This window comes from Molothrus ater, chromosome Z, assembly GCF_012460135.2.
Source record: "Molothrus ater isolate BHLD 08-10-18 breed brown headed cowbird chromosome Z, BPBGC_Mater_1.1, whole genome shotgun sequence".
Classification (NCBI taxonomy): domain Eukaryota; kingdom Metazoa; phylum Chordata; class Aves; order Passeriformes; family Icteridae; genus Molothrus; species Molothrus ater.
The window spans coordinates 58,087,086-58,231,264 of NC_050511.2; the positions used below are offsets into that span (position 1 = coordinate 58,087,086).

At 39.0% G+C, this 144,179-nt stretch overlaps 2 protein-coding genes and 2 long non-coding RNA genes across 7 annotated transcripts; 2 read left to right on the forward strand and 2 right to left on the reverse strand.

Annotated features, from left to right (window-relative positions):
• The first annotated feature begins 5,722 nt into the window (after positions 1-5,722).
• LOC118699333 (uncharacterized) lies at positions 5,723-9,117 on the forward strand. The gene is made up of 4 exons (XR_004982056.2): positions 5,723-5,994; positions 7,490-7,525; positions 8,450-8,553; positions 8,980-9,117. It is a non-coding gene; the product is annotated as an uncharacterized LOC118699333 (long non-coding RNA).
• A 19,844-nt stretch (positions 9,118-28,961) lies between these two features.
• RASA1 (RAS p21 protein activator 1) lies at positions 28,962-75,332 on the forward strand. Of its 2 annotated transcripts, none has more exons than XM_036404008.2 (25): positions 28,962-29,537; positions 38,322-38,471; positions 39,777-39,912; positions 40,657-40,727; positions 43,541-43,658; positions 44,520-44,551; positions 46,004-46,056; positions 46,683-46,833; positions 49,804-49,882; positions 52,807-52,927; positions 54,987-55,143; positions 56,748-56,835; positions 58,933-59,010; positions 60,135-60,292; positions 60,580-60,656; positions 64,556-64,728; positions 64,944-65,103; positions 65,286-65,428; positions 66,184-66,299; positions 67,426-67,512; positions 69,847-69,914; positions 71,514-71,602; positions 72,408-72,485; positions 73,664-73,798; positions 74,452-75,332. In XM_036404008.2, the coding sequence occupies exons 1-25, from the start codon at positions 29,158-29,160 to the stop codon at positions 74,533-74,535; spliced, it is 2,982 nt and encodes a 993-aa protein (XP_036259901.1). In that variant the 5' UTR covers positions 28,962-29,157; the 3' UTR covers positions 74,536-75,332. The 2 variants fall into 2 exon arrangements, with proteins under 2 accessions (XP_036259901.1, XP_036259902.1); XM_036404009.1 differs by lacking the exon at positions 28,962-29,537 and adding an exon at positions 36,941-37,012.
• LOC118699823 (uncharacterized) lies at positions 60,947-64,614 on the reverse strand. Its single transcript, XR_004982126.2, has 3 exons — positions 64,529-64,614; positions 62,461-62,558; positions 60,947-61,270 (listed from the first exon to the last, which is right to left on the reverse strand). It is a non-coding gene; the product is annotated as an uncharacterized LOC118699823 (long non-coding RNA).
• On the reverse strand, positions 72,271-86,036 carry CCNH (cyclin H). 3 transcript variants are annotated; one of them, XM_036404012.2, is made up of 10 exons: positions 85,902-86,036; positions 85,696-85,818; positions 84,379-84,452; positions 83,933-84,143; positions 83,466-83,629; positions 81,685-81,755; positions 79,118-79,229; positions 78,530-78,590; positions 76,743-76,821; positions 72,271-73,545 (listed from the first exon to the last, which is right to left on the reverse strand). In XM_036404012.2, exons 1-9 carry the CDS (start codon positions 86,016-86,018, stop codon positions 76,777-76,779), a joined length of 978 nt encoding a protein of 325 aa, XP_036259905.1. In that variant the 5' UTR covers positions 86,019-86,036; the 3' UTR covers positions 72,271-73,545; positions 76,743-76,776. The 3 variants fall into 3 exon arrangements, with proteins under 3 accessions (XP_036259905.1, XP_036259904.1, XP_036259903.1); XM_036404011.2 differs by lacking the exon at positions 72,271-73,545 and adding an exon at positions 75,141-75,767; XM_036404010.2 differs by lacking the exon at positions 72,271-73,545 and having other exon boundaries at positions 75,141-76,821.
• Between the last annotated feature and the right edge of the window lie 58,143 nt (positions 86,037-144,179).

Genomic DNA, 144,179 nt, shown 5'->3' on the forward strand with positions numbered 1-144,179 from the left:
ACCTTGACACTGTGTGCTCATTGTTCAGCTGTAGCTCAAACAGTGTTGCACTAGTGACACTGGTTTGGTCACAAATCCAAAACTTGAGTTGTGACCCAAAGGGAGGTCCTGCACTTCATCTTAATTGAACCTCATATGATTGACCTCGGCCCATCAATCCAGATCCCTCTGGAGACCCTTCATGCCCTCCAGCAGATCAACACTCCCACCCTTGATGGCATCTGCTAATTTACTGAGGGTGCATGCAATCCTCTCATCCAGGTTGCTGATAAAGATATTAAAAACAGGACTGGCCCACCTACTGAGTGCTGCGGAACACCACTAGTGACTGGCCGCCAACTGGATGTCGCCTCCATTCACCACTAGTTTCTGGGATCAACCATCCAGAGGCAGTGTTTTAATCAGGGAAGAGTGCAGCTACTTGCCATGAACAGCCAGTCTGTCCAGGAGAATGCTGTGGGTAACTGTCAAAATCTTGATTAAACTCCAGATAGAAACATCCACATTTACATTTCCCTTATCCAACAGGCAGGTTACCTTGTCACAGAAAATCACAACCTGCGTTTTCTAAACCCCTGCTGCCTGGAACTGATAGTCCTGTAGGTGCCTTGTGATCACACTCAGGATGTTTAGCTCCATAACCTTACACTGCGCTGAGGTCAGGCTGACAGGCCTGTAGTTCCCCAGATTCTCCTTCCAGCCCTCTTGTAGATAGGCATCACGTTTACCCACCTTTGGTCAACTGGAACCTCCATGGGTACCTCCAGATAGTAAATGATGAAAAGGTCCACACAGAGCACTTCTGCCATCTCCTTCACTACTTGATTCCATCAGATCCTATAGACTTGTGTGTTTCTAACTGGTAGAACATCACTGACCATTTCCCCTTGGTTTATAGGGGCTTCAATCTGCTCCCCATCCCTGTCTTCCAGCTCAGGGGGCTGGGTATCCCCAGAACAACGGTCTTATTAGTAAGCATATCTCTGTGTAACTATCATTTGCCAGCTGGGGTTAAACCTCAACAGTCCTCTTTTCCTTTTTGTAGACATCACAGGATTTAAAAGTTTGAGATCCTGACAGATGTGCCTAGAGTGTGTTAAAACTAACTTGTTATAAGCATTCATTGTATTAGTTTAATCATCCCTTTTTATTATGGTGATTGATTTTCTTGTTGGGCTTTGTAGGAAGACAGTTGGTAAAAAAGGTGAAAATGGAGGTTTAGGGATCTAGGGCATTTGCTTAAGTTAGGCGCTGACAATACATACCCACTTCATAAGTACATCAGGTTGTGGAGTCTATTTATCCCACTTCAAAATATCACTTCAAAAGGAGTGAGCTGCCACCACCATAACCCAGCGGGGAACTTTTCTTCTGCTGCTGGGCCCAACATCCCCCTACCCTACCAGGATACCCCACAGATTCCAGCTATTGCTGTGGAGTTTAACTACATTCTCTGCCCCGGAATTTCTGCTCATCCCTGCCGTTCTAGGCTCCTGCTTCTGAGAGAACCGCTAGGGGCACTGGGATTAGTTGTCCCACGATTTTTGAAGCAAAGCCTCTCTTCCATCCCTCCCCGTCTCGGTTGAGCCGCCATCGCCGCTTCCTCCCTGAGCCCATGCTAGAGCGCCCCCTGCAGCCACGTGGGGATCACAGCACCTGCCCTGCCCACCAGGAGTCTGCCAGCACCCCTGCTGGCTGTGACCGTAATTGCACCAAAGGGGAAAGTGACGCAGCTGAAAAGGCTGCGACTGGGTTCCTGGTTCTTGTTGTTGTCAATGCTGTGAGAAACAACTGCTCACTTTGAAAATTTAAAAAGGTTTATTAAACCTTGATAAAAATACAACAAAAGGACTACATAAGGAAAAAGTTGCAGCATTGGGAACTTCTCTCGTGAATACTATGTGGCTGGTTCATCTTCAAGATGAATGTTCCCGTCTTTTATACCCCTGGGGGTTGCATCAGCTAACTTTGGACCCTCCCAAAGCCTGTCAGTCAGCCTTCTTTGCTATTTATTGGTGGAGATTGCTTTATTGTAACTTGATTGGAGGTCAGGTGTTGCCATGCTGCACCCCCTAAGCAACAAGCTTTTCCATTCCCAAGTGCCCCAGGTAAGGGACACATGTGCATGCCTTCTTTTTTACCTGTCTTAGATAACCCAGGCTGTCTGATGGCAACAATACAGAGGGGGAAATGGGAACTATGGGAAGAACAGAGGACATCTAAACTATAATAACATAACTATACACCACTAAAGACTTTTTTAATCTTCACACAATAGTCATCCCTTAATTGCAAGAGCCAATAATCTCATTAACCATCTATACCAATGCTGTAGTCATTGTTGTTTGTTTGTTTGTTTTATTATACAGACTAGTAAAGAACTGCTATTCCTGTTCCCATATATATTAATTTCAAAACTCTAATAATATGGCGGGAGGGGGTTTACATTCTCCATTCCAAAGGATGATTTTCTACCTTTCCCAGCAGACACCTGTCTTGTAAACCAAGACACTTCTGCAGATATTTATCTTCTCTGGATCCTGGCCAAAGTTTGTCATTTGTTGTACCTTAGAGTATTGCCTCATTTCTCCTTGAAGAGACAGATTATCAGAGAGACCCCTTCCCCTTCCCCTTCACTTCGCCTTCCCTTTCAGAAGCCTTCCCGAAGCCTTCCCTTCCCTTCCTGAAACCTTCCCTTCCTAAAAGCTTCCCCTCCCTTCCTCTCTTGAAACTCTCTTCTTTCCTTCCTGAAACCTTCCCTTCCAGGAACCTTGCCTTCCTTTCCCGGAACCTTCGCGGAAGCTTCCCTTCCCGGAACCTTCCCGGAACCTTTCCAGAATCTTGCCTTCCTGGAACCTTCCCTTCCCTTCCCTTCCCTTCCCTTCCCTTCCCTTCCCTTCCCTTCCAACTTTTCCTTCCATTCCCAGTGCTTTCTGTGCCAGAACTTCCCATTCCCTTCACTTTTCTGCTCTCCTTCTCCTTCCGTTCCTGCTCCCCTTCCCTTGCCTTCCTCTTGCAGACAGAGGTAGACATCTCTATATTAAAGGTTGTTGAAAACTTTCGTTTTTGAAAAAGTGGGTTTTTTTCCTTCATGTTTTAGTCCCCTTGCTTAAATTTAAGTCTATTTTCTTTTTCTTCTTTCTTTCAGATTACACAGAAAAAAAATCATAGGGTTGCGCTGTATTTTTTTAATTGTAATGTGGTTCTAGTAGTCAGTTTTGTAATCCTATTGTATTGTGTAGCGTATTTTATTACTAATGGATTGTTCCTTTCCCCTGTTGTTGTTAATTTTGCCCTAGTTTTCCATCTCCCTAAAGACCTGTCCTTTTGTTCCCTATTCCTCCTCCCACTGAATATCAATCCGTCACCAAGCCTGCTGCTTTCTCTAGAAACTTCCCTAGCCATTTTGTATCCTTCGAAACCCGATTGGGTTGTTGAAGTTGTTCTCCTCCCCTGTAATCCTCTATTGGTTTAAACACTGTATTCCCCACCTCGTGTTCCACCCCCAGTTTCTCCCAACTGGTTAAAGACTGAATTGTCCCCTGGGACCTCCCCCATTTATAAGCTGGTCTTTCTGTCCCTGACCCTCTGGAAAATAAACACCTTTGGAAAACATATTGTTCCTTGTCCCTATCCTCAGTGCAGTTCTATCTCCAACACTGTCCACCTGTGCCATAAAGCAGCTGTGCCCCATAGCTGCACCCCAGATTTGACAGCTTTCTGGGGGCAGCCCACTCTTGCTGTTGGTTTGGGAGCTAGTCGGACTGAAGAAATCCGGCACTGCAGCAACTGGTGTACCGACATGAGGAATGACATCGGGTGCATCAGTGATTAATCCACTTTTTGGTTGGTAGTACTCCCAGGGGAGAAGCAGCAACCCTCTCGTATCCAAGAGGATTGCTTCCTGGGTAGGGGACCTTTCCTGCAGGATTTTGTTCCTGAGACCAACAGAGTGGTGAGTACCCCGACTGACTGAGATTGACCGGATTGGAGGCTGACAATTGAGAAGAAGGGGTTGGTTATGTTTCAAGGGGTTGAGAGCCCTCTATGAATGGATTTTAATCCCAAGAGCAGAGGGCTGTGTTGTCTGTCTTGCTGGTTGGGAGTCCCCCACTGTATTGTGAGAGCGGGCTGAGGGGGATCTCAGGAACTTCTATTTTTCATTTTACTGCAGGGGAGGGTGGATTATTGCTGTGTCTGACAGGATGGGATGGGTGCTGATCTGTTAGCACAGCAAAGGGAGATCCTTTTCCAAGTTCTGGGTACACTTGAAGCTGGGGGGGAAAGTGAAATTTTTTTATGGGGTTGTTAAAAAAACTAATTAAGTGGCTACTTCTCCATTTTCCCCAAGCACAAGGGAGAGTGGAGAAACAGTCAAATTGGTTTTCCCCAGTTAATACCCAAACCCCTCTTTCCCCGTCTCTCAACCCTTAATCTTTTTTCCCTGCACCAGATGGGTTGGGTGTAGGTACAAGGCTGCCACCATCTCCCTGGCTCCCCACTACCTCCCCAGTACCCTTGCCCTGGCAGTGCTTGCCACACTGTCAGGGATCCTTCCCTAATCCCTCAACCCACTCCCTCATTCCCAGTTAATAACTCCCAAAATAACTTCCAAAGTAGTTTGTTCCCCATTCTCCAAAATAGTTCCCAAGGAGCACAAGATGGCAGTGGTCACATGGCTTGGCCCCTCCCTGTGCTTTCCCTTTCCCTTCTCTCCCTGCCTTTCCCAACCCCTTCCTTTCAGCTCCACCCCTCCCCCCAAAAGCTCCACCCCCAGGGTTGGCAGCCATTCCACCTTAAAAGTTATGCCTCTGTTGGGAAGGCTTGAAATGGAAGCTGCTTACCAGAAACTGCCATTTTGTGTACTCCCCTATCCTGTCCTCATCCCCTTCCCTGCCGGGAACCCAGATAACTTTTCATTGTCACCAAACAATGAAACCTCATGAAACAGACCCTTTAGTTGTCAACTCCCTTGGTGTAATATGGAGTTCAGCAGTCACCATGCAGACTTTTACAAGACTGCTTCAATCTCCAATGAGAACAATGAATATTTTAAAATTACCTGTGTTTAATCCAAAGCTTTTGAAAGGTGCTGGCAAGAGGAGGAAAACTATCATCGTCACCATTCAAAGAGATAACTAAAAGTGACTGTTCAAGTTATCTGAGTTGCTCTAAATATTTTTCAAGTTCCTTCCTTGTTGTCTAGATTATCTTAAGTTTAAATGAATTTCATATCAATAATGTGTTTATTTATTTTCATTATCTTAATTACTTTGAAGCTACTAGATCTTAATTGTAATTTTGTTTTGATACCTTAAAGTGTTACTTTTAAGTAAATTTCTTTATTTTAATTATTTAATTTCTATTAATGTAGATATGTGTAAGTAATTATATTTCAAAACTATAAATTAAATGTATTAGTATTTGATATTTTAAGTTATAATTTTCATTAATAGAAAAATGATAGTGACCACTTCAGTTAAAAGTTATGTTACTATGTTAAATCTCATTTCTTTTTCTTAGTTCCCATCTGAATGTTGAGTTTAATTTTTTTATGTATTCTAAATTAATTCATTTCAGTTGTTAGTTTAATTTTAGTAACCTAAGTCCTAAGTTTCACCTTAAACTTTTCTGTTAATTTGATGAGTTCAGTAAGTTATTATGCAGAACTTGAAAAATATTAATTTTATCAGGAGCCTTTTATTTAGGTGAAATTTTAAAATCCCTCCATTTTGATTAGTTTGAAAAATTTTTGCAGATAATAAGTTTTGTTCTGTATGTTTTCAAAATAATTAATTTTATAGTTACTGTTAATCCCAAAAATTTATTTGTGTCTGCAAACACTCTCTCTCTTAAATAAGAAAGGGGGAGATATTGCGGTATGTGTTTGATTGTAATGCAGTTCTAGTAGTCAGTTTTATAATCCTTCCTATTGTATTGTTATAGCATACAGAAGACCTCTCCCTGTTCCTTGTCCCTACCCTCACTTATAAGGTAATGATCCCCCTACCCTGGGACCTCCCCCATTTATAAGTTGATATATGCCTTTAATTTGGAGTCTTTTTGTCCCTGACCCTCCGGAGAATAAACACATTTGCAAAACATATAGAAGACCTCTCCCTGTTCCTTGTCCCTACCCTTGGCACAGTCCTACCCCCAGTGCAATCCACCCATGCTGTAGAGCAGCAGTGCCCTACAGCTGCACCCCGGATTTGACAGCTTTCTAGGCGTGGCCCACTCTTGCTGTTGGTGTCAGGAGCTAGTTGGGCTGAAGAAATCCGGCACCGCAGCACAGAGGAAAACAAAAAGACACGGGAAAAATCTAACAATTTCAATAGTTTATTATAATGATTGTTGTAAGTGGGATTGAAGTCAGTGTTACATTATCTTTGAGTGTCCAAGCCAAGAAATTGCCTGATAGGATGCTCCTAGACACTTTACATAATCCTATATATTTATTTATATTTTTTATTTTTTAAAAACTAATTTCTTATATTCTGTGATCTTACTTTTGATTTGCTTAGACCAGTGGAGCCTCGACATTTTTCCTTTTACCAGAGGGGTAAGGAAAACAGAGCATTTGATTATACCAGATTAAAAAACCTGCAGATTTAGTAAATTTTAAGTATTGTTTCAGGTCTGATCCTGTTCGCATGGAAACCTTCCAATTCCCAATGTACTCCTTAAAATTTACTTACAAGAAAAGTCTCTAACTGAAATAATGATTTCATTTTCTGCTTTTAAGTCAAGATCACTGCTGGATAGAAAGCAATAGCAGACTTTAATTCTATCCAATTGTATGTTGCTTTGTCAAAAGATGTTTTTTAAGATCTTACCCTGTACTGAACCACCATCCATCCAGCTGACCAATATTTTGGCAGACCTGGAGGAAACTTACCTATCACTTTTCTTCCAAAAATTTGTTCTATATGGCACTTAAAATACATTATGGGACTTTCCTATTTTTAGCAAATAAATAGACGACTTTTATGCTGACATTTAAACTATAGGACATCAGTTTCTATTCCAGCAAGTAACTATGATTTAAAAACAATTTAACTCTGTGTGATGGCAATCTTCTGTTGCTTCTCACTTCAACGGTGTTAGTTTTCACCGTTTTCTGGACTTTGGAGAATAGGATGAATCCTTTGCCTCATTATTAATTAAATATCCTGAAGTCAATACCTGTATCCTTAAAATTATCAAGACTGATTCATTAACTACCAGTGGAAAATTGCCACTAAAATAAAATCATTATCTTGAGTTCAAACAAAGAAATTTTGGTGAAATGACCCCTGACACTTTCCCAACTAATACAAGTGGTAAATTAGAGACAAAATCTTTGATATTTTATTTTAAAAACTATAATTTCTTGTGGAGTGTCAATTTGAGTTCCGGGGTAAGATGGCAGAAGTACTTACTTTCTTCTGAAAATATAATAAAATGTTAGGCTTGCCAACAATAATTTCTTTTGTTGCTTTTGTTTCAGATGTTTCTAGAAGATATTTCAAAAAGAAGTGAGGAGGTGGTATTAGATACTTTGTGCTTAATTAATTAATTATTTTGTGCCTTATTTTGTGTTAAAAAAACCAGTTCAAATAAAGAACTTGCATTTTAGAAAAATTCTGCTTTGTAACCATGAAAGCATGATGGTGCTCTATTGTAGAGGTCTTTTTTCTTCTGCAACTTCAAATCTTCACTATTTATGAAATATTTTAGAATTGTCTTTGTAGCTTAGTCTGTAACATGTATTTCAGGAAAGCTTTTTTTAATGTATAGAAGTCAAATATGAGAAACAAAGTACTGGGATTTAACCAAAAAATCATAGAAATTATCCCATTCTACTCTACTTTAATGCCTGACCAAAAAGACATAAATTAAGAATGAGTGTTCCTGCTAACCTAACACAAAAGTTACCTAAACATGAGGTATTTATTTATGAGATTTATTAGTATTTATTTATGAGATGCTTAAATTCTTGTTTATGAAACATTGGGCTATTAGGGGAAATTACAGGGATTAAACAGTGTGAGAGAATTATTTCCAGAAGGCTTTTTCTTTCTGCTGCTGTAGCTGCTGGTGCTGGCATTTACACTTTTCCAGTTCAGCTGTTTTCTAGTACCCCCCAGTACAGTTAACAACAGAAATATTTTAAAGGGTTGCAATGCAGGCTAAGATTGAGAATTAGTCACTCAAGCTAAAGGGGAATTTGGTAGGATATATTGGGTGTTTCAATCTCAGAAAGAAATGGGTTGTAGAACTAACATGCAACTAAAATAGGAATTTAAGAGTGAGAGAATTTTACAAACTGAGCCAGAACCAGCCGGGACACAGAGGAAAGCAATTCTTCAATACAGCATACAATACTTCCCTAATGATGAGGTTAATTTAATTATCTTAAAGCCTTTTTTTATTTGTAACATTTGGCTCTGCCTTTCTTCTTCCTCAGTGGACTTCTTTGCAGACTCAGATGCATCAATGAGTTTTGAATATACTTTCCGACATGAAATCCTTTAATAATGATAAATTTACATTTCCAAGTAGAAGAATAAGGTATGTGTAGCATTTATTAACCATTGCAACATTGCCTACACCAGAAACATCAGAAACCATTATAAAAAATTAAAAAATGAAAAGTAACTGAAAGGCCAGACCCAGCTAGAACAAGAGCTGACATTCAGATGGGTGAGATATGGCAGATCTCAGCTTGTACTGCTGCTGTTCTGTTTAGAAACTGGGGGTAGCCAGTTTCTAAAAGGAAAACTACAGACATAAGCTAATTTCCTGGAATCTCCTACTCTTACTATATACTTTCACCGTAAATATAAAGTCACCAGCTGCCACACATTTAATGTTGATGTCAGATGTGGAATAAAGGGATTTGTTTTACATTATTTCTAAGCAGAAGTCTGTTGAAGCTGTTGGCTCTTCATTTTCTTCCCACATGACATTTTTCTGTCCTTTTTTCCTATCTTTTAGGCTCTGCTAGAAGGCTATAAACAAGTCTGCTAGGAGGATATAAAGAAGTCATCTACTTATCCCTGTTAAAGTTTTTTATCAGGATGTTGAGAAAATAATGCTTTGCCTGATCATCTAGAAAAATCTTAGTTCACTTTTGCATGTCTTACCCATGCCTGATACTTTCAAGATGTACACACCACTTTCTTGCAGTGTTTTCTTGCACACTACTAAAGCTATTTGAAAAAGTAACCCAATGAAGATCTCTTAGATTTTTTTTTTTGGGAACACAAAGCAGAAGTCTTCAGAACAAGTGGACTCAGATCTTTAAGGCTGGACAAAAGATATTTTAGCTGAGCTGAAAAGAGTCACATGAGATGAAAACACAAATGGGAATGATAGATCATATATGTTAGACACACTATATAATTTGTCACGAATTGTAAGACTTTAATGTTTAAAGACATTAAGTCTGTAATTTACAGACTAATTTACTAATTTGCTATTAGTAAACCTACTATCTCTCAGGACAGGTCTGTTAACTGGAGAATCAGGGTAGAAATGTTTTTCAAACTAGTCTTCAGAGCTTAAACTGGAATTTATATCACTTCCCTTATCAGCAGAAAAAAATACTACCAGTCGGGCTTTATTTCTACATTTCAGCCATTAACCTTAAATATTCGTCTGTGCAAAAGACTAAATTCTCAATTTAAATGGATTCCATCCCTATTCTTTCCCTATTGTTTCACACTAAACCCGGTGCTGCGTGTTCCGGCGCTACAGCAGCGCGGGCCATGGCAGAGTGTCTGCGGCTTGCGTTTTTGCTGGGAGCGGACATGTTTGGGCAGCGGCGGGACCCAGCAGACGGCGGAGACTGGCACCAGGTGCCCAGGCGGCATCCATGTGGTGCGGGGGGTGCTGGCAGCTGTTGTACGCCATTTTAAAAGCCGCGCGGTCGCTACGCAAGCAGCTTCGTCTTCCCCGGAGAGGAAGCAGTGGGGGGAGGCTGCCCAGATTCTTTCCCAGATTGACTGTGGACTCAGTGCTTTCAGTTTTTGTTTGTACTGGCTGTAAAAAAGGTAGATTTATGTGCTACAGAAAGCAAACATGGGTGCTAAGTTTTCTGCGGCACAGGGAAGCATTTATACCCTAATTTTAGAAACCCTAAGTAGTGGAAACGTTACGGTTTCCAAAGCAGTTTTGAATGGTTTCTTCACTGGATATCTTTTCTTTTCCCTCTGTTTACCCAACAGAATGTTAATTTTGTCTCTGCCTGGGACAAAATTGGGAACCTTGTTAACAGCAAAGGCAGAACAGGGAGATGGGACAGTGTCTCAATTTTTTCCTATGTTCCTAGTGATTCGGAAAGAATTGCTAAAGAGGGATTTGAAAGGACAGGCAGGGGGTGTACCTCTTCCCAGTCTCCACGGGGGTGGGGTGAAGGGTGTTTCCCCGCCTGCTTCCCAGTGCAGTGGGGCTGGGGGAGGGGGTGGTCTCCTTCCCGGTTCCCAAGGCAGTGGGGCTGGGGGAGGGGGTGGTCCCCCCTGCCAGGTCCCACGGGGGTGGGGCTGAAGGGAGAAATTCTGGGGTCCAAAACTGGGAGGAAGCAGTTATCCCCTTGGTAGCCCCTGTTCAATACATGGGTGGTAGGACTGGTCCTAGAACCTACCAGCCCTTCTCGTTTCACTCAAAGCGTGAGTTATGTAAAAGTCTATTAGAATTTGGGAGAAACAGTGAAATTTTTAGAAGCATGATGAGAGCTACATTAACATCCCTTGAATTAGTTTCTGCTGACATTGTAGATCTTTTCCGGTGCCTGCTTACCCAGTCAGAGTTTGATATGTGGGAAAGCTCCTGGAAGAGATTGCTCAGGGATCTCGTGGAGGAACTTAAACAAACCCCTCAAGGTGCCAAAGATTTAGAAAATAATAACATAATAATAACACAATAATAACATAATAACATATGAACATCTGTGCGGCGAGGGGGAGTGGGCTAAGCCTGAGGACCAAGCTTGAGTGTTGTCAAAATTCATTCTAGATAACATTTCAAATGCTGCAGATAAGGCTTTTAACCAGCTACCAGCTGCTGAAGCTAGTGGTAGTTTCCTTGACATTAAACAGTCTCCTTCAGAAAGTTTCTTGCAGTTTGTTGACCTGCTCCGTGCACAGGTTGAGAGACAAGTATGGGACCCCAAGACACAGATGGAGATAGTGAAAGAGATAGCTCAGAGGAATGCCAATGAAGTCTTCAGCAGGGTGCTCCTAGGACTGCCTTTCAACCCCCCACCTACAGTGGCAGAGATGATGGAAGCCTGTGCTAGGAAGGTGGAACTGTTTGCTGCATGGGAGGTGTGGTCGAGTCTAACAAACCCAGAAACGGTGGCAGCTGTATCTCCAGGAGGCAACAGATGTCACCAGAACAACTTCAACGTGTCATTTGCTTCATATGCAAAAAACCAGGACACTTTGCCCAGGACTGCCCCCAAAGCCAGCAACAAAAAACACCCTTCACACCAAAAAACCCCGATGTCACCACAAACCCATCCCATGCCATGACATAAATGCAGCGGGCTTCCCTGAGGGGAAAACCTCCCTCAAATCAGAAAAGAGGGAGGAAGGGAAGCGGGGTGCGGGAACACAAAATAACCATTTACAGGATAAAATCTGGTGGTCTCACAAGCGTTTCAAGCTTGTGACCACCAAAGCTTTTGCTTTCAGGTGTACACAGTGGACGGTCATTGGAGTGGACCTGACAGAGGACTTGCAGAACTTGACAAAAGATGGCACAAAATTGGACAGTGAGTACTTTGTTACTGGGGACGCTGCACACACAACCACGGAGATTGAGGTGGCTCCCATGACCATCAAAGGGGACATACCTAACCTCATTCTCCTGGCGCGCTGTCCACAGCCACCCTTCTGTTTGGCCAAGGGGCAAATCATCGCCCAGGCCATTCCTGTTCCAGCAGAAATTTCAGTAGATGACAAGGCACCAGGTGTATACTGGGCAGAAGTGGTTGGTGAGGACAAACCCATTATGGGATGCATGGAACAGAACATCTCCACCTGGAAGGGTTGCTTGGCACAGGGGCAGATGTGACAATCATACCTGAAAGGTTGTGGCCGTCACATTGGGATTTGCAGCCTGTGGCTGGTCAAATCCAAGGTGTAGGAGGATTGGCAAAGATACCAAAGAGCATCATGCAAATTGAGGGACCAGATAGAAAATTGGCCAGTGTCCGTCCATTTGTTACTAATTACAAAGCTCCCTTGTGGGGGAGAGACACCATGTCACAGTGGGGGGTCAAATTGGTCATCCCTAAAACACCCCAGGATTTTTAGAAGCGGCCACTGTCGAGCGCTCCACCCACAAGTTAACATGGCTGAAAAATGATCCAGTCTGGGTAAAACAGTGGCACTCAGTAATGAAAAGATAGAGGCGCTCGAGGAGCTTGTGGCAGAACAATTGGCTAAAGGACACATGGAAGAGACATCTAGTGCTGGAATTCCCTGGTCTTTGTAATAAAAAAGCCAGAGAAGAATAAGTGGCGGCTCCTCCATGATTTAAGAGAAATAAACAAGAGAATTGTGGACATGGGGTCTCTCCAACCAGGGATGCCCTCCCTGACGATGCTCCCTCAAAATTGGTGATTGGCTGTCCTCGATATCAAGGATTCCCCTACACCTGGAGGATGCACCACAGTTTGCTTTCTCGGTTCCCACCACCAACCAAAAAGCCCCAGTGAAGCGCTACCACTGGAAAGTATTGCCTCAGGGGATGAAATGCAGTCCATCCATCTGCCAGTGGTATGTAGCTACATTGCTGTCCCCAGTGCGTGCTCAGAAAAAAGAGGCAATCATCCTACACTACATGGATGATGTGCTTGTGTGTGCCCCCGATGACATAATACTCCAAGACTTTAACCTAGTGGTTAAAGTTTTAACCTCTGCTGGATTCCAACTGCAGGAAAACAAGGTTCAGAGGATGCCACCTTGGAATTACCTGGGCTTGCAAATCACTGTGCAGACATTGTTCCACAGAAATTGGAAATTAAGACTGATCCCAAAACCCTAGCAGATCTCCATTCCTTATGTGGGTCTTTGAACTGGGTCAAGCCTTGGCTGGGTCTCACCAACAAGGACCTAGCTCCCCTTCTCAATTTACTGAAGGGAGAGAGAGAGCTAGCCTCTCCCAGGAAACTGACTCCAGAGGCAAAAACTGCCCTCCAAAAAGTGCAGAAGGCTTTGGCGGAGAGGCAGGCTTATTGTTATAAGCCTGAGCTGCCTTTTGAATTCATTGTTTTGGGGAAGTTACCACACATACACGGGTAGATATTCCAGTGGTTTGAAGTACAAAAGGATCCACTTCTAATCATAGAATGGGTTTTCCTCTCCCATCAGTGATCCAAAACCATCACACAGCCACAGGAGCTAATAGCTCAGCTGATCTGGAAGGCCAGGTTAAGATTGTGTGAGCTGGCCGGTTGTGACTTTCAGTGTATTCACCTTCCAGTCCACCTTGCTAAGGAGGGAAAGAGCTCTCCCAAGAGGTTGACCAAAAAGAGGTTCAACGACCTGCTCCAGAGCAATGCCAGTCTCCAGCTATCCCTGGACAGCTACAGTGGACACGTATCAGTCCAGGCCCTGTCACACTAGCTGTTCAATGAGGAATTCCACCTCCTTGCTCCTGAGAAAAGGAGTCGTAGGCCACTCAAGGCACTTACAGTGTTCACTGATGCATCTGGAGCATCCCACAAGTTGGCAATGACTTGGAGAAATCCCCAGACCCAGCATTGGGAAGCTGATGTTGAGTTTGTGGAGGGGTTGCCCCAGATCGCTGAACTGGCTGCAGTTGTGAGAGCCTTCGAGAAGTTTTCGGAGCCAATTAATTTGGTTACCGATTCAGCCTATGTGGCTGGAGTAGTGTCCAGGGCGGAGCAGGCAGTTCTCAAAGACATCAAGGATGGGCATCTCCACAGGTTGCTCTCAAAACAAATTCATTTGGTTTCACAGTGGGAGCACCCTTTCTATGTGATGCATGTGAGGTCACACACCGGTTTGCCAGGTGAAATCGCAGAAGGTAATCGCAAAGCAGATTCCCTTGCCGCTCCAGCAGAAATGGCACGCCTTCCAGACATCTTTCAACAGGCAAAGCTAAGTCACCAACAATACCACCAAAATGTTCCAGGTCTAGTCCATCAGTTTCAACTAACACAAAGTCAGGCTTGAGCCATTGTGGCCACCAATTGCCAGCTTCAGGCAGTACCATCCCTGGGTGTTGGGGTTAACCCCCGAGGCCTTGGGAGTATTTCAGTTCACACACATTCCCAGTTTTGGTCACATGAAATACGTACATGTCAGCATAGACACATACTCAGGTGCGGTTTATGCCTCTGCCCATGCAGGGGAAAGGGCTGTGCATGCTAAACAACACTTGCTGCAAGCCTTTTTAGTATTGGGGGTCCCTAGGGAGATTAAGACCGGCAATAACCCAGCGTGTGCCTCCAAGGACCTCCTAGAGTATGTCCAGCAGTGGGGAGTGGAGCATAAGACAGGCATCCCCACTCCCCCACAGGTCAAGCTGTGATTGAGCGTGCCCACCACACACTCAAAGATGTCCTGGCTAGGCAGGGCAATTCTGCAGCATGGATGACTCCACAACAAAAGCTCTGCAAAGCCTTGTTTACCATCAATTTTCTGAATTGTTCATTTGAAAACATGAACCCTCCAGTAATACGTCATTTCAATAATAACAATCGGTTTAAGTTGTCACAACATCCACCAGTTCTCATTAAGGACCCAGAAACTTGGGAAACCAAGCGTCCTTATGAGCTTGTCACCTGGGGGTGTGGTTACGCATGTGTATCCACCCCCTCAGGCCCTCGATGGATACCCCAAAAGTGGGTAAAACCTTTCGTCCCCAAAATCCAGCTCCAGCAGATGGGGATAAGAAGCAAGCAGCTGTCGCTTCCAAGAGAAGACGCCGCCGGAAAAAGAAGGAAGAATCTTCCTAAGAGAGTTAGCTGCATTCCAGCAGACCCATGAACTTGTATGTGTTTTTTTTTTAAAAAAAAAAAAGTTTGTTTTCCTTTGTAGAACAGACAATCTACCTCCTACCTAACCTCACGATGAGCCTTGTCCGAGTCAAAGCAAATCCCTGTATCCCTGTTCTATCCATGGGTAGCAGCAGCCAAAGCTCTAGGTGAATTGGGCCACCTAGAGTGCTGGGTAGTCAAACAGGCAAACTTGACATCCACTACCATCAGCTCCCTCCTAGAAGACGAGATTACCAGGCAGGCGACACTCCAAAATCATGTACAAAAGCAGGGTGTAGACATTTGAGTCTACCAATTATTTCACTAATTTGTTTTGCTAAATATGATCCAGACTATACTAAGTAAATAAATATAAAGGGAGGAAGATAAAGACAGGCAGAGCTCTTACACTAAAAAATGTTAAGATGTGGAAAGTAATGCCCTTTAGAAGAATAAGATCAAGTTAACCAAAAGAATTTACTTTTAGTTGGTGACTTCGATAGCTTGATGAGTCCCTTCAGAGGGATCCATAGAGGACAAATGTATCAGCAAAATCACTACAAGAGGCAGATTTTTTTGAGGTTAATAAATAAATAGTGGAAGCCAAAGCCTGAGAAGAAATGGTTACTGAAATATTAGGAAAGCAAGGGGTGCCTAAAGAAAGAGAACTTAATCTCAATAACTGCTAAATAACACTTCAGAGTGAAGAAAATGCCCAAAAGGTCAAGCACCATCCGATGAGCTTGTAGAATTTTTTCCCTACTTGATTACAGAAGATGATTCCAGAGATACTTGCATTTGAAAGGGGGGGCGTGGGGAAAAAAGGTCGAATGAATATGTAACTTGTTTTGTCAGAGCTGCATGCAGGCAGGGTATTTAAATGCCAAGGTGTTGCTTTCTGCCAGTCTTGTAAAATAAACAGTATTGTAAATCAATATCAATGTGAATATATAGCCACATGAATGTCTGCTACATTCCAACTGAAGGCTTCATATCTTGTTTTGAAAGCAGAACCCAAAACCCAGAATTGTAAGGAGCAATGACAGCCGAAACATCTTGCAGCCAGTCCCAGAAGCACTGCTATAGTAAGCCAAATGGGGTTTACTTGCTGTCCTAAAAAAAAACCAAAAACCAAAATAAAATCCAAAACCACAACTATCCCAAAGTCCTTATCCAAATAAATCTCTTATATAACTCAGAGTTTGGTTGAGTGGTAAAGTATTGATAAACCAAATTTACAATAAGAATAGCATCACAGAGAAGAAAGAATCTTTTGGTTGTTGGTTCAGTTTTTTGGGTTTTTTTTACTGTGTTATATTAGAGCTAGTCTAGAAATATTATTGATTCTTCTACAGAAAAAAAATAACCCACATGGTCTACAGGACTAGCAGATAGTTATGGCTCTGAAGAGTCACCCAGGCTGAAGAAGCAAAGGGGTAAATGAGTTATATGCTACAAATATGCAAGGATACAAGGTCAGATTTAATAGAATAGTTTGGGTTGAAGGGACCTTAAAGATGATTTTGTTCCAAACCATATGTCATGGTAAGGGAAACCTTCCACTAGGTGTGTACTTATTTCCAGTAAGTATGAAATAAATAAAATTTAATTCATACCATAATTCTACATTGTGAAAGACACTGAGTATGAGAGGCTGAATCTAACAGCATTACTAAAAGGTATACAAGGCTGTGTGTCAGGCTTGGAGCAAAGAAAAACACTTTCATTTTAGAAGAAGATGAAACAGATCTTAAGAAACCAGGCTGCATACCTAAGGGATGTTAGTGTCTGCTTCTTGGCTTTGGTTCTTTTTAAAATACAAGTATTTCTATGTCTTTACAAAACAAGCAAATGAAGGATTGCTTGCTTTACATTTATTACTGTACTGTACACAGACAGCTCCTCAGTGACTAACAGACATGATTTTATTCAGCTTCACCCAGAGGAACATTTCCTCTTTTGCTGGAATATGACATTCCTCTGTTCAACCAATCTCACAAAGCCTAAAACATAAAGTCTCAGAGATAGATGATCTGATGAGAAGAAGCATTCACAAAACTTGTATAGTGAGTGCTAGTACTTGACAGTGTCAATACATCTATGCAAATGCTGAACTCCCTTGATAAAATCTGAAGACAACATTCAAAGCCTACTGAAGTCAATGTACATATTTCCTTTTTCTGCATTTTGTTGGAGTTATAAAATTCTAATTAATACTTTATTAAAAAAAAAGTTGCTTTTTCTCCTTTCCTATCATCAACACATCTTGGCAATAAGTGGTTTAGTGCTTCTGAATGAAAACAAATGAAGTTCATATTAGAGCAATCTAGAAGTTGACTTAGTTTACATTACAGTGGTGCCCCATATTGTCACTACATAATCTCCAAAGGATGATTCACCCCCTCTTTAACATCTATCTCATGACACACTGGAGGTCCTTTTGAACCTCTATTGATTTTATAAAGAATTCCCCCAACTGCAATGGACCGGATAACAGTCTTATCTTTTCTGTCATTTAATTACAATATCATCTGTATACTTATAATTTAAATACATCTGTGATTACGATCTTTCCTTCAGAGAACATAAGGGTGCAAAAGTCATATATATGTGAAAGTTGCACATTCTGGTGTAGCACATGGCATGAACAAAACCTGGACACTGCTCACAACTAGTTTATGGGAATCTTACTCTGGCCACTCTGATGCAAGTAGTTCTGCGGGTTATCTTGCAAGTTTTAAACTAATGGTATACTTTTAAGTCTTCTGACATACACTGTGCATTTGAATATTGATGATTTAAAATATGTAAATAGAAACAGCTGAATGAAAGCCACCAGAGAAACATCAACTACGAGAACTCTGTTGCATAAAAATTAAGTATATGAAGGCCATAGATTTTTTTACTATAAATGAAATCAGTTGCTTTAAACAAATACAAATAGGCAAGAGTAATTACAAAGTAATTAATTAAATAGTGGCTTAAAAGTGAAAGTCACATAGCACTACTGCACCTGACACCTTTCCACTAGCTGGAGACTAAAAGAGCATGATTTCAGTTTTGAAAGAAATCAGGAATGGTCTAGAGCAGTTGGTTCATTCTCATCATAAAGAGAGATGACATCATGCACATAGTGGTTCAAACTTCAGAGATTCTTTTGGTAAAAAAAATATATATTATTAGATTATTTTCGTAAAACCTGATTTACTTATTATTTCTTCTTCTTAATTCATAAGTGATAGATGTGTGGATCACAACAAGCTCATGCTTACAACTGCTGTTGTTCACAGACAATCTCTCTGAGTGCTAATGCCCTTATGAATGGGAAAAAGCAATAAAAAGAAATTAATGCATCTTTTTGCAAAACCCAAAAAAGCGTAAATAAAAGGAGACTGCCAGCATATGTGGTCTCCCAGAAATGCCTTGGAAGGCTGGTGAGGACAGAGATCATCCTTCGGTTACAACTGTCTGAAATAGCTGCTGTATGGGAAATCAGAAGCTGAATGGGATGCTAGCTTGAAGTTTGCATTAAACTGACAGGGTGTAGGTTTGCATCAAATATTAGGACAAACTTCTTCCCTGTGAGAGTGTTAACACACTGGCACCGGTTGCCAAGAAAAGCTGTGTCTGCCCCATCCTTTGAAGTGTTGGAGACCAGGCTGGACAGGGCTTAGAGCAACATGGTCTAGTGGAAGTTATCCCATGGCAGGTGGGTGAACTGGAGGATCTATAAGGACCCTTCCAACCCAAATCAGTCCATAATTTCACGTATACAAAACACTGAAATAGGAGCTCTGACACGAATCAGATAAAGAACTGCACTACTGAAAGATGCTAACAGTTTCCAAGATTCAAACAAAAGGACTTCCCTTCAAGGTCTGTTAGATATGGTGGTGCTCAAAGATATATGATGAAAGATGGACATATACTTGTATGAATACACACACACACGGAGTGGGACTCATTTTATTTAGTTGTAGCTATTTATGACAGGGCATGGACATCTTCCAGTAGACCAGGTTGCTCCAAACCTCATCCCACTGGTCTTGAACACTTCCAGTATAACTCAATACGCCACTGATGCAAAATACTATGTCTGTAAAATGGAGAAATCAAAACACCGGTTATTGTACTTTTTTTACACAGCCTCTGGATATATCTAAGGGCTTGAATGTTTTTAACTATGCACTCAAAACACACAAAAAGTAGCTCAGGACACGCTAATGATTACTGCTGTTATGTATTTATAAAAGTGTAAAGGCTTGTTAGTAAAAGATTTGTTTCCTATGACATAGGTGAACTGAAACTCCATATGAGCTGAGAGTAATTAGAGCTTAAGGTATCTGATGAAAACTCTGGCAGCTGTCCAGCTCTCCAGGATTTGAAAAAAGCAGCAAAATTTTCTTTCATCTGGAACAAAGAAAAAAATACCATCACTGAAGTATATGAGAGAAAAAGTGGGGAGGGGTGCACTACACAGTCCCGGAATAACAAAATACAAAAAAAAAAAAAAAAAAGCAGTTCTTACAAGAATATTTCATACAAGGAGGAAGGGCAAACTAACTTCATTTCAGCACAAGTGGCAGGAAGAAATTATTTCTTTGTTCTTCCTTATCTTTTCTGTTTCAGAAACCCTAAATAAACTGAGAACAAATTATTTAGGCTTCAAGCTCTAACTCATTAACTGTAACAAAAAAATCTCAGATAATAGATAATTAAAAATAAATATATAAAGAGGACCAGGAACATGTTAGTCTTACAGATCTTGACCTGACAGTGGCAAGAAGGGGAACAATTAAATTAATTTTTTAGTTTGTGTGTTATATTTGGTCCCATTATTAAAGCAAATTCAGAGGAAAGTCTAAATATGAGTGCCATAACTTACATTTATAAAAAAACCCAGACTTTACAGTGTACCACACACAGAGATTTGGTATTTAGTAAAATAGAAAAAAAATTTTTATATTTATATAAAATATAAAAAAATATAAAATATTCCTTCACCCCCCCTCCAAAAAAAAAAAAAAAAGAAAAAAAGGGGAAAAAAGAAAAAAGAAAAGAAAGAAAATGAGGAAAAAAAAAGAAAAATAAGGAAAAAAAAGAAAAGCATTCTATTAATTTCAGGAAATTATCACTGAGATTATTTTTACTCAACGTAATAAAATTCTACGTAAGCTGGGTTTTTTCTTCTCTCTGAAAGCCATTAATAGAGTTTGAAATATGTTTTCATTGTACAGCAGCTGTATCAGCTCTTTGTACTTTTTCTTTTGGTGTACTGTTTCTACATTTGGGGATTGCGAGTAAAAGCATAAATGAAGTAAACAGAGTGCAATGAGTCCCATTGTGCTTCACAAACAAATGAGCTGCTGTATTTAACTCTTTGGGATTGTTCCTGGAATTTGTTTTGAAGAACCTCTGGAAATTGCTTCCACAGATTTTCAGCAGAGGTACTGTGCCTAAGTTTAGCTGCTTGTGTCAACGCATACAGTACTATTTGTGGAGAATCATTTACTTATGGAGATCTAACATGTTTGTTTCACAGTGGAATTAATTACCCTTTCACTCTTTGATGCACTGCACCACCTTCTGCTGCCTTCAGAAGTCTATTTCATTTCCAGATCTTGATTCAAGTTTCTAGGTTTAGCTAAAGTTTACCTGTCCTGAATCTGTCTTAAAATGAGTGCATGGTCATGGGATATGTGCCTCAATGGCAGAGAGTCTATACTTACACTTCTTATAACTTAAGGCTAAAAAATTTAAGGTAATACTGTAACTATTGGGGAGTTATGCTTTCAAAAATATTCTCTTGCAATGTTATCTTGCACAGAAAACGTGGCACTATAATTATACAAATATACAATATAATATACAAACTGAAATAACAAAGAGAAAGGAAACAACTTTAACACCTGTTAACTGGTAGATGGGCAAATGTTTAAGTAAAACACGAGATAAGGATTGGATATTAAGCAGCTGTGTTAGGTAAGAAAGTGCAAAACACTCTCCTAGAAGAAGAAGTTATATACCTAAATGGAAGGTAGGGCAGGAAGTAATATAGAGAGAGAATTCAAAGGTTGCACTACTTGTTTGTTTAATTGTTTTGGGCCTTTGATATAATAAAGACAGTGAAGACACTGAATACATGATAGGAGAAGGAAGAGAAAGGTTACTGGAGGAAATTAAAAGCAGTTTGCTACTACTAAGGCATATGCAATTTTTTGTTTCCATTATTATTATTATTATTATTGATAATTTATTCTATAGTTATTAATAATGATGATGAGATGATGATGATAGTCATGATGATTATGTTGTCAGTAGTGAAGAAGTTTTACTAGTAGTGCTAATTAAATCTATTTAAAATGAAATTATGCTAGCTGATTTGCTCAGTAGGTTTCTTGGATGATTTAAGATTACCTTTACTCTTGTCGTAGAGAACAGCCTCCTCCTCACAAATCATTGGTGAGAAAGCCACATAACAATACTGGGGGGTGGAGGCACAGGGGAAGAGAATAATTCATAATATGTTATATTGAGTTTGGTCACATCCTGAATATTATGTTCACTTCTGATCTCCAGAGTACAAGAAAGACAAGGAATTACTGGAGAGGGTCCAGATGGGCCACCACAAAGATGACGAGGGGTCTGAAGTATGTCTCATGGGGAGAGGTTGTAGGACCTGAGCCTGTTTAGTCTAAAGAAGAGAAAACTGAGAGGGAATCTTGTTAATGCAGATAAACATCCTGAAGTCATGTGCCAGACTTCCTCTGGAAAGTGCCAGACCCTTTTCAGTGATGCCCAGCAAAAGGATGAGGAATAATGGCGATAAAATAAAATCCAAGAAGTCTCATCTCAACATAAGGAAGAACTTCTTTACCATGCGGGTGGCAGAGCACTGGGACAGGCTGCCCAATAAAGATGTAGAGTCTCTGGAGATACTCAAAACACACCATTGCCTTGCCTTGGCAGAGGGGTTGGATCTGCAGAGATCCCTTCCAACCCTAACTATTCTGTGATTTTATGGTATTTTGTTTCAAAATTTTAGCTACTTTTTTCCCTCTGATAAGGGAGATGATAAGGGCATGGATATAAAACTGAAGAAAGCTAGTGTAGATAGCTCATATGTTAGGCAAACCACAAAAACAGCAACATGGTGGAAATAGCACTCTGAGACAGACCCTTACTGACTCAGATATTCTGAATTACTTTTAAAAAGGAACTGGTTAATTCAGTATTGGGGGAAAAGATATCAACTGTTGCATGATACTTCACTGTACTTGTACTCAGGGCTCTAATGAAATTACCTATGGTTGCCTAAATATAAGCACAAAGTACTTAACACCCTTCTCAATACTGCCATTACAGGAGTGGGAGAAAAACCCTTTAAATTTAATCTATTCTTAGTTCTCCTGCAACAGAGACATTATATCTTCCCTTGTTTGTTTGGCACTGGCCCTCAAAGTCAGAAAGTTCTGGCTTTAAAAAAGAAGTGCCAAACTCTTCTGATGAGAGATAATTCTTCCCCCTAACCATTTGCTTAAGAGAAAGCCAGGATCAATGGATACAGCAATGGAACAGAGTTTACCTTGTCCTGTTGCATCTCCAGCCTGGTGGGTTTCAAATGTTTAAGCTTACAGTTTCAAATTAGATGGAGGACTTGCTGAGTTCTCTTTTGCACATAGAATTGGAGAAGAAAAGTCAGGCTTTCACTCTCTATCATTGGACTGTGAAGGAAGACCATAGTAAGGTAACATTATTATACAATTTTGTACATCAGACATTTGTAAAATATTTTACTCATTGTAAAATTTGTACATCAACAATTTTACATACAACTATCTTGTCAAACCAACCATTTGTTATTATTCTTATATGACTCTATTTTTATGCCTGATCTCTTATAAGAACAGGTAGTAACTCATTAATTCAGTGCTTTCCTACCTTCAAATCACATGACACGAGTTTAAATATTTGCAAAATGGTTGGTGATGGAAAGTGCACCCTCAGTTTTCTGCTGATATTACAATGTGAGGACAGGCAGATACTAGGAGGAGTGGGTGATATGCCAGAGGTTTGTGCTGTCATCCAGAGGGATGGAGAAATGGGTTGACATAAGAAATGCAAACTCCTGAAGCCGGGAACAACAAGCCCAGGCATCAGTGTATACTGGGACCACCCAGCTGGAAAGCAGCTCTGCTAGAAGTCCCATTGGATTAGACGGCAACCTTCAGTAATGCTGCTAAAGTAAGCACCCAAGAGTATGGTCCGTGACAGCGTTCACAGGGGTCCAAGGAAGAGGGAAGAGACGAGGATCTGACTCCATGTTTCAGAAGGCTTGATTTATTATTTTATGATATATATTATATTAAAACTATACTAAAAGAATAGAAGAAAGGATTTCATCAGAAGGCTAGCTAAGAATAGAAAAAGAAGGAATGAATAACAAAAGCTTGTGTCTTGGACAGAGTCTGAGTCAGCTGACTGTGACTGGCCATTAATTAGCAACAACCGCATGAGACCAATCACAGATCCACCTGTTGCATTCCACAGCAGCAGATAACCACTGTTTACATTTTGCTCCTGAGGCCTTTCAGCTTCTCAGGAGAAAAAATCCTAAGGAAAGGATTTTTCACAAAATATCATGGCTACAATGGTCCAAACTTTCAAATTTCTTTTTGGGGGCAGGGTGTGTGCATGTGTGTGTGTGTATACGATATGAGGTTGGTATTATTAAATACATTACAGAATTTCTTTCCTACTCCTTCTGGGATTTTATACATGAAAAATACATTGCAGCATTCTGCTCAGATTTGTAAAATCTGCTCGTAACATTTGAAATAAAGAAAAGCTTTAATGTTTATAATGTATTTATATGAAAGTATTTATAATGACTTATAAACACATAGCTCTAAATACAAGAAACTACAGGATTAGTCTTACAAACAGAATAAATACAACCTCCTTTAATGCTACATTACTTAGGCATTTTTTATTCCCTTGACAGCCGTTCCTTTTCAGGGTAATCTCCCAAAACAGTCAGACAACTGAGTTCTCTCTGTATTTCATTAGAAACATTAGGTTTTCCCTTGCATTTATTAAAAGCTGGATATATTTCACTCAGAATGACTATATTTACTATTTGTAGGAACTGATATTTCAAAATTGTAAAACAAAACTCAAGGTTGAAATATGTACTTAGGAAAGAACATGTTATCTGCATAATAACTTCAAGAGGGGAGAGAGGACCTGCTTTTCTACTTCTTTTTGCTCTTTCTTTAAAAAGTAATGAGATACATCAAACCAAACCCATGAAAGACAAAAAATGGAAAGAAAAATTCCTATATTGTTAGATTAGCAATCAGTTATATTCCAAAGTATATGCCTGAACAAATCTCTCCCTTTTCTATAGTACTAGATTTTATTGAACAAAGAAATGCTTAAGTGATGACCCAGTACTATAGTAAATGTAAAATATAGACAAACACATAAAGCTGTGGTCTTTCATGGGCCAATGTTAAACCTTTACAGTTGCCTTTCGAACTAAATGGGAGAGAAAACTTTGAATACAAAACCAACTAATTCTCTCATCAGTGAGACACAGTGGCATTTTTCTGGAAGATAAGCGTAACAAAAAAAAGTTACTGAGGTTTTCAGTGAAAATAGTGCCTTTGTTCAATGGCATAATAGCTGACAAATGACAGTTATGTAGAACATCAAGAATATAATTAATACAGGCATTAAAGAATTTTGTTGATTTTTATACGTTATACATATAGCTATGCCTGACAGAAATATCCTTTATTTAAATAAAAAATATAGGTAGATGTTTTATATTAAGCCATTGGAACTAATAACGACAAACTGAGAAATTATTTTATTGAAATGAGTGAGAATGATGCATTCCTCAACGGTGTCATTAACCGTTTATTTAAAAAGTTTCAAGTAAATAGCACAAAAAATTAGCCAAATTTGTAATGAAAGACAGTCCTCCATTCAACAGCTGGGTTTATCCTGTGCAGGTTACATCACTCTTCTCAGAGGAAGTTCTGTAGGTATTAAGAGTATAATTATATTTTCCTGTTTGTTCATTCTTATCACCTTTTTTTTCCTTTCCCTAGCTGCTGTATAAGCACTACCCCAAGGATACCTAAGCAGCTGCAGAAATACTAAGATGTCTGTCAACATGTAACTTCTGTCCATCAACAGCCAGAGATATAATGGAGAAACCTAAGCTCCATCATTACTGAGAACCTTTATGGAAGTTAGATGCAATTAACAAAGCGCGGAAATTATTACATGCAAATATTTTCATGTTTAAAATTGAAAAAAAAAGCTATCCTTTGCAACCAAGTTTTTAATTTCTTTCTACGGAAAAAACTCAATAACTAACAAATCAGCTTCCAAAGATGAGGATGATTTTAGTGTTTCTTAAAACGTAACATGATTGTTCGGTGTATCTGTATTTGGAGTCAGTATATACAGGCTCATGGGAGAATGCAAACATGCTTTCTGTGAAGGCATACATTATAAATACAGGTAAGTATAAATAGTAAGGTTTCTCTTGCATTTAAACATAGACAATAATATGGAATTTTAATAAAAGGATCACAGCAACTAAGAAAGACTGATAGAGCAATCATGTAGCACATTTTTGTATACTACTACAGTTAAAGAGGTGTCATAGTTTAAAAACCCTGCCAGAAGCCAAGCCCCAGGCAGCTGCTTGCTTACTGCCCACCAGTAGGACTGGGGAGAGGATTGAAATGGTAAAAGCCAGAAAACTCACGGGCTGAGATACAGACAGTTTAAGAGGGAAAGCAAAACCCATGCCCACAGGCAAAACAAGGAATCAATCCACTGCTTCCCAAGGGAATGCAGTTGTTCAGCCATCTCCAGGAGAGAGGGCCCCCATCACATGTAACGGGGACTTGGGAAAAAAAATGTTATCACTCTGAATGTTTTCATTTGTCCTCTTTCTTATCTCTACTTTATATATTTAACATGATGTCACATGGTCTGGAATACCCTTCTAGACAGTTGGGGTCACCTGTCCTGGTTGTGTCTCCTCCCAGCCCCCATGCACCCACAACTTCCTTGCTAGCATGGCAAGTGTATGAAAAGCAGAAAAGCAATATATGTAGCATGACAGCTATGCAGGTAGGGAGAAGCAACACTCTCTGTAACTGTTTATTTTATACCTGTGGGAGTACAAGAGGAAGAACTGGAATAGTTGGGGCATTCCAGGTTCTTCATTACAGTGAAGCTGCTTTCTTATCACTCCGTCCTATTACAGAAAGACTGAAAATTCCTCTGCTGCTATTAATTTCTGAAATGGGATAAAACTTTAGAAAGGCAGAAACTGTACTCAAGCAAATAGAGAGAGGCAGGAAATAAGGAGTGAAAGGGAATGTTTTGTGGTATTTGTATATACTATAAAAGTAATACCTTCCCTTTTAATAACTGAAAGCCACTTTATGTGGCTTTTTACCCTAATAATTAGGGTGTTTACCAGCTTTCAAATTTTGTAAAATACCCTAATTGATTCTCTGACATATGTGTGAAATAGCTTCTTACTTTACTGATGGAGAAAGAATAACTTTGCTCAAATTACTTGCCCAATGCCATACAAATCAGTGACAAACCCAGCCTGAACACCTGAGCTCCTAATCAGGCATACATCTGCCTGGAACACCTCCCCCCTGCCACTGTTCTCAAAATATGTACTATTATATTAGCTCAAACTAGGGAATGTGCAAATGTACTTTTCAGGGAATCTAGCCTGACACCATTCTGACACAGCAGGGATGAAGGACTGACTATCCTAGTGTAAATTATACCAGGGATTTCAGAATAGACATATTTGCAGAAGCTCAAAAAATATCAAGAAAAATATTATTACACTTGCCCTGTCATCCAAAAACATCAATTTATAAAAAAGGCTTGTAGCTGTAGTTTTGAGTAATCCTGAGAGGAGCAGGGAGTTGGACTCAATCCTTATAGAACACTTCCAATCTGAGATATTTCATGATTCTAAAGAGGCAGTCAACTTCCAAGGCTTAAGAAATGACACAAGTTGATGTGTAGAACCTCCAGCATAACTCAGGACGGCAGCTTTGCCTGCAAAAGTGAACAGAAAAGGTGTGTCGGGTGCACACAGAGGTAACAGCTCAGCTGATATTACTAGGAGCTCTTTCTCCGCAGAATCCTTTTAAAATTTAAAACTGTTCTCACCAAAATAAACCTCCTGAAAGAGTGCAGTAGACAATTACCCCCTCCTGAGTGAATTTTTTAGCACAGCTGTCCTTCCAATCCCCACACCCCCACGCACATGCTGCTGCCCTGGAAGGCACTTAGAAAAGCTTTCCTCATAAAGGGAATCTTTAAAATATTTAGACTGTATTTCTATATTTTGGCTTATTGCTACTGCTACAGTGACAAGGTTAAAATTATTTTGTTTAGAAATCTGTGAAGAAAGCAAGAAGCAGTAAAGAGAAAGCCACAGAGAGAGCAGCCTACAATATTCCTTGAAAATACAATTTCTTAAAGCAGGAAACCAGCAGTAAATGAGTATATTACAATGATATAGACTGAGGGCTAAAGCCAGCTTCTCTTTTCACTGTGACCCTGGGCACAAAACCAGCATAATTCCACATGTCATAGTAGTGTAAGCTGGAAGCAGAGTTTGCCCTCAGAAGGAAAGATATGAAACAATTTCAGCAGATAAACAGAGCTTGAGAGCTGTGAAAGTGGGAGCAATAGTTTGTTTTAGTTGCCTAATACTTAATACTTCAAGGTAATGCAAAGCTTTGAAAACCTGAATGTTTAGATGCCTTTTGAGAACTGTAGAGAAACATGCAAGTGTTAATGTGCTGCTATTTGTAAGCTCTTTTAACACTGGGAGGAAAAAACAAAATCTATGGATATCTACACACTGTACTGCCTGGTAATGGCAATCACATGACATCTTCTTGATCCCAGAGGTATTTAAGTGTGAATTGAAGCTGATGTACCAAATAATCCACTTTAGGGAGAAAAATGGTTGATGGTGAAGGTAGGTATAGGTTTGCATAAGGTGGGATTGAGAGCTTGCAAGCTTAAGTAACATGACAAAACAACAGTTTCAGGGAAGTACAGAGTAAAGTAGACATGGAATCACAGTTCTTACAAGGTAAACAGTACCACCAGGATGTATTTTTAAAACTTATTTTTAGAGTTGAATCAGAATCATTAAGGCTGGAAAATCATCGAGTCTAACCATCAACCTAACACTGACAGATCCACTATGAAACCATGTCCTCATGCACCATATCCACATGGTTTCTGAATACTTTCAAAGAGGGCAAGTCCACTGTTGCCCCAGGACTCTGTTCCAGTGCTTGACGACCCTTTCAGTGAAATATTTTTTACTAATATCCAGTGTAATTGCTCCCTTGACAAAAACATTTCCACTTGTTCTATAAATACTTGAAGGGAGGGCGTAGTGAGGTGGGGACTGGTCTCTTCTACTTGTTCTGCAATGGCAGGACCAGGGAAAACGGCTTCAAACCGAGATAAAGGAGATTCAGATTACACAGAATCATTCAGAATAAGCTGATTGGAAGACACTCAATAGCGTTTCTTCACTGTTAGGGTGGTCAAGCATTGGAACACTTTGCCGAGGGAGGTAATGAAGTCATCATCCCTGGAGATGTTCAAAAGGCATCTGGATCTGGCGCTGGACCATACGGGTTCAGAGTTACAGTGCTCATGTTGTGTTGAACTAGTGAATCTTACCCTACTCCCGCACGTTCCCAGCCCTTCGGCCGCGGAACGAAACCTGTCTCCCAGTCCCGCACAACTGCCCCCACCCACGTCCGCCGTCCCGTACAGCCCGGCTGGGCCCCGACGCTCGCGCAAGCGCAGAGGTGCCGCGCAAGCGCGGAGCTCCCCGGGCGGGCGGCGCTTCCCTGGGGCGGCCGCGGGCCGAGGCAGCCGCGCAGGGCCCTGTGGAGCGGTCCAGCCCCCGCCCAGCCGGGCATTGTTCCCGGCCCGTCTCTGCCGGGAAGTTTACAGCCGCGTCCCGGTCCACTGCCTGCCGGGTCGGGGGGGGGCGCGGTGGGGGCAGGGGCTCGGAGCCCCTTTGTCGCCTCCTCCCCGGCGTAAAGCTGCCGGTGAGGTTCAACATGATGGCGGCCGAGGCCACGGGTGAGGAGGGCGGCTCGGGCGTTGTGGCCGGGACGGCGGGAACCGCCGCGGCCGGGGAGCTGGGGCACTGCCCCGCCTTGTGCCGCGGTCGGGCGCCGGAGCCGCAAGGCCCCTTCCTGGTCGGCGGCGGCCCCCCAGGCGGGCCGGATTTGTGCTCAGTTCTGGGGCTACTGGAGCTGGGCGCGGGGCCAGCCCTTCCAGCGGCCGCTGGGGCTGCCGATCCCGGCTTTCCCCCGCTGCCGCCCCCCCCCGCGTTGGCTGGGGGGCTGGGGACAGTGGACGAGGGAGACTCACTGGACGGGCCGGAGTACGAGGAAGAGGAGGTGGCCATTCCGCTCAACGCGCCCCCCACCAATCAGTGAGTACCCACCGCCCCCGCCTCAATCCTTGTGGGGAGTGGGTACCGTGCCGCCGGGCCCCCACCGCTAGCCGGGGAGACAGTGTGTCAAACTCGGCTGGCAGTCTCGCAGAAGTTTTGCGTCCCACCGCTTCACCTTCCGTCCCTCCTCCGGTTCCGTTCCAGCGGGAAGTTTGCTTCAGGGGGACACTGCCCGGGGTCTGTGGAGCGCAGCCCTCCCGCAAGACGGGAGAGTGAACGGCGGCAGCAGGGAGGTCGGACTCCTTCCCCTTCACGGGGAGCTGGTCCTCCGGTACTGAGTGGGATCAGCTTACGGGAAAAAGGCGGCTGAATTAGTTTTTTGCAAGTTTTCATAGCAGTACTGCAGAGGCTGCCAGGAAGAGTGAGCTATTCCGATTATCATTTAAACTACCTGTTGGGGAGACGTTTCCAGTCACTGGTAGCCCCTTCACGGTAGAGTCATAAACTTAATTTCTGTAAATAGAGTAAAAAAAAACCCATCCATGGCATAAAAGATCTAATTTACCATATCATCATTTTGTGTTGCATTGCTTTGTGTTAAAAAAAAAAAAAAGAAGATAGCTTATATTTTCCATTTCATATAGAAACAGCCAAAGTAATGCCCACTTGTTGGATCTTTTTAAAAATTCAGGCAGTCTTGAGTCATGGATTTAAAAGGAATTAAAATAATTTCCAATTTTAAAAGTGTTAACAGAGGTATATTTTTATAAATGTTTTAACTACCTTGCTGCTCAGCCAATTTAAAGTTGTTTTCATAAAGGTTATGCTTGGAGAGAGGAGACATTTGGAATAAAACGTAAACTTATAATTAAATTTTACTGTATTTATCCGTACATCAGTTTAATTTGGATTCCTTTAGTGCTGGTACTAGAAAGAATCTTCCACTAGAGGCAGACTAGTTCTTTGTTTAAGTTGTGTGAAATATAAGATCAGATAATGTTATATAGAGTCCATGTAATTAGTAAATACTCTTAATACAACCTTTGGATTTCACTATAGAAAATCTGCAGGTTTACTCAAAGCACTTCCAAGGTGTGTGTTAGAATAGAAAATAAACATTTTCTTCCATATCCTTATCATATTCTCCCCAAAATGAAATGGTTTCAGAGGCTTATATTTTTTCATTAGTATAATTTCTATAAATATGTTGTTTTTGTAGTTCTTGTGTATAGAGGATAATTTCGGGAATAGCATACAGTTTTATTTAAAGAGACATATGTAGATAGGTCAGAAAGTTAATAATCTGTGTGAAATTTTGTGTTCGTTCTTTATATTCTGTCATAACTTGACTAACAGTTAACTTTGGCATTATGTTATATACTCTTAAGATTTCAGGAGCCATTGTCATTTTAAGTAGGACATAAAATTATAATAGCCTCTATAACAAGCTTCTCTGAGCTTGTTTTGCAGATTAAAAAAACAAGCCCAAAGCAAACAAAAAAGCTCAAACACAAACCAGACACAATATGAGTTCCTAGTCTTCCAATTTTTAGGCTGTAAAGATGTTACAAATGCTTTTTTAAACATGAGTATGCTTTGAAATAGTGTAAAGTTGTCATTCTTGCTTTCGTAGTAACTAATACAAAGAGATGGGAAATGAAGCACCTGCAGGTTCTGCACTTCCCATGATGGTGTTGTAAATATGGTTTGCTCAGGAAGATCTGGGGAATATATCTTCTTTTAGTGTGTATTCTTTAATATTCAAGCTGTGGCAGGATACTAGCATATAAGACCTTCTCTTTATTCACAAACTCAGAATCTCCCAGTAGGGTTGATTTTTCAATCTTTGATCTGGAGTGAAGCTAATTTGAGGCTTGTCTATTCCGTGTGTGTGTGTTTTCATTTTTATGGAGCACAGCAGTGGTGTGTTTATGTTGCAGCTTAATGCCAGGTGCGATGCACAGGATACTAGGGAATAAAGGCAACTCTGTGTTTGTTTAGGTCATCTTTTCCCTTGCTTTCTGCCCCATTTGCAGACCTCAATGACAGAGGCTCAAATAGCGTAAGAAAATGCCTTTGGATTTGATGAATGAATGAATGAATGCTGATTTTTTTATGTATTTGATTTAAAATCTTAGTGGACAAAATTATTTTCTGTCCTAGCATTGCATTAATGTGGCAGGAGCCATTCCAGTATTGCAGCAAAACTGGCATTTTCATATAGTATTTTTTGAGCAGTGCTTATCAGTTTGAAATGGAAATCAGTTGAAATCTGAAAGTGATCAACCACACAAAATGAAATAGACTGTCAAAATTCTGTTTGGTTAAAACAAATCTTGCCCAAAGCAGATATATTCTTACAGTCACTGTTGGAGTTTGTTCAGGCAACATAATAAGAAAAAACTGAAGATGAAGACAGATAGAGAAATACTGAATAAGAATGGATTGCATTAAAGTAGACCATTTTCCTCATCATACAGTGAAGTTCTAGTATCTTCACATGAGTATTTGAGGTGGCAAGCTGAGAGTTCTGCATTTGTTTCAGTAACTCATGAAAAAATTTTTTTCTGAATAATTGCAGAAGGCCTTTTTCCAGACTAATGAATGAATCTGTTGCAATATAAATTATCAGGAAATAATGTTGGTGTGTTCAGTTAGGTACCTGTATAAAGAAACTTAAATGTGATGTCAATAGATTTAGTGTGTGAAGTTTCTTTGTTTAGCAGTTAATGTAGTTAGCATAGAATATTGTCTTTATTAGATAATGATTTTCTTCAGTAGTTCCTGTTGTGCATGGAAGACAACACCCTATTTTTCAAAAGTCAGTGGGTAGTGCATTCTGGGCTGCTTCCGGCTGGATGTGTGGTGTTAGTAGTCTTAAATGAGTGGTTAAACACAGTGAAACAACATTGTACCTAACCTGCCACAGGAAGTGAAGCAGTAAGTAAATTGAGTGTGTTAGTTCATAAGTAAATGAAAACTTCGGATAAATAAAACCAAAAGTAGGACAGCATTTGAAGCCAGAAGTTTGAGGATGATTTTTCAGTAGTTTAGTCAGTATTTCTAGTTAACATTAGATAATGTAATTTTGTTTGAACTGTAATTAGAATCTCTTGACATGCTCTTTATTTAGTTTTTATTTTGTGTCATTGATTGAGTCCCATAATACCAGTGTGGGACTTTGGCAGTTCATTTACTAGCCTACCCGATTGAGAAGTGTAATACTGTACTGTGTTTTTTCAAGCTTTTTTGTCTATATGTTCTGTGGTTGTGAAGACGAACACAAATTTTCTAGTGAGGGCTTAGGTCTCCAGAATAGGACTCCATATTTTGGTTCAGGCATAAAATTGTAAAATTCCCATAGTAGTTTCCCAGTTTCTGTCATATCTTTCTCCCCAGAAAAATAAGCATCTTGTAATATGTCTTGCTGGTAGGCATAGTGGAAGAGAGGAGAAGGCATCTTGTTTTAACATAGTCTTTGTGCTGCACATAAGTATTGCAGGGTTGATTCCTCAGTGTCCCTCCAGAGTATGGTCAGTACTAGTAAAATGTTCAGTGCTTGACAGAGTTTATACACTTGACCTGCTTTATTTACTTTTATGCACTATTTAAAGACTGAAAGTGGTCTTTAATAGTTTTTATTTTTATATAAAATACCTGCTCTATCAGTCTTGTTAGTGATACAGCAGAAAAAGGTTTCTGTTATTAAATTGTAATATATTTAATATCTAATATATTTAAATGTTATTATCTTTTAATCATATTTAGTGCTGAAGGTGGTGAGGAGTAATCAGCATAGATTTATAATAGGAAAATTGTGCTTAACCAACCTAAGAGCCTTCTGTGATGTAGTCATTGACTTGGGGGAGAAAGGGAGAGAGTTTTCCATAACTTTAGTAAGGCTTTTGACACTGTCTTCCGTAGTCTTCTTGCAGACAGACTGACAGAGTATAGGTTAGGTTAAAGGATATGAGGTGCATTGAAAACTGGTTGAATGACTAGGAACAGAGCATGAAGATCAGCAGCTCAAAGTCCAGATAGAAGCAAATTACTGGGGGTGTTGCCTAGGGTGCTTTCATGGCCCAGTACTGTGACCTGCTTAGATAGAGTGCATGCACCCTTAGCAAGTTCACAGATAATGCAAAATTGAAAGAGGAGAAGCTGAAACATCAGGTAGTTGTGCTGTGGATGTGGACAGGCTGGAGAATTGGGCTGCGGGAGAGCTTGTGTAGTTAGACAAAGGAAACACAGAGCTCTGGCACTAGGGAGTAGTAACCCTAAGCACGTGGTGGGGCTAAACAGCTGGAAAGCAGCTCTGCAGAGAAGCATGTGGGCGTGAGGATGTGAACAAAGCCAGCAGTGTGCCTGTGTGGCAAAACTTCACACGTGCTTTTCCCACATGTAAAAAGGAAATATGTAAATAAAGATATGGTTGTAGAGTGTGACATGCTTCTGCACGTAATACCAGCTGCCTCCTTCCATATAGTAAATTCGCCATCTACTGCCTTTTTGTGAATGGCTTGTTCCTTGCATGGGTCTTGTTGGGGGCCAGAAGCTGTACAGCTATACTGCAAACTTGCTAAATGCATCCCTCCTGACAGTAGAAAGGGTTGGCTGGGCCTAATGGGGCTGGTGTGACTACCCAGCATCTTCCATGGAGCATGGGAAAATACAGGGATCTCTTGTTTGTGTGTGGACCAGAGGTCACAGCTCTGACTGCAGTGCAGCTCATTCCATGAGGTTCATGACTAGACATATGGTTGTCAGCCACTCAGTGTGGCGGTGGTATAGGCACCATTCTTCTGCGCACCTGTATGTTGCATGTGTGGCTATAGAGGCTCTTTGTAATATTGTATCTTTGTTTTGTCTGCATGTTGTATTTAAACTGTCATATAGATAGAGTTGGAGTTCTGAACATGTTGTTTTTGAAATAAACTGGCAGATGGGAGTATTTTCATGCACAGTTTTGACAGTTTTCTGAAACATGGAAGCCTTTTACTGGTATTCTCTTAGAAACAAAAAAAAAGAACAATTACACAAGTTTCTTAAAGCAGGCAAGTTATAACAGGTAGTGACAGAAAAAAACACCTTAATTACAATCTGTAATTGATAGGACATTTTATAGTTGAATAATTTTATAACATATGCTTGCAAGGCTACTTACTCTCTTTCAATGCATGTTATAACAGTAACTGCATTGTTAGAGTACTAGCTGTGATTCAAAATGTCATTGAGTTATGTTTGCTCAAAACACAATGAAAGGAGTGGATTGTCAGCATTTAAAAAAATGCAGAGGTAATTTTAGAAATACAGAAGTGTTCCTAGGTAGGATCAGGCAAACAAGCAGAGGTGACTGATGAGAAATTATAGGGACCTTGTCTTTGGCAATGATGGAGGATGTACATCTAAGTAGTAGTGAGTTAGAATTTTGAGTGTAAGCACTTGTAAGTCACAGTCATTTGGCAACTGATTTATGATAAGCTAGGCAGGTTTTTCATGTGATACCTTCACATCCAAACTTTAATTCCTTTCATGAGACTTACAGTGCACCATACATAGCAATTCCTTTTGCATCCATTAAGAATCTCTGTGGTTGGCATCACTTTGGACTGAAAACAATAAATTTGAAATTTTTTTGATTGCAAAATATTTAAGTTGTAAATCTTGACGTAGAAAACTCAGAGGGAGAGGTGGTTTCCTGTGATGTATTTTTGCTGAAATACTCAGGCTTCACTCAACTACCTGATTGGAGCTTAAAACCAAAGGATCTGGGGGTCACTTTATTTCATTTCAGAAATGATGGTAACCTGTTTATTTCCTTCAGACTGTTCGGTGTTCTATTCTCTGATGAAATTAGGAGTATGGCTAACTCTGTAGTTTACTCATTTCTGTTCTACTTTCTTTGGATAGAGCTGACTATTGGATGGATCTTCTTTGTTAAGCAGCATAAGAGATGTTAAAATCTTTCATTAGTGCTCATTAGATTAGTCAATACCCTTAAATGAGATTGAGTACTGCAGTTTTGTAAAACAATGTTTGCTGTTTGCTATCAAAGTCCTTGAAGATTATGATGGGAAGTTGCAGAATGTATCTTTCTATAATACTGAAAACTGGTGATAGCAGGATGGGTTATAAGACATTGATTCTGACAGTGATGTCTTTCAGTGCTCCTAGATTATATATTATGTGAATAAACTGTTTTTATGGATTGATGAAACTGCGCTTTGAAAAAATACAGTTATTTCTTGACAACTGTTTTGCATACTCTAAAGGTATTATACAAGTTTGCACTTCAGTGTGTATCCTATTTTTTAAAGATATGTAAAATCTACAGAGGTTTCCTGAGGATATCACTTGAGCTGTTTTCTCATGTCATTGCTCAGTATTGACTTCTTTACTGTTGTTTGTATTAAATTTAGTGTTAATACTTATTTCTGTGGCTAGTACTATACAGTAATTTGGTACATTACATTAATGCAGAGTGAGCTGTAAAATAGAGGGGTTTTTTGCATCAGAAGTTAACATTTTATATGTAGGCTCAGTGACACTGAATTTAATTGCTCAGAAGTTAACTTAACATTTTTATTTCCAAAACCAAACTTTTCCTTAAATGCTTTACCAGGTAATAAATATCTCCTGGTACACTTGATATAAAAGTGTTGAATGGGACAAAATATAGCCTGTTCAGTGTTAGAGGATGTGGCATATACCTATATATATATATATATATATATATATATATATATATATATATATATATATATATATATATATATATATATATATATATATATATATATATATATATATATATATATATATATATATTGCCATCACCAGGAAGGAGGGTGTCTTTTTTGTTTGAAGCTCCTGGACTGAGAATTGGGGCACCTAAATTTGTGATGTTGTTAGAAATCCTGGTCCTTTACAGAAAAATTCTTTTATTTGCATCTGCTCCTGCCTTTCTATTTATTCTGTAAAATTTTTTGTGTAATTTACATTCTTATTGAGACTCCCACTTCTTCATTTTGAAATTGTGCCTTTCTTTAAATTTGGCATTTTAATGCAATGTGTCTCTCAATAGAATTAAGATTATTTTCCTTAAGTGTGTGATAAATAGGAACAAATAAAAGTTCAATGAATCTGTTATTAGTCTAGAATAGATTTCATGAAATGGAATGTTTGTTTCTTCATCAGGGAAGTTTCTTGGGTCTTTGAGGAGTTATATACTTCATGAAAGTCAGTCTGTCCAGGAAAGCAGTGCCCAGTTGCGACATATTGGGAGCACACTCACTCAGGTTTCAGCTGTGCTGGGCACACTGACACACAGAATGTTTAATCTTACTTACTTGATAATCAGCTGTCTTTGTTTTGCTTCATTTCCTAAAAGACCCTCTTCCTCGGGAAGGCGTGACCACTTCTTTGTGACTGTCTCTGAACGACAGATTTCTGTTCATGAATGAAGCTGCTTTGCTCTGGAATGGAATGACACAGGCTCTTGCTAATTTAACTAGGTCTGCAGCAGTTGCAAATTTTAAATGTTGTACAGACACAACAGTGCTTCTACTGGTTTAGCTTGTTTTGATCAGGGTGAGGAAGAGAAGCAAAGGGGAGCAATATTAGCAAGCACCTAGTTTTGTCAGGTTAAACACTATTTATGCTTGTGCTGCTCCTACTGGTGAAATGGTGTTTTTTGGTTTGGTTTATCAAGGTTTTGTTCTGATAAAAGCTCTCAAAGCTTTTTTTTCCATTTCATAGAAAAAAATGGCTTTTGTTAAGATTTTATCAATAGCTCAACTTTTAATTTTTTAAAATTTTGAAGCTGTATGCTGTGAAATATTTGATATTTTTGCATATATTGGTTCAAGAGATCATTTACATATCTTCTAAATTGCATGTTTGTGAATCTTACGAAACAGTCTGAAGTGTTAGAACTAAATGGTATGTGATCTGAAGTGGTGAAGGATTTTAATTGTCTAAAACACTGGCTGTTTTGAAGCTGACAGTTTCTGAGTGTAAAAATTAAAGGTTTAATCAAGCAAAATTAGGTGGAGGAGCTAATGAATTATTGCAATATATAGCTCTGAACCGTGCTGTTGCTTGATGTCTTTGAAAACTGCTCTCTATCACTACTTTCTTGAAAAAAGTTATTCTTGATCATATGAAGTAGAATAAGTGTTCTGACAAAGGCTGTATAAATAAACTAAGATAGGTGATTGAATGCTCGAATGGCAGCAGTAGATTAAAGATTTCCTTTGTCATATTTTGCAGTCTGTGATTGCCATGTATCAGCACTCACTTTTGACTGAGAGAGTGCACATTGTGATTAGGAAAGTTGATTTTGGGGCTGGATGGTGGCCTCGTGACTGCTGTCCAGTTCTTTACTGGCTTTGCTGCAGCAGCATCACTGAGGAACAGTCTGAAAGAATTCACTTCTCCGTTTGTGCTTTTGGAATACTGAGCCTGAACTGACATCTTCGTAGGCTTAAAATACAGTAATTCCAAGCCAGGTCAGTCACCTCAGTTTCTGTTTTTGTAAAGTAAACAAGTTAGGGCGGAGATAAAAACTATGATATGTGTGGAGTCTCTGCCTCTTAGGGTTGTTCCTTGGCAAAAGTAGGTTATCTGGAAAACGCTGCTATGTTAAAAATACTGGTTTTGGAAATGAGTCAGCTAGGAGGTTGAACTTGTAGCAATGTGATTCACAAAGTTTCAGAGTTATATGGGTTTTGACTGAAAGATTTTCTTCCTTTCACAGGTCTATTTTCTGAAAGTAAACAAAACCCTTAAGTTCTAAGGATGCCCATTGTTACTCTTTTTCAGGTGGTATCATGGAAAACTTGACAGAACAATTGCAGAAGAACGTCTTCGACAAGCGGGAAAACCTGGAAGTTACCTTATTCGAGAGAGTGATCGGAGACCAGGTTCATTTGTGCTTTCATTCCTTAGTAAAACAAATGTCAATCATTTTAGGTGAGAATTAAGTGTTTTATTTTGAATACTGTGATCTATCTACTTTTTGTTTCAGAACAAAATAAAGTGAACAATGATCGCATTATAATGCAGTATTTTTGGCTCTTAATGCTTTAATTGTACAGCTTTTTACTTGTGTTTGATTGTTTTAAATCATGCTACTTTAAAATTACTTTGTAGGGTGAAGAACCGAAGTGTGAGGAAACCAAAAATATCTGGATAGAGAAGCTTGCCTAAAGTGGTTTGAATAGACTTAAAGCACCATGCAGGTTTCATTAGTCAGTGAAGGAGATTGTTTTGTGTCTGTTCCATAGTAATCATTGTAGTTATCACAGTTAAAGTGTTAGCAGGTCTGGTTGCTTCCTTAATTTTGAGGGGAAAAAAATCCACTCCAAACAAACAAACAAGCACTCCCCAAAACAAACAAAAAGCCCCCAAACAAACAAAAAAAAGCCCAAAACAAAAGCCACCAATAGATTATATGTTTAGTAATTGAAAGATTTGCTGGAAACAGCTTTCAGCATATGTCCTGAGCGTTGTTTTCTGACTTCTGTTGCAGTGTTATATGCTTATGAACTTGGACTTAATATCTGAAGATTCATCTTTATATGCATTTTACATTACTTCTTGGGAGAAACAGCTTAATTCAAATTATCCATTAACTACTGAAATGGTTGTGTGAGCTTTTTCCCATTAGATATAAATTTTTTTAATTGCGTTTCAGGAGATACTTTGATTATTCCAAAGTGATTTTTAAACTTTTAATATGAATGCTAAACTAACTGTAACAAAATGACTAATTTTTGATGTTGTTTGTTTTCTGCATTGTATAGTTTTGAAGTGTAGTAATTTTTTGTTAAAGTACTTTGCTACTTTGTTCACTTTATGCCTATTATAAAAGGTGTTTGTTGTGCATGATACTATATGTAATAATGCTGTTGTGTAGTAGTGCATTATTTCAGTTTTCCAGGATGTTCACACTTACTTTTTAAAATTTTATTTCATTTAGTTCTGGCAAATGTGCTCTCTTTTTCTGCGAATCAGCACTTTCTTTATATAAAAAACTGGTGGCTCATAAAATATATGTATGGATATTTTTGATAAAATATTCATTACAGATATTTTATTTTTGATAAAATATTCATTAGGTTTATTTACATGTTTACAGAGGGTCTGTAATACTGTATTTTGCTGAATATAGGCACTGTTTTAAGAAATAAACATGATGATAATCTCCTTTTCTTAAAAAAAAAATTGGTAGCAAAATTTTTTCTTATGTCAACCTTCTGGTCTTATTTTTAACAGGATTATTGCCATGTGTGGAGACTATTACATTGGTGGGCGTCGCTTTGCTTCACTCTCAGACCTGATTGGGTATTACAGTCATGTGTCCTGCTTGCTGAAAGGGGAAAAGCTCTTATTTCCAGTAGCACCTCCAGAGGCAAGTAAAAAAAATTCCTGAAGACTAACTTACTAAAATGTTTGTAACTTTAATCACTATTCAAAATTTTCTTTGGGAAAAAAACTTTAGAAAGTTTCCTGTTGTTTGGCATAGGCATACGTGGTACTATAGGGAGTATAAAAATGCAGTTTTACTGATACAAAGTAATGATGAAAAAAATTTGCTATTTAATAAAAATACATAATGAGGAAGACAAAGGTATTGCAGTTATTGCACAATGTAGTAACATCATTTTAAGTAGACAGAGAAAACAAGACAATACTGAGTTCTTGTAATAAAGAGCACTGTTACTGTGTAACTGTCACTGTTCTGTCCCATTTTGGATATCTAACAATAGTTTCAAAATGCATCCTGTAGATAACCAAGGTTTCTTTCACATGCCCATCCTTAATACAACAAAAGTAATTAAAATGAAAAAAAACCACTGCAAAATATCCCCTGTAACAAAACCCAAAACCTGAATAAAGATGTTTCTGAATGTTAAAATTCGGGATGTTATTTCCACTCTTAAGTGAAAAAAAATGTAAAGTAAGTGCTCTTAGTTCAACAAATTACACGTTTCTAGTTGACAGTGGTTTTGAGATTTGGAAATAAACTGGCAAGGCGGATATAAGTGGTGTTCTTTACCTCAGAATAGCATAAGGCTGGGGAAAAAGATTCTACTGTATAGAGTATACAGTACAGAGTATAGAGAAAAAACCATTGCTCTTTTTTAAACTGTAGCCTGTGGAAGACAGAAGGAGAGTTCGAGCAATTCTACCTTACACCAAAGTGCCAGAAACTGATGAAATAAGGTATGTTTAAGTAACAGCAGCAGCTGTGAAATTCTCAAGAGTACTCATAAATAGTAATAATTCAGGTAGGTGTTCTTATGAAAGTATTTTCCAGTTGCATCTTAAACTTGACGTGGTTAGATTAACAGATTATATCTCTCTGTTCTTTGGTTGGAAATAAGAATAAGACATTTTGTTCTTGGTATATTTGTTTGTATTAATTGAATGGAAGGTACATAAAGGTACACAGAATTAAAATCTTATGATTTTGAAATATGTTTTATAAAGCCCTAGATTTTTACCAAAAGGATAAATTTATGTGTCAAAGAATTCTGTATGGAAATGCCTTATCTGAGTATGTAAAAGAAATGAGCTGGCTTTTTTCTGAACTGACACAGAACTATTAGATGTGTAGCTGAGGGAAACAATTCAGATCACTAGAAAGAGAAAGTGGTCCTTGACTACTTACAAATTTAATAACGGAAGTGAGTCTTTCAATAGAAGACCATTTTCTGGTTACTTGGGATTGATACTGCTTTTTTGTGATAATTTTTTTCCAGCTGCAAAAATAGGAAGATTTGAAAGTGATTTGTGGTGATTTCTAATCTCTCTTATGCGACAGATTTCATAAACTGATGTAATACACAGTTGAATTGGGAATTTTCTTAGGTTTAAGATTATTATCTTAAAATGTAGAGAAAAGTATGAGAGCTTTATATCCTCATTTGGATGGAAATTTATTCCAGGACTCACAGTCCAATCTGATCCTTTATAGGATGATATGAGGATATTTGTTTTTGTAATTATGCGTTTTACTAAGGTGATAGACTGGGAACAGGCTCTCTAATGGCACATTGCAACTAAGGCTTCCTATTCTGTGTGAGAACAACAAAAAAGAATCTTTTACGTGTCTTATTGCACATATCAGCCTAAGAGGAAATAGCATTTTATTGTTTGCTATCATAACAAAAATTATAGGCAATTAAACCTTTTCTTCCTCTTTTAAGATAGAGCTGAAATGCAAAGTTGGTGTTTTGATGTCTAGATGGCTAAAATAGTTCAGTTCATGGCATAGCTGAGACCAGAGTTCTCAAGTTTGTTCTAGATTGAATTAATATGCTCTTGAAGTAATTATGTATTTCAGAGAATTTTGACTTAGAATTTTAATATCATAGTAAATATTTCTTAAGTTTGAAGTATTACTGAGTTAATTTCAACATGTCTTCCATGCAGTAACTATGCAGTGATGGAGGGTGCTTTTGTTGTTTGTTACCTGTTAAAGCAGTTGAATTTATTCTTCGTTTTCAATAGTAGTTTGTTGAGTTTTGTTTTTTCTGTTACTTCAAATGAAAGCCGTGCCATAGACATTTGCTATGAAATTTTTAATTGCAATGGTAGTTAACGAGCTTCATTATTTATTGTTTTTCCTGTACCTTGATGCATCATGAAACATGGTTAAAAATTCTGTGTTGCAGTGAAACGTTTTCATGTGACCTGAGTTTGTGTTCTTAATATTTAAGGAGTAACTTACACTAGTCTCCAGAAATGAAAACTCCCTTAGACCAGGTGCTGGGTCCTGCACTTTGGCCACAATAAACCCTCTGCAGGGCTAGAAAGCTGCCCAATGGAAGTGGACCTGTGGGTGCTGGTCAGCAGCTGGCTGAAGATGAGCCAGCTGTGCCCTGGTGGCCAAGAGAGTCAAAGGCATCCTGACTTGGATCAGCAGTGCTGTAGCTAGTAGGACTAAGAAAGTGATTCTTTCCCTGTGCTCGACACTGGTGAGGCCACACCTTGAGAACCATGTCCAGTTCTGGGCCATTCAAGGAAAGACATTGAGGTCCTGAAGTGCGTCCAGAGAAGGGTAATGGAACTGGTAAAATGTCTGGAGTACAAGTCCTATTAGGAACAGCTGCAGGGCCTCAGTCTGGAGAAAAGGAGTCTCAAGGGAGATCTCATTGCTCTCTACAGCTCCCTAAAAGAAGCATGTAGCCAGGTAGGGTTCAGTCTCTTCTGCCAGGCAACCAGTGGCAGGATAAGAGAACATAATCTTAAACGTAATCTTAAAGCCACCTAAACAGGGTGGCTTTAGGTTGGTCATTAGGGGAAAATTTTTCTCAGAAAGGGTGATTAGACATTGAAATGCTGCCCATGGAGGTGGTGGAATCACTGTCTTGGAAGTTTATAGAAAGACTGGATGTTGCACTTAGTGCCATTGTCTGGTTGACATGTGGTATTTGGTAGTAGGTTGGCCTTAGTAATATCAGAGGTAATTTCCAACCCATTTGATTCTGTGATTCTCTGATTCTGAATGTTAATGCTTCTTATGCTTGTAGCTAATTGCATGGCATTTCTGATAACTGCTCTGTATTCTCTTTGCATTACTTGTCGTTATATGTGAGAACGTAATGAATAGGTATTCCACAACTTGCATTATGCAAGGTAATTTTTAATGAAAGGAATATTACTTTCTTATAGACTGCTAAGGGTTATTTTGCTTGTGTTGCATATTTGATCTCTCTTGATTAAAGAACAATATTACTGTATTTTAATATTGCTGTGCTATTTTTGTTTTACACATTAGCACAGTTTGAAGTTGAGAGCACTGAAGTATATATTAGATACTAAACATAAATCAAAAGTATGAAAACTTGTATATGGTAGCCACTTAACTGTGAGGAAAAATACACATGTGCTTGGAATATCAGTTCCTGCATTTTTTACCAATAGGTTTTCCCAAATATTTTATGGGAATTATACCCAAGAATTCATTGTGTTCATTAAACTTTAAATTATGATTGTATCTCTGATTTAAATCTTACTGTAACCTTCTTCAGTTTCCTTAAAGGAGACATGTTTATTGTCCATAATGAATTGGAAGATGGCTGGATGTGGGTTACAAACCTACGGACAGATGAACAAGGTCTTATTGTGGAAGACCTGGTAGAAGAAGTGGTAAGTAATTTTTGTATTTAAATTTCTTAAATGAATGGGATTTTTTTATAAAATAATCCTGGACAAAAACTAGTGACATTTAATTGCCTGTTTTCTAATTGTGTGCATTTCTGAACCTAGTAAATTCATTTAGTAGTTCTAAAAAACTAAACCATACCTTTAAGCATAGTTTATTATCAAAAAATGTTTATTCATGTGTTGTCCAAAGATAAGTGCAAATGAATAGTACTGTAAATTTACTAGGCAGTTCCCTAAAATCTACTGTCCTGGTGAAGAATCATTCAATTGCATTTCTTTTTTGCAATTGCCATGAAAAGTTCGCTAACTCAACAGAATGTAATTTTGCATTGTGGTAGATCTTTCTCTTTATTCTAGGATGAAATTTGGGTTAAAAATTTATTGGTGAGAAAAAAAACAAGAAAAAGATTTTTTTATAATATCTTCTCACGCAGTATGTGTGTTTTGCCAATAGCAATGTTACTTGAGATGCTCCTGATTGATTCCTGTGTCAGGATGTGAATAGCTAAACTGAAGTGACAGTACTAGACTGTTGATCTGTAGACTGATAGGTCAGTGGTAATTTAACATTAGGAAGGCTGAGAAGGTTGAAACTTTCTAAAAAGTTACCACCTCTAAAGGATTTGGATCATGAATGAAGTAATCATCAGAAATAACATTTTTGCTGAATTTTCACCTAATGAATGAAGAGGAAAGCTTTTCATAGAGCTGCAGCAAGTCTTTTAGGTAAAAAATGCCTCAGATATCTAAAGATCATTTTTTTTCTACAGGTCTTAACTTATGACTTTTTTTTTAATTGAGTTGTACTGTTGTTATTCACTTGATATGTTAATTTTCTCATAGGGAAGAGAAGAAGATCCCCATGAAGGCAAAATGTAAGGATTTTTGTTTCGTTGTTTGAAAGTAATCATAATTGTTTGTCAAGTTCCACTGTGAGATTTCTAAGTTTTTGAGAAAGTGACCAAAGAGATTTATTTTTTTAATCCCAAGACTTCTTTATATACTAGCTGCTGCAGATGCAGAGATAATTAATGTGAAAAAGTCCTGTAATGGACTTTTGGTAGAATTACCATCTCTGGAGGGATTTAGAAGGTGTGTAGGTGTGGTACTTGGTGACATTGGTTTGGTGATGGCCTTGGCAGTGCTATGTTAAGGATTGGATGTGATGATCAACAGTATTTTCCAATGCAAAGGATTCTGTGTTCTGTACAATTCTGTGATTCTTATAATGCTTAAAGTTTGAAGAAAAAGTCACAGGACTGTGACTATTCTTCCTTCTATTTACTTAAATACTTAAAAAAAATTTTAAAAATTCAACTTATAATCAGTAGTGTGTTGATATGTCTGTTAAGAGATTACATTCACAAGTGAAGATGAGTGGCAGATAGTTGTGAAAAATGTCTAGTGCCTTCATGAATTATCTGATGTCCTCATTTGTTAGTCATATTTGTGCTTGCTGTTTTTGCTGTTTCCCACTTTCCAAGAGGCTGGTGGCAGAAGGAGGCATTTCAGTGGTCTATTTGGTTTATTGAGTTCTGCTACTCAATTTGGCAGTATGGATGTCTTCAAATGTGAAAATTTCATATTTGGAAAGTAGCGTGTAGGGGATGTATGGAGCTTTGATTCTGTCTTTCAGATGTTGTTTATCTTTCAGAGGAATCTATATTAATATCTGAAGATAGTATAGAAAGAAAGCCAGAAATCGGGTTTTTCTTTTATAAGCACCGTGTCTTTAGCTTTCCTTTAAATACAGATTATTAAGTTGTACTGTGTCTAGCTTTTCTGAATACTGGTAAGTATCATGCCAAAACTAGGCAGAGGCTGTGAACTTTTGTGGGTTACTACTCTGACACAAGACTCTAGGAAAGTACAAGGTTTTAGATCAAAGCAGTTTATATTCATTAATCTAACAAAGCTAGGTTTTGTTTCCACAGCTCTGGCAAATTTGAGTTTGAGGTTTTCTGTGTATAACTTCTTGTTTGAGCTTCAGATTTCATGATGCTAGTACATTGCTGTATGACTTCAAATAATGCCTATGAAATTACCTACTTTTTGGACAATTCATATCAATCTCTAAACTCACTTGTATTTGAACATCAGCTACAAGTGTTTTATTGAAGTAATTTATATACCTATTAGTGTTAGTCTTTCATGTTGTTGGGAGGAGAGAATAATTAAGTAGCATGGACATTGATTTTCTCATCCATCTATATTGGGTCTTTTTAAATAAAGATCAATTCATAGGTGCCAGAGCCTTGGATGTCAGCATAACCACAAAAGAGAGCTGGTAGTTTTGCTTTCTAATTTTTCTCTTCATCTTTGTTAAGATGGTTCCATGGGAAGATCTCCAAGCAAGAAGCTTACAATTTGCTGATGACAGGTATGTGTATTTCTGATGTGAAATACAGTGATAGTGAAATGGCTCAAAGTGATCCTGTTAATATTAAACTATGGCAAAACTTCCTTCTATGTCTAAACATAAATGAGTGGTTTAGATTCTCCGGTCCCTCTGGGTGCTACCTCAGTAGAATACTACATTGGATGAAAACTTTCATGGCTATCAGTACTGAGTATGTTATCAAGTAAAGTTAATCTAAAAATTTTTTATTTAATTGATTTTTAAATTGTTTTATGTGGAATCAATTATTTCACTTTCATAAGGCAAGTATTTCTTTAGTTGAAAACAGTACTTCTGACTCATATTGTTTAATACCCTACTTTAAATATTGACACAGAGATTTGAAAATGTTATCAAACATTTTTTTGTATGATGTTTTAAAGAGATTGCGACAATACGGCTAGGTTGCAGGCTACAGTGGAACCATTTTTCATTAATTCTGGTGGCTTAGTACTAGTTCTTCTAGTCTGAGATCACTACTGGAATTTATCTTTATAGGGTTTGTATCTCTTCAGGTGTGCAGTTCTTTCTAGTTTATGTAGAAATAGATTTTGTAAGGGTTTACATATATCACTAAGAAAAATAACACTGTTATGATGTCCTTTCAGTTGGTCAGGTGTGCAGTTTTCTTGTGAGGCCTTCAGATAATACTCCTGGTGATTATTCACTTTATTTCCGGACCTGTGAAAATATTCAGCGTTTTAAAATATGTCCAACATCAAACAATCAATTTATGATGGGAGGCAGATACTATAATAGGTGAGTTCTTGTGGCAAAAGGAATTGTGCATATTTTGTGCTTGCATAAATTGCTCCTGATAAGTATTTACTACTATGATTTTAAGACTGTAGTTTCCTTTATTCTAAATATTTTCTCTAATTTCCACAGTAGTTACTTCTAACTGAGCAGATTCTTACAGCTTAAATAACCTAAGTGTAACTTGTTTCTCTTGAAGTATTTGTGCTTGTTCTGCCAAACAGTTCCTTCACTCTGTAAATTGTAGTTTGAATGGATCATGTGGATCCATAAATAGTGTATCTGTAATTAAGAGATACTCTATTTGAAGCAGCTTGGAAGCTTCTACATGTGTTCTTGTCTATTTGAAAAGGGGGAAATAAAAATTCTAATTTTATCTGAGACAATCAATAGAGTTTTCAAATAATAGAAATGGCTATTTACAAGAAAGGGGATAAATGCCTTCATTGTTGAAAAAATTACTAAATTACACTGAAGTATGTGCATGGTATTTGGAGCAGAAATATTGACCAGTTCATTTAGAGTGAACAAAGTTAAGATGTATTTCTTTTGCCATTGGTAGCAAAAAATAGTAATTTGTACAAAACAGAAAGAGAAATAATGAGGTCTTTCCCCCTTTATGGGAGAAACTATCAGTACATCTCCGTCTTTCATAGTATTTTTTTAGAGTTGTTGTATTTGGAAGAATTTTCAGTAGTGAGAACTCACCTTCCTCCTTAAAAAGAGGTCATTGCCTGCCTTAAAAAAATCAGCATTTTTCCTGTCCTGCTCACCTAGAACACGGGTAGACTTACCCCAATAGAGAATTTCTGTCACTTTTGATTGGGTAGAGGTTTAGCAGCTGTGTCTGAGAAAATGTCAAGGTCTCCTTACTAAGTTCAGTGGACCTTGTCATATGACTTCACTCACATGATGCTGTGAGGCTAAAAGTTGGATCCTTATGAACCTACGCCCATTTAGGACTCAGGCTGCTAGAACACCTTCATTAATCAGTCTGGCCTCCAGCCATCCTTACTGAAAACTAGGCTAGCTGCAGGGTCAGCCTTTCATGAAAGTAAATGTCGATTTGCGATTTGTAGTTGCATGGCTTAGGACAAGGATGATAGGCCAGGAGCCCCCCAGCCTTGGTGATGTCAAATTAATCATCAAGTTAGTGGAACTCTTATTAGTCTCAAATGGGTTTGTAGCAATAAATAGTACACTTTCAGAAAGATACTACCTTGTTATTGCTTCAGATTACTTTATAATACAGTGCTGGATTCACTTGGTGTGTAGATTGTATTTGTCTGAATGAGATTCTACGCAGCCAAACAGAAAACAAGATTTTAAAGTTAAGCAGCAATAAATTATGACAAAGTGCTTTAAGAATTTCTTTTAGTATTTTGGTATGTAGTTTTCTAGAGATCGTCCTTAGTGTCAAAGAAAATCTTTGTTTTTGTTGTATTTTTGGGAGAATTACCACTATACTCTTAAAGGTGATATTCAGTTCAAATTTCTGTGTGTATAAGGTTGGTAAATTTGCTGGAAGTTCAAACATATAATGAAGAACACAGCCCTTAGGTGCTTCATCAAGGCTTGGAGTTCCTAGTCTAAATGTTACTCTAACTCCAGAAAGAGTTTTTAAATACAACTGACTTTATTCTTCGCCCCATATTACAAAATTGCAGAAATTTTGCAGGCGCCTGCTCCTTACATTGAGGAAATCCTAATGGCATTTTTAATCAAGGAAGTAGATGCTGCATTGAAGGTCAAGGTATTCCTAATTTGATGAGTGAGAAAATTCATGTACTGCTGTTTGATCGATTAGAAAATATTGGTAGTAGCTATTCAACTTGTGAAATGTAATGACTGAGTCATTGTTTTTTGTAATGTGACACAGTTGAAATTCTTATGTAGAAAACAGCATATACAGACAGCATCTCAGTAAAAATTGAAATTAACTAGTTGATTTCATTAAAACTGAAAGAAACATTAACTTCATTTTACATATCTGAAAAATAAAAGTGCTTGTGGGAAGGTAATTTTATCAAGTTTGCCTAGTTCATAGCTTCAGAATAAAATAGAAAAGCCAACCAAGATATCTTGATATAGCTTTATTTAGAAGTTTTTGAGATTTTTTACAGTATTAGCTATTGTTCCTGCATTGCACATATGCCTTATTTGTATCTTTGCACACACAGCTGAGTATGCATGAACTGAGAAGTCCCACTGAGTATATTTTTATCTATTGAATTACTTAGCTATTTTTCTAGATGGATATTTGCATGTAAATGATTAATTTCTGTTGATGTCCCTGTTGATGTTCTTTATTATAATGTAAATTTCAGTAGTGTGAAAATAAATCAGAGCAATTAAATGCCTTGAGTTTCAGCTTGTATCTGTCACTACTTCTCTCCTGAGCCTTCCAAATGCGATTGCAGTCTGAATCTGCACTAGAATGAGTGCATCCCTGTAGAGGAGTGCTACTGAGTATTTAAAAGAATAGCTCAGTGATGTCCAGTCATAATTTGAATAAGCCCTGCTACCAACCTTTTCTGTTTTCTATTCCTGTTCTTCTAGAAGGGGATTGCACTTCACTCAGAATATGTCCCATTCCACTTAGCTAATTACTCTAGGACTTGGAAAATTATTGCCAATGAAATAGCAGTTTTTCAGCTTGGTTGGGAAGCAGGTAATGCACATGTACTACCTGAATGTGGAAAGTGCAGTGTCCTAATTTGATATTTTAAGAAAGTAATTGAAATATTTTGCAGAGTTTAGGTTAATACATTCTGAATACAGTTTTATGAACTTTCTTGACTTCAGTATATTAGTAAACCCTCATTCCTTTCAAATAAGATTATGATGATTAACACTTGATTTTATTAAAACTTTGGGGGAACATTTTTTGTGGTTTTATGGAAAAGCAGATTCTCAAACGGTGGAAAAATTAATGTGTTTAACATTTCAATATTATTTTTCTTATTGGAACAGTATTGCTGACATCATTGAGCACTACAGAAAAGAACAGATTGTTGAAGGATATTACTTAAAAGATCCTGTTCCAGTGCAGGTAAGATTTAATCTCTGAGCCTTTGATGTTGAAGTCACACACTGAATCCCTATCAAATCAATTTATGAACTAAATTACAGCAGAGGTACCAGTAGTAGTTAAACGGCATCATCTCCAGTAGTCAGTCATCAACAGCTTCAGTGTTTTCAGCTCATCTGTTTCTTTTGTTTTATCCTCAAATACATATGCTTACTGAAGACTGGGTTGTAGTCAACAGAAAGTATGGTAAGTTCTGTATATGCTGTGAGGTGTTCGACCGCTGCTCTGCACCCCTAGTTCCTGGGCTCATGCTTTGATTTAGTCCCATATTAAGGGGAGCCAGTCTGCCCTCTCTTCAGTGTCTGGTTTTTTTTTCCTGTCATAGGAAACCTATACACACCAAAAAGCTTCAGCAGTGATTGCAGGGCTGGGACTGCAGCACTTGTTCTGCAGCGCACTTGCCCCATAGCAGAAATTGATTATAAGAGATCACCAGTAATAAGCATAGTACATCATTACCTTTTCATGAGCTTATAACTAGTTGTAAAATTTACGTACCTATTCTTTTCTTTTTCTGTTCCCGAGCTTTCCTGTTTCAGTGGAAATCAGAAATTTGCTCTTCCTGTCCTCCCTAAAGAGAGTTGCCATCAATTCATACCCCTTTGTGGCATCTTTTTTATTAATATAAGAGCATTTCTTCTGTTCACCAAGCTAAGCACACCAGAATCTGATCCTGTCTCTTTGTAATGTTTTCATAGTTGCCTTGCTGCTACCAGTTTTGGTGTGAACTCAGCTTTCTTGAACATGTACCAGAACAATTTAGAGTAGTACCATGTTAGGGATAATTCCCTTTCTCTCTGGAAAGCACTTAAGGAAAACACATGTAATTTTCTGTGGTGGGTTGACCCTAGTGAGCTGCTAAGGACCTGCACCTTTGTTTGCTCATTCTCTATTCTTGGGGAATGGGGCAAAAGCAAAAAAACTGCTGGGTTAAGATAAATACTGTTTTATAAGCAAAGGAAAGGGTGATACAAAGGCAACACTCAGCACCTCTCACAAGTAGACTAATGCCCAGATGCTCTCTGAGACCTCCGTGTGCCCACACGCTTATTGCTGATCATGATGTTACATGACAGGGAATATCCCTCTAATAAATTGGCATCGTCTGTCCTGGCTATCTCTGTTCCCAGCGTATTGTCCAGCAAGCCATCTTACTGAGGAAGGGGGCAGAGAGGGAAATGGAGAAAGTCTTGAGGCTATGCAGGTACTGATCAACAAAAGCCAGGACACTGGTATGTTACCAATACCATTACAGTCACAAAACTAAAACATAGCACCTTCGGTGCTGCCATGGCACAAGCTAAGTCCATCCTTGTGGGACCAGTATCTTAGCATAGCCAACAGTTCACAGTCCAGTCCTCCAATGAATGACTCAGCTGTTCACATCTCATTTTCTGTCAGTATCAGCAGGTGTAACTGCTGTGTTTCACTAAGAGATACATTCCTTGTTATTGCAGTCTTTCCTATACTGCTAATTGTGTTGTGTCCTTGGTGCTTCGCCATTCTTTCCTGCTGTTAACTTCTGCTCAGTAATGTGCTTAGGTCAGAAAGCAAATAAGAATTCTGAGACTGCTCCTTGGAAAATCTAATTACTAACTTTCTTCATTTTTCCTCTTAATAATGGCAATAAGTCTTCATTTTAGGTTTTCACATATGTGAAACTTACAGTTTCGGTATTAATAAACTCTTTATTGACTCATTTTCCATGTGAGAGTACTTCAGATTCTTTTAACCTAGCCAGATGCACTTGTGACTTTATTTGAAAATTTAGTGCTCAGTGGTGCAGTTAATGTTCAGCTTCACCTTCCTTCCATGTAACACCATGCTCTATATTTCTGAGGGGGGAAAAATAATTCAAAAGTTTTGCATCATTTTAAAGTCAATCTGGTAGAATTCCTGTGTCTGATATGCTGTTTACTTAAAAGTATTTGCCACTAGATGTCTTCTTTTGCGCACTACTCCTTGTGCACTTATGTTAAAAACATTATCTTGATATATAATCATTTTATGTTATGTTATCATTTCATAACATATGGATATAGCTTCCTTTGTAGGTCCTGACATTCCTATTAATATTACCAAATTATTTTTCATCTTGCTATTGTTGTTTTGATCAAAATCATAATTCTTACAGATATATGCACAGGAAGCAAAGTAGAATATTATGTAAGAACCAGTTCATATGTCTCTTTTCATCTCAGCGATGTCCTTTATAGTCTTGCTTTTCTTGGTTGTTTTCATGACTAAAGAAATTTTGTTCATCAGCTTACTTAGTAAGGTCAGACCTGGCTCGGTCATATTTATTACTTGCATTTCTAGATACTACCATTTATTGTGTGAATTTATTTTTTTTCTATTTCCTGTTTCTTCCCTTCTCTTGTCCTGAATTCTGCTCAGTTGCAGCATGTGAGTTCTAAAGAGATTAGAACTAAAGGCACAGTCCTATGGGGGACTGTGCCACTTTGAGTCAGTTTTAATTATGATCTGCACCATTTTTGTTGCTTCAGAGTTTATCCATGATATGTCAGGCCTCTGAGCTTTGGTAGAAGACAGTGAGAAGCTAGATAAATCTTCAAAGACTGGCATAAATTTTAACACAGTGAAATCACAGTGAAACATGATGTTTTTTGTTTTTACATGGAAAAGACTTTCTTTGTAGAAGACTGTCTGTATTGAAAACCCCTGTTTTCTTTCAGTTTGGGAGATATGGAAAGAGTTATAGTACATTTCTAGCATGTGTATTGTATGAAAAATGAATGCTTTCGTAAAATGCATGAGAGAACAGTAGTAATGAGTTAGGGAGCATTCAGTAACATGATCCTGATTGCAGCTTCATAGTTGGCAATTTCTGAGCTTAAAGTATGTTTTTCTGACATGTTTTCTAGCACCAAGAACAAGTGCTTAATGATACAGTGGACGGAAAAGAAATCTACAATACAATTCGTCGGAAAACAAAGGATGCTTTTTATAAAAATATTGTCAAAAAAGGTTATCTTCTGAAAAAAAGTGAGTTATGTTTGCCTCTGTTATTTCTTTAAAGGAAGAGAAAAAGCAGATAAGGATCACAGAATCATGCAGTATCTTAAATTGTCTGGGAGTCATAAAGATCATGCGCAGGTCCACTGAAAACTAAACCACATGACTTAAGAGCATCATCTGGACACTCCTTAAACCCTGACAGGCTCTGAGCATTTCCTGCATACCCTTTTCTAAGGAACAGCCATCTCCTCAGTGAAGAACTTTTTCCTAATGTCTAATCTGAAATTTCCCTGCATCAACTTTGTTCCGTTTCCTTGTACCCTATTGTTGGTCACTAGAGGGCAGAGATTAGCACCTTCTAGCTGAGTTTAATGAATTTAGTGGTACTAGAAAGAGCAAAATTGAAGTGGGCAAAAGGTTCTAGAAAGTGTGTAAGGAGTGTGAAGGATCTCTTTCCTTTGGTAGTAGATGAATAGAACAATGTGATACGTGAAATTACATGCAGTATGAAAATTTAGGTTGGCAGTTCTGAAAAAATCAGCACAGCACAAAAAGTAGGCGTCCTTGTCAAAAGTAGCATTCAAAATCATGAAATGAAATATTTTCATAAAGTGCTTTTATTTAATATTGAACTCACTAAGTTCTAGCTGATAGAGGTTTGAAAGAGCTAGAATAGTATAAATCTGTACATTCACTGTAGAGAACAGCTGGTTTAATTTTGCTATTTCAAGTCAGGTTGTATGTTTTCAATCTTAAATTTAATATGCACAGTCTGCCATACAAAGGATGTAGTGACTTTTTAGGGTTCTAACGCTGACACAGCACAGCATACAGTAAGCACATTAAAAGCTGACAGCTTGACTTATTTCAGTGTAACCTTCAGTATTACCCTGAAGAATTTCCATTGAACAAGTCTTTGAAGTTTTGAGGAAGCTGGTCCCTTGCCGAGTGTTATATTTCTACTTTTTGGGAAAAATCAGCGTTAATGGACGCAGAAAAACGGTATCAATAACAAGATTTCTGCAAATGACAAGAAGGATAAGTTACAGGTGGTAATCTGGATAGTGACCAAATGCAAGAAAGAAGGTATGAGTTTACATGTAGCCTAATACAAGAGACATTAAAAAACCCCAAACCACCCCAAACTATACCTTCTGAACAGAAAAAGGGAAGCATCTCATTTGTTGAGAAGGTTTATTCTGAGAGGTGTAGAGAGATGCCATGAAATAAAGAATGAAATTGGAATGACTTGGAAAAATTAAGCTAAAAGAGGCAAATTAGAGTACTGTCTTGTAGAAGGATGCACATAGTGTGTATGGACTAAATGCAATAAAATCACTCTTCCACCTAGGAGTCATAGTATAATAAATGAGTGTTACATTTGTATTTTGAAAACAATTTTGCTACTAGTTTATTGAGGCCCCAGTGGATTTATGATGACTGAAGTGTGAAATAAAGGCTGAAAGTTTTTTTCTAAATGGTACTCTGATTTAAGCATTAATTTGTTGCAGAATGCTCCTAATCCATTGTAATTCAAAGAACCTTTCTCTGCAGCAAGTGGAACCAGCCAAATTCTTACATATGGTTGTGCTTGCAGGTTGATTCTGATTTAAGTTTGCATATAAAATATTTCCATTTCTGTTCTTCAGCTATATATTTTAAGGTATTGTAATGCAATCAATGGTCAGAGTTTAGGAGCAACTTTCTAATGTTGAGAGTCCATTTCCTAAAAAAAAATCTAATTAATGGGGTCCACATTGTCACTATTTGCAATCTGTATAGATAGAGAGGAGCTCATTGTTGGGGCAACTCATATGCACTTTCATAATGTTGTTGAAAGCACTGAGGATGTTTGAAGAATCTTTTGCCACTCTACCTGCATCTGTGAAGAGGATCTGGTTTTAGTCACGTGTTGTATAAAACGGAATGCATATACTGATGTTATAACTCAAGTGTGATTATCTGTACATTGTTCTTCTCTTTGGAATTTGACAGAAGCTTTGCTGCCCTCTTCTGTTTTCTTAATTTACAAAATTTATGTGTTGTTTTAGACAGCATTATAACAATTTGCTTGATTCTTGTGCAGGTAAAGGAAAGAGATGGAAAAACTTGTACTTTATATTAGAGGGAAATGATGCCCAGCTTATTTATTTTGAAAGTGAAAAACGAGCCACAAAACCCAAAGGACTAATAGACCTTAGTGTGTGTTCTGTCTATGGAGTACATGACAGTTTATTTGGCAGGTAGGACATTGGGGTTTTTTTATCCTATTGCACCAAGAGTTAGTAAGATAAAGAATTTTTGTAAATTCTAAAAGTTCTACATTATTTTGGTATTTGAAAGCTAACTTGGTTAGAAGTCTGTAGGTTCTTTTCTGTTTAAAAACAAGTACTTTGTTTGTATTATACTAGTTCATATAAGTAAACATCCTCAAAGATTGTTTTTGCACGATTACTATACCCAGAGTTACTTACACATGAAATCTTACTTACTGTAATATTTTGATATTCAAAATATGCTGACCACAGGTGATTATCAACAAGAAAGTTGAGAATCAGAAGTCTTTTAGATATCACTAGAAATTAAGAAGAGCATTTATGTATTTTTTCATTGGTAGTTACAAAAACAACTCCACTGGCCTGTATTTTATAGAATTTAATAGAAGAAATAACTATATTTACTTATATAATAAGTGAAAGAAGTTAGAAATTCTGGCTATCCTACAGGTCTTAATATTTATTAAAAAATTACATGTAGACACTTCTAGTTACTTTGTGAAAAAACTGGAGACAAATATTTAACATTAGTAGCATTTCTTGATCTACAAAGACTGATGTTTTGCTCTGTCTGTTTGTGGGTTTTTAAATCTTTATAATAATTTTGAAAAAGACTCCAACATCTATCTACTGGAATGAGGAGCCCAGATACAGATAAAGATTATTTACAAAATGCCGAAATGTTCCCTGTATAGTTGACAATTAAGCATGAAGCTTTGGTATATATTGTAATCAATAAACATTTTGTTTCTTTCTCTTAAACAGATTTTAAGAAACCCTGTATTGTGGGTTGGAGCAAAGTTGGGTGCTAGGTGGTACTTAGAGGTGTGTAGGAAGACATGCATGGTTGCAGCAGCTAGGAAGCTGTTAGTGAGGAACTGCAGCTGAGACAGAGTTCCTCCTGCACTTTAAGTAGTTTATAAAAGACTGTCTCTGCCCTTTTCTCAGAAGTACAGTGAAGGCTGTACTTCTGCAACATTTAAGGTTGTAGAGGTTTGTGTCACATACACTCAAGTGTTTTGTGTATGATCTAGTACACATCTTACTGATCATAAGAGCTGTGGGACACATTCATATAGGGGATTCCTTCGGTTAATACTGTTTCTTGAAAGAAAAATCCTTTATGTATGATTAACTGGTTGTGAAAAAATGCTGAACTTGCACTGCTTTTAAACTCTCTAGGAATATAGAGTTGACAAGTGTTTTGAGATGGCTGGTTTTTTGCCTTAACTGTAAGCCAGCATAGATGCCTGTTCAGTACACACCATTCTAAAAATATGTCAGTGTTCTGAAGCAGGTTGCATGTACTGTAGTTTTCTTAAAATGACACAATACGTTCAAAACCAAAATGCAGTTTTTGGAGATCTGATAAATCTTGTTGGAAGTCTTTCCATTTGTGATGGTAACATGTAGATGAACAAACATTGATGCAGTTATCCAATGCACCTTACAGACAAACAGGAGAAATCAGTTACTTCAGTGTAAACTTTGTGAAGGTGTCTGTTAATATGTGAAGATTAATTAAACTTAATTTTTGTTGTTTTTTTTTTAATTTTTTTTTTATTTTTAAGGCCAAACTGTTTTCAGATAGTAGTTCAGCACTTTAGTGAAGAGCATTACATCTTTTACTTTGCAGGCGAAACTCCAGAACAAGCACAGGTGAGAGCTTTTATTTGCTAAGTGTAAAAAAAGTAACTTTAAATCTTGTGTTGTTCGGTGATGTTGCCTTTCTGAAGCAGGAAGCAAATACATCACAAATATTTAGTGGTTACATAGTAGGTGTTAAAATGAACTGGGAGCAGATCTCTGAGGGGGACAGTTGGTGCTGAAAATCCAGCACCTGTATTACCTGTTCCTTCAGGGTTTTAGTTTTGACAAATTCCAGTCAGGCCCCATGCGCAGAACTTCCATTACTTTCTGTTTCCTGTTTCTGGAGAACGTACATGGTTTTTGACATAGTTCAGTTCAGAAGAAAAAATTTACTGTCCAGGTCTTTTCCATGCTATAAAACACAGCACAGTAAGTTAGAGTTGTACTTCAGAGTGAAATAAATAAAATGCTAATGCATGTATGTGTGACCAAAGTGCATAGAACTGTCATTTCCAGTTATTTGCCATGTATATAAAGTGGTAGTCATGCATAGTCTTTGGCCCTAATGGTGCAAAGTGTAAGATTTTCTGGGTTTATATGGTATCTTTAGTTACTAGCTCTCTTAACAGTTATGTTCACTGATTAAGAGTTGTAGGATAGAAGCTTACTTTGGAGAAATGATTTCACCAGTAGATTGTATCTAAAATGATAGAGTGTTCTTGTTTAAGTTTTAAGCTCTGCAAGTTCACAGCTCTGATGTATACATTGCATTAGAAGTTAAGCTTTGCATTTGATGTTATTTGAATGGCATGAAAGCTTTTTAGAGTGCTCATAACAGACTGCATTCACCAGAGCATGAAGTCCATATAGTATTTTTTGTTTTCTGTATATAAAGGAAAGCACAGATTTTCTTTTTAAATTAATGCCAATTATTAAAAATTGTTAATGCAAATTGTTAAATTTGGAGAGATGACATAAGAATTATATAGTAGAATTCATCATACAACTGTCAGTGTATTGACTTTAGGAAGCAGTATGCTGTATCATAATTGAGAATATATAAATTAAATTTCCATGGTCCTTAATTTTGTCATATCTGTAAAATCTTTTGTTTTCTAAAAAGTAAAATAATTAAGAATGTGTAGAAGATAGAATGTCCTGTTTTGTTTCCTGAACATTTGGTTTAATTTGGTTTTGAAACTACTTAACAAGTTGCTCACTGTGTTTATACAGAACACAGTTGTTTCAGATTTCTTTATAATATGGCTTTGGCCCAGAAAAGTTTACAAAGAGTTTACAAAGCTGAGAAAACTCAGCTTTCTTTACTTTCTATCATTTCATAGAAAAATAGAAACTTGGTGGAGTGTAGCTGAAAGCTTTTCCTTGGAAGGATTTGAAAGCTGAAGCCTAGCTCACAAAACTAAGAATAGATGCAGTATGTATCTCTGTATTTTTAAGATGTGGAAGATGCTGTGAAGAATGAGTGAAGCAGTGTTATGGGGATTTTAATTACATTGTTAAATTGTACTTTGAGAGTAGATAGCATATCTTTGAGATACTGACTGAAGAGAAGACTGTTGGTCAAAACCTAAATTTTGGTGCTTTGCAAGAAATGTACAGGATTTAATGGTTGGGAAGACAGTAACTAGTGAATGAGGCTATAATACATCTTCCACCTTCTGAAGACAAGCTGGAGAATATATGCTCTATATTTCTCTGTTAATTGTTCAGTCTTTATTTGAAGTATGCAGTGTTATGATTGCCATATGGGACTACTGGAGAGAATAATCAGACCAATTTGTCTTGTTAAATGCAATTTTCTCAGAAGCAAACAACTTTTTCTTAATTTTATATACAATTTGCAATTTCTTGTAGTATCACTACACTGGAAAATTGGCAAAGGTTACACTGTATATCCATTAGTAATGCTTGATAATACTGAAAGAGAAAATGGTTCATATTTGCAAATTCTTTATGAGGTTTTGCTTAGTAATGATAATAAATTTGCTTTAATATTCAGACTTTTGTACTGTGGAATTAGAGAAAACTTAGGTTTTGCCAAGCTAAAGGGAAAATTCAGATACTTTTTACACATATGTCTGTTCCACTGCAAGAAGCTGTATCTGACTTGGTTTCATCACATTCTTCTGCATCCTTCTCTCTTAGGACTGGATGAAAGCTCTGCAGGTGTTTTGCAGTTTAAGAAAATCCAGTCCAGGAGCATCAAATAAACGTCTGCGTCAGGTGAAGCTGATATTGTGGGGTTGGAGGTGCATGTGGAGGAGTATTGTGCCTCCTCTGTGCAAAATTATATTAATAAGTCACAGAATTTTTCCTTTCAACAGTAGCAAATCCTAAATAAAAGTCTAAAGAAGTCAGCAGCTTTTCGAATATGCCTCACATGGGAAAATTAAGAAATTCATACTACATGTCAACAAAAAATGTGAAATAAATTTATATTACACATACATAAAATACCCATTATTTACATTTTAGTTACATGTAAATACATGTTATTTAGCTAATGATACTCATTTTATGTAACAAATACATGCTGAGCCAAGCTTGTGTCTTACATGCCAGAATTTCTTCAGAGAGAGAGGGTAATCAGTCTTAAATAGCTATGTCTGTAATGATTGGAGAATAACAGGGAAATACTTTAAGATTTTCTGATATGATTTAATCTGAGGAACATTGAATGTAGTTACTTGTTTCAGGCAGTAGAGAATATAATAAAATGGTGAATAAAAAGTAATAAACCACAACTGTTTGGTTGTGAACATTAAAGAAATTTGGATACTTCTAAATAAGTGAACTTAATTAGGTGAATTTACAGATAAAGTGACAGGTGCAGTTGGGAGCTTCAGGGTGCAAAAGCCAAACAAAAAGGGAATTCTTTTCTTCAAAAAGCGAAGACAGTGTTTATCTGCATAGAAGAATACAATGTAATGTGTTGCTCAAGAGAATTTCTGTTGGGAAAGCACCAAACAATAAACCACTGTATTTGGAATTGTTCATGGTTCTTACTCAAAGTGCCAGTCTTCCATTTCAGTAAATTTTCTGTGTCTGGAAAAGTTGTTATTTGCAAATCCTAATGCCTCAAAAATGATTTTAAAATAAAACTCCAAGATGCCTTAAAAACATGGGTCTGGATATTTGTTTTCACTAGTTATTTGAGTTACTCTTACTTTGTTCCTTGTGCTTCTTAAAATGTTCCAATACATTTGGTCTTTACTGTTCTAATAAGGAGTTTGGTATTCAGTATTCACATTAAGCCTCTGCATAGAAGGCTTAATAAAAAGGCTAAATAATTCATTAATGTGCTTTGTATTTTAGCAACAAAAAAATAAATAGTTTTTTTTTTTCAGGTCAGCAGTCTCATTTTGCATGTAGAAGAAGCTCATACACTTCCAGTAAAGCATTTTACAAATCCATATTGTAACATCTACCTGAACAGTGTCCAGGTAGCAAAAACACACATCAGGGAAGGACAGAACCCTGTGTGGTCTGAGGAATTTGTCTTTGAGTAAGTTTTAATTATCTTGAATTAGTGAATTTCACTTTCAGTTTGTGTTGGATTTAAGATTCTTAACACTTGTTTATAGTTTTACAGTATTTTAAAAAATACTGTATATGTGCTTATACAGCAGCAACCTTTCAGACAAATTCTGCATAGGCAGAAATTTCTGTAGGCACCTATCTTTGCTCATATAAGTCACTGATAATGATAACTGGGGATTGAAATGAAATTAGGAAAAGCTTAAATGCCAGCCATGTATAGTATTAATTGAAGCTCTCTCTCTTTTCTCCTAGTGATCTTTCATCTGATATTAATAGATTTGAGATAAGTCTTAGTAACAAAACAAAGAAAAGTAAAGATCCAGATATATGTAAGTATTTTTCTGTAAAAGATGCTTATACATTACAACAATGGATACTTTGTGTGGTTATTATTGCTTTTGTTAAGGGTTGTCACAAGAGAATTAAGTAGGTTTTTATGCTCACCATACTGCCTGTGTATGTTTTTGATGTCTGGTACTGGCTTTCCATTAATGTTTTTATAATGTGAACTTTCACTGATTTTAGTCATAAAATGCACTATACTCTAGTCCTGTATGTCTGACATAGCTCTGCTGCTATGGTAACTACTGCTACATAATGAATCTGCTTATCAAAAAGCAAGAGCAAAGAGAAATTTTCTTTATTAGTCTGCTCCATAAAATGTTAAGTTCCATGGAATCTGACTACATGGAATTTCTTTTCAGGTTTTTGATTACTCCCTGTGAGACAAGGAAAGATGCAATTCTTTATTAAAAAAATAATCTTGGCAGTCTCTGAAGAAACCTTTCCTTTTTTTCTTTCCATTTTACCTCATCTGTTTTCTTCCCTTATTACCACACTTCGGCTTAAATCTGAAGTTATCTTAGTATCACTTTGAATGGAAAAGGATCTGTATTTTCTTCTCCTCGTGTTAGCCAGATAGGTGCTTCTTTAATGTAGCTTTCTGTTCCAGTAAAAAAGGAAGAGTGTTAATTTGAAGCTGTTAGGTAGAAATTTTTTTTAAGGTCAGGTCTCTTCCCACACAATAATTTTAGGTTTCTTTTTCTTTTTTTGTAGTTCCGCCCCCTCCCCCCATGTATCTTGTTTCCCAATATACTTCTTTTGGGGCAGGTTCGGCCCTGTGCCCCCTTTTTGCTCCTTGCAGGGCAGGATGGCTCTCCCTGTCCTCTTCAAATTTGTTCCAGGATTTTTTTTCCATTATGTTCCAAGCTGTCTGTTCCAAGGCAGTCAGAGTATATATAGTCTAGTGCAATTGTTTTCACTTTGCATATATTGTGTTACTGGTCTGTAACTTACACCAGTGCTAATTTACTGATTTTTGGTTTTCTGGGGTTTATTAAGATCTGTAGGGAAACCTTAGCCAAAGTAGCTATTTACAACTCATTTTGCATGGTCTTGCAGAACCTGATTCAATTTCAGATCTCTTTCTCCTTCTCTCACTAGAAAAGTTTCTGCATAGCAGGAGGAATAAAGATACATTCTCTCTGACAGACTAAGGAGCTATAAATGCAGTTGTGAACTTGGTCTGGAATTCATTTGAGCTGGAGAGCTGATTACCTATCTAAGCCTTGGTTAGGAAAAGAATCTTAAAAGGGTAGTTCTCGAGAGGGATACTTCAGTAGTTTCTTTGAAAGTATTTTTGTAGTTTCCTTCTTTCTGTCCAGATTAAGGAGATGCTGTTAGTTTTGTGCATTCAGGTGATGGAAGGCTTCGTGTTCTAGGTCAGGGGCAGGATTGGCTGAATTTCTTTACTGCAGTTATCTACACTGTTACAGCATAAGCATAATCCAGTATAACACTTTCATTTTGATATAAAGATTACACTAAGTGAACTTGAATGAACATACACCTCTGCTTACATCCTGAGCCCTATGAAGTATGTGAAGTTCATTGTGGTAAAATGAGTTAAACCACATTTTCTCTGACATACATTGTGTTGCACTGCCAGAAAAAACCTGTAACTCTTCAAAAGCAAAAGTCTTCAAAAACTCTTCAAAAAACTGGTTCCTTTCCTTAACCAACCATCTTTCCTTTCCTTTTCAGCCACAGATGTTACCTGTGGAATGCTATGAAGTGGCAGTCCTGTACAGCTGATGCTATTCATCTTGCCAGTTATTAATTGGGTTAACTCACCTTTTCTTCTTGCTTTTTCTTCCATGTAATGCAGATTAAAGGTCCAAAATGTAATTCTTGGATTCACTGCTTTGTTCTTTTATTGTAACACACAAAACCTAAATATCAAATAACACATGAATGAAGGCTACCTTTTCAGTGTTTTAAAATATTTCCTGAGTTTTCAGGTCTTTACATTGAAGTTTGTCTATTATGAATGTTCCGTCATTACTTTGGAGTTTTTTAAGCATTCCACATAGTCAAAAATTATACTAAACAGTTCAGCATCAATTGCATCATTTATATTAACTTTTTTTCTGTTTCTCTAACTGTAAATTACTTAAGGACTTACTCAAATAAATATGCAATATGGCTTGAAAAATCCAAAGTCCTAGAATTTATTAGTAGACTTTCATCTATTACTATTGACAGTTGAATTAGTAGGTTTCAAAGGACAATACCATAAGGTGTTGAACTGGAGATTCTGGTTTGGTTTTGCACTACGGTGGTTAATTTCAAATTAATTCATGTTGAGTAGAAATCTCTTACTGAAAGGAGCCTACCAATTCAATGTAACATTATAAGCAGGAAAAAAGTCTTCCTACTTCAAAGTAATTCAATATAAATTTTAATAACTATTCTGCAGTCCTTGTACAGAGATGTAGTATGATTTTTTTTTAAATCAAAGTCAAGTCATATTATTTATATTATAGCTATGAAGTGCTACAATAACCACAGGGAAAAACTAAATCATCAGTTTATTCTAGTAGTTCATTCACCATTTGTCTCACTGTGGTACATGTGCTTTATATGTGCAAGCAAATAAGAAGAAGAGCACATTGCTTAGTTGTGGATACTGAGCTTTGATGCCAGGGAGAAGTATGATAAGAAAGTAAATTTATTATGTAGTCTAATGACTACATAATTCCATCCACACTGGTGATAAGTAGCAGGTGGTGATGGATTGTTTTTCATGCTGACTGATATAAATGCATGAACTTTTATTAGTTCATCAGCTCCAGAGAATATGAAATAGGCAGCAGGATTGTCCTGAATGAGGCATTATAAATCTACTATAAATATATATATCTACTTCTGTTCCAGTATTAAATATTATCCTATTATGTATTGCAACATTGGGACAATGAGAAATCTGCTGGAACTGTGGACAATTTCTGCAAGGCAGATTTGTGTACTGGCTTTGCAGAAATGTAAAAAAAAAAAAGCTCTTGGTTTTATGGAAGTAAAAGCAAATACCTTCTCAAAGAGAAGGTGTTTGACTGAGAGGGGCAGACTGGTAGGCTAAATGTAAAATTAATTGTGGACTCCTCTTGGAGCATGGTGAGTGTTTCAGAGGCACATTGTTGCCTCTGAAAGTGCCTCCCCTTTCTTTGTGGGGAAAACCCCTCCACTAGGGAGCAAGTTCCTGCTCTTGATGGGCCTGTGTTCCCTCCCAGCTGCTGTAGCTGGCTAACCAGCTGCTGCACCAGACTTCAGCTGCAGTGCAGGTCATTGCTTGGCAATTTTAGCGTAGCATCATCACCAGTTAATGATTTGGCTATTCTTGAGCTGACTTTCATTATCTAGTCAGCAAGTGCTTGGGAACACTTTTTTTAACCTAATAGGCATAAACTGTTACTTAGACTAGAGTTATAAAAGTAACACATATGTCTGTGTTTGGGAATACTGTAGTAGCACTCTTATCATAAACAGGAGCAGATCCTGATCATGGTGTCAGTGTAAGGCTGGAAAGAGGGTAGTGAACTCTAAAGTTTTAATCTGTATTTTAGTTTCTGTTTCCTGGATTTGCATCCTACTTAGTTGGGTGTTACAAGGAAAGCCATGTCAATATTCATGTGGCATTTTTGAATTTATATGTATACATTCTTTACAGATGCCATATATTTTTTCTTCAGTTTACAGGACACTGTGAAGCCATTGAAGAGAGAATGAATCCATTAATAAATATATTGATAAAAAACTTTTTGTTTACTCTTGCTGGTATTTTTTTCCTGAAATAAGATGATATGTTAAAAATAAAACCATTTTTTATTTAATAGTAGCATTTATTTTGGTGGAGATAACGTACCTGAACAACGCATTTTTTTCCTTTAAGTGTTCATGCGTTGCCAGTTAAGCCGATTACAAAAAGGACATGCGACAGATGAGTGGTTTCAACTCAGTTCCTATGTACCATTAAAGGGTATTGAGCCAGGATCTTTGCGTGTTCGAGCGCGATATTCCATGGAGAAGATCATGCCAGAAGAAGAATACAATGAGTTTAAAGAGGTATGAACTTAAATTTAACCATCCATTTATCTGGTTTATCTGTCAAAATGAATACTTTTCAGTAGTTGAGAGGGATCTCAGTAACACTGGTTGCTGTAAATCAAATAATATTTTTAAGTGACAGCTATATATATATCTATATATATATATTTTTTTCCAAAACTGTTATATGTAAGGAGAAGTTTCTGAATATTTTAAATTTGTTTTTCTTTCAGCTTATACTCCAGAAAGAACTTCATGTAGTCTATGCCTTATCACATGTTTGTGGACAGGATAGAACACTGTTGGCTGGCATTTTACTGAAGATTTTTCTTCATGAAAAGCTTGAGTCCTTGTTGTTACGAACACTAAATGACAGGGAGATAAGCATGGAAGGTACTGCACTAAATCCCACAAAAGTTTACTGGAATTCTGGACAGGTGGAGAGGAAAGGGTTGGGGTGCTATCTTTTTTTTCTCCTTCTTTAGTTGCAGCTTATGTCAAAGAGTAGCCATGTTCTTCCTCTCTTTTTCATGTCTCCTTTTTTCAGTTTTTCTCTTTCCAATTTCTTTTTTCAGATGAAGCTACTACCTTGTTCCGTGCCACCACTTTAGCAAGCACACTTATGGAACAGTATATGAAAGCCACAGCAACAAGTTTCGTTCATCATGCGCTGAAAGACTCCATATTAAAGATCATGGAGAGCAAGCAGTCCTGTGAGGTGATACCTTAAACTGTGTTTTTAAACATTTTGGTTTGTTGACCCAATCATCCACTGGTTATTAACTGTTGTTTACATTAAATATTAGTTGGAGAGACATTTAATAATTGTTTTAGAACTAGACATTTTTACATCAGAAATACAGGAACTGAATTAATTAAGAGATGTTTTTACATTTTTTTCCTGGATTTTGGCTTCAAACATTATTCATAGTAAAACTTACTAAGTTTTATAATCAAAATTTATTTTAATTTATTTTAATTATTTAGCAGGCATTCTGCAGCTGTTACTGAATGTCCTAATCTAGGTAACTCTTGTTGAACTCAAGGTATTGTAGAAATCAAGATCTGAACTTCTGTTTTAATAGTAAAATTCCATATTGAATGTTTGTTACTCATTCCGAAACTCTTCTAAAAATGACCCTCCTAACTCCTGTTTTTCACTTTAACTTCATTGTGGAAAAGATGGGAGTTATCAGAAAATTGGATTGAGAGAGACAAAAAGTCACTCAGATGAAAAAATGGTGAATATCCGAGCTGATAAAAGCCACATATATATATTAGAACTTAAAACTGTTGCTTCGCATTCCCTGACAACTTATTGAAACATGATTGATTTCTGTAAGAGACTTGTATGACTGCAGAATATTTCATTTACTTTGAAACAGTACTCAGTGTGTAATATTCAGAAACTATATATATATATATATATATGGTTCTAGATACAAGAATAAACATGTTCTTTTTCTGTTTTAGTTAAATCCCTCGAAGTTAGAAAAAAATGAAGATGTAAACACTAATTTGGCACATCTGCTCAGTATACTTTCAGAATTGGTGGAGAAGATATTCATGGCTGCAGAGATACTCCCCCCGTAAGTTTGCACTTTTCTGTTCAGATTTATATTTGAAAATTTGTGTTTCCATGAATAACATTGTACATTAAAATTATGTTCTTACTGATTTATCTTAATGTTGCTGTACAGAAACAGAGAAAAATTGATGGGGAAAGTAAACTTCTGGCAATTAATAGTGTTTTACAAAAGCCTCTGGCTGGCACATTTGGTTTTCTTTTAAAGGAGAAGCTACAAGACTTGAGATCAGGGACAAAATAGTAATAAAATAATTAATCTCATATTTTTACAAATAGGTAGGAAGACAGTGGTAGTTAGCAGACAGTGATGTCTATTTGTTAGTCTTCCTCCTCTGAGAAAGAGATGGAATTACTAACAGCATATTAGTGACACCATTCTATGCCTCTTTTTGTCTGCTAGGGAAATGCAGAGGCTATTTCTCTCCCGCTTCTTTTAATTGATAAAGTAACTTGTTTTCACACCTCAGATTTGAATCATCTAATATAAAGTGGATAATACAGAGTTTCCTTTCATAGTGTCATTAGCTTTTAAAGTATATGAAACCCTCAATTTTGAGTCATTGGAGTAGCATGGAATTTTCTTTTGTGTTAGTGCTGGCAAGGTTAGCATTGAAAATTGCAGTCCTTTTACGTATATGATGGAATGATCAGCATTTTCTGAAATACACCACAATTGTCCTTTTATTTTTTTCTTTCATGGGAGAGAACTATTGCTGTGGTGCTTAACTTTCTTTTTTCACTGTATGTCATGTATGGAAAGAAAAGCTTTTGTTTAGTTAAGAGAGAAACGAAAAGAAAAATCAACCATCAAAGTGGTCTTTTTTCAAAACGGGAATACTACTTAAGTAAACAGTTACAAAACATTTAATGCACATCTGAATGATCACAGAATAGTTTTTCCTTGTCATTTATAAATTTACTTTTTAAAACAACTTTTAAAATAGAATTCTCTTAAATTTGTTAACTTCAACTAAGAGTTTATTTATAATTTAAAGATTTGCCTGAGTTATTAATATAAAGTTGATAATAGTTCTGCATCAAGTAGGAGGTTGGTCTAGATCCTTTCCTACCAGCTTTTTTGATTCTGTAAGTTTAATGGAAGGAGTAATTGGCTACTATTTCTGCAGGACATTGAGATATATTTATGGGTGCCTACAGAAGTCTGTTCAAAACAAATGGCCAGCTAATACTACCATGAGAACCAGGGTTGTTAGGTAAGTTACTTGTCAACCTTATTCTGGAAATATTTCTTTGAAGCCTTGTTGGAGACATACTTCAGTATGCTTATCTATGTTTATTTCAGTGACAAAACTGTATGAACTTACACAGGTACTGCAGTGTTTAAGATATTTATGATGATGAAGCACAATGTCCCAGTTAAAGATTGAGCTTGCTGGATTCTTTGTCTTGTTCTTAGAGCCTTGCCAATATAAAATGATATAGTATAGAGGTCAGTATAGCTTTACTTAATGGTTTTAACTTTGAATTTACAGTACTACAGCCTAATCATGTTGAAATATTCTGGAGCTCCTCTGAAAATGCTGCTGGAGGTTACAGAACCTGGCTCTTCTGAACTCAAACCAGCCACCAAAACTCCAGTCTACATTACTAAACCAGCACAATACAAAACTAACTCTAACTCTGTTCATTGCCAGGGCAGGTGAAACAAAAACCTTTCACAAAGCTGCGGTCTTGACACTTTTTTTTCTAAATGTGGCAGGGATTTTAAGGGTATTGGAGCCTCAGCTTTTCTTTTTTTTGTGTCAGGCAGTTGTATGGTTAGGAGAGGTTAATCTCCCATGGAGGGATCTTTCAGAGTATTTGTCTTTGGCTTGTATTTATCATTTTGACACCAGAAGCTTTATGTGTTTCATTCTGTGAAGCGGCATTGCCTTCAAATGGAGACTGCTCCTACTTGAGAGCTTCTTTTACTCTGAGGGGCTAAGCTGCTGGAGGGCTGTAAAGGTCAGTAGTGAATTCCCTATCTCTGGATGTTCCTCCCCAGTTCCAAAGAGGACCATGTGGCTTTCCTTAGTGAACACGCAGCTCACTTTCAGAGTTTTCCCAGTAGTCTCCACCGGATGCTAAAAATATTTTATCACTTGCTTTTGTGGTGTTCCATTTTCAGAAGTGGATACTAGAGATTTCTCTTTGGAGTGCAGTTTTCACAGCCTTCAGTGATGTTTATTACCTTCCATTGTGCTATTTTTGGTTTAAGAATGATTCAATATTCAGAGCCAGATGGACAGTTTTTGATATCTGGGTATCTCTTCTCTATTGTATCAGTCATAATGTGCTACCATTTCTCTCTGGTTTAAAACTCCATTATAGATACTTGCTCATTCATAATTTAGGCAGGTTGACAAAGGTAAGGAATATCAGATCTTCCCTATCAGCAGGGTCTCTGCTAGATGTGTACCTTGCTGGCCTTCAATTTTGGGCACTTCTAAAAGAGTGACTGGTGTATGTGCCAAGACTTCAAAATTAATTACTGACTTGTAGCTTTGAATTCTCACCACAAAAATTATTTTAGCGTTACCTCTGGCCAAGAACTGTTTTCTTACCAGCCCATAACTTGTATTTCTTAGAGATAAGATACATGTATAACAGAACATACTAGGTATCTTGGACTTATAGAAGGTGCATCAACGTCACTATATTTGTCTCTTTAAAGAAATGTGGACTAACTGTGTACTTTACAACAGGCAAAGTTCCCTTCCTCCTTTTATTACAAGTCAGGCTCTGGTATTGCTGTGGTGAAATCCAGCCTGCTGGTGGTGTCCAAGGATAAAATTACAGATATTTTAGATTGATTTAATTGGTCTGTATGTCACTTCATTATACAACAATTAGCTGGAGTTGAGGTTAATGTGAGTGGTGATTTTTACTTCTGGTATTAACAGGAAAATAGATTTTTCTCATGCTGCTGAAGCCTATTCTGGGTTCCTGCTGAATGAATTCCTAGTTCTGCAGTTAGAACAGAGCACTCTTTTTCCAGCTTTTAAAATGGCAGCAATTCTTTCATGGTGGCAAGCAGCAGATCCTTCATTTTTCTACTGAAGTGTAGATCATCAGGATAATGGATCAGCTGAAGCTGACCTAAAGGTGTGTTCTGCCAAGAGATATCTTTTTGCTCGTCCACTCCTGTTCTCGAGCTTACAGTGGCTTGGGGAAGTGGCTGGCTGTGAGATGGATGGAGTAATAGACAGTGGAGAAATTTTTGGGAGGTCAGAGACCAAGGGTGGCTCCTTTTTGAGACAAGCATGGTCAGGGATTGGCTTCATAATTACTTGGCAATTAATTTTCTCCTACATGATTAAACAGTTCATTCACCTTTACTGGGAAATCAATGTGCCTCCTCTTTGAGATTTCATTGCCATTCGTAGAATCATTGCATGATTATCTTGATTTATATTTTTACATAGCACAGGCTAGTTTCTTGGTGTTTGTCTCAACAAGATCCCACATTATCTTTATTCCTGAAAGACTACACAATTTCTTGTATTTTCTAATGGTTTTGAACAAAATACAATTTTATTTCATTTCAGTGGCTTTGTTTTTCTTCGACTGATTTGTCCTGCTATCCTGAATCCAAGGATGTTTAATATCATCTCAGGTGACTATGTGCTTCAGATCAAATCTATACTTTATGCAGCAAGAGACATGAAATCACTGTAGTATCTAATGTAGCAAAATAGGAAGTTTTTTTGAATGCTGTGTTTCAAGTCAAGTTATCCGCATCATTTGGCTAACTTCTTAGGGTATAGGCTTTTCACCCTCAAAGGCTTGATTGCAGATACCCCCAGTATAATTTAAAGTCCAAAAAAACATCTACTGTGATACTTAATAATAAAATTTTGAGTCAAGTCTGGCAATGTTTAATGTATTTTAGCACTGTGAAAAATGTAACTATGGGAACTTCAGACATCACTTTCAATACAGTGCAATGCCAGAGTTAATAGCTGAATGCAGTGGTATTTCTGAAATGTACAAGATTTATAAAGTTGGTTTGTGTGTCTACAGAGCTTGGAATACATTTGTGCACCTAGAAAATTTTTCTTGAATAATTTGAATGTTCTGCTTAGATGGCTTCCAGCCATTAAATACAGTAGATCTTAGATATAGAATCTTAAAAATGAGAAAGGGATGGCCTTCAGAAAGGCTGAAAAATAGGAAATATAGGAGAAAATTAAAAAATCTGGTTCAGAAGATCTTTTTTCGTTATTCAGAGACAGTTTTTAAGACAATGTGGCTTGTTTTCTTATCATAGTCTTTAAACTACTGATTGAGAAGGATTGTGTCAAACAAAGTTCCTTTCTCTCACAGAGTAATAATTTCTGTACACACTTTGGAGAAAGCATTTGCGAAACATGGCCTGGAACAAATGCTAATTTCTTTGGCATTTTATTATCTTTGGGTGGTTTGCAAGTTAGGTACTCTCCTAACTTGGGTTGCCCTGTGACTGCAGGTGTAAAGAACTACTTAAAAATTTTGAGTAATGCCTTTTGAGCTTGTCCATTAAATCCTGCTGAGTTACCTCCAGCTAGTATTCTCAACTGCTGTTAAGGGAAACTTACAGACCATATAACCCTAAAACCCTGGCAGTGGAATGTTTTCAACCAGGCCATTTACCTTAACTGGAGAGAAAAGTAATTTTCTTGGTAACATCACTTGTTGGAAAAATTCCGACTTCAGTGGTTAAAGTGAAGTGTTTATAGTTGCAGTCATTACAGACTGGAGTTTCATGGAAATACAGGCTATGATTGCATGTAACATTCACTTTGTTTTCCTGCTGCCAGTAACTTGTCAGTGCCTACTTAAGTGGGATGTGGGTTTAAGCAGATAAGAAAAATGTAAACTTTCTTTTTTTTTTAATTTCAAAGGTAAATGTTTTAACAAGTTTCAACAAAACTCAAGTTTTGAGCAAATGGTTATCATTTCACCTAACTCTTAGTAACATTTAGTTAGGTCATGTTTTTATTTTGCCTTCTTGGTCTGTGCTACTATTACAGAAAATAAGATTATCAGATTAAGATGGCTTTTGGACATTACAAAAGCAATATATTTTACTTTACCAAATGATATCTTTCACATGCAGTTGTTTTATATTTAAAAAATCAATAAAAATATGAATGGGAAAAGAATTTATTTTCATGTGACTGCTGTTAATTTTAAATCTAATGGCCAGTGACTCTCTACTGTGCATTCCTGCCAGATTCTCCTTCCCCCACTGCTGCAAGAACACTGACGCTGGTCGCCAAGTCTGTGCAGAATTTAGCAAATCTGGTTGAATTTGGAGCTAAGGTGAATATAATTTTACATACAGAGAACAACCTACAGAGAACTGTGCTTCCAGTACACCTTTCATATGTTCCTGTTCAAAGCATGCAAAAAATTTGTTGCTATTTTCTCATGCAGAACCTATGACTTCCTCTTCCTTTACTTTGACCGTGCATTTATCACTTGATAGATTGGTGTTTTCTGTGGTAGAGCACTTCAAAGCTGTCCTGTTTATACTATCATACTGCTAGACATAATGAAAACTGTAAGTGAAGTGTACTTATTGCACTAATAAGCCCAAGCTTTCAATGAAGTTTCTATTAAAACACTAAGAGAATGCCAGCAGTGACTGGTATCAATTTCCAGGCTGAAATGTTGCTAAAAGTACATCTGTTGACTTAAGCATAATTACATGACCAGGCCGGTGTGAGAAGGCTGTTTCTCTGACACACAGAACTTGGAATGTAAGAGTTAATGACAAAACAGGAAAGAAAGCACTTGTTCCTGATGATACCTCTGAACACAGAGCATCTATTCACTGCAAGCAGGTATTTAGAGACACTCATGTTGATGCAAATTTCTATCTGTATGCATGTGTAAGAAGAATTCTGAATCACAGGTTGTCTATCTTTTGAATACAAGAAAACCAAATTCTGTAGTCTTTTGACTGCCAGCACACTAGACATTAGAAATACACTTGAAAAAAATATATTATTTTTATTTACATACTCGTTTTGCAGTGTCATTTGCCTGAATGCACTGTGTTCATCTCAGATGTGACAATTATCTTGGCAATGATTTGTTAATGAATACTTTTAAAAATTATTAGGAGCCATATATGGAAGGGGTAAATCCATTCATCAAGAGCAACAAACATCGCATGATCATGTTCTTGGATGAGCTTGGGGTAAGTAGTTAAAAAAAAATTTGCTGAAGTTACATAGCAGAATTATAAATTAAAATTTTTTACACTTCTTATTAACTAGCTCAGTAATGCATCAGCTGCCACATAATTTTGAATGCTTTTATCTGAGTATATTTTTTAATACTTATTTAAAAATTGCTGGTCTGTCATATAGAATTAAAACCATAAATTATCTGCGTAAGATTTTATTAATTTAGTGCCTCTGTAAATATGAGAACCTGAAATAGATTCTATAGCCATGAGATTAGAAATATTGGGCAAAAATGCAAACCTTTCACAAACATGTTTTTAAACCAGAAATTTTTATATATAACTTGTCACATGGTTTTAATCAGAGACTGAAAATAATTTTTCTTTAAAAAATAGGTTGAATTTCAGTTAGCACTGGCAAAAGCTTCACTGCGTGCATTCTACATATTGTAGTTTGAAAGTGAAATGCTGTCACTCTGTTCTTACAAAATGTGACTATTTTGTGGGTGTGATTGCTGTAACAGGAGTTAGGTCATGTATTGTATGTCTGTATTTTAAATGCAATAATTCATTTTAAAAAGTGAGATTTAAAAAATATGCTAAGCATCCTGAATTAATCCTTTAGAAGTGTCCTAGAAGGTATCTCAGAACACTTTAAAAAAAAGTGTGGCATGTGGGTAGGTTCCAGATGTCATCCTTTTCTGATAAAATCACAACTTCTCCATATTATGAAACATCAGTTTTCTTTAAATGACAGATTTTACATGAGGTCTCTGATAACTGTTGGTTTGAAAATATCTGTTGGATTATTCTGCTGTATTAATTGCAGCATTATTGGTTTATCATCAGTTTAATGAATTACTTAATAGGTAACAGCAGATTTTGCTGAATTTTGTTGCTTTTCTCTCATTTAGATTTTAAAAAGCTCCTAATGGACGGATTTTCCCTTCATTTAGAGGGTTTGAGTCTCAAAATGCTGTAGGTTTCTGGTGAGCTCGAAGGTAGAGCTCCAGATCTTGTAGTAAGAATCCTCCTAGCACTACAAATTGCAGTATCCTCACAAAACACATGCCTGTGAAGAGAAGAAGGTAAACAGATAATTAATAATAGAAAGGTGGACTGGAGGTTTAGCTGGAAAGACCAGAGTTGGACTTGGCACCCTAAATCTGCTGTCTTCTACTTTGTTGAAGAATGTTCCTGAGCTTCCAGACACTGCAGAGCACTCTCGAACTGACCTCTCCCGTGACCTGGCAGCTTTGCATGAGATCTGTGTGGCACACTCAGATGAGCTCCGGACGCTCAGCAACGAACGAGGGGTGATGCAGGTGAGTTAACAGAAATCACACGTAGTGGGTGCTGAGTCCTGAATTACTCCTCAGTACTGATGGATTCTTTTGTGGTATTTTGGTTAGCAGTATGATGTTGTATTTCACCACGGGGTTATTAGCTGTGAAGGAAGTACTTAATCCATAGTTTTGTTCCTCCATGCAACAAAACCAACTAGCTTTGGGTGTTTTTTTAAGTTTCCGGAGGAAGCCTTAAACCCACAAAATTACTGTCTCCTGACAAACTCTCTCAGTCTTAGTTTTCAGATCTGGATTTTTTTTCAGTTGAGAACCAAATTCACTTTCTTTAGCTTTCTATTAATACCTCATTTCTGCTTACTAGTTTGCCAGTACACTTGTATGCTTGGAAAACTGCTGGCAAATTTTAATAGTGTGTTGTGTTAGCTGTACACTTCTTCTGCCTTCCTGTTAACCACAAAGAAGCAAGAACATCCATGAGAGGACAGGCAAAGTCCATAACATCATTTTAAGACTACCCTTATTGGCTACGGAATCAGACATTTTCTCTTTTTAGTAATGCATTTAAACTTCAAGTTGCAGATCAGATAGGCTGATGCTGAAAATGCTGCTCAGGCAGGCCTTTTCTGTCTTCAGTAGCTAACATGTAGTTTTACTGACTCACTCTTTTACAGCATGTTCTTAAGAAGCTTTTGGCCATTACTGAACTGCTACAACAAAAACAAAATCAGTATTCGGTGTCTAACAACATCAGGTAGCAGCTCTCTACCTGAATTCTGCATGGATCCAGCACGCCCAACATGGCAACTCTCACCAGTATCACTTCCTTCTTGCTCTTGCCAAAAATAGCACACCCTGTCACATTCCCACTGATGTGTGAACTATGCAAAAAGAAAACAAAGATCCTGTTGGTGAATGATTGTACCAGCAGCTTTTTTTTTAAGCTATCTGTGCAGGACATTTGCACTTTTTTTTTCCACTTGGAAACAATGAAATTTCACAACCTCTGAGCCTTGGTGTACAGTTAACCTTCTGCAGAGAAAATGCTGTGACTGTGTCTAGGACTTTGAAATTTTCAGCACCTCTGATTGCCAAAGTTTTTGCTGTCTGATTGGAAAAGAATTATCAACTGACATGAGAAGAAAGGCATTGTTCTGACAACCAACTATAAATAACCGGATAACATTTCTTACAGTAATTTCTGACTGGTTACAATAATTATGACTTTTGACTGTTTCAACCACTTTTAACTTGTATTTAGTTTCCAGAATTTGATGTTATGGTAGGAACAACCTTTACTGTAAGTGTTTTTATACCATGCTGTTTCTCTTACTGGAATGATGTTAAAAGAGAACATGCAGAATGGGTCTTGTCAGCTTTATTTTTTTGATGTGCCACTGATTCAGTCTGAATAGTTCTTCCATCAAGAACTGTATATCCAGATAAATCACAATGCTTTTGTAAAATGTTTACAACAGTAAATAATTTGAATTCACTAAATTTATTGATCATTATATCAGACATGCATGCATTCATTAAACCATTTTATAAAACAGGTATTGTTTGGTCTTTTTTGTACTGTAAGTCTAGCAAAAATATTTTTATAAGTGAAAAGTAAGTTTTTAAAATAAATCAAGCTGCATATTTCTAACTCTATGAAAACTGGCTTCATGGCTGCTGTGGAAATTTTTTAGTGTTGGCACTGGTGGCATACTTTGCAGCATTTACACTGTGTCACTTTTTGAGCATGAGTCCTCAGACAGAATTACCTTGTCCTAATGCCTTAATTTGTACATCTTTGGGTGAGAAAATATGTTAAAACATAGGTTGAGATTTAATAAAAAGAAATGCTTCCCTGTGAGTGGGCTGATGCACTGGCAGAGTGCCAGAGAAGCCAGGGATGCCCCACTCCCCAGAAGTGTTGAAGGTGACGTTGGACGAGGCTTGGAGCAACCTTGTCCAGTGTTCCTGCCCACTGCAGTGCCACAAACTGTTAAAAAAAATTGAGAAGTAGAATGTGCTGTTGATTTAAAGGGTATTTCATCATCACTGTGTGTTATGTTCTAGGCAGTGATATAATAATAGGGAATAAAAGAATTCACTGACAAGTCTAGTGAGATAACCACATGAAGAATTTTAACATACAAACACTGTTGCAAATCTTTACAACACCTAGAGTGTTTTTCCTATCTGTCAGAACTGCCAAATCACTGTCACATAAAATCAAAAATAAAAATTGCTTTTGCACCTTTCCTGTAATACTAAAGTGGCTCTTGCTGTGTTGCCCTGGTCTCCAGCTGGAACAGCTTCTTGAAGGTGAAAGCTCCCAAATATCGTATGTATGGCACTGGCAGACACATGTGATGCTCCTCCATAGTGACAATACATGTGTTTGCAACACCTTGTTACTATAGAAGTCTTTTCTTAGATTGTTCCATAACCATGCCAAGTCTATGTTAAACTGCATCTCAGGCAAGTAAGTAATTTGCCTTTCAGTGTGTCCTTCTTAAAACTTTAACAGAGTGTGTAAAAGGGATTCTTTTGTAGATTTGGTTGCTTTGGTACAGGCAATATAACATGGTAAAAATACAAACTGGAAGACAGAGCTGCCTACCTAATTTACCTGTTAAACACAAAATGCAGCAAAGACAATCAAACTGGGGAACACCCAAAGCTGCATGTACGTGTTTCTATTGTAGAACTCTAACTGGGTATATGAAAAGGAAATAAATCAGCTGGTGCTCGTAACACTACACTGCAGCCGCATCAAACTGTTTCTGAACCAAAACCAAGGGTCAGATTTCTTGAAGCAAATCTTGCTAGTGTTGGACCTGTAATGGATGAGGGTTTAATTGAACCACAACTTTTTCTTTTAGGAAAGTAAAAAGCTTTACTGCCAAGGTAAGAACTAACAGCACAAAGACCTTATGACATATAATAAGGAACCTGTGGCAGGCAGTCACACCTGACACCAGAGGGTGGTAGGAGTCCATCTTCCTTCAAAGTAATGCTGAATCCACAAGATCATCATCAGTCCACTCTTCCTAATAGAAGGAAAAAACACAGCACCTTGAGTGACATTTGTGGGTGGTGGTGTGGTGCTTAGGGGCTGGATTTAAGAACTTACAGAGAAATTCCATGAACAGAAAACTAAAAAAATATTTTAACTTGGGGCAATTCAGGCCTTTAACCTTAAAGCTAGTTACCCATACCTATGCTTACAGTCATGGACACAGAGTCATGTTGACACTCTTTTCAGCACCGGAGATAAAGAAGCATGAGCTTTATGTTGGATAACTATGTAGAGATTTCCAAAATAGCTCATATTGCACCTTCTACTGATGTCCTGTGCTTTTCATGGCTTTGTAGATTACAGTCTAATATCAGCTAACTACAGATTAATGAAGCCATTGTTAAGATATGAGCAGTTTGCACACACTGTAAGCTTTCAAAAAGTTAAGCACACTTTCTGCTTGATGTCCTGGCCAGCTGAGATCTGCTCTTTCATGTGGTTATTACTCAGCAAAAAATACACAAGTAGAAACCCAGTTCAGATACATCACTAATGAAAAACCGTGAGTTTCAGGACCTTTGGAACTGTAAAAAAGTTGATCGTAAAGTGCTGTAGGCTATGTGAATATCCTATCAGGTTACTCCTTTAAGAAATAATTAGAGATATAAATTAAAAACAAGATCCAAAATCAAGACTGCCTCAGACCATAGCAGAGTAACTAATACAAATTAAACTGGGACAGGGAACAAGTGAAACCTCCAAAGCTCATATGGAGCTGTTAGTTCTAAGTCATTCTGTCATAAAGTGAACACTTTTCCAAGTGCCTGTTTTATGGAGTTGCCAGTTTTCATATACTTTTGAAGACTGGCATTTGGAATGAAAACTTATTAAAAATTTTTGCAGCAATAAAATTATAAAATAAGTTCAAGGTCCTGCATATTGTTATCATATACCTTCAATGCCAATTTTATTATAATCTTGTCTTAATAATGTTTTAGAGTCTCATTTGACACTATAGCATCAACCTACTATGATAATCTCTAATAGCAAGACACAAATCTTGTCTTTTATCTTCACATTTTGGTAGGTGACCCTCTTTAGATGTTAGCATGTTTTTCTAAATGCCATACTTAGTGTGTCTTAGACTATCAGTATCCAGCATCTTTAGTATCAAAATGAGTCCAATTAAAAAGGGTTCTACACCACTGCCAGCATGGACTCTCTCCTACCCATTGTCCAAACAAAAGCTCTGGAAGGTGTTCATCTCAGATGTGAAGGACAACCTTAACACTGTTTGTATTTGTTGAGTCACTCTTGCCAGTTTATCTCCACCTTAGTTATACTTGGTCTTATAACGCAAAGTACTAGCAACCGATCTGTAATTCACGCAGCCTTGTTAACAAATTGTCTGACATAAATTTAGTCCAACACTCTATACTGCTTTGAGCAAGAAACCAAATAAGTAAATAAAAACTTCCAAAGCACAATAAACAGCAGGAAGCATGGTCTGCGTGTTCACTCCCCTTTCCACAAAAGACCAGGAATGTTCAAGAACATTTCAAGTGCAGTCAGGTATGAAATCTGGCTCATTTAAAGTGAAAAGTTGAAAAATGTTCAGTCTGAATAACAAATAAAATTATAATACAGATGCATAAATTTATCTCAGTAGCTGTGTCACTTTTGTCTTGGCATTAAGGGTGAAAAAAACCAGGAAAAACTTGTACAATAGGTTTACTAACCTCATCCATTTTACATTTCTTTGTCACATATTCATCATCTTCATAACCTTTCCTCTTCTTCCTAAACCGGAAGAAAAGTGAAATGCATAGGTATTTTTATAAGTTAAGACTCATTATTTGACCCCAGGATTACAATATGGACATACCTGTTTCATTAAAAAAAAAAACCAAAGCCTCAGCATGCAGTTTGCTGGAAGTTCAGGGTGCAGTCCTTTGCCATCCACATAATTCTTAAGAAAACATTAAGCCTTTACAGCATTCTTGTTTTAATCGCCTGATTTTAAAGCCCTTAGTTCTCATCACTTACAACATCAAGTGGTCACACCTTAGAAGCCACCCAGTATTCCAGTTTTGTTTTACAAAATAATCAGCTTGCCATGCAGATCTGCACAAAAGAACCTGTTTATGTATTACTGAAAGCACTACTTTGAGTCTTTGACCTCAGCTTCCAGTAGATACAGCAAGCAGGCAAACACTGTGTGCACATTTAGGGGTTTTCATTTTCCATCACTCACACAGGTAAGAAAATATTAATGTTCATATGCCAATAAAAAAGGCCAAAGTTTAACACATCCAAGATATACTTACGGGTTTGTATTAAATGAGAGGTCCAAGCTGTGACACTTCTCTAATTTCTGTTTTAGAGCAGCAACCTCTTCAGGCCTCGGCAGTTCATATTTTTTAATGAGATTTTTCATGCCTAAAATGGCAACAACACAGCTGTAAGCACACAGATAATTTCTGGTCTGCCTTCTTGTGTTGGGTCTGCATGGCAAGATGTTGGTAATGGGGGGCCTATAGGAGTGGCTTCTGTGAGACGCTGCTAGAGACTCCCCCTCATGCACAACAGAGGCAATGCCAGATGGTTCCAAGATGTATCCAGCACTGGCCAAGGCCAAGCCTATTAAGTGACAGTGGATGTACATCTGTGATAACACATTTAAAGGGCAAAATCCAAAAACTGATGCAACACTAATGGCTGCAGCAAAGAGGAATGAGAATATGAGAACATCTACACCCTACATCTACCAGGGTCAGGGAGACCCATGCGGAAGGAAGTGCTCCAGGCACAGAAACAGAGTCCCCTGGTGCAGACCATGGTGAAGAAGCTGTGTCCCCTCATGGAGGTCAGCAGGAGTGTGGAGCATGCAGCTGCACCTGCAGCCTGTAGATGAGGTGACACTGGAGCAGGTAGGTGTGCCTGAAGGAGGCTGTGACCACTTGGGAATACCATGCTATGTACCATACCATGTAGGGAAGAGAAACCTACACTACAGAATGTTTGCTGGAAAGACTTGTGACCCCATGGGAGACTGGCACTGAAGCAGCCTATTTCTGAAGGGCTGCATCCCATGTAATGGACCCACATTAGAGCAGTTAATGAAGAACTGTAGCATGTGGGAAGGACTCATGTTGTAAAAATTTGTAGATAACTGTCTCTGTGGGAGGGACTCCACACTGCAATGGGGGAAGAATGTGAGGAGGAAGGAGCAACAGAAACATGATACACTGACTCCCCCCTGCACTGGAGGAAGAGAATTCATGAGTGAAATTAAATCCAGGAAGAAGGGAGGGGTGAGGGAAAGGTCTTTTTAAGATTTGGTTTTCACTTCTCATTACCCTACTCTGATTTGATTGGTGATTAATTAATTTCAGCAAGTTGTGTCTGTTTTGCCCATGATAGTAACTGTAGGTGACCTCTCTCCCTGCTCTTATCATGAACTTGCTATTATTTTTCTTTCCCCTGCCCAGCTAGGGAGGTCAGTGATAGGGTCTTTGGTGGTCACTTGGCAACTTTGGTGGTCACCTGGCATCAAGCTGGGGCCAACCCACCACACTTGTGAATCACACGACCCTATTCAGTCTCCAGTGTGGCTAAGTATTGCTTATGTCATAGTCATGCTTGAGCCAACAGGTCATCCTTCCTTTCCTCATTGTAACTACACTGAAAGTATCCAGCATCACTGACTCTGGATTTCCTTAAGGCAGAGTTCACATTACTCTGCTAACAAGCTTCAAAATATACAGGTATTTTTTGCAATCAACACTGTACCTGCTGTCTTAAAAACTACCAGTTCCAGTCTTTCTAATAATGCAAATTAAATTTACAAGTTTTTTTTTCTCTACCACCAGTACTCTGTAGAAGTAATTAACAAATGTTTGAAAAATTTCCTTCCAACCATCTTATGTTTACAGAAGAGCTACCTTTGGGCTAAAGCTACCATCCACAAAAACTGAAGTGAATAGTAAGTGATCCCAGCATTCCCTTCCATCTCAGCAATGGAAGTTTGAAGACCTGATTTGTTAGAAGACCAGAAAGTAAAGGACATCTTAAATTTTATAAATTAAAGGTAAATTGAATTTGTAGACCCTGGTTACTTGTATGGTGCATTCACTGCTCATGTCAGCCAGCCTAGTTTCACTGCCACCACTCCCATTTGAAGTGCATACATTAGCTTAATGCATTCAGTAACTGATTGCTTACTGGGAATTTCATATAACAGCCTTTTCATTTAAATACAAAAAGGTAATAATCAGTGTACTACACTTCCTTTTACCATGGTAGCATTCTTAATATTTGTAAAATACACACACACACACAAAGATATTTCTCACACTAGTGAAACTAAGCATCTTCTGAAACATCTTATAGCTGCAAAACAGATGCGCAGTATAAATACTGGCACATCACATTAGTCCTTTATCTGGTAGTAGTAGTTATTACATGCAGGCTTTGCCTGAAGCTGTAATGTTTAAGATACAATGACTTAAAAAGCAATTTAGTTCTGTCCTACAGATACCATTATCTAGTTCTCAAAATAGATTTCCCACTTCTGGATCAGCTGCTAGCACTAAACTGACTCTAGCACTTATGTTCTGAATGCATCAGGCAGGTCCTCTGCCTGTTAATTTATTTAATTTGTTCGTATTAATTTGTTTAATTTATTTGTTCATTTTGTCATTTTGTCGTTTTTCCTCTTCCATCCACATGCTGGGTAGTTCATTCTACTGTCTGCAGTTTACTTATGCATGCCTTAAGGTGAAGAGAACCATTTGAAGCAGACCCTTCTATCTAAAGCTTTTGTAATTTGGAAAAAGATGGCTTTTCCCCATTTTGAGATATTCTTTAATATAATTTTCCAATGTTTACTTACATTTCATTTCATCTAGTAATCTGGATAAGGTTGATCTGTCCTCTTTCAGCATAAGACTTTCTGATAAATAGCTGCAAAGAGATATTTGAAGAAAAAATTTTTAAAGTGTCATAATAATTTATGGCAATCATTAGTAAGTTAGTAAAAAGTGTATTATTTTTAATTAACATCTCCCAGAGCTTTATAATTAGATAAGTAAGAACGCTTTGTTTACTTAAGCACTATAAAGTGATAAAAAAGCTAATCTGTCACTAAGAAGGTAACAAAAATATTCCACCAGTCATGAAGAAATAGTACTACCAAATTAAGTATTTCTAAGCCTCAGAGAGCTAAGTCAAATGAAGTTTATGACTTTATGACAATATCATGCTATTGTACAAAATGCCCACAGGACAAGCAACCACTACAGTGGTTTTCAGACTGAGCAATAGCAGAGCATGCAAGACAGGCCTGCTTCTTTTGGCAGCTGAAAGCTATTAATAAATGTTGTCTTGCATAAGCCTATAGGTCCTTTCCTCTTTCCAATGAGATCAAACTTCTCTTTAGTAAGCACACTAATGCAGACTGCCTGGATAAAACAGACATGAGCAATCGTCCTCACCAACACCCACAACAACGAAGGAGTTCTATCCCTTCCCCCATGAGAGCAACAGGTTTTCCAATTCCCATGTGTTCTGTACCACCTCTAGAGCTGCACCTGACCAGACCATCAGCTTCTCTCATGTCTGGCAGCAAAAACTCACATCAAACAGTAAATGACAAGGTTATAATAAGTGTATGGTGCAGACAGATAACAAAGACTTGAATTCTTCCTGAATGTGCCAACAAAGTTCAGACACCTTGAATCACACATTATCTACGAATTATTTTCGTTCTTTTTGCAAGCACAGTTTTCTGAATTTTGGCATGAGCAGTACAGAACATAGATCTAAGAATGAGATCAAGTTTCAAGTCAAAGTAAGCACCTGAATGTTTTTACACAATTCTCAGAAGACAGTGAATCCTGTAAGGAATACTCCCAACACTCCTTATTTTAGAACTAGAGACATTTGAGATACATTTAGATGGAAGATTTTATTTTAAAAGAACGTTTTGGATTTAGAACAGGTGTTACACACCAGATGCAAAATGCTCACAGGTAGTGGCATGATATTAAAACATGCCAGGTACATCTCCTTACTGCAACCACTTCAGCTGTTCATCTGAAGAAAAGCTTGTTTTGTCTGTAAGAGAACTAAACAAAACAAACTACACATTTCAGCAAAAGTATCTAAGTGTTTGACAGTACCTCTGCAAACACCAGTGGCAAGGACACAAAAGGGCAAGAAAAGATTGATTTAAAGCAACACATGACCCCTGGTGCATATCCATGGAAACTGAACAGTTGTAGCAGCCAAACACAGCATGTTACAGCATGCCCATTAGCTATCAGTTCAGTGTAATTTCAGTTGACTCTCAGTTTCAACCATATTTCCACTTTCTTCCCTGTGTAACCCTCAAACTGAGTCTGAAAATCCTATGCTAATCTAATTAAGGCAAAGTCATCAGGTTTTTTTAACTTCTTCCAAAGGAATATAAAAACCAGACAGCAACTGACTGCTTTCATCCCCTATTTGTGAAAATTAACAGTACCACTGCCATTCTAAAACAAAAAGAACAGAAAAATGCTAGTAATCACTAAATACACAATTCTAGTAGTTAAGAATGTCTAGAGCAAAACAATTTTATACAAGAAGCAAACAGATTGTTTAAATCACGCATGTAAGAAAAAAAAATACTACCTTTCCATATTAATTCCTGCTCTTGAGCCACTAGATAATATCGCACTGAGAGCGATCTGTGAGGGAGTAAAGAGCAGATATGCATCTGTCAGAGCCACTCGGTTAAGGAAGTCATCAGCTGTTTTCCTTAAAATTTCAGGATTTTCCAGCACTGGATAGCGAGTCTAAAAAGCAATGATTTAGAAAAAAAGGCAGCTGTTTGTCATTCCTGTTCATAAGCTCAGAACACACAATTCAACAGTATTTTATAAAGTTGAAAAGTAGCAGACCATATCTTTATTCCAAAAACATCCTAAATAACTTAAAGACCACAAGTAAAACAACTATCTTTCAGGTATCTGTCTATCACTATAGAAATTAGATCTTTTAAATCACAGGCACAAAAGGAAATAAAGTTTTTCAAGATAATGCATGACAGACTTGTATTACTGTACTACAAAGAGCATAAGCATATCAGAGAGTATTACCTTAATATCAATTAGAAATCCCTCAAACGGCCTGTATGGATTGTGGATGATGAGATGGAAGTTCAGTTGCTGAATAAGTAGCAGTTCATATTCCAGTATTTGTTCAAGAACTTTTTCCTGTCCAAGAGGACTTTCTCGAAGGTTACCAACAAACTGTGCACTGGATACATTAAATTCATCTACTTTGCAGGCCAAAAATGTGCATGTTAGCCTTGAGGAGGGAAAAAACCAAAAAAGCAAACAATTGACATATGCAGCATCCATTCATCCATATGTTCTGAATACAGCAAAAATATAGTGAAACTCACCATATTTTGTCTTTACTTCTACTTAAGCTCTCAGATTTTCTTTCTTGTTTTTTTTTTTTTTCAGGACTTTACAAATATAAAGATCATACCTCTAATATTCCATTTGATAGAGTAACTCAAGAAGTGTTGATAACTCACATTATTATCCGAGGATGATGTTCCATCACTGAGTTATTGAGGTAAAAACGTTTGAAATACATGCAAGCTGTTCCCTAAATTGAAAAAAATGGGGAGGGGAAAAAAATAAAAATGGATTAAGAAAAAATAAATATAAATACATAAAAATAAAAAAAAAACACCCACAAACCAGGAAAGTTTGGATATATATTACAGGCACACAGGATACACTGAGCCACTAAGACACATACAGCCATTAAATGTCATTAACTATTTCAAAGTTTATTTTTGCCTGCAAGAACCTTACATTACAACTGTAATACAAAATAATTGTCTTTGTTTTTAGACATGTTATAGAAGACAATGCTTAAAAAGCCAACAGTATCTTTATGAAAAGAACTGGGTATTATAATGAAATTTAAAAATCAAAGGCTGAAAAAATCATCCAGAAAGCTGCAAGCAATTTAAACCATTTGATTTTTTACATCAGTAAATTTTGCAGCATGTTTATCAGCATGAAAGTTGATGCTTTCCAAAATGAAACTCTGCAGGAGCTACTTCTTAAACATCAGTCTGGCTTCACAGAACAAGTCATGGGAGTGACTGCCATCTTTCAAAGGCACCCTCAAGCATGGTACTCTTCACCACACCTGCGTGGAAAAGGGAGGACTAACAGGGGACAATGTAAATCATACATCTTAATGTCTTAGTGAGAGAGAAACAATTTCACTCAATTCTTCAGCTCTACATCCCCACTTCTCCCTTGTGAAAGACACTCTTTTGCATTCAAGACACATAAGTTCAAGGTAATTTTGCTTTTCCTTTGTAGGATAATATTTTGCCAGTACACAATCCAGCTTATTTTGTGGTCAGAGAAGCAGTAATGCTGGAGAAACATCTGAATGACAACCCAAATTTCGGATCGTCTACTTTAGCGACTGGGAGATTGTTTCATTGTATCATCAAACATTACCAGCAACCATCTACGACTATTTTGTTTCTACTCTTCGCTAAGGGGAAATAAAACAATTCAGTTACCCAAGCAAGTTTAAGAGCCACAAGCAAAAGATCACGTTGAAAAACATCAGATTCTGAAATGGCTACACGTGTCAGAAAACGAAACAAGGGGAAAAAAACAAAAAAAAACAAAAAAAAAAACAAACAAACAAAAAAAAAAAAACCAAAAACAACCAAAAAGCGGCCACATACTGTAGTGCTAGAAAAGAGAAAAGAGATAGAGAGATTTAAAAATATCCGCGCCCTCAAGAACAAGCCAAACAGGCAGCAAGCGATGGAATAAGGAGGGCCGAGGCGGCGGCTCCTCCTCGCCTCGCTTACCACAACGGACCGCGGCATCGCGGGCTTGAATGCGGCGCAGAAGTCCAGCAGCCTCTTCTCGTAGTACTTGCATAGCGCCAGCTCCTCGTGCGGCTCCAGCAGCACCGGGTCGCCCTGCGGCACCTTGGGAGAAACAAAGCCGCACCTGAGTCCGCCGCAGTCTCACCCTGCCGCCCCGCGCCCGCAACTCCTGCGTCCCTGCGCACCTTCCCGCTGGCCGCCGCCCTGGCCCGGGCCCGGCGGTTCCCCTCAGCGCGGCGCCGCGCCAGTTCCTCCTCGCCATGGAAGGTCCAGTGCCGGCGCTGCGTGCTGCTGTGGAACATTGCCCAGCAACATGGCCGCATTCGCGCGCGGCACGCCGGGAGCCGCCTTAGCGCGTGGGGTGCGGCGGAGCGGGCCCAGGACACTCCCTCCTGGGAGAGGGATGCTTCCGTTTCCTTTTCCAAACTTTTCCGTTTTAAGGAAGAGCTGTGGCAAAACAGGATGTCGTAAACTTTTGCAGAATAGCAGCACTCTTGTGTTTCTCTTTGGTTGTATTCATATATACTTGCAAATTTACATTGCACTTGTGCAGCCTTAAGTCGAGTGCTGGGGACAGTTTTGGGCACCACAATGTAAGACATTAAGCTATTGTAGAGCATGCAAAGGAAGGCCATGAGGATGATGAGGGCCTGGAGCAGAAGCCATATGAGGAGAAGCTGAGGCCACTTGGAATGTTCAGCCTGGAAGAGACTGATGGGAGACCTCATCATTGCAGCCTCCAACTTCCTTGTGAGGGAAGAGGAGGGGTAGATACTGATCTCTTCTCTGTGGTGACCAGTGACAGGACTAAATACCATGAAGTTAAGTCATTGGAGGTTTAGGTTGGATATCAGGAAAAAGTTTTTGACCCACAGGGTAATTGAGCACTGGAACAAACTCCCCAGGGAAGCGGTCACATCACCAAGTTTGATGGATTCAAGAAGTGTTTGGACAATGCTCTCAGGCGCATTGTGTGATTTTTGTAGTGTCCTGTGCAGGCCCAGGAACTGAACTTTATGATTGTGGTGGGTCTCTGCCAAGTCAGAATATTCTGTGATTCTGCTCCCTTAAGTTCCTTCAGTAGTCTTCTGCTCTCCCCAGATAACCACTAGATATAAAATCCAATTATGCTTTTAAGGAAGCAGCATTTCATAGCCTCCATGCTTCAGCCAGAAATTTTAGATATTATTGTGTAGTATCTAATGTTTGTATTTGAAGTGTATGTGGAAAGGATGTAGAACATACTTTTGTGGACAGTCACAGGCCTTGTAGTTGAAAGTGTTACCCAACAAGTTGTGTTCTTTTAAAAGGAGTTTATGCAGCAGTGGGGGAAAATTCTTTTAACCTTAGCACAATAGCCTTTGATCCCTATCTAGGATTAATGCTTTGTTTCGTATCATACAGTGCTTACTACAAACACTAGGGATAAATGTGGCTTTGTTTTAACTCTCTACATCTGTGACTAATAAGCCTTGTGCCAACTCGTGTGGGAAATTACGTAACTTTATTCATAATTTTTCTAATTAATTATTTTAATTATTTCTTCTAATTAATTATTTTAATTATTTTGAGGCAATGTAATTTTACACTTTGTCATATGCCATTAGAGCCAGTATTTAGCAAGGTTGTAATAAGCCAGTATTGTGGGAACATAGTTTGGGAAAATTACTGAAACTTTAAGTTTCACTGAAACAAATGTAATCAACACTTCAATATATTTCAATGATCTCAGATCTAGAAGGATGTTAACAAACCCTTGCAGACACATCTATTTTTGAAAGTGGACACAAGTAATGCAAAATTCATGAACTGCAAGGACATTTTGCAGAAACTCAAGATAAGGAAGAAAATAACCAAGTCAGTTCAGCAGTTGTACTGGATGTGCTGTTTGGGAAAAAGATAATAAAAAGACTGAAGAACTGGGCTAATTAGCATGACAAGTGAGAAAACAAACAGGAGATAGAATACTAATTAATGAAGAGAATTATGGAACTTACAGCAAATGAACATTAATTTCTTTATTTGCTACAGTATAAATAGTGAGAAGTTTTGAAAGTGGTTGTGTGTATTAGGTGAAGCTATCACCATGCACCCAACATATTGAAAAAATATCACTTTCTAACAACAAACTGATTAGAGCGTTTCTTTCCTGGTTTTTAGTGACAAAGTGGTTCCTTGCGAGCAGACATGACAAAGGTCCTTTCCCTAAACTGCACAAGAAATAATTATCTATATAGTCTGAATCCATCAATACTTTGCGTTAAATTACAGTAATCAGCACATCCAACATATATACAGTTTCAAATCTGGCCAAATCTGAGTTCCAAGAGCTATATGTGCAAAAATACCAAAAGGGTGTTGTTGTGCATCTGATTGTGACAGTTCCATCCCAAATTAGAGACTCCTAAATAGTGCACATTATTATAACAATCAGTTTACTGAGTATTATTGTAAATATGTTATTTCACAACATCACTCAAAGAGTAAAATGTAGGAATAGGAATGAAAATTTCTAAAAAGAGCAGTACAGAGGATAAAGCAGATTTTTTTTTTTTTTATGATTCCATTTCTTTTATACCTTTCACTTTTCAGAATCTGTACTTCAAAGGTGTTTGGGTTTAAGGATACCAAAGAACTACGGACTTCACTGATTGTAGTTCTTCCTTAACTTGAAATGGTTTGATGAATTATTAGTGATTCTAAAATTCTGTCTGAAAGTGGACAAAGGCAGATTTAGATAAAATATCTGGAAACGTAATCATAAATACTCAGAAAAACCTTCTTGTGCTTGCTCAACTCAGTCAAATTTAAATGTTTGATGTCTGTTTTTTATGCTGGTTTTAAACATGTTATATGCAGAGATATTTTTCAGACTTATGCAAGTAGCAACGTAACCAAGCAAAACAACTTGTAAGCTAATAAAAGCTCTCCAGTAGCCTAGGTATTTTAATGTGTTCAAAAATTTCTCAGAAAAATTGCCTGAAGGTGTAAATAAATACCTACCACCTAAATGCGGAACACATTTTCCAGCTGGTGACCATGAGTAAGACCATGACCCTTCCGCAATGTGTGACACATTGTGAGATGTAGCAGCTCTTCATTCTCTGCTCTCTCCAATCTGTCACAAGAAAGAAGGCAAGGATGGAGTGCCATAATGCTCCAGATGAAGCACTTCTGAGAAAGCACAGGGGTGATACTTGGAGAGGAGCCATGAGCAGCGGAGAAAACCAGGCAGGTCAGTATTGTTGGAATGCCAGGCTTTGGAGGGTCACCAAAGCCACTCTGTGATGTCAGCCTCCACAGTTCGGTGATGCACAAGGGATGTCTGTCCCAATGTTCCATTGCACTTCTGCACATGTCTGGGGCTACTGCAGCTCCACTTTCTACTTCTCTTCTTCTCACCCATGTTTTCTGCACACCATAGGTATTTCATGCCAGTCACCAAAGGCTCTGTCTTTTCTTCCCCTCCTCATATGCCCTTGCACTTCACTTTCTCCAGTCGTGCCTCTACTGACATAAGTAACTCCCCCCCAATGACCCTTTTCCCCATTGCTTCCAACATGGACTGATCTGGTCCCAAACATGGGATTTGGGACAGCATTATTTTAGTCAATGTCAAACTTACATGATGTTGCATATATAGCTGCACTGATGCTTCTCTCTTGCAAGGCTCCCCTCCCCAACATGTGTCTAGTTCTCCTGTCTGTGTTATGCACGGGTTATCCGTGCATTTTGGCCATCTCTTGGGAAACACTCCTTCATGGATTGTGAAATCCAGCCATTCCTCTTAGCGCCATCTGAAACTTTTCCTGGTTTCCTGAACCCCCCGTGTTGAATTTCTGATGATCTGTGATATACCAGACTTTAACCTTGCTATTTTCCATAGCCATGGATCCATTAACTCAGATCTCATTGTTTGGTGATGCCCTCCTTTCCAGGGTGCAGCAGAGACTCCTGCAGAGGGCAGCCTCCAACTAGCAGTGTATTTCCAAGAGTCACAGGAGCAGACATCACATTGTAACATTATTGGGTCGTAGAGGTGATAGTAATCCTAATAATAATCCTAGGAATAATCATAATCCTGGTGGTAGATTATGACTGTGACCTCACATCCATTGCTGTGTAAATTCAGGTGCTGTCGGAGCCTGGGCCAACCTGTGGGAACAAGCACATATGGCCACAGGGAAGGAGTGGAGCTGCCCCATCTGCTGTGATGCACCAGATGATTGCGCTTATGCGATGCCCTGTGGCCACCGATTCTGCCTTGGCTGCATCCTGCGTTGGGCAGAAAGAAACCCTGCCTGCCCATTCTGCAGAAGATCCATCTTGACAGTGAAGTTTTCTGACCATGGTGGAGATGACTACCTACACTGTGTTATCACACCTCCCAGAGAGTTGCCAGAGATAAGCAGCCAGGCAACAGAAGCTCCTAGACGCCTGGCTGAAAACAGATCCCTTGGCCCTGCAGATTCCCTTGCTGCCTCTCCACAAGGAATAATAGCCCCTGCTCAGCAGCAGGCTGCAGGATCAGAGGCTGTGGGTGGCATCCTGCCTGAGCATTGGGCAGAACTTTTCCGAAGACGACGGAACCTCCTGGACCTTGTGAGGCCATGGCTGCGGCAGGGGCTGGAGATGATATATGGGGGCGAGTGGTATCAGGTGAAGAGTGCAGAGAGCGGCATTGTGCTCGCACTCTGTGTCTATGGCCCAGATAGAGAAGTCTTGGTCCAGAGATTGCAGCCCCGTCTCCAGCAATACACTGCATCACTGGTCCATGGCATCCTAAATATCATTGAGACCCAGTGCAGTGAGGAGGTTCAGAGGCTGCGGCACTCTCACACTGCCAGGGAGGAGGATGAGATCCCTTCTGCCAGCTCTGATCCCCCTGCCTCCCAGGAGGGTGCTCCCGCCCTCAGCCAGGCCCCACCTAGTGGCATCGCAAATTTCAACATGGAGGAGGAAGACAGCACATTGGAGACTGCTCTTCATGGACGTCCCAGCCATTCCCCATCTGTGTCCATCCCTGCAGAGCAGGAGCAGCCCCAGGAAGAGCTGGGGGAGACAAGAGTGGCTGCAGGTTCCTCTGCTCCCAGCCAGGGCAGTGACCCCTCACCTGCGACATCCCAGTGCCACCGAAAGAGAAGGACCCCTGAGTCCCCAGATGCCTCTCATTCCAGCAAGAGGCAGCGCCATGATCAGCTCTAGAAAGGCCACAGCAAGCCTTTACTCAAGAAAAAAAATAAATGGCTATTTCCTTAATGCACCTTCAGGTTGCTTTTTCCTTCCTCTTCTCCTGAAACCATTTTCCTTTGCCCTTACACCCAAGTGTCAGCCAAAGGCTTCTGGAGCCCGAGGGCCATGGTGGCAAAGCTGCCTACCCCAGGAAATGCTGCTGCAGCCACAATGATGGAAGAGCTTGTGAGAAAACACTGGGGTGGATGCTTAGAGAGGAAAGGGAAAGACTGATCAGGCATTCCTCAAGCAAGCAATGGAAAGCCATGGAAATGCCTTGCACCATTTCTGCTCTGTGCCTTAGGGAGAAATGTACAGTTTGCTGAGGTAGCTGGGGAGAATCACATTGCTTGTCTTGCTGAGCATCTTTTGTTTAATACAGACCAGGGTACACAATGGCTGCATGAGGCTCAGAGGGAGGAAAGTCATTTGCATCCTCATTTTTGCAGCTATGTGTCTTGTTTGCTGATGAATGAGAGTTCTTTTGTGTGTGTTTGTTGATTATCCCTCTTAGTCTCAGACTAGGGGTGTCCAATACATAAGGGGCTGTGTGGTGCTTTTGTATCAAAAAAATGAGTAAGGATTATAAAAACTCATTGACCATATTTTCAAAACCATACTTTTTTACCAAGTAATAGGAGTAACTCTTCATGTGTTATTTGGTCTGGACCTTTAGAGAAGCTCTTATTCTCTTGAATTTGAGAATCTGAGGAATGACAAGTTCATAGAATTCCTATCTGCTGGAGGCTTTGCCCTCACAGACATAATTTCTGAGGTGGGCCAGCAGAAGAGAACACCAGGAAGGTCAGTATTGTTGAAGAGCCAGGTTTTGGAGTGTCACAATCTGTCCCTCTGTGACACCACCCTCCACCATTCAGTGATGCATAAGTGTCTTGGTTTGAAAAGACCTGTCTGCTAAGGAAGGTAAGAGCCTCCCTTGAAATGGAAAATGTAATCCTTCTGAATTATTATAATTTTGAAATTAAGTGGCTTTCAGTTAAAGATATGGGAATAGGAGTAACAGTTCTTTACTAGGAAAGTTAAAATACAAATGCAATAGTACAAAAAAACCCCAAGAAACATTGACAGAGTCAGAATGCAACCTGACACCCTGTTGGTCAGGGTGTTAGTAGCAGTGTTATTAAATGTTGGCTGCACTCCTCCTGGAGTGACAGATGTGGTTCTGTTGAAGCAATGATCCTTTAGAAGGGGGTAGTTTTATTTTGAAGATTCAGTGGTGGTGTAGGTGGGCCTGATCTTCCTCTGTGAATCCAGTGGAAAAAAAAGATACTCCTCTGGGAATTCAGACAGAAAGGGCTGACTGTGGTGTTCTAAATTTCAGATTATATCCAGGTAGGAATGCTTGGCTCCTTGCCCTGGGTGGAGCACCTCCCAAGGGGATGATGTAATTTTATCAGTCCTGCAGTGACACTCAATGGCCCATTAACAGAAGACATCTCCCCAGAGGAAGGATGGGTTGTGGAAGAGATAAAGAAAACTGCCCCACCTGGTTCCAACAGATAGCCTAAATAACTGCCCCACCTCTAACAGATGGCAATAGAATACACACCCTGACCACATCCTGCATTTGCAAACTGAGACAAGAAGTTATATCATGTAGCAAAACTTAATGATTTTTTTTCCCCTGTGAAAAGATATCTGTGATGCAGGGTACAGGTTACTGGGATAAAAGTGGGTTTGTCCTTCACTGGAATTTCATGTATTTTGAAATTCTTCAATTGTTTTGGAAAATCTGGATTTTGCAATGTAAATGTGACTCCATGGTTGGATGAATCTCTGGCCTTTGAAGTATTTTATCTTCTGCCCTTGCTGCCAAGCATTTAGTGAGTTCACAGAACAGTGAAATAAGATTTTTTCAAACAGGGAATTGACTTTCCAAAATGGTTTTGCCAAAGAAATTTCAGCTTTTGTATATCTGAGGAGATATCAGCTGTTGTGTGTTATTGAAAATCTGTAGAAACAGGTTATGTGACAGTTATATTAACAAATGTGTTGTAGCCTATTCACGCATAATCAAAAAATTTCTCTACATGTTTTCTCATTGAATTAAATTCTTATGTTTTCCACACTTTTTATTCTATTTTCACAAGAAAAAAAGTGAAAAATCTAGTCAGTGTCTTGCATGTAGGTGTCTACCACATGAAGGATTTTTAAAAAATGTGTTTTGCAGTGTAATTATTATAGAATTTGTTTTACTGATACTATGAATAAAGCACAATTTAGTGGAATCGAAGTTCTGTATAACAAAACTCTAAGCCTGATACAAACCTAATTCAAATCAAAAAAGGTGTAATTTTTGTTGTCATATGATTATTCTGTGTTTTTTATAATTGCTGATATAAATGTTCCGGTAATTAGGTATGCTAAAAACATTTTTTAGATACAATGAGCTCAGTTTAGCTGTGCCTGAAGCTTTTTCCAGGAGCATTTCTACAACACTATGGACTGCAGTAATTATTCCCAGACTTCTCAAACTACACAGATTTCCTTACAGATTTGCTCTCAATGATCAGATTTTATCTGTGCCCCCTCTTGAAGAGATCTCAGAAACCCTGCTGTCCCATCCAGAGACACAAAGAATGAAACTAGCTTTCCTAGCACCTACCACAAATTTCCACCTGCTGGGTCAGGATAGCCTGCAGCATCTGAAATGCATTGGACACCAAAGCGTAGCAGATTTCAACCAACTCCCCTTTCATATAAATTTTTGCTTATTTGTTTTTGGTTTTCTTGTTTTGTTTCAAAATTGAACTTGCACTGTCCTTTCACCCCCACTAGTCCATGCTGATGCTGTCGTTTGGAATGGCTGGAGTCCAGAGTACTGATACTGTGACTCTTAAATAGAGCCACATCTCTATTATGGTGCTGCTTGAATGCAAATGAACAAAACACCCTTCAAAATCTGTAAAACAATTAAAGGGAAGAAATTATTTTCCTCTTCAATGGTAAGACTGTCTAAATTGTGTTTATGGTGTTAGAGGCTGCTTTTATTGAAGCTACTGATCTTTATACCCAAATTAAAATGGGTTTATATGAAATGAAAACATGGGGTTACTCCTTGTGTGTTGGAAGACAGGACAGAAGTGCTACTCGTCATCCTTTCTCTGTGTACAGTTATGTGCCTTATGAAAAATTAGCAAAATTCAGGAGATACTGTAGGGAATAATATTCTTTAATACAGAACCATGGTACATGCCATTTTGTATTCAAATTTATCCCCAAAACATGGATCTGCAGAGACTCATTATCAAAGCAGGTGGTATTCCAGAAAATCCAGGAGGAATAAAATTTAGTCTTCAAAATTCTTTTCAATTTATTCTTGAGGAAAAAGCACATATCCTTAAAGTGCTGTTAGAATCCTCCAGCTGAAAATTACTGTGTTCCCTAATTTTTTGATTGACTCCTAGCTGTCTTGGTTTAGGGTAAATTTGGAAGAAAACCTCCAAAGGAGTTTCCTCTACAAAGAAAATTCAAGTGGCTCTTCCCCCAACTGGTTCAGGAAAAGATTTCCACGGAGAAAAGTGGAAAAAACTGTTTATTTAGCAGGCAAAGCATTCACCAGCCCAAAAATTTACAATATTAACAATATTAAACAATAAAACCTCTGGCTGCTTTGAGGAGATGACAAACTCAGAAAGTCTCCTTCATGGGCTGTAGCTCAGCTCACTCAGTCTCTTATCAGCCCCTCTTGTGCTGGAAATGCCATGGTCCAGGCCCGCCCTGGAGTGGGAACTCCCGGTGGCAGTTCCTGGTGTGTTGGAATGTTGGGGGACACTAGACAGAAAATGGACTTTGGACCTGGTTAACATAAGAGATTTGATAACAGGATGCCTTGGCAAAAGCAAGTGGAACTTTGAAAATTAGACCTAAATTGACAGAAGATCAAATGAAAGAGGTTTACCAGAAAAAGAAAATCCCATTAAACTCTGCAAGCAAGAGATATTGTATGCATAAGTCTGTGTATGTGATTTTAACCTAATCATTGTTGCACACATTACTAGTCTCTCTGAAATAGTATATGAGTGTTTGTATCCCACGATAAAATCAGATTCTGATCACCAAGTCAGCCTTCCCCATCTCTATCACCGACATTGGTGCTCTTCTGGGTTTTCAGTCCAGAGCAGGTTTAAACAGTTCCAAGAAAAAGAAAAACCATAGTCCAGGGAACTTCTCTTCCTTAGCTAGCTAAAAAAGCTAGCTAAAAGCAAAGGAGAGCTCTGTCCCACTGTCTGTCCATCCACAGACAACACAGTCCACGAGCAGGAACGTGGACGAATGAGTGCAGCGTCTGAAAACAAACTGCACACTTCTTCTCTCCCCCGCCTTCACTCTCAGAATCAGTCTTAAAAGTGCAAAACTTATATCTGGGCTAAACAGACGAATGAAATTCAGCATAAAGTCACCCCTGGACAGTACCTTACACCATTGCATAAACACTAGCTCTTTCACCATCAGTAGCAATAGTAGTGGCAGTCAGAACAGTGTTGTTATGCTTGCCAGTTTGTCCTACCTTCTCAAAGGACCACAAGCTCCATCCTTGCCACTTTTGTCCCTGTTGATATGAGATTGTGAATATTTAGCAGCTGAGGCACCTGGTCATTTACTTTGGAAATTTAGGAAGATTAAACACTGGCAATATCTTCAAGTACCTTTAAAATGATTTTGTATTCACAGTTCTCAATCCTTCTTGACTACTGCTAGAAGCAGCAGTAGTGATCTCTGTAGTTTCACTTCTATAGGCCAATACTAAAACTTCTTTGCTATCAATTATAAACCAACAAATATCACCTAGTATCCAGTGCCAAAATAACACATTGAATCTCAAATTTCTGTGTCCATGGAATCCAGGACCACACTCCCATTTAATCTGTTTTGTTTATGTCCCTGGGAACACTTTGTTGCTCTGAGCAACTTGGTCTAGTGGAATGGGTTTTGGAAACAGATGATTTTAAGGTTGCTTCCAACCCAAGCCATTTAAGATTTTTGAAATTAGCTTAGGAATCACAGGGTAACTTATACATTGTAATATATGGTAGAGATAATTCATGCTATTAATGTATGGTATAAAATATTGTGAAATCCAAATCATGTCTTTTGACCACCCTGGCCGGGAGCATCTGTCTATTCAGATTCAACTAGTTCCCAGACATAAGATAAGATAACGATCGATGCCTTAATGTAAGAATAGAAGCTTCCAGGACGATGATCATCAATTTCCCAAGTTGTTGGGAGCCACCCAGGAGCGATTATTGCCTTGCCACCCAAGAGCGATTATCGCCTTGCTGATTGCATCTATCAAGATAGCCAACAGTGCCACCCTGATACATCTGAATACACGGCTCCTCCAAAGCCAATTGACATCGATGGCACACCTGGACTTGGCCTTTGTCCACCTCTGCACATGGAAAGCAACAGCGATGCATGTGAAGAGACACAAAGGAAATTTGGTCATCTTTGCCTCAGGCAGAATAAACTGTACAAAACCTTGCCACCCCAGGCAGCGAGCGTGAACTCTAACATTTGGGAGGTCAGATCCATGTTCATCCAGCACCGATCCTGGCCTCGACACTGTCTCTTTGGCTGTGGTGGTTTCGAAGACCGAACTTCAGTCTTGCAGACAAATTAATAAATCTTTGCTAAATTTTTGATAATTTTGGCTCACGATTTGATCATTTATAACATGCATCTACCATGGATTTATTATTTTATTTTAAGAGGTAAATTTAATGTGTTTTTCTTCTTGACATAGTATCAATGTTATAGCATTTGTGGATACTTTCCTAAAGCATGATTTGGAATAGCCAGTGCTTTGTATAAAAATATCAGCATATTTCAAACAGGACATTTCTGTATAAAACCTTGTGATTCATCCCAGTGTTTCAGTGCAAGATGGAGCTGTTCTTATTGTAATGCTGTTTACATAGCAGTATGAGATGATATATATATATTGTTTGCTCAGAGTATCTAGTTCCTGAAGACTTTTATCCTGTCACAATTTCTTCTTCCAAAAAATCCTGTCAGTCTAATTGAAAATATTTCCATCTTCCCATGATAAATTGAAAAACATGTTCCTTCAGTTTATATGAGACATTATTGCCTTGCTACCTTGGAGTTCCCAGTTCTAATCCCATTGAAAAGAAAGCCAAGTATTTTTAGAGTTTTAGAGTTGCAGTGCTGCCTTTGATCTATAAGTGGCGGTATTTATTTGTTGGTGCCAGTAGAATTTATAGCAGGATTGTCTGATGTTTCTGAAGTCTTTATGTCACATTGTTTCATTTCCAACTATATCATATGTAACTCAGCTGCACCTTCATGCCAGTGGAAGCACAATTTGCACAGTAATTGGTGGCATTTTGCAATAATTCCATTTTCACATTACTGCTTAGCATACATTTGAGAGAGAGATTTTCATAAAGAAATCATCTCTCACCTCCCTCGTGATTTTAAAATTTTTGTCTTAGTGTTTAGAAATACTTTTTCATTGATTTAGTATTCATTCAGTCAATGACTGTGCAGCAGACATTGCTGTAATGCCACTGCACATATGGTTTAATCTACCTACATCCTCCAATTTTAACTAAGCTACACTATCTGGATCTAACTCTCCCAAGTCTTATAAAAGGGCTGGAATAGGAGCCCCAGTCCATCCTTCAGCTGCTTTCTCGCCAAGTGTTTAATGACCAAAATTTTAGGTCAAGTTATAGTGCAAGGTTTGTGCCCTAATTTGGATTACATATGTTTAGAAGATCTCAGAGGTATGTGCTGGTAAACCAGCAGTAGAAATTAACTCCTACGCAATCAGCTTGAGAAAGATTTCAGGTTGGAATTGCAATTTATGAGAATGATTGCAATAAATGCATTTACAATAAATGCAACAGAAACACTGGCTTAAACCAACAAAGAGTATACAGCCTTACACCCTGTGGTGGTCACAGTCCACTGAAGCTGTGGTTGCAGTCCCATTGGAGTGATGGTTATGGTTTTGTTGAAAGCAGTCGTCTTGTGGAAAGATCTGGTCTTCCTGTGGAAGTTTGGGTCCACCTATGGATGTTCAGTGGTGGTGGCGTCCCAAGTCCTCAAATGTCAAGATTATATGTGGTCAGATTCAGGTGGTACCTCTCCTAGGGCAGGGATTTTCACAATGTAATTATGTAATCCTATGAGTCATAGGATATTTTTTTGAGTCCTTGATGGTCATTGTAGCCCTGAGTTTTTGATGGTCCATTAACAGGGATGACACCCTCAAAATGGGTGTGACTGTGCATCCTCGGAGTGAGCTATCAGGGCTGAGTCATTTACCCTGCCTCTCAGGGTTGGCTCTTTTTTCTTCCTTATCTCAAGGTTTGATCTCCTTATCAAACACCCAGGTCATAGTCTGAGGGGTGCAGTGTATACTGGGCAGCTGTTGCAAATGACAATTCATGATGTAGATAGAAGTAGAATACATTGTTTGATACACCCATAGTGGCACCCTTTTTCCTGTTACCACAATAAGATGGCAGCCCTTGAGCTGGCTGGGTCATCAGGAGTTTTAAATTACAGGTGCCAAGTACTGTCCCATTGTCTAGCATTTATATTTTTACAGTGTCTTGCTTTGCTACCCCATCTGGGCACGTGAAAGAGCAGCATTGGAGATTCCATAGTTATTCTGTACTGACAACATAACTTGGAGTGGTCCAAATAAAACCTCCAAGACTAGTACTACTACAAACATTTTGAAAATGAGAATGTGAAATTGTGCACAGAATACCTGTCCAGATACTTCTAGATTAAATTACTCACTAGTGAGTACAGAGGTAATTGTATTGGAGAAGTGTTGATCTCCATACAGTCCCATAGAGTCTGCCTTTGTACTAATAACCATCCTCTGAGATAACTGCCTCTGAAGGGTATTCATTGGAACTGTACTTACCATAAACTGAAAGAGGACCATTGGATAATAGTTCTTAAATTTCTGTACTATATGTCACTAATTTAAATGTCTCTGCATTGTAGTCAACTATTGCAGTCTTCCAAAGCTACAGACTGGATACCAAGGAGACCTTTCTGAAAGAATAGAACTTCTCTTTCTAATTTGACCAGTACTTTTCAGTGAGGACATCCATCATGAGGAAGGTGTTTTGACGGACAGCTGCTCTTTTGAACCATGATGAGTATGCTTATGTTGCTACTTGAGAGATTATTTTCAGAAAGATACAAGAAACACAATCATGAACTAAAATGCCTCAGGAAATGACACATGATGGTCATGCATCTGAGATAGAACACACAACAGACCTCTGTTGTTTCATCAGCCAAACAGCCTGTTTTATTGTTTGGGGCTTGCTTTTATAGGCAATTCAAAGCTCCCAGCTCTAAACAGTCATTGCTCTAATCCCTACACCTCCCAGATTTTGAACCATTCAAATGCTTGCATTTTAGGAGAGTTGTTATTAGTTGAAAATTCTGTCAGTCAGCCCAGAGGCTGGTTTATGGAACTGGGCTGGGTTTCTTATTTATAACCGGATTGATATTCATTACAAGTCAGCTTGTTCTGCAACATCTCACCGTTTTGTCTTTACTAAAATTGTAACTTCCTCTCTGTCATCTATTTGCAAGGGTCCCTTGCAAACAGCATGACAGAAAAAAGCATGGTTTTAATAGGTATGAATTATATATTAATGAAGCTGCCGCATTTAGGTTCAGAGTCTGTTAGGCAAGAATTGATATTAGCATGTTACGGCTTAATGTTTAGGTTACAAACATAAACATCTTTTAAAACAACAAACCACTTAACTCTTAACTATTAAATAAAAGTCTAACTACTAGAAAAAACAAATTGTAAACAGCAAAACAGTTTGTAAACATAAAAAAAATTGTAAATGAAGTTGTAAATTATATCTTAACTCTAAACTGAAATTAAAACTTTGAAACATTCAACTTTAGAACTGTGAGAAATACAAGCTGAAGACATAAAGCAATTTGTAAACAAACAGTCTTTATATGAACTTTTATTACAACATTTATTACTTTTATTTTATTATTTTCTCATATTTCTATGAGGTAGTTGTTAATTGTTCTGGTTACATGGCCCTATGATTTCAATTGAACAGGCATTGGCTGATGCTGTGGTTCCAAGCAGGATGCAGTGCAGGATGGATACGTCTAGTAGGTGTCCAACATGTCCCAGATTCCATAAACGTGTTTATTGTAGGATTATTGTACTGTTATATGACTGATTGAAAAACATTAGAATATGATATTACCTAAGACTTAGAGAGGGCGTGTACATTGACCCCAACCTTCCCCCCCTCCCTTTTTTTTTTTGTATTAGTAACTAAAAATAGGAACAAAACATGGACTTTGAACAGTATTAATAAGGTACTATTATCTAGGGGCTGCTGAGGCATCCCTTTTTCACTATGAGGACTTGAAAGAACATCTTCTGGTCAAGGCTTTCTCATTTATCTCAAAGGAAAAAGGGTTTTGCTTTTGTAAAGTTTGTATACTAATATGTTTTTCTTTACTAACCAGGTTCTTTGCTTGATCAGGGCCATGAACTTGGTTGGGAGAGCTTTTCTGTATTCATTGTTTTAAAAACAAGCTTGTATTAAAAGCTAGTGTAAAAATCTTTAAACATAGACAACTTATGAATAATTAAAGAAATATAGGTATTTAAAATTTCTAGTTACTATGGTAATAGTGTAAGTAATATACTTGTTTTCTCTTTGTTAGAAGTTAGAAATTTGTTATTGACTTTACCAGGTGACTTTTAGGTTTTTAAAATTATGACAGATGGTAAAGTCTCAGTTAAAAGACTTTGCAGCTGAAATTTACTTGTGGTATTAGTAAATTAATGTTCTATATATGCTTTAGTAGACCTAGAATGTTAGACAAGTACATTCTTTGAATTTTCCAGGTCAATCTAGAAACAATGCATACAGAAATACCAGGAGTACTAAGAGAAAACTTAGTAACATACATTCTAGGATATGTTTAATACGCAGTAACCCATAATTTGAAACAGAAACATGTTTTCTTAGTAACTGTGAAAACATTAGTTATCAGAGGCTTATCAATTTTTGTTTTAGCAAATGCAACTAATGATAATAAATATTGTACTATGAGTTCTAGGACATCATAAATTTTTATGCAAATTTGTAACCCTTGTGTGAGCAACATGGGGGTGAGTTATGAACACAGGCTGCTGTGGAATGGGGACGTGGCTCGAGTCACTGTAGGAGCCCCGAAGGGCAAGCATGGAGTAGCATATGCTCCAGTGTTGCTAGGACCCCACCACCCCCTGTCTCGCTGTGTGGCCATGCCCTGCCATGTGGGGGGGCAGGGGGGGGGGGGGACAGCTCTCTCGGGAACGGTGCTGGCATAGGGGTGGGGGAATTACAGGCAGCTCGGCCATATGGAACAGCATGGCTACATATGGTGGCCATTTAGTCTGTCCACATGTTCTGTGGGTTTGGAAAGGCGCCCACCCCCAATAACTCGTCTGGTGTCCATTCCTCACCATAAGCTTCAGATTTAACAGTCTTATTAAATCCAGGGTAAGTCTCCATGGCTTTATAACTCTTATCGCATTTTTCTTGCTCTTTGAGGCTGCTTGGATTATCAATTGACCACTTCATGTCCAGGTATTAAAGTCAAAAGTGGCTTCTTTAGTTGTATCTAATCTGTGGTTCTTAGCCTACATTATTAATGCTAATAGTGCTTTTTAATCATAGTCTATGTCCTCTTCCTCAATAACAAGTTTCCATACCTTTAGTACTGGGTGGTCCTGTGCAAAAATAAAGTTTGCCATATCTTCAGTGGGGTTTTTCTCCTTTTTTCAGCTTCTCCGGTTTCTTCTATCACAAAGCCCTTTGGCTGTGACTCATGAAGCTGTTGCTGCAGTTATTATTCTTGCCGCTGTAATATGTGGGGTGAGATAATTCGTCCTTATATGAAATATATATAAAATAAAGTTGTAAATAAAATTCTACATATAAGAAAAATTTGAAAGCCTTAAAACTATGGACAGTCCAGAGACAGATTGCTACATAGAAATTGCAAAACTCCAGATGGCAGCAAAGAAAGAAAGCCTAATTAGCAAGTGAAAGGACGTTCCCGGTGCAGAGATGGGCCTTTCCCGGGACCATCTGGGAACACCCAAGAGCAATGAACACTTGATAAGTATCTTCAATGAAGAGTACCAGAGTCGTCAGGAACATACCTCTGAATATCAGGTTCCCATAACTCAGTCAACATTTGCCACCTCCCAGAAACAGCATTGTCCAGCCCTGTACAGAAAAAAGAGACTTCATGCATATGCAGAATAACAAAAAGAATAGGGGCACCTCTGCCTTGGGCAGAAAATACTGTATAAAACCAGCCCCAACGGAGATGGCATTTGTGAACAGAGGGGGTCTAATGAGATAGAGGTTGGACAGAGGTTCACCCAGCCTGGGCTCGACATTGTTTCTTTGACTGTGGCTATTTTTGGTTGCGAAAATAAAACCTATTGTTATTATTACTAATTTGGCTTTATCATTTATTACCTATAACACAGCCTTTGCTGCAGCTTTGATTCTTGCAGCCATTGCTGCAAATTTGGGTTCTCCCTGCCTCTTTCTTTCAGATTTTCACTGTGGGGACAGGCTTTGCAAGCTCTGCCCTGTGTCTCTTTCCGCTCTACCTGTGGGCTACCTTGGACTACCTTGTTCATCCTGACACCAGGGGCACCACATGACACATGATGTTCGAGTGTCTGAGATAGAACACACGACAGACCTCTGTTGTTTCATCAGCCAAACAGCCTGTTTTATTGTTTGGGGCTTGCTTTTATAGGCAATTCAAAGCTCCCAGCTCTAAACAGTCATTGCTCTAATCCCTACGCCTCCCAGATTTTGAACCATTCAAATGCTTGCATTTTAGGAGAGTTGTTATTAGTTGAAAATTCTGTCAGTCAGCCCAGAGGCTGGTTTATGGAACTGGGCTGGATTTCTTATTTATAACCAGATTGATGCTCAGTACAAGTCAGCTTGCTCTGCAAGAAGTAAGAAGAACAACGGCTGAAAAATTTTAGGACATCTGTATGGATTTTATACCTCTTAAGGGTTACACTGACAATTTTTCTCAAAGAAACTTTGCACGCTCTAGTCAAAACAAAACTTTTACTGTGATTCTTTTTCTTAGGGCCCAGCAGGGGATTAAAACTCCATGTTTCTTCCTAAAAATGCATAATATAGTTTGATCTCCTTACTTAATAGGTCCTTTCATAGTCACAATATTATCAGACAGGTGTATATGTTAATCTTCTATGTTATATTACACAGTATATTACCCAATATCACACATCTGATGTAGATAGATTTGATGTTTCTATATATAATATGCAGAAAATACCAGGTAAAGTCTGTAGCCAACCATTTTATTATCTAGTATCAGAAATGTTGAGTACTGTGTCACTGAAATATTGTAAGATGATTGTATCAAAAAATTGCTGTCTGAGATTTTGAGACTTGTACAACATATTCCTCAGAGACACAAAGTCTTTTCAGAGATGTGTGAAGAGAGAAGGTTCTTCTGGAAGAGTCTTTTGACTGGATCCTGCTTATCACTGGGTTAACAGCAAAAACTGATTACATTGCTCTATTCTCAGGCTTAATGGCATTGAGCATTTCTGACTACAGCCCTGAGACATTAAAATATATGTAGTGGTAGAGTTTCTCCTTCTCTCAGTGTTTTTTTTATGCTAATGCACAGATAACAACCCAAACCTTTACTTATGTGTTTCATTATGGGCATTCTCAAATGATCTCTTTAATACACTTCTAGGAAAATGGTGATGGAGAGGTTCCTAATCTATAAGTACATGTAGGAAAAAAAGTGTGTGGACCAATGTTTTGGAGAGAGATGTTTGGCATTAGAAGGCAGTTATTCACTGAGTGTTTTTTGGTCCTGCAGGATTATGGGTCCAACTGCAACTGCCTCCCATACCATGTAGTATTCTCTACATGCTAAAACAAGCTCAACAACAAAGTTTCAGACATATTGTCACATTATAATTCTGATATTAACTTTTAAAAATCAGCACTGTGGTAGAGTGGAAAAATGTCTCTCTCAAACCTCTACTTTCCTATCAGTCCTCTTGAGCCTAAGTTTCTGCTGTTTCCACCTCTGGTTTGTGTGGAATAACTCACTACTCAAAATACCCATGATTTTAAAGAAACACAGATTATTTGAGGTGAAAGTTACAAATCTGCAGTATTATGAAAAGTGGTGGTTTTGTTACAAAACATTAAGGGAAAATTGCAATACAGATCAGAAAAACAATTTCCTGCTCATGCTAAATGTGTAATTCTGTAGCTGTAGTCATTCACTAAGTTATACACTGAGCTTAGTATAAGCAATAGTTTTATTTTGAGAATGAAAAGGAGAATGATTCAGGTAATGTAAAATTTGCTTAATATATTATGTGTTATATTCATTTACATTGTTTAACATAGCATGTAAGTTAGAGATATATTTTGAAGTAATATAATGTAAAGTTTAATTTTAGAAGGAAGACACATTTTGCATGCAAATATATGAACACAAGAGCATCAGTGTATTTCTGCCATGTATGCTACTCAGCTGCAGAGTATGTAAATGATCCTCCTCATTTTGTTGCTCAAGATGTGTGAATGAAATTAACATTTAATCCTTGCCTGCATTTGTGTACTGAATGTGATCTTTTCTAAAACTCTTCCTTTCAGAAGATGGGATATGTACCTTGATAATAGCAAGTTAGCAAATAGACAGAAAAACCAGCTTTTACCTGGAAATCCTCTGGGTTTGTTGGAAAGAGTAAATTTAAGATTTTTTTCTATTTTTGTAAATTTGCAGGTGACTGTTCCTGCACATTCCCTTTTATATATATATCTTCTCTAGAAATAGCACTACCAAACCTTCCCAGTGCCTTTCTGAATGATTGAAAGGCTCACGTACCTTGTTTTATATTTATATATTTGTTCCCATATAAATTTTGAAAAATACCTCTGCTCCTGGAAGCCGGGAAGTATGTTTTCTTTGCAGATTATGGCATGTGTCTGCACTCTTTTAATTAGGAGGCCTAGAAGGGGTATTTATATTTTAATATTTTTATATATACATATACATATATATACACACACACATCCTCTCTCTCTCTCTCTCTCTCCCCCCCTCTTCCTCTCTCTCCCTCTATATATATATATCCCTGCTCATATTTTTAACATCACTGTTTTACTTCTTATTCTGTTTTAGTATACTCTTCTGCTTTTGATAATTTACATAAAAATACATAGTATATGATAAACGTGTAAGACTTATTTTAAAGGCAAGGCTCCTATCTTCTACAGTGCAGAATGTAGAACTTCTACATGATTGGCTAGGATCTCTTTTCATTATGGGTAATTTCTGGGAACACAACAGAGGTTGAAAAGGCTGACGGGAATGGACAGTACTCATTTTGTGAGAAATATTTGTAGTCTTTTTAAGGCAATTTTGTTGCAAAATTTTGTGTAAAGTTATTGCTCCTTGATTTTGTTTCCCTGGGAAGAATGCATTAAAAGGTCTGTGACTGCTCCTTTATGGATTAAGTCAGATCTGTGGTTTGTTTTTTTGGGGAGTTATTTTGAGGATGCTGCTGGATTTTTTTCTCCATTTGCATCAACATGAGCATGAGCAGTAGTAAGTAAAGAACCATCAGATTCTCAGGGTTTCTCAGTGAAAGTAACAAAACAATGCTAACAAACAGTTGAAGAAGTTTAACTATATTGACTTTAAAAAGTTAAAATATAGAGATTTTAGTTTTGATTTTAGTTTAGTTTAGAGATTTTAGATTGTTTTGGTTTTTTTCCCCAGGAGAATGAAATGGCTTCTGAAATATTCATTCATAATTTTCATTCAAGTTGATGCTGTTATAGCATATAGATTATCCTTACATTAAGCCTGTATTTTTAACAGAGGACAAGGACAGTGTTAATTAACCAAGATGCACAAAGGTTTTACTTTTATTTTAGCAATATCTTAGTCTATATGTTTATGCAGAAAGAAAATAGGGTTTTTTCCTATTCTTCTTCTCCTCTCAAACAACTGTAATTTATTAACAAGACCAGGGAAAGCTATTGCTATTTGTGAACAATAATTTTTCAAGGTTTTCAGGCATGTTGATGAAAGTAGTATTTTTCCTGAAATAAAATGAAGGTCAGTGTGCCAGCCTGACTATTCACCCATAAACATCATTATTTTTTTAGTCAGATGCATTAGAAAGGTTTGTTTTAGGAATTTTTGTATCTGTAAATTACTTGAATTTTTTTTCTGCTTTCTTTTGGTATTACAGAAGAGTGTCTAAGGTTGCTATAGCAAACAGCTTCACAACATGCTTAATTGTAGCTGTAGATGATTAGGTCATGTACAAACTCTTCCAGTTTGGCTTGATTAATATTTTTAATATCTGAGGATACTGTCACATAACCATCTGCTACTTATATAAATAACTCTGTAAATTTTAGTTTTATCTGCTGATTGCACATTACATCTAAGCAACCAAAACACAATGCTGAAACATCTTCTTTTTTTAATCATCAACAGAAGCATTTAGTATTTCAAGTCCTTGACAGCTCATTTCTGATAGGTTGCTTTTGCAAGACTTTCTTTTTCTTACTCCTGTCCTAACAAAGACAAATAAGGGATTAAATAAATAAACAAACAAACACAACTTCTGAGCTCCCCAGAGTGCAAGAGAAGTGATGACTTAAACAACTAGGTTTTCTATACATATACTCCCGCACTTTACTATTTATTGACTGTTTTGAAAACCGATTCCAAAATATTGCTAATAAGCACTTGAAAATACTTAAAAGGAAGCACTCCTTTATATTCCTCTGCAAAATTCTAGTGCAGGGTTTTGTTTTGATTCTGTGATACCATCAGTTCTTTCATAAAAGCACACAAATGTCCATAAAAACTATTTAACCAGCTGCTAAAGCATAAAGCACCTTTCGTACCTCTAATCACTGCAGAAGAGAAGGTCTTCTTCCAGAGACATGCAAACCCCAAGTCAATGAAGCTGCCAGATTGCATGGTTTGTTACCAACCAAATATCCAGATAATTTTCTATTCACAAATTTAGACTCTCTGTTTAGTAAATCTTGCACTACATTAGATTTTGATAAGATTTTTTTTGTGATTGAACTTGTTGGAAAGACAGAAAGTTAAGTTAGCTTGTGGTATTTGTAGGGGGAATGTATGTTTTGAGGTTTGTTTTGGTTTTGGGTGTTTTTCTGTTGTTGCTGGTTTTGGTTTGGGTGGGTTTTTTTGTTGTGGGTGTTGTTTGTTCTTTGGTTTGGGGTTCTTTTTGGTGGTGGTGGCCTTTAAAAATTTTTTTCCCACCTGGGGAGCAAGGGGAGAAAGTTCCTGTGCATTGAATAATTCTAAACCTTAAAAAAAAAAAGAAAAAAAGGAGAAGACCTGTTTGGGTTAATTTGTCTCTGATCTTCCCACAAATACTGTACATGTAATACAGTGGAATTCTAATGAAGATGTTCTGGGAGATGGTACTTTGTTTCCATTAAGAAGAATTCTTGAAAGACACTGTTTGAATAATAATTTCTCAGTGCCCATCAGTCCACTGAAAGGCTCTCAAGCCTGTTTCTCAATGGATGCAAGCCAGAAGGGCTCTGCTGGAGCCAGGAGAAATAGCTGAGGCTGTGGCTGTGCTTTCCACAGTTGGAAACCAGCATATCTGCACACAAACACTACTCCAGTCCCCAAAGACATTTTGGATGTTAGGATTATGGGTCAAGCCGGATCCTGTTGACACAATGAACTGCAAGTGGTTGAACTGCAAATCACTTAACAAATTGAGGTTCCAAGGGTGATCAAATCAGCTAATTCAGAATGGTTGTGAGATTCCTGTCATGGTAATTCATGAAGGTGAGCTGAGCTGAAACAAACCACTGAGAGGCAGGGACAAAAGTTAAACTGCTTGTACACCAAAGATTAGTCAGTGAATGAAAATGCTCATCAAGAAATTTTTATAAATAAAAATTTGTGAACTCTTGGGGCACAAAAAACTCACACATATCACTGTGTCATTAGGTCATGCCCCTGGTGTGGAAAGCAGTTGTATTAATTTCACAGTGATTGCTGAGAAAAATAATTTAATTTAAACATTATTTTGTCATAAAATACATATGTGATACAGTAGAGGTAAACAACCTTAGTAAGACACTTTCCTTTAAAACCACTTTTTTTTGCTAGTACTTAGCATCTTACAAAGGAGCTCAGTCTTATCAGAAGCAGGTCATAAAATCATTCTCATCACATCTACCTTTTGCATCTCCATCCTGCCAAGATACAATCAATAATGAAACAAAAAACTGAATATCTGAAACTTTTTCTGTAATTGCAAGGATTTTGATTCTTGTGGTCCTCTCCTTTCTGAGAAGACTGTTCAGTGGGTGGCATTTCAGTATCCGTACAGTTGTTTCTATTGTTGGCATATTTTGCTGGTGGTGGTGTGCTTCCTCATCATTAACTTGAATGCAAGGGCAGGAGGCTGTTGGATCTGGAGCAGACCTGAATGCTGAAAAGATGTGATATCCTATATTGGGGTGCAGGACAGTGGAACAGAGCAGAAACATTTTCCTTGTAGAAGAATAAGATGCATCAAAGCTTCCAGAGGCTGGGCAAACTCTTGCTATTGTAAAATCTCATACTCAGAAATGACTTTCAGGATGACACTGTTCCCAATCCCACTTAGTACAATTTAGTAAAAACATTACTAGAATGGAAGGAAAGTTAAATGAGAAGAGTCAGATGCTAATCATGAATGTAACAGAGATGTGTTTTCCGAAGTCCTTGGTTAATTTTGCCGGTGGTTCAGTGCTGCTATACAACCATTTCCTTCATAGCAATTCCCCATGACTGACACATACTGTTCTTAGATTCTGAGGTTTTCTCCTGGCTTACTTGTAGGTTGACTTCCTATAATTACTAAAATTTTAGTATCAGTAGAAGTGACAGTAACTGTTCTATAGTGCATACACACATGCATGCCTTTCCTGCATCTTAAATCAAGTTAAATGGTTGTCTGAATTAGGTTCCAGAAAGCCAATACACCATCAGTTCTGATCTGATATCATGTTTTTGACACAGTTCTACATTATTGTCATGGTTTGACACTGGTCCAATGCCAGGCACCCACAAGAATTGCTCGCTTACCCTCCCCTGCTACAGCTGTGCAGAGGAGGGAAAAAGGAGAAAAAAAATTAATGAAGGCTTCATGAGTGAGATAAGGACTGTGAGAAGTATTTCAAGGGCAAAGCAGGCTCAACATAAGTTGCAAAGTGAATTTATTACTAACAGAATCAGAGGAGGTTAATGAGAAGTAAAATAAGCCCTTAAAACACCATTACCCCCCAGCCCTTCCCCTCTTCCCACAGACAGTGCAGGGAGATAGGGCATTGGTGTTTTGGTCAGCTCATCACCAAGATTTTCTTCTGCTGCGTTGGGAGAGGAATCCTTCCCCTGTGAGGCCATGGGGTTCCACCCATGGGAGACAGCTCTCCGTGAACTTCTCTAGTGTGGGTCCACTCTCAAGAACAACAGCCATACTGCAGCTGCTGCAGCATGAACTTCCCCCATAGGCAGACAGTCCTCCCCCAACTGCTGCGACATGGGCCTGTCTCTTTCCATCGGATGCAGTCGTTCAAGACAGGCTGCTTCAGCCTTCTCTCCTCCGGGTCCTCCACTGGATCACAGCCTCCGCCAGGTATCCGCCTGCTCTGGCATGGACACCTCCCCCATGGGCTGCAGGTGGATCTCTGCATTCCCTGTGGACCCATGGGCTGAAGGGACAAAGCTGCTTCACCGTGGTCATCACTACAGCCTGCAGAGGAATCTCGGCAATGGTGCCTGGAGCACCTCCTCCCCCTCCTTCTCCACTGACCTTGGTGCCTCCATGTTTTCCCTCACATGCTCTCACCTCCTCATCTTTTCTGACTAGAAGCAAAAATCCTCTGACTTTGTTTTAATTTTCTTCTTAAATATGTCATCACAAAGGCATTATGAACCTTTCTCATTGGCCCAGTTCTGGCCAGCAGCATGTCCATCTTCAGAGCCATCAGCCATTGGCTCTGCTGAAAGCTACCAGAAGCTTCTCACAGGAGCCATCTTTGTGGCCCCCCTGCTGCCAAAAACCTGGCGTTGCCAAACCAATACAATTATAATTTTGAATTGGGAGCTCAGGTGCTCCAGTACTACATTACAGTGTGTGAAATGCCTTCCAGATTTGAATTTGAATTGATGTCAGTATAAGGAGGGTTTTTAAACAGAATTATTGTTTTATTCCTAGTCTGCTTCACAAAGAAAAATGGATAAACAAGGTAGAACTTGTTCAACTACTAGCAGTGGCACAGTGATTACATAAAAGATGCTTGGCTTCAAATCAGTTGAAGAAGACTCAACCATTGGTCATCCTGTTCGCATGAGGAGACCTACATTACTTGCTATGAGCAAGAAAAAGACATGACCGATCCAGAAAGCACTAGCTTCTTTCTTCTTGTATGGAAAAATTGCTTTGCCACTTAGGTCAGCATCATTATGCAAATCATAAGATTCTGACATGTCTGAGCAAATCAAGGCATTTGGACACTAATGTTTTTTAATCTATCTCTCTGACTTCTTTTTCCTTCTACTTTTAATTTTTGATGTAAGTACTAAGAGGGTAAAACACAATTTAGTTATAGAGAAGTAGCTACTACAACCAACTTAATATTTTCCTCTCTTTCAGCTTGGGAAGAACTTATTACTATAATCTTCATCTTGATTATTTTTTGATGATGATGATGATATTGATCATGATGTTAATCAGATTCTTGTCTGTACTGGAAGTAGAGAAAAACATTAATATTTTGAAAATTATTACTATCAAATCCAATTTTAGTCATCTGAGTTCTTGTCTTGGTTTAGATACAAGTTTAGGAGAAAAACACTCTGGAAATGAGTGTTTCCTCTAAAGAAAGGGTTCCAAAAATCTCTTTAGGCCAATATTAAAAAAAAATTATTAGTGGATGAAAGTGAAAAAACCGTAACCATTTATTGACAAACAGAGTGCCCACATGGAACAAAGAAGAAAAATTATTAAGTGCTAGATACTGAACTGTCTGACCAACACCCGCACTGCCCTCGCTGGAACAAAAAAAACCCCAAAATGCCTGGCAAAGAGAAAAGAAAGAAAGAAAGAAACAAACAAAAAACCCGTGACAGCTGCAGTGTAGTGGGGGAGGGGAAAAAAAGGGCCCTGGCTTTTGTGTCCAGGAAGTAAAAAACAAAGTGTTCATGCAGCAGCTCGGGAAAAACAGATGGGAACCTGTTGAATCTCTGGTGCTGGTCTCCTCTTCACAGCAGATGAAGCTGGTGGATTTGGTGTCTCTTCTCTTGTTGGTTTGGTTTTCTTGAGTTCTGGGTCTGGGACAGAGTGGTCCCTTGGCTCCCTGCCAGTTCCCAGTGAATTCTTTTCCTGTCAATTGTCCTCTCTAATCTTGGACCAAAACCAAACTGAGTAGTTCAAGAGAAAAACAAGGCCACTGACAGATTGCTGCTGCAGTCTGCCCAGTCTGCATGGCATGAGGGATGGCTGGGGAGTGAGGCTTTGAAAAAGCCCACAAAAGAGCCCCAAAGGTTTCCCCCTATCCCAGACCCACGTTAAAGCTACAGAAATCATTTCTGGGCATAGAGCACATAATAATGGAATTAGAAAATCACTCCAAGACAATTCTGAAGCCCTGATGAAATCCTTAGGCAGTCCAAACTTGTAGGCATTTGCCTGATTAAAGAGATTTTCTTGATCTGCATGGATGCCATGCAGGGATGGCATGGCAATAATTTTAAACACTGACTTGTTGAAGAATAGATTTAGTGCAGATAGCTGAGTGTGCAGCTACAAGTTGAGCTCTGGATGGGGGAGATGTTGGAAACCTGAGGCAAGAGGCTGCGACCTGGCACTGCACATTTGCACAGCAAAGGGATAGGACTTCTGTCATGAACCATTCGATCAGGAGAGGGTGACTCACCAGAAAGACTCCAGACTACCACACACAGTCCGTTATGGACTGGGAGAGTATAAAAGCCCAGAGGTTCCTTGTTTGGGGGACCCTCCTTTGAGACACCCACTACAGCTGTTTCCCTGTTACTGTGCTGTGAATGAATTGCTTTAAGAATGTGGACATCTGAGACTCTGCTGTGGGAAACCTGAGGCCAAATCACTGAGGAAACTTTGTCTAACTGTGTGAATAGGATGTGTGGGGAGTCAAGAGGGGACCCATCAGGTCACTGGAGCCTTCTGGGTTGCAGCAGTCACAGTCTATGGTGGTGCAAATGAGAGGTACAGAGCTCCTGGATGGGCAGAGAGGAAAGATTCTCTAACAGACCCTGCTCTCTGTTCTCTTGTGCTAGAAGAAAAGGTTATTTTCTTTCCTACTGGGGAGCCACCCATCTTTCTATATTGTGGTATGACAAACATTTCTAGCAGTTTTTCAGAATGCTGGTAGACAGATATTTAGCTGCTGTGAATTCACATGGTAAACCTGACTTTAATAGAACTGTATGTTTTTTACTGTTGCCAATTATCTGCCCTTAGTTTTAGTACCCTTTATTGAAGAGGTACAAACATTTTCTGTTGAGTCATGCTTACATTCATCTGGAAATATCCTAGATTTTCCCCATTGTTTTGCTAACCAAAACCTAAGTGGGTGAAGAGCTATGTTTGCATCCAAGAGAAGGTATCCTTACAGGTTTATCCATCCACCATTCAGTTAAAATTTCCAAATTAGTTCAATTAACTTGCAGTTATCTCAAATTTCTTAGCTTTCACCTTTTTATCTTCCTCTTCTTTCCAGAAGATTTTAATTTAATAACATTTTGGTTAGTCATCAAAGAGACTTTAGTGAAAAAGTTGGAATTTCCTTTGATGTGTCCCTGTGAATAAACTATATTTTGTAAATACTTTCAGAACCTTAAAATAAGAGCTGGGATTTCTTGGTTAGTTGGTTCGTTATTGGCATGCGTATGCCTAGTGAAGATGATATATATTCAAATATCAGTTATTTCCTGACACTTTTTTCTGCTGCTTTAGGAAGTAATTGTGGATGGATTCTCAAATCTCCAGAACTGTTAATAGTAATATAGACTTGTTAATAATAATATAGAATTGTGATATTTCTCTCTCTGAACTAATATTTTAAGCTCAGCACTTGAATCTGAAACAGAAATCTGTCTGTGTCATTCAAGAAATAGAGATCCAATAGAAGACTGCACTCTGTCCAGTGACACCTGTGCATCAGATTTCCATCTATCACGTCAATAACTATGTGGGAAAATAAATGTAAGGTTTTCATTGTACCTGTAGTCAGAGGGATGACTGTGCATGAACACTGCCTATGCTCTACAACGCCTTTTGAAATGGGCTTTTTAGGTCTGGTTTTTCTTCACTGCAGTATTGAGCTTATGATGGCCTTGGAACTACATCACAGTACAAAATTTATATCCTCTTACAGTAGATAGGTGGGGTTTGCCCCAGCCACCTCCATATATTTTATCTGTCATTGTGCTAATGCAAAGAGGTGAGAAGCACTTTCCTTGGTGGAACCTGACCTTATTGGTATTAATTTGGGAATTATGTAATGCAGCAAAACAAAGCTGAAAACATAACCTGAACCTGCTGGTTCAGGTATGCTGATTTAAGTTTAAAAAGGGAGTCAAGCATGATAATAGAATCATAAAATGGTTTGGGCCATGGCGATGTCCAGGAGAATACTGATTCACAATTCTCATGTTTCAGCTACATCAGTTGCAGCCCACCTTCACCCATTTTTATGACTATTTTTGGCTGTAGTCTGAGCCAAAGTCAGCTCTCTGTCTGCTGGCTGTGTTCCCTGCATAAACATTTTCTTGATCTTAATATGATTTCCCATAAAGGGATGATGATGAGGGAATTCCTTTTGATAATAAAATTCTTAATCTACAGAGGATAATTTCCTCCTAAACTTGCATATTATCCCTATTTGCCCTGAAGCTGTGGTGGAGAAACTTCAAGTAATCTGCAGAATTTACAGGCTTGCTGTTTTTTTGACACATACGATGCTATTATTTACATTCAGTTTCTGCACAGCTCATGGCGCATGGACACAAAAGTGTGTGTGAGTGTGTAGTCTTTATGCCCTCTTGTGAAGGCCAACTTACTGTGACAGGGTTGCAACAGAAAGTTGCAGCCACTTCACATTATTATTATTATTATTATTATTATTATTATTATTATTATTAGTCTGTTGGCATTCATGTAGTGCCCTTGTTCACTGGGATTGTTGTGGGGAAAAGGAGACTCATTACACAGAAATAATTGCAGATTTTACAGTTAAAAAAAAGATAATGCAGCTAGAGTTCATACGAAATAAAGAGTCTGAAATGAAATTTTACAGTTGCTCTGGGCCATTGGAACTATTAGCAGACAAATCTGATTATTCAGAGTCTCCAGGCAGAGATTAGCAGAGGGTCTAAAGTGATATTAAAACATGGAGGTTTGTCACTTCCTGTGTTCCTGCAGGTCATGTCCAGTCTAGTACCAGAACTCTGAATTATAAACAATCTGAGTCCAATCCTGTTTAAAAATGCACTGCAGAATCTGTCATCATGAGTATTGCTGTGATCCTGCCTTCTCAAGAAGATGGGTAATACAACTTGGAAAAACTCTAGGATCATCTGCCTAATGACTCACTGAGTCATTTGTTTGCTGTTTCTTCTGAGCACCTCATGTAGTCATAATGTGCACAATGGAGGAAAACTCTGTCATCATTTTATACTACATTGGAAGGGATTTGGCAGAGTATAAGGTAGTGAAGAATTGTTTAATTGTAATAAGCACAAACATATTCCATCTCAAACTTTGCATAATGGGCATTAAAGGACTATTAGATGTTTTCTAGGCTTCAGAGTTTCTGATTAACATTATGGAAATAAAATCCATGTAGCACCAGCCCAAGAGCTAGGCTACATTTCACTGTATATGTTGACATTTTTTTTCAGTGCTCATTATTTTATTTTTGTTAGCTTCTGGTATTTATCTGTTTGAGATCCTATCATTGTGTGCTCCCATGCTAAAATAGTTAGTGTACAGTTAACAGTACAGAAGAGTTAATGTTGGTAAATGTTCCAAAATATGCAACACTTTACTAGAAGACGTGTACTTAAATAAACTATCTGTTGAAATAGAGAAAATTATAAGCCTTTCAAAGCAGTCCTTTAAAAAAATTTAAATGTGTACTGTGGTTTTTTTGTGTATCAAGGTCATCTTTGGAATTCTTCCTTTCCTTTAGCTAAAGACCATTATCTCTGAAAGATGGGCTAGGATCACCATGCCACATAGCAAACATCAATTCAGCAGTGTAAAATCACATAGCAGGTCTACAAAAGCTATTTTGCCTCTCCATAAATTGCTTCAGGTTGAAAAAAAATCTTCATGTCAAAACAGAATGGAATTGTAAATGATTGAATGAGGATGATAGAGAACTCAGACCCAAATCTGCGAAGGTAAAAGTTCGTAGAATCATGCTGAAGTTTTAGCTAGTAAGCTTTATTTTCACAGTAGGGACAGGGTGACTGTGTGCTCCTAGCTGATTTCTTGGCTTGTTTGACAGATGGTAATGTATGAAGTCACCAAAACTCATATCTTATCTGTATTTTGGGCATTGATTTTCTATATAAGTGCAGTTGTACATATATTATCAGCCTGACGCTTAGGACAATAATACATATGTAGTTGTATAAGTCTGTTAGTTTTCACTGCATAATTCTTAAACTTCTGGTCAGTTTTGACAGCCAGCCAGACTGTTCAGAGATGCTAATTTACTGTGAATACTGTAAAAAATTAACAGCTAGTCACAGAAAGTGAGCTGGATTCATCAATGACAAAACTGAAGTGGGAAATGTGAAGGACTTGGCCATCCTCTTTTTGCTGCCAGCAGCCAGCCAAAGAGGGGCAGGATGGAAAATGCAAGCCCAAATTAGTGCTCCCCTGTGAGGCAAAGGCACTCATAGTTCAGATCATTGTCCTTTCTTTCTGAGGCAACATTCAGCTAGTCAAACAGCGTGCACATGTTGGCTGATCCATCAGCACACATGCAATAATGTCATACATTGGTAAGTGTAACAAATAGAAGGAAGGAAGGGAGATTGATAAGCAGCAGGGAAAAATTTAGGGGCTACAGGAAACAAATCCTTTGGAAAGCAATCCTCCTTAATGTAAATCAGTGAGCACCCTTTTTCTTCCACTGTAACCCCATGTTTAGTCTGGAGAGATTGGGCTGGACTCCTTCTCAGCAACATGAGAAGGAATATTTGAAGGAAGAGGTGCTCTTCAGCACACAGCCCTTTTGTGCTTGTCACTGCTTCTCTTTCAGCAACTGCTTATTTATAACATGATCAGCCATTTAATAAACAGTCAAAACCTATCAATACAAAGGGTGGGTTTAGTAGGGTTTGGGGTTGTCATACTGAAAGAAGTGTAAAAAAAGTGAATATCACTTTGGAAAACACCCTGAGTTGGTTAGAATATGGCTAGACCTCCACTGTAAAATTAATTAACAGCTTTAGTTTGACATATTCAGGTCTATAAGTCTGATTACTTTGGTGACATTTAAAAAAAGGTCATTTTTTTTTGCCAGGTATTTTTCTGCATTTAAAATGTGTAATTACCATAGAAATTATAAAGAGTGTAGATTTTTGTTAAATCAATTGAGAGATTGTTCCTCTACATCTTCAGCAGTAACAGCTGAGGTCGATAATTCTGTAGTTTTATTAATAAGCTTTGGTTTAGAAGGTATATTTTGCAATAAAGTAATATTTTTAGAATTATTCTTTCTGTGAAATGATTAGCCAATGTCTTTGGATGTCTTGTTTCCTTTCTGCAAGAACATGAATCTGAAGTAAGACCTCTGATCCATCTGCATTCATATTTCATTAAAGTACTTAAGACTGATGCTTTATTGATATTCCAAGAGTTGCTTTGAACAGAAACAAACAAGCAAAAAAGGATCTGATACTACTAATATTTTCTTTAAAAAAGAAAATAAGGAAAGAGGTGCTCCACTGCCTATTTCACCTGAATTATTTCCTATCCCTCAAAAAAAAAAAGAAGCATTTAAAAGTAGTCCTACTTCCTCTGTACAGAGTAGATGCATCATTAATATAATGCCAAGCAAATATCCTTTAAAATATTTTTTTTTAATCAGAGTAGCTAACTGCTGTATATTCTGACTGTAGAGATGGTTCAGATTTAGGAGGTAGAGGCAGTTCTCATCAACATGTACTTAGGGTAATTAGAATTTGACTACAGGAGCTGCCTTTTTGATACCTTACAATTTACCTGGAGGGGAATTTTTAAGACATGGGAAACCAAACTTTATGCCTATACATTACTGGCTCCTTCAACTGGTCAGTTCTTTCTCTCAGTCCGTCATGACTCTATTCTCTTCTGAGGGCAACACCTGGCATTTGCCTATATTGAAGATCATTTTATTCTTTCTAATCATATTTCCTACTTGTTAAAGTAATTTTGAAATCTAATCCTGTCTCAAATTAACTGGCAGCAGCTCTCAGGCAGAAATTGCCTGAAGATGCTTTCGACATACCTTATATGCCGTCAACCAAGTCCATAAGGAAAATTAAAAACTACATGCAATCAGACCCCAGGCAGCAATTTCCAAAGTTTCACTGTTTTTATCTTCCTGGTTTGACAGGAGTACCTTGATAGCTGTTTTCTGACTACCATTCTTCAGCCAACTTTATCCTCTTAAGCATACTGACCATTCCTACTTACTTACACAGAAAGTTTATGTGCCAGTTATGGCAGTAAGATGGAAAGAATTTCACAGTAAAATTGATAAAGTGGAAGATGGAAAAGACGTAACTTGCTCACCTTGTATAAAAATCACTTTGTGTTGTTTTCTGAGGAAGAGATTTGTTCATTAAGAGGGGCGTTCAAACGCACATTGAATACAGCTGAATCTCTTGCACTGTGGGTTAATCACCTCATAATTGGAATGGGCAAAGAGGATACATCTGATTAGTGAGGATTGCTCAACCAGTACTTGGTAGCTCATTACACTCCCATAATTCATTTTAGCTCCTGTCTATCTGTTCAGTCACAAATTTTCCACATAGCTCCAAGTGCTTCACAGGCAATAAATTTGGGTTTTTCTCATTTGAATTGAATTTAGTATGGTTGTCCCTGTAGGGTTTACCCAAGACCTGATACAATAATAGCTAATTGTCTATGCTCATGTAAATTACAAAAATCCTCTTGGTAATAATAATTCCTAGAGTTCATGTCCTAAACTGACATAATTTTCTAATAATGAAAAGGACTTTGGCTTCAGATTATTTGTGAAGTGATACTGTCACCATAACATTTTCTGAAAAATCCCTTTGCCAGGATTTCTTCTCCTGGGAAGATGAGAAGCCTCAGCTTCTCCATGTTTTGCTGCTTTGGAATGTGGTCTGGAGATTGTTTATCCAAACACGTGAATTGTTTTTAGTTAATGACCAATCACCATCAGCTGTGTCGAACTCTCTTGAGTCAGTCACGAGTTTTTTTTTGCCTCTGGGGTCAGTTCCCTGGGAGAAACTAGCTCTCACTCCCCTTCAATAAATTGAGGAGGGGATCTAGGTCATTGTGGCTGAGGCCTAGCCAAGGCCTGACTCAGTTCAAAGACCCACACAGGGAATGGAGATCTGCCAGGGTTTTGGGATTGCTCTTGATTTCCAATTTCTGCGGAACAACAGTCTGCACAGTGATCTCCAAGGCCAGGTACTTTCAAGGTGGCATCCATTGAACTTTTTCTTCCTACAGTTGGAATCCAGCAGAGGTTAAAACTTTAACCACTATGTCAAGTGTGTGTTGGAGTATAGCGTCATCAGGGACACACACAAGCACATCATCCGTGTAGTGGAGGATGATGGCTTCCCTTTTTTGGGCGTGCACCAGGGACATAAATGAATCCATGTACCATTGGCAGATGAAAGGACTGCCTTGAGGCAATAGTTTCCAGTGGTAGTGCTTCACTGGGCCTTCTCAACTGATGGTAGGAACTGAGAAGGCAAACCATGCTGCATCTTCTGGGTGTAGGGGAATTTGGAAGAAACGGTCCTGGATGTCCAGGACAGCCAATTGCCAGTTTTGAGGAAGCATCACTGGGGAGGGCATCCCTGGTTGGAGTCACCCCATTCCCAGAGATCATGAAGGAGCCACCACTTATACTTCCCTGGCTTTTTTATTACAAAAACTGGGGAATTCCAAGGGCTGGTTGTGTCTTCTATGTGGCCTTTGGCCAGCTGCTCTTCTGTGAGCTCCTCAAGTGCCTTAAGCTTTTCTTTGCTGAGTGGCCACTGACTTACCCAGGCTGCAGTATCATCCAGCCATGTTAACTTGTGGGTAAGGCACTCCACAGTGGCCACCTCTAAAAATCCTGGGGTGTCTTAGGGATAACTAGTTTGACCCCCTACTGGGGCATGGTGTCTCACCCCCACAGGAGAGCTTTGTAGTCAGTGACAAAGGGACAGACACTGGCCAATCTTCTGTCTGGCCCTCAATTTGTATGATTCTTTTTGACATTTTTGCCAATGGATTTTGCCAGCCATGGGTTGCAAGTCCCAATGTGACAGCCAGAGCCTTTCAGGTATGACTGTCACATCTGCCCCAGTGTCAAGCAACCCTTTCACATGGAGATGGTCTGCTCCATAGGTTAGGTTACATCCCATAATGGGTTTGTCCTCATGAACCATTTCTGCCTAGTAGACACCAGGTGCTTCGTCATCCACTGGGACTTCCACTGGAATGGGAATGGCCTGGGCAATGATTTGCCCCTTGGCCAGAAGAAGGGTGTCTGAGGGCAGCGCACCAGGAGAATGAAGTTAGGTATGTTTACCTTGATGGTCATGGGAGCCACCTCAATCTCCACGGATGTATGTGCAGTGTCCCCAGTAACATAGTATTCACTGTACAGTCCTGTGTGATGTAACATCAAGTCTCATGGGTCCTCCAGCAGGTCCACTCCAGTGACTGTCCACTGGGTAGACCTGAAAAGAAAGGCTTTGGTGGTCACAAGCATGAAATGCTTGTGAGGTTGCCAGATTTTGTTTTGCTGACAAAATTGCAAACATTTGTTTTGCTGTCCTGCAAATCCTGCTGATCCTGGTGTAGGATCATATTTACAGGAAAATGGACATGCATTAAATGAACCAGCCTAACCTTCTGGAACTAAAGAATGAGGTTATCTTTGTGGAGAAAAAAGCTGATGTTGCAAGAAAAGGAAGAAGTAGAAAAGTTCCTGACAAACATATGGGTGTCAACCCGAGTAAAATGATGCTTACAGCATCTACCAATTAGATAAAGAAAAATATGTGCGCTTGCCTTGTGGATAAAGCAGAACTACCAATCAAGAGATGCGTGGACAAAACAGAGCTACCAATTACACAATGTGTAACTGTGTAGACCAAGATAAGAAGTAAATATAAACAATGTTTAGAAGCACAAGAAACAGCTTTTGCTTGATTCCCATTGAATTGTGCAGGAGTCCTTTGTCTTCTCTCCTCAGCTGGTGCTCAGTTACGTGATCCTAATTGGAGGGAAGGCAGCAGAACCCAGAAGGAGAACCTGGCTGGAAGATGGCTCAGCAAGACTGAGACCTGCAGGTCAGAGGATGGCCTGGGACTGACTAATATATGTTGCAACAGGTGCCCAGTGAGGTGAGCAGCCAGGAGGCGAAGATGGGACAAATACTGACTAAAGATGGATGTGCAATAGTGAAGCTTCTCCTCCATGTCCTTTCTAAGAGAGGAATTAAATATAATGAGGGTATCCTCAGAAAACTGTTATTATGGAGCAGGGAACATGGAGTGTCTGCAGAAGGAAATGTTGCATTTAAAGTAGAGACATTGGAACAAATTGGACAGTTTCTGTGGGATGAAATAAGTAATGAATCAAAAGAGGCAAAAGAATTAGCAACAACTTGGAAACTGGTAATTACAGTAATCCAAGAAATGATGGCAGAACAAAATGCTGCCACTGCAGCATTTGCTGCTCTAGGGCTGGACTCTGTGTCTGTGTATCCAGTAAAAGCATTTGGCAATGACCCTGGCATTCCTTCCTTTGCTCCTCCATGAGCACCTCTGCTGGAAGCAACAGAGGGATAAGAGTCACAGACATTACAGAATTTATCTCCAGCACAGGAATCAGGTGTTGTTAACCCTTGAGAAGCACTGAAGACATCACAAAATGAGCCGATGGAAATTGAGCCTGAGGGACAGGGAGCTACAACCTCTTCACCATCACCTGCCTCCTGAACCTGACATCTGTATCCCCCACGCCCTCCATCAACTCCACCATCACCCGCTGTCCAGTATATTTGGCAGGTGAGGGGTGACCAAACTTTCTGGACATTAGAGTTATTTGAGAAATTATGGGAGTTGGAACAACAGCAAAAACTGCATGAGCAATCCATGTGGGACGAAATGGCAGCCATGGACCGATTGACAGGGACTGATAATACAAGGACAGACAGAGCCAGAGACAACAATGATCCCAGATTATGGTGGAAAGGACTGATAAAGGATGCAATGATGAGGGTGAAATTATTCCCATGGCATATCCGGTACAATTGTGTGGGAGTGATGGGAACGGAGGGAGGCATCCAAAAACATGGTTTGCGCTAGACTGGAAAACTATTAAGGAAGCTAGACAGTTGGTTTTGCAGTATGGGTTAACCTCCCCCTATACACAAACCTTTATTGACAATATTTTTATTGGAACGCTCTTGACCTCTTTTGACAGCAGGCAGATAGCTAGACTGATATTACCACCTATGCAAGAGTTGATATGGCAGACAAAGTGGACTGATTTATGTCAAGTTGCTGCAGTTAACAATCTGGAATGGAATTAATGGGGATCCTTTAAGGGGAACTTCCGTAGACATGTTAGTAGGTCAGGGACCTTTTGCTGGTGCACAAGTACAAGCACGACTGCAAATTTAGAAATTTTACAGCAGTGACAAGGTCTAGCAAGGGAAGCTTTAAAAACATTACCAGAAAATGGGAAACAGGTTCCCTCTTACAGGAAAATTAAGCAACATATTAAAGAATCATACATGCAATTTCTAGATAGTCTAAAAAATGCTTTAGAAAAGGCTCCACTTACTGACTCTGTAAGAGAAGGCTTGCTAATGTCCTTGGCTGTAGAAAATACTAATCCAACTTGTAAGCGATTGTTGCAGACTCTGCTAAGAACTGTGACCTTGGACATGAGTGAAGCCTGTTCCACAGCTTACACAGCTGAGGAAAAGGTGGAGTACATGGCTACTGCTTTTGCTGTGGATGTTAAGCCATTGATTCAACAAGGAAAAAGTGACTGAAGTTTAAAATGTTTTAATTGTGGTAAGGCAATGCAAAGAAAAGCGGGGGGAAGACAGCAAACAAAACCATCACAATCATGTAGTGAGGAGTTTAGTGGAACTTGTAAGTATTGAGCTAAATTTGGTCATCATGCACAGGAATGCAACTCAAAATTTTAAAAAGATGCGACCCCTTTGGGAAATGGGCAGATGAGCGCATCCAGGTTGAGTGCAATGACACAAAACGAGGGCTGCCCGGCTGCCTGGATGGCATCTCTGCTGCCACAGCAGGGAGTGCTGGAGTGGACATGGCAACATGGACAAGCCATCAGTCTTACTGATAACCAGATACAATGTATCCCTACTAACAGGAATGCACCCTTGGGGAGAGGATTAAGTGCCTTGCTGTCAGGCAGATCATCAACAACATGTAAAGATTTGTTTGTTTTACCTGGGGTAATTGATGCAGATTATAGCGGCAACATAGGAATAACAGTATGGACAGTCCTCCAATTTCCATCCCAGCAAGGATAAAAATTGGAAAATTGATACCATCTAAAGATATAGTCCCTAATAGCAATGAAATTATTAGAAGAGATAGAGGACTTGGCTCAGCTGGAGAACCTGAAATGTACTTTACAATAGAAATTGACAAATCCAAACCAGTCAAAGAAGTTATAATAATGGGACCAGATGGGACCACTTGACAGCTTAAAATGTTGCTGGATACTGGAGTGGATGTCACCACTGTCCCTGGAAAAATAGCCTCAACATAAGCCTTCATAGACCCTACAGACACCAGTACTAGAGGTGGAAGGAGTTCAAATTACTCCGATGAGTAAACTGCCAATTAGCTTTTCACTACCTGATGGGTTAAAAGCATCAACACTACCATATGTAATAAGAAACACAGCTTGCTTATTAGGAAGGGATGTGTTGAGTCAAATGGGGCTTTGGCTTACCTCAGAGGGAGAGGGTTTTTAGGAGTGCTCATTGGAGGGCAACCAATCCAAAAGTTAACATGGTTAACAGATACTCCTGTATAGATTGACCAATGGCTGCTGACTAATGAAAAGATCACCCATTTACAAGAACTGGTACAGGTGCAATTGGACAAAGGGTCATATTGCTCCTTCTAACAGCCTTTGGAATACTCCTGTGTTTACTATTCCAAAGAAAAGTGAAAAATAGCAACTGTTGCATGACCTGCACAAAGCTAACCAGGTCATGGAGGACATGGGTGCATTATAGCCAGGTCTCCCATCTCCCAGCATAGTACCAGAAAATTTGGATCTTTTGATTATTTATTTAAAAGATCGTTTCTTTACAATCCCATTACACCCAGATGACTGCCCTAAGCTTGCCTTTTCAGTGCTTTCGGTCAACAAAGGAGAACCCATGAAACTGTATCACTGGGTAGTCTTACCCCAAGGGATGAAAAATTCCCCCACAATGTGTCAAATGAAAGTAGCATGGGCATTGGATGCAATCTGCCATAAAAACCAGCCTTCATAATTTATCACTATATAGATTATATCCTCCTAGCAGGGGAACAGCTTGACATAGATACCTGGTTAACCGAACTGGAAATTGAATTGGCCAACATGGATTTGCAGATTGCTCCAGAAAAAGCTCAATGGGAGAACCTCTGGAGATATTTAGGTTGGATTATCATAGAAACTGAGATAAGGCCACAGAAATTAACAATCAGGAGCAAGATCAGAACACTGGATATTGCGCAGAAATTAGTGGGTGATATAACTTGGACTAGATGCACCTGTGGAATAACCAAGGAGAATATGGGGCCGTTACTACAGTTGCTAAAAGGGGGCAGTGGAGCAGATGCAGAGCGAACATTAACACCTGCAGCACAGCAAGCACTGAAAATAGTTTCTATGAAAATTATTCAGTGATATAGATCACAATGCAATCAGGAATGTGAATTAGGTAACAATATTAATGGAAGCGAGCAATCAGGCATTGTGGAAACATTTGCGACAACTGTAGTCTTTACTGAACCACAGGGAACATGCTTACTTTATTACTCACATCAGAAGTAACTCTGGCTTGAAGGAAGGAGAGGCTGCAGGAAATGATTGAGCAGATTCCCTCATGGTACCTGACTGGGAAGCGCTGCCCACAGATAGATAGCAAGCCCAACGATCACATGAGTTATTCCATCAGGCTGCTGGAGTACTGTCAGTTTGTTGGAGGCAACAGAACAATTTATTGAGTTATTAATTAGTGAAGCTCAGGGATTAGTGCAAGCCAGTCCCGATTGTCAACAGTTTAAAGGAGGATTGCACCCTGGGGTGAATCCCTGTGGACTGGGACCATTAGAAGTTTGGCAAATAGATGTTACGCACATAGCTGAATTTGGGTGACTTAAACATGTACGTGTAGTTATTGACACCTTTCCATTAGCCATTTGGGCTATAGCACAATCTAGAGAGGCATGTATAGAGACATGTACACACTTTGTTTGCAGGATTAGGAATCCCTCAGGAACTTAAAACAGATAATGGACCTGGCTATGTGGCAAAAGCAACATTACAATTTTTACAACTTTGGGGTGTCCGTCATTTTATAAACACTTCACATTCACATTCAGGACAAGTCATTGTAGAATAAGTATGTGAAACATTGAAGTGTTTGCTTCACAAACAAAAAATGGGGGAAATTGTGTTATTCCCAAGTGATAGATTAAACAAAGCAGTATCCGTAATGAACTTGTTTAGCAGCAGGGTGAGATAAGCTGCTGGCAGTGATTCATGGTAGTGGTCTAGGAGATGGTTTATAAGATTTTAAAGACCCTATTTTAGTACAAGTAAAAGATGCAATTACAGGGGAATGGAAAGGTCTTGTGCGACTGATAAACTCCAGTAGGGAATATGCATGTGTCGTTACAGATTCTAGCACTAGGCAGATCCCAGAAAAATGGGTGAAACCGTGGACAACTGACACACACAACACCAGAGGCAGAGACTAGCCGGAGTGGTTGAAGTTAAAGGAGTGGATTTAGCTGTAAGGACAGTTGTGACTGTACCTGCTGGATTTTATATCACTGTGAAGTGTGTAAAAAGAAATGGTATAAACATAGTCAATTTTTGATTAATATCTTATGTAGAACATGTATTATGAAGAAATTGGAGGCAACAGAACAATTTATTGAGTTATTAATTACAACAGGGCACGAGAACCCAAGAAGCACAAGGATAAGAACATTAGTTTGGCAAGGAGTGACAGGAAGGTTGGCTAAAGATGCAGTACCCTTAACCAAGAAGTGTGGCAAGTAGATGTGATTGTGAAATCAACATGCTGGAAACAATGTGGTCAATCAATGAGAAGCTAAGTATGCTATTCATTGGGCTATGGGTAACAGTAACAAATGAACATCCTGCAGTACAAATTAACCCTAGGGAAAACATATGGGTCACATTTGCCAACCAGACAGGACAGCAATCCTTTTGTTTATCCATGGCCACCCCAGGGGATCTTTTAAGGACCTCTCTGGGGTGCCATGGTTTGAGGCTGCACAATTTAGGGACCTGCTTGAAAACAAAACATGGACAACAATGAATTTGACTCAAGCTAATGCAACATGCCAAACTCTAAAACCTGGGATTGATGGGAAAGCTTGTTGGATGGCACAAATAAAAATGCAATTGAATCATACACAAATTGAGCCACGAGAATTGGAGTGAGGGGCGAATGACCTTTATCCAAGCACAGCACCCAAGCCCACTCCCACTGTGGCTGCAGGAGCCATTCTTGTGCTCTGCATCCTGTATTGCTGTTAACATGCCTGGCACACCTCTGCCTGCAGCTTATTGGGTAGTCCAGCTTGGCATGCCCATTTACAGCCCGACATGCAGAGCAGACCTGGAATTATTTACCAAGTTGGGATACATTGAGGAAGGCTCCTTTGGTGACGTCTTCCAAAGAATCAATAATCGGACATGGTAACGTAAGTGATTACCATAAAAATTTATAGCCAGGAAGTTTCCAGCAGTAGAAACAGGCAACAACAGCCAACAGCTTGCTCAGCTAAATTTTAAAATGCCTGGCATTACAGAATTTAAGGGCCATGTCTGTGACTTGTTGAATATTACTGATGTTTGCCAAGTCTTTTTTGATATTGCTGTAAAATTTTAATTAACAAAATCTACCTACATTTTATTATGACCTACGTAACTTTAATGGAAGTCTGCTTTATTAAATGTGAAATTATCTGGCAGCATTTAACTATGCACAGGAATAGTTAAGAAGATTCTGAAGATTCTGGTGTTTAACTCTGCTAACTAGTTTTAATATTTACCCACTTAGAAATAAGCTAAAGGCTTCTAAGGGTGCCTTTTTGGAATTCATGTAAGATCATGTGAGCTACATATTCTAGAGAGGAATGTTGTGAAGTATACTGCTGATGCATTTGCAAAATGTAGTAACATCTGACAAAATTGAAATAGAAATCTGAACATCACCTTATCTCTTAATTGTGTATTTTTAGTAAGCTTTAAATTCAATACCTGGCACATACAGGGATCCAGCCATAACACATTATTTGATGTTACTAGAGTGCATTCCTTTGATTATTCCTAAGTTATTTATGTTAAGAAATTTTTAAAGTAGATATTAATAGAGATGTGTTTTTAAGGTATGTTACAGAAAACCTTCCAGCCAAGGTCTTGGCTCTGGCCAAGCCACAGGCCTGGCTGGCAGAAGAAGTATGCCATCAAACCCAGGTGCTTCTGACCTAAAAACAAAATCAAATCATATTGACTTTTATATTTGGTCTTGAGCTGGACCCATTTTTCGAGGTTGGCTTGGAGGTCTTGTCTGGAAAAGTCTTTCCAAGTCCTTGCTAGGAAATGGAATTTACCAGCTATGGCAGACCCTGGGTGATGGTAAGCATTCAGGCAGCTGTAGGTATTTTTGTTCAATGGTGCTTATTATTTTGTTGAATGTATTGTTTTGCTGCTTTTAATGGGATAGGTGCATGTTGTTCTAAACACCCTTCTAAATTAAATAGGTTGAATTCTTTTGATATTATAGTTATTAAAGCTGAGAACAGAAGTGGATATTGATAACCTGAACACATCTAAGTGGCACTATATACAAATATGCATTATGATTGACTAGTGCTCACTAGGTCAAGGCCTGCATGAGCATTGAAACCTTTTAAATGACTCTATTAAAAAACTATTGTTTTCCAGTCTGACAGCCAGCATTCATCTTGGGTGTAAGTTTAAGGCTTCTTAAAGGATTATCCAAAGGTACCATTATCCACTGAAGAGTTTATCAGTGAGGCTGACTAACAAAATTTTACCCAAAAGTCACATGTATTATTCTTAGCACCCCAAACTATTTATTGTAAGCTGCTATCAGTAACTTACCTGGACCAGACTATGCAGCTAAACATGCATGAAACATGTGCCTTGAAACTTACCTGTCAGGAGAATCTCCTTACCTGTAACACTCAAGCTGAACTGAATTTTTAAATTAATTGGCCTAATTGTCAAGAAACTAGAATTTCAGTGGACTTCTGATATGTGAACTATTTTCTCCTTTATTGCAACAGACAACATTAACTATTTCTTCTCTTTGGTAGACTGTCCATCCACAACCCATGCAATCAGCAGTGAGTCTTTCAGCCTTAGGAAGTTCAGACCAGTAAGACACAAATGCCAGATAAATTGATTGACAAAATTTACAGTGGGCAGCTCCTCAAACTCAGTTACAGGAGCTTCACTGAAAACCATTAAATTATAATAATTCTGTCAATTTGAATATATATTAATGGTCTGCATGTATCAGATGTGCAGTGAAAGACCATCTATTAAATACATCTGTAAAAGATAATTGCAAAAGTAACAAAATTGTCACTGAGTTTAAATTCATTTTACCAGCTGCCCTGTTACCATGACTGACAGGGGCCTTGCCCAATCACATGTCTTCCAAGGCTGCAAGCATCTCACTGGGCAGAACTGAAGGGGCATAGAATTATAGCCAATGAAAGTATCCTGACTGGGTTTTTCAAATTCCCTATATAAGGAAGGGCTTGGGAAAAAAAATACTCTCTGTTGCCACATGAATATCAGGGTGAGTGGTATTTGTCTCCTGCCTGCTTTCCCCCTGTCATGTTACATTCACATGGGGTGACCAGCAAAGTGATTAGGACTCAGCCATACTCTGCACACAGAGCAAAGGAGACAGACGATGTTAAAGCCGGTATGGTGTAAAGCCGGGATTATGCCAGCATCAGAGCTGGACATCGGTTTTGGAGTCAGAATACAATACAGCATAGAGCTGGGATTGGTGTAGAACTGTTACATAAATGGCATAGAGCTGGACATTGGTGTATTGGTGTTGGAAGCCAAATACAATACGGAGTGCAAGCCAGCATGGTGTATAAGTGGAACTTCGCTGGGTAGACAGTGGAATTGCAGTGAATCTACCACAGGCAGTGGAAAACTGTGGCAAAACATCCCCTCAGCAGACAGAGGAAGTGCCGCAAGGTTTCAAACCCTATTTTTGTGGACTGGAATCGCCTAGGAAACCACGGGAGCCTGGATTTCAGCATCAGAAAACTTTATCTTAACGGTATGGATATTTTTTTAAAAAAGGTGGATTCATTATGATGAGCGAGCTCTAAAAGGTTTACTCACATGGTGTGAAAGCCATGTGCTGGATGTGCCCAAAGGGACTGTTTTAGATTTACCCTTTTGCAAGAGGGTTGGACGGAATGTATTTGCGGCAGCCTCATTTGGTGATGACGCAGCCATTGGTATTATAAAGCCATGGACACTTGTTCTGGACTTGTTAAAACAATTGGATTATGAAAGGCAAAGGGGCAAGGGCAGCAGTGCAGCTGTTTCTTTATGCTCCCTCACACTGGAGCCAGCCGGCCCTGTCCACTGTGTTATGAATATGAACGAGGCCAAACTTTCTCTGGAGAAAGAGGTTCTCATTTATTAAAATAGCTGAGGAACAGAGTACCCAGGATAAGCCCAGGCACCCACACAGCGAGCCAAAACCAGCACAGTGCGCTAACCCCAAGTGCACTGGCTTCTCCCCAGAAAACAAGCATCCAAAAAGAAGAACCCCAACCTAACCAAACACCCTCCATTTATAGCCCCCTTTGAGTCCAGGATTGGTCCATTTTGGATCTGCATGGTGATTGGTCCATTTCCAGGCTTCTCATTGGTCTTTACCGCCGTTCATTCTGGACCAATCATTTCTGCAGGGCTTCGAATGATTGGTCAGATCTTCCATCCAATCCCTCTTCAACCTCGCCTTGCCCCACCAGACCACTGTTCCACCAAACCCTGGACCCTTTAGCCCCGCCCCCCCCTTAACATAATGCAATTAATATAACATAATTAATACAATACAATTGAACTATACCCTAATTTAACATAACTTAACTTTTACCTATACCATAACAACTCCCCCCTCCAGAACTCTGATTGGGCTTTAGCCCGCATCAACCTCTTAACAGTCTCTTAACTGCTATTTAATTAGTTTCTTAACCAGTCTTTTAATCAGCACTTTAACATGTTTCCTCTTCAATCATGTATAGTTGTCTCAATGTCTTGTAAATCTGGTTCATAAGCCACATGTCTTACTTCTCCTTTAATCGGTTTCCTTTATGAACAGATCCATTTTTCTTTCATAGGGCATTCCCCCAAAAGTTTCTGTTTAAAAATTCTCTATATTTTCAAATAGCCAATACTTTGCCATCCTCCATATAGGTGGTTAACGATAAAAAGTTGATACAATTGGGGCTCAGATTCGAGTGTGTTCTGAGGACAGCAGTCTGAGACTCTCATTTTTCACATGGTTGTATCTCCCCTTATTGATGCTGGTAAGTAGGAAGATCAATAGAACTGGGGGTCTGGTATACAGGCTACTCTCCCATTCATGTCTCCTTTCCACAGAGGATCAGTGACTGTTTTTGGCAAGAATATATCCTGATCCGGTCTTGCCCCCACCCCCCCTCCCCTTCCTTACTACTGTGCTGTTCTTACTGGTTACTGTTGCAGGAGTCTACTTCCCCTTTTGTATCAACCTGTTCTTTCTTTCTTTTAGGGCCATATTGCTAGGTGCATGGGAGAATGCTCTTATCACTTCTCAGATGACAGGATCTGTAACAGGGAATACCAGAGATTAAAACATGTTTTTGATAATTCATATTATCTCACTTCATATATAAATACCATTTCCTTAAGTTAAAAGAATGTTAAAATCTTTTCAATCAAATATCTTCTAATAAATCTAACAGAGTTCTTATTATAACTAATAGCTTATGTGGTTCTTATGGTGTTCCTGATGTCTTCCTTTAACTTATCTGTAGTGGGAGATCATCTCTCAGTAGCAGAAACCAGCCCTTTTACTCTGGTGACATGTGTCCATCCTCATTCTTGCGTCCTAATGGCTGTTTCTGTGATGAATAAAACTTGAAATGGACCTTCCCATTTTGGAGTTAGTGGTTGTTCTTTCCAGGTCTTAATTAACACCCAGTCACCAGGCTGGAATTTGTGGATTTTAAAATCAATAGGAGTAGTTTGAGGAAGGTATCCCTTTTTCCTTAACTCCTCTAAAGTGCAGGTTATGGTCTTTATATATTTTCTCATGCCTAATTCTCCTTCTTCGTACGTTCCCGTATTACCTGAAGTAGTTAATAAAGGTAAACCAAACATCATCTCATATGGAGAAATCCCTATATCCGCCCTTGGTTTAGTCCTTATTCTCAATAATGCCAGAGGGAGACAACCAATTCATTTTTGTTTCTTCTGTTAATTTTGTGAGAGTTATCTTAAGAGTCTGGTTCATTCTCTCTACTCTTCCGGAGCTTTGAGGTCTCCGTGGGGTATGAAATCTCCAGATGATATTTAAGGCCTCTGTTATTTGTTTTAATATCTTGGCAGTAAAATGAGGACCTCTATCAGAGTCAATAATATTAATCATTCCATATCAAGGTATGAATTGTTCTAATAATATTTTACTTACAGTCTCAGCCATTGCTTTTGTGGTTAGGTATGCCTCCACCCGATGAGTTAGATGATCTATTATCACCACTAAATACTTATATCTCTGTAGTTGTGGTAATTCTGTAACGTCTATCTGTACACATTGAAATGGCTTTTCCGCTAATTCTCTACCTCCTTGAGGTAATTTTCTCATTATTTTTCTGTTTATCTTCTGACATACCATGCATTCTTGAGTTATTATCTTGGCAATTTCCCACACCCCGATACACACATAAGTTCTCATAAAGTGATCGTGTAAAGCTTGAGTACCCCAATGGGTTGAGGCATGTAGGTCCTGTAATATCTTTCTGGTCAATGCCTTGTTTAATACTTGTCTACCATCTGGCATCCTCCATTCTCCTTTTCCGTTTTGGACTGCACCATGTTTTAGTAATTCCTCTTGTTCTTTTTCATTAAATATAGGGATCTCCTCCTTTTCTTGATCTTCCTCATTCCCATCTCCTACTTCATTTAACCTGAAGATCTTTTCAGAATCTTCTAGAGCAGCCTTTTTTGCAGTTATTTCTGCCAAGTTGTTCCTTTTTATTTCTCTAGTATTGCCTTTTTGATGTCCCTTTATATGTACCACTGCAATTTCTTTTGGTCCTTTCAAGGCTTCTAACACTGCCTTTATGAGGCCTTCATGAATTAGGGTTTTTCCCTTTGAGTTGACAAATCCTCTCTTCCCAAAAGTATATACTACCCCATAGGCCTATTTAGAGTCAGTGAATATGGTCCCACTCCTTTGATCAAGCCATTTTAGCCCTTTTAATAAGGCATATAGTTCACAGCATTGTGCAGATCAACTACTGGGAAGCTTTCCTTTTCCTATGACTGTCATCGTAAGTCCATTTACAATAGCATACCCTGAAACTTGCTTACCATCTTGCTACCTGTGATGAACCATCTATAAACAGTATATCTCCTTCAGGTAAAGTTCTAATAAATCTTCTCTAACTTTTATCTGCAAATCTATGGTTTCAAGGCAGTAATGTTCTGATTCTTCTTTTGGTTCTCCATATAAAAATTGTGCAGGATTTTGGATCCTTGTTGTTGTCAATTCTATATTTTCACTTTTGTTTAATATCAATTCATATTTTAAAAGTCTGCTATCTGAAATCCATTGACAGGCTTTCTTACTTAGTATACCTTTTATATCATGGGGAGTAAACACCTTGATCTTGTTTCCTAATGTCAACTTGTAACCTTCCTCCACAAGAGTTACAGTTCCAGCCACTGCCTGGAGACAAGTGGGCCAGCCTCTAACTATGGGACCCAGCAATTTGGAGAGATAAGCAATGGGTTTTCGCACCCCACACCATTCTTGTACAATAACTCCATAAGCTATTCCTTCTTCTACATTGATGAATAGTTCAAACAGTCTATTTAAATCTGGTAAACTTAGTACTGGAGCATTTGCCAACTTTTCTTTTAGGTCTTCTAACTTTTTCTCATCATTTTCATCCCAACTTATGGGCTCATTTTCAACTAATTTATCATATAGAAACTTAACTAATTTTGTGTGTCCGTCTATCCATAATTTACAATACCTAATTAATCCTAGTAATTTTCTCACATCTGTTTTTGGTTTTGGTGCTGGCAATGATAGTCTTCCCTGAATTCGGTCAGCATCTAATCTCTTATATCCTTTCCCAATAATATGGCCTAGATACTTTACTTCTGGTTCCACAAATTGTAACTTTCTTTTAGATACTTTTAACCCCTTTTCCCCTAGGAAGTTCAGTAAATTAACAGTTGTTGTTTGTACCTCTTCTTTCTCTTCCCCGGCAATTAAGAGATCATCTACATACTGTAGGATTTGAGATCCTTTTTCCAGTATAAACTGTTTCATTAGTTTTTCTAGGGTTTGGCTGAATAGGTTTGGTGACTCTGTGAATCCCTGAGGCAACCTTGTCCATTGTAATTGTTGTTTTCTCCTGGTTTCCTCATCTTCCCATTCAAACACAAACCATTTTCTACTTTCTTTCCCAAGCAGACAGGACCAAAAAGCATCTTTTAAATCTATAACAGTAAACCATGCATGTCTCAATGGTACTTTGCTCAATAAATTATATGCGTTGGCTACTACTGGATATTGAGTAACAGTTTGCTTATTTACTTCTCGTAAATCTTGGACTAATCGGTATGTACCATCGGGTTTCTTTATGGGTAATATTGAGGTGTTATGCGGAGACATGCATGGTTCTAAAATTCCTTCTTTAATTAAGTTTTTAATCACAGATGTTAATCCCTGTTTCCCTTCTACAGAAATTGGATATTGTTTAACTCTTATTGGGGGAATGTCAGGTTTCATTTTGATTTCTGTGGGTGGAATTTCCAACAGTCCATGACCCCGTCCTTCTGCCCACATTCTCGAATCTATCTCTCTCTCATCTTCTTTTAAAACCATGTTTTCCTTCAGGGACTACCCCTGTTCTTAACTGCACTTGTAAATCCCTAAAGCCTATGAGATTAGAGTATAATTCAGGCATATACAGCAGGTGAGCACAGCCTTCTCTGAAACTTCCCTTTATCTTCAATAATGGGTACTTCAAAAGGGTTATTCTCAGCCCCTTTAACTTTACAGGTTTGGTTCCTTAATTTGCATCCCTTGGGAATCTTTGAAATACTTGAACAATCTGCTCCAGTATCCCAATTATTTAAAAGTTCACCTAAAGAAACTACTAGGAGGTATTTTCTTAAAAACTTCCATCCCTTTTCTCTTCCTGCTAGCACTTTTTCCAGCACACTGTCCCATCTTTAACTAGCAGTTGGTATCCAAATACAAATTTTTTTTTTCTCAATAAGGGATATGTATTAGTTATAAATGAGGAAAAGAAAATAAATATTAATTTTTGTGGAAAATGTAGTAATAATGGTTACTTAAAAAAAATTCCTTATCATAAGAGACAAGACAAAGATGGCAACTTTAAAGAAATGTTTGATATGGGAAACAAAATAAATACAGCGGCTTTAGTGGGAAACAAAACAAAACAAAAAAAAGGGGACTTAAAGAAATATTTAGTGTGGGAAACAAAATAAATATGGTGGTTTAACAAGGGTTTCGGAATAATAACGTCAATTCAAATGAACTTTTATAACCTAAGAATAGTGAAGTGTTGAAATTAATTCCAAAAAGAAATAAAATATCTATCATTTTAGTGGGAAAACTAAACAACAATGATGGCTATTTCAAGAAATGAAACTTACAACCACCTGCTCAACTAAATACAAAATAGATGCAGGAAGCCACTTCCTCTGCACAAGTGGCCTCTGCACACCACACTCAATCACGTACAAAATGGCCTCAGTGAGCCGCTTACTCAAAGCAGCCACTGCACACCACACATGAAAATCAAAATGGCCGCTTCTTGGCCCCCCCGTATAGAAAACTCAAAATGGCCGCTTCTCAGCTCGCCTCACCAAACTCAAAATTGCCGCTTCTCAGCCCACCTCACCAAAAACTCAAAATGGCCGCTTCTCAGCTCACCTCACAGCAAACTCAAAATGGCCACTTCTTGGCCCACCACACAGAAAACTCAAAAACTCCTAAGGAGTGGTCAAAGGACTTTGGCCTGCCCTCACCTCCAAACCTCACTCCTTAGGGGCCCTGACTCTTAATAAAAAAAAAGAGAAAATAATTCTCCCTAACGTAAGCCGGTTCTAACCTCCCCTTCAGCCCTAGTGACTGAAATGGCCCTTCCACAGCCGGCAGCCCACCTCCCCCCTGCGGGTCACCGTCCCTGTGAAGTGTATTTTCAGCCACCCTACGACCCCCTTTAGCTGGGATCCTAGGTCAGGGTAAGCCTACTTCCCCTCTATGACCCCCTTCCCACTGGGGTCCTAGTTCGAGGGGACCCTGCTCCCCTTGGGTTGGACACCCTCCCCTTCGCTGGCTTCAGAAAAGGGGCACTCCCCTACACGGTGGCCACTTTGTTCAGTGGTCTCCTTATAGGAGTATTTTCTCCCACCCCCAAGGTCCTAGTTCCTCCAGTCTATCCCTGAGGAACAGCCCTCCAGGTGGTTTGAGCTAGTGGTCGGAGCTCTACCCCTCACTGGGCAAATCCACTCCACTTACACCTCTCGAGTACCCTATGACCCCCCAATGGGATCCTAGTTCGGGTTACCGCGTGTGTCCCCCTCTATGACCCCACAATGGGATCCTAGTTTGAGGGGTACAACTTGGACCAATGGCTCAAACCACTCCTAGGAGCCTCCAATCACCGGAGGAATGGAAGCCTGAGCGGGTAAGGGTGGCTATAGGTGGGTACTCCCCGTCTCCCCTACTCCCAGGGGTCCATAGGGGTACACGCACTCCACGATAACACTCAGTTCCCTCTGTTCCCCGCCAAACCCCCCACAGGAGTCCAGAACTGCGGTACTGAGAGGGGTGCACTTGCTTCAGGGGTCTGTACTGACAGCCCCCCTCTCATTCACTCACATGCACTTCGCACCCGGTATTACCTTTAACCCCACTCACGTTACTCTGAGGCAATGTGAGCCCCGCTCTCTCTTGGAGGACTCTCACCTTTTGGGGCGCTGTGTTCCTTGCAGCCTTGGGTGTAGGTGCAATCACTTCTGCAGTCTGACGTAGTCCAATCTCTGGCAGCCAAAAAGGTGGTTGGACGCGTCTCCCAGGCCCTGGGCTACCCTGGACTGTTTTGGGGCATGGCCTATCATGGATGTTCCCCCAAAAAGATGTTATGAATATGAACGAGGCCAAACTTTCTCTGGAGAAAGAGGTTCTCGTTTATTAAAATAGCTGAGGAACAGAGTACCCAGGATAAGCCCAGGCACCCACACAGCGAGCCAAAACCAGCACAGTGCGCTAACCCCAAGTGCACTGGCTTCTCCCCAGAAAACAAGCATCCAAAAAGAAGAACCCCGACCTAACCAAACACCCTCCATTTATAACCCCCTTTGAGTCCAGGATTGGTCCATTTTGGATCCGCATGGTGATTGGTCCATTTCCAGGCTTCTCATTGGTCTTTACCGCCGTTCATTCTGGACCAATCATTTCTGCAGGGCTTCGAATGATTGGACAGATCTTCCATCCAATCCCTCTTCAACCTCGCCTTGCCCTGCCAAAGCACTGTTATACCAAACCCTCTAAAGGTTTGGTATAAATGTTCTAAAAATTACTAAAAGTTCTCTAAAGGAAAATTGAAACCGTTTATAAAGTGGCTTTTTCTACACTTCCCACAAACTTCTCCTGAGGAAGTCCACAATATTCAATTTTGGGATAAAGTAGGGCATGAATTGATAACCTTGGGACAGTCTGGGAATACATCTTCAGCTAAATTTGTGTTCTGGAGTTTACAAATTCGAACAGCCTTACTTAAACAAAGGGAGTTGGAGAAAAAGCCAATATCAAGCCATGTACCTCTGCTCTCCCTGTTTCCCCCCTTCCAGCCCTAAACCTCTTACCCCAAAACTTGGTATTTTAAGGAGAGCAAATCCTGCTCATGCGCTGGGAAGTCGACTCCCTGAGCAGGTTAAAATGCCTGAGTTCCCTTGTCCACAAGGCCCTGGCCAGGCCTCTTGGAAAACTCTCCAAAACCCTGTTTCCCCTGCTCTGAAACCCAGAGCACATAATAGTTTTTCAGAGAGCAGTGATCCCCAAAATGGTCCCCAGTCCCTAGGGTCTACCCAAGATTGAGGATGCCACATGGCACCTTCCCAGACCTGGTCATCTTCTTCCCAAGATTCCCCTAAGTATCCCAAAATTCCTTCCCCATCCCCCTCCCCTCCTGTTCCTCATGACACATTCCCTCCCCCTCCCTTACCCTGCTGTACCCTCAGCTCTGCCCCTCTACTCCTCCCAGGGGGCGTCTGCCGATGTGACATCGCCAGGTGTTCCTGCCCCCTGTTCCCATGGTATCCCTGCCCCCTGCCTTCCCCCTGTCTCTGCCCCCTGTTCCCATTGCGCCCCCGCCCCCTCCCCGGGTTCCCACGGTGGGGCCACACCCACTGCATGTCCCTCAACCTGTATTGTTCCAATTCAAATGATACAGGGCAGGAAGCTGCAGACCCAATACAGGGTCCCACTTCGTCATTCGCCCCTGTTTCATATCAGCCTGCAGCACAAGGAGGAGCAGCCCCAACTGGTAACTGGAGCTCCTTTGGACGACAATTGATTAAAGAGGTCTGTAAATCTCACAAGGAGTATGGCCCTCACAGCCCATATTTCTGTGGCCTTTTAAATTCTGAATTGATGTAGGACTGTGGTCGTCCCGCATGATTTAAAATAGCTTTTCTCATGCCTCATAACCTCTACAGAATTCAAATTATGGGAAGTAGCATGGAAACAACTGTTAAAAGAGGCTTTCCCAGGCTTGCATGCTGATCCAAACACAGCAAAAGATGCTAATGGCATGCCAATTACCATTGAGCATCTCTCCAGTGAAGGCCAATGGTCTTCACCCTCAGTCCAAGCTACTGTAATTCCTGTAGAAACATTTGAGAAAGTAAAGGAAGCAGCTGAAAAAGCATTCTTTTCCCTCCAACCTGAGGGGCCTTTTGAGCCCTACAGTAAGATCAAGCAGCTACCATCAGAGCTTTTTCTGAAATTTGTAGAAAGATTAACTAGAGCCATTGAAATCCAAGTTAAAAAAGAGAATGCAAGGGAAGAGGTTTTAGAGGAAATGGCATTTACAAATGCAAATGAACAGTGTCGAGTGGCAATTTTGAGTCTCCCTCTAGAACCTCCCCCTACACTAAAAGATATGCTTCTAGTCTGTAACAGGAAAGTGCCTCTGATGAGTGTTGCTGAAGACACCAAGCCAAAGCTGCTGCTGAGACCACCTCAGCGTGTCGCCGTTGCCAGCCCTGCGCCCATCCCCTCAGCACAGCAGTACCCTGGGCAGCAGCGACGACCACCAATGGTTGACCTCACAAAGCCATGCCTGCTTTGCAATAACCTTGGGCATTGGAGTAACCAGTGCCGCCCGAAAAGGCAATTTGATGAATTGAGAAATGGCACGGGAGGAAAATTACAAGCACTCCCAGGGGGTCAACAACAACAAAAAAACTGAAAGGGGAGCGTTGGCCTGCCAGGCATGCAGACATAAAAAGAGCAGGCCAAGGGAATAAGGGAAGCAAAACAAATCAAGCACGCGGTAATATTACTATTTCTGTAAGTGAAGCAGATGCTTCAAAGACCACGTCTGCTGGTCCACCGTTGAAAGTTAAACAAAATACCCTTTGTTATGATTTAAGTGAACCTATGTTAACTACGTCTTCTGTCAATGAGCCTTACAGGTTGCAGCTGACAGAATCACTCCATCTGAAAGACACTGACTGGCATTTTGTCTCTGTCAACCCAGAACAGAAGGGTATTTGGCACCGAATTCTCTGTAAGTACATCGTCACTGGGGACACCAAACGAGATTGAAATTGCTCCAGGAATGACAACATCAGATCCTGAGCAATTCGTTCTTGGGCTGCACTGTTTCCACCCTCCCCTGTTTCTTCCCAAAGGACGAATTGTTGCACAAGCTATCCCTGTGCCGTTTTTGCCTGAAGGCACCGAAAAACAAGGGCCCACAGTCACCTGGGTCCAAGTTATTGGGAGAGACAGACCCAAATTATGGTGTAGTATCAGTGGGGGTGGGCAGTCAAAACGCATTGAGATGCTTGTAAACACAGGTGCAGACTGCAAAGTGATCCCAGTACAAGACTGGCCAGCACATTGGCCTTTGCAAATATTGCTGGTCATGTTCAAGGTGTAGGAGGATTGGCAAGACAATCCAAGAGCATCATCCAAATCGAGGGACCAAGTGGACAATTGGCAAATATCAGTTCATTTGCGTTAGATTATTCAGAACCTTTGTTAGGGAGAGATTTAATGGCCCAGTGGGGCGTCACAATTGATATTCCAGACTCCACAGCATTTTTGTACAGCGGCCATTGAACAGCGCCCCACCCTAAAACTGAAGTGGAAAACAGACAAACCAGTTGAGGTGAAACAGTGGCCGCTCAGTAAACAAAAAATAAAGGCGCTTGAGGAGCTAGTGGAAGAGCAACTGAAAAAGGGTCACATTGTGGAGACCACGTCCCCGTGGAACTCTCCAGTGTTTGCCATTCAGAAAGCTGACAAAAAGAGATGGCGCCTCCTCCTCGACCTCCAACAAATTAATAATGTCATTGAAGATATGGGCTCTCCCCAACCTGATATGCCATCCCCAACAATGCTTCCCCAGGATTAGAAATTAGCTGTTATTGATATAAAAGATTGTTTTTTCAATATTCCCCTACACCCTGGCAACGCACCCCATTTCGCATTCTCGGTTCCCACCATCAACATGGAAGCCCCTATGAAAAGGTACCATTGGACAGTTCTTCCTCAGGGCCTTAAGGTCTCGCTAGTGATCTGCCAGTAGTATGTCTCTTCCCTGCTTTCCCCAGTGCGTGCAGCCACAGAGAAGGCCATCATCTATCATTATATGGATGATATCCTTGTGTGTGCCCCCAATGATGATCTACTCACACATGCGCTTGACCTAACAAACGATGCATTGATTGTTGCAGGGTTTGAGCTCCAGGAAAAGAAAATTCAAAAGATGCCACCTTGGAAATATTTGGGCCTAGAAATTGGAAATAGGAACACTGTTCCTCAAAAACTAGAAATCAATCCAGGGATCAAGGCGCTTGCGGATGTCCACAAGTTGTGTGGGTCTTTGAATTGGGTAAGACCATGGCTTGGTCTGACTAATGAAGACCTTGCCCCTCTTTTCAATTTATTGAAAGGGGGAGAGGACCCGGGTGCTCCTAGGTCTGTTACCCCAGAGGCACGGAAAGATCTAGAAAAGGTTCAGATTGCAATGTCCACAAAACAGGCCCACCGATGCCGGCCTGACCTGCCATTCAAATTTATCATCTTAGGTAAGTTGCCACACCTCCATGGAATCATTTTCCAGTGGGAGGAAAAACAAACACCTAAGGCAAAGGACACACCTAAAAAGGGCCAGGACCAAAGGGACCCTCTCTTGATCATAGAATGGGTTTTCCTCGGTTACAAAATGTCCAAGAGAATGACAAAGCCTCAGGAGCTGGTAGCAGAACTGATCCGGAAAGGAAGGACCCGGATCAGGGAGTTAGCAGGATGTGACTTTGAGTGCATTCACATTCCAATTGAGTTAAAATCGGGTCAAAATTCTATGCAAATATTGGAACAATTGTTTCGAGAAAATGAAGTGTTGCAGTTTGCTCTGGATTCCTACTCAGGACAAATTTCTGTCCACCGGCCTGCCCACAAAATGTTCGAACAAGATGTTCAATTTACCCTGAAATTGAGAAGTGCTCAGAGTAGGAGACCTTTAAAAAAGGCCCTGACTGTCTTTACAGATGCGTCCGGGAGGTCCCACAAGTCTGTCATGACTTGGAAGCATCCTCAAACCCAGCAGTGGGAGACAGACATTGCTGAGGTGGAAGGTTCACCTCAAGTTGCTGAATTGGCTGCTGTTGTTAGGGCTTTTGAAAGGTTCTCAGAATCATTCAATCTGATTACGAATTCTGCATATGTGGCAGGAGTAGTATCCAGGGCAGATCAAGCAATACTGCAAGAAGTGTCTAACATTGCACTTTTCGAATTGCTCTCAAAACTTGTAAAGTTAGTCACTCGCTGGGAGCAACCATTTTACGTGATGCACATCAGGTCACACACCGACTTGCCAGGGTTTATCACTGAAGGCAACAGAAGGGCAGATGCTCTTGCTACACCTGCAGTGATGGCCACTCTCCCAAATGTTTTTGAACAGGCTAAAATCAGCCACCAGCTTTTCCACCAAAATGCAGCTGGCCTGGTTCGTCAGTTTCACATCACTTGAGAACAGGCCAAAGCAATTGTGGCCACATGCCCAAATTGCCAACAACATGCACTCCCTACAGTGAGTACGGGAGCAAACCCTGGGTGGTTGAACAGTTGTGTACTGTGGCAAACAGATGTTACACACATACAGTCATTTGGATGGCAGAAATACGTTCATGTTAGTGTAGATACCTTTTCTGGAGTGGTCTATGCTTCTGCCCACACAGGAGAGTCATCTAATGATGCCATTAAGCACCTCTTACAGGCTTTTTCTTTCATGGGCATCCCCAAGGAGTTGAAAACTGATAATGGGCCTGCCTATAAATCCAAGGAGTTTGGGAGCTTCCTGCAGCAATGGGGAGTAGAGCACAAAACTGGCATCCCCTACTCCCCTACAGGTCAAGCCATTGTAGAAAGGACTCACTGCAATATTAAAGGAGTCCTGGACCAGCAGCAACAGGTTCTGAAGGTGGAACCTCCCCACATCTGGTTGTCTAGGGCACTGTTCACAATCAATTTTCTGAATTGTTCCTTTGGCAGCCTGAACCCACCCATCCTGCACCATTTTGGGGGTAGCAGTTGTATGTTGATGAAAGAAAAGCCTCTGGTTTTAGTAAAGGACCCTGAGACTTGGAAGACGGTGGGACCTTACAAATTGGTTACTTGGCAACGTGAATATGCCTGTGTGTCCAACCCCTCTGGGTTAAAGTGGGTTCCTTCCAAATGGGTAAGGCCCTATGTTCCCAAGGTCTCAGAGAAATTGACAGAAGCCCCCCAGGTTGCCAGTGCTGCCTGGAGAAGGAAATGCCGCATATGTTCTCTGGAAGAAATTGCATTTAAGCCTCCTATCTGGAATAGTTTGTAATATGTTTGTCTTAAGTTCCTTGTACCAGTTTCGATCCCATGGTTCATGTGTAGTCTCAAGACGCCATGAGAGCAAGCCTGCTCCTCATCCTACTCGCGATCATCCCACCAGCGATCTCCAGGATAGTCCCTCAGCCCAAAGCACGTATGGACTACCTTGGCAAAAGACTTCGGACATCAAGAGAGAAACTGACGACTGGATGAGTGGACTGTTCAAAGGCTGGGGACTCTCGGGCTGATTGGGATCTATTCTGAAAATTGTAATTTTAGTATTGCTTATATTATTTTTGTTGTAGTTGTTAGCATTGTTTTCGGACTAGTCAAACGCATGGTTCCCAAGTTGATTTCAAGCTCATCTCCCCCTCCTGAAGTTTACCATTTGGGAGCCCTTAGTGCTCCAATGGATGACATGAAACCCTCAGTGGAAAGCACTGAACCTCCTGTAGTGGAGGAACCGATTTACCAACCATGGTTTGGCAAGCACTCTGCACCAAAAACCCAGTCCTCTTCTTTTTAAACAAAACTAGGGGGAGATGTTGCAGTGTGATTTCCTGTTTCACCTATCCCATCCCCCTCAGGCACGCCAACCTTCCCCTCTCCCTTTTGCCCTCCTGCTAAGAGCTGTCCATCAATCTTAACATTCCAGCAAGGGCCTCACGTGGTTGGTAGAATTTCATAAGATGCCCCTCAGGTCCGGGCTCATTGGCCTGTCCAAGCGTCTATATCCCTTGAGCCTTCCCCTCCTCATACCTCATTGGCTCACCTGTCCCGTCCCTCCCCCTGTCCCCGGGGCTTAAAAGGACACGAGACCATGCGGTGAGAGTTCTATTGCGAGCTGTTAACACATTTAGAGGTCTACCACCCTGAAATAAAACTCTGGATTAAGACTCTACAATAGAGCCTGCTCCTTTCTCTTCACTGTCACCTGAACCTTTTCCACCAAAGGTAAACTGAGATCCTACTATGCCTGGATTTGTTCCAAGTGCCTAGCTGCAGCATCCAGCCAGCCAAAGGTATCTCTGGGGTAAAACGCCACAGCTGCCGTCTTTGGTCCAGCAGCAAGGGCTAGACAAAGCCAGGCACGACACACCCGGAAACATCGGGATCAATATTCTATAGAAAAGGTTGGGGTGAAGGTACACTCTCCGTTTGAATCTTAAGTATAATCATGTTCTCATGTTTTACAATAAATCATATAACATTACAATACCCCTGTAATATTCAGCTGTCTAAAATACATTTCAATGGACACCGGAAACCACAGACAGCATCCTGATATCTCCTCAACAGAACAATTGATCACAAATGATCACTCACCTCATGGACAGTTCATATAGGGACTTGATTTATTTACAAATTATTTCTAATGTTTACAAACTGTTTCTCTGTTTACAGGTTGTTTTCTGGGAGTTGGGTTTTTGTCCAAGGGATAAATGGGTTACAGTTTTTTTTTTAATAGTTGCGTTTTTCCTAATGATTAAATGGACTAGGGGTTAAATAGCTTTCTGCTTTTAGACATAAGTTGTAATTTGTAACCAATAAACATTATGCCTGTGGCCTGAGTTCTCCCCTAACAGATCCTGGACATGAACTCTGCAGCTCCAGTGAAAATTAGACCCATGCTGTCTTCTTTTACCCTGTTTGCAAAGGGCCCTTGCAGATGGGTGAAAAGAGACCAATTCACAAATTTCATAAAGACCAGAAGGGTGAGATGTTACTATGACTGACAGGGGCCTTGCCCAGTCACACATCTCCCAAGGCTGCAGGCATCCCAATGGCCAGAACCTGAAGGGGTGTAGAGTTATAGCCAATGAAAATCTCCAGACCAGGTTTTTCAAATGCCCTATACAAGGAAGGGCTTGGGAAATAAATACTTTCTGTTGCCACATGAACATCAGGGTGAGTGGTCTGTCTCCTGCCTGCTTCCCCCTGCCACATCATGTTCACACTGCCCTAGTGTTTTTTAACATATAACTCCCTTCTTTTTGTGAGAACTACAAATTTTATTGGGAAAAACAGGGCATCCAAGAATTAAACAGTGAAATATTGTGCCTTACCACTATAGATATGGTC

What these genes read in the sequence shown, in the direction of transcription:
- CCNH (XM_036404012.2), bottom strand. Translation starts at nt 86,018, where the DNA reads ATGTTCCACAGCAGCACGCAGCGCCGGCACTGGACCTTCCATGGCGAG. An exon ending in GATTTCTAATTGATATTAAG is followed by an intron (nt 83,630 to 83,932) that starts GTAATACTCTCT and finishes ATTGCTTTTTAG; the next exon opens with ACTCGCTATCCAGTGCTGGA. An exon ending in CTCTCATTTAATACAAACCC is followed by an intron (nt 78,591 to 79,117) that starts GTAAGTATATCT and finishes CTTCCGGTTTAG; the next exon opens with GAAGAAGAGGAAAGGTTATG.
- RASA1 (XM_036404008.2), top strand. Translation starts at nt 29,158, where the DNA reads ATGATGGCGGCCGAGGCCACGGGTGAGGAGGGCGGCTCGGGCGTTGTG. An exon ending in AAACTCCAGAACAAGCACAG is followed by an intron (nt 56,836 to 58,932) that starts GTGAGAGCTTTT and finishes CTTCTCTCTTAG; the next exon opens with GACTGGATGAAAGCTCTGCA. An exon ending in ACGAACGAGGGGTGATGCAG is followed by an intron (nt 73,799 to 74,451) that starts GTGAGTTAACAG and finishes ACTCTTTTACAG; the next exon opens with CATGTTCTTAAGAAGCTTTT.